This window comes from Narcine bancroftii, chromosome 4, assembly GCF_036971445.1.
Source record: "Narcine bancroftii isolate sNarBan1 chromosome 4, sNarBan1.hap1, whole genome shotgun sequence".
NCBI lineage: Eukaryota > Metazoa > Chordata > Chondrichthyes > Torpediniformes > Narcinidae > Narcine > Narcine bancroftii.
In genome coordinates this window covers 73,081,155-73,225,333 of record NC_091472.1, presented here as the reverse complement: position 1 = coordinate 73,225,333, position 144,179 = coordinate 73,081,155, and the positions used below count along the sequence as shown (strand labels likewise).

The 144,179-nt window shown below is 39.5% G+C and overlaps 2 protein-coding genes across 5 annotated transcripts in view; both read left to right on the top strand.

Annotated features, from left to right (window-relative positions):
- Nucleotides 1-34,411: 34,411 nt before the first annotated feature.
- LOC138762376 (NADPH oxidase 3-like) lies at nucleotides 34,412-101,680 on the top strand. Its single transcript, XM_069936143.1, is given in 13 exon segments — nucleotides 34,412-34,612; nucleotides 65,350-65,460; nucleotides 65,555-65,665; nucleotides 69,648-69,732; nucleotides 72,238-72,383; nucleotides 77,583-77,764; nucleotides 81,329-81,458; nucleotides 83,468-83,560; nucleotides 83,999-84,252; nucleotides 88,371-88,533; nucleotides 89,866-90,012; nucleotides 92,220-92,344; nucleotides 101,554-101,680. Coding segments are annotated over 13 exon segments (1,875 nt in total).
- A 20,023-nt stretch (nucleotides 101,681-121,703) lies between these two features.
- Nucleotides 121,704-144,179, top strand: part of tfb1m (transcription factor B1, mitochondrial) — a 92,877-nt gene continuing 70,401 nt past the window's right edge. The window contains exons 1-3 of one of the 4 annotated variants that reach the window (XM_069931614.1): nucleotides 121,704-121,844; nucleotides 129,443-129,583; nucleotides 143,669-143,820. In XM_069931614.1, coding sequence (XP_069787715.1) covers nucleotides 129,451-129,583; nucleotides 143,669-143,820 — 285 coding nt within the window. In that variant the 5' untranslated portion in view covers nucleotides 121,704-121,844; nucleotides 129,443-129,450. Of the gene's footprint in view, nucleotides 121,845-122,080; nucleotides 122,385-129,442; nucleotides 129,584-134,249; nucleotides 134,339-143,668; nucleotides 143,821-144,179 lie in introns of those variants that run through there. The other 3 variants (XM_069931615.1, XM_069931616.1, XM_069931617.1) reach the window with 3 other exon arrangements.

Below are 144,179 nucleotides of genomic sequence, written 5' to 3'. Positions count from 1 at the left end.
GCTTTGGTGCAGTTGTAACATGCAATATTGTTGCAGTAGAGAAAATGTAGTCGTAACGCGCGTCAAAAGAACCAAAGACTTTTTGATCCAAACTAAGGCTTTTATTAACTAAAAGACTGGAGCATGTCACAAGTAGGTCAACCAGTCCAGAATGACCTGGTCTGGCTAGGAGCAATCCTTTAAGACCTGCCAGTAGGTCTTAAAGGCTTTATTGTTCAAGGCATAACCCAAGGCTACATACACTGAGACAAGAACATTTTTCTGAGCAAGTTGCAATGTGATATTAGACCAGCCATTCTCAACAGAGGCCATATGTCCCCCCGGGGGCCACAGAATGGCCACAGACTGAAATTTTAAATATTTTAATGTTGTTTATGTAATTTGTTGGAGAGAAGTACAGAAGAAATCAATTAAACTTCTCTGCTTCATGGGGAAGGGGGCCAAAAGACTTTGGATAGAGTCCTTAGGGGGCTATAGCTAAAGAAAAATGAGAATGGCTGCATTAGACAAATTTTTAAATGGAGTGTGCATCCTATATGATTTTCAATGAGCATTATAAAGTATATAATATTTATTTATGAAGTTCAAACTATTTTATTTTTGCCCCAGAAACAAATACTAGCAACTGCATTTTCCAAGTTGTCACCATTAATAGTTATTATTTTCCCACTACGTCTGTCTTGTTCATATCTCAGCTCTTTTTTTGAAGTTAATGTCAAAATTTAGATTTGATCCCAATCATTATTTAACAATGTATGTGTCAGAGTATCTTTATGGATATTATGTTATATGTGATTTTTTGCAAATTGGTAACATTTCTTGTGATTTAGTTTACATTTGCGGGTTGCAAAAGATTCCTGCTATCCCAATTTTTGCATGTTGTTTTGTTAGCTTTCCTGCAAGTTTATCATTTCAATTTGGATTCAGTAAATACAATTCTACCACCTCTCCAAAAAAAAACAAATATTTTCCAAAATACAGTATTCATTAAGAACTTAATGACAAAAAGAGAATTAAAACTTAATGACAAAAAGAGAATTAAAACTTCAGCTTTTCACCAGATTCAGTGGATCATTTTGTAAAAGATTGTAGAAGTCCATAATTATTTATATTCCAGCCAGCTAAAAGGAAATTCAGTGGCACTAGAAACAAGAAGGAGAATAATTTCTGAATATAAAAATTACCCACATATTCACTGCAACATATCACCACCTTCTATGCACTGTGGTAAAGATGTATTATAAATGCAAGGTTTTGAATCAAAGGTCATAGCTATGAAGAATGAGACCTACAAATTCCAGAGGGATTCCATCAGATTTCTACTGTGAGTCTGGAGATTCTGGTTGAACCCACAGGAAAATGGCAGAAAGCCTATTGTGCTGGATCACCACCATTTCTGGGCTATTTTGATCTGACCAGCAGAAGGCTGAAACTACAGTTAAAAATTCCAGATGTATACTGGAGGTGTACCCAAGGTAGAGTCCTGCCATGGCCCTGCAAACTTGAGGGAGGTCTTAACTGAAGCAGGCCAGAGGACATTTAGTGAGTATTATTACACTATTTCTAAACTTATCTATTAAAGAATATCATAAGAATATTGAGAGAAATGGTCAGCCATTTCATAACAGTTTGTGGCAACTGCCTTTGTGCATTCACTAAGTCGCAGTATTCAAAATAACTAGTGGCATGTTGCGTCACTAATGAATGTCACCTTAGTAATAAAGTTTCTTTCAATTGAAATGCCAGAGGTTGATTAAATTCATGTTGTCAAGGAAAGAGCAGTTTCCCTCTCATCTGAGTATAAGCTTTTGTGCTCCATTTTTGTACTTTTATGGTGTCAATTCATAAGCCTTCTTCATCTCTGTTTATTGGCTTAGTCATCATCTGATAACCAGCTATAGTTCTTGACTATCTGAAAGAGGAAAGGTAAAAAAGTCAGATTATCCTTCCAGCAGCTAAAGTCTTAGTCTGAAGAGTTTGTAGGATGAAGGAGACATGTTTTCCAAGGAGATTAAAATGTGAGCATACTGTTATCTCCAGTGATTTTAGGACAGCATCTGATCAGACTGGGCCCATAAATGTCAGCACTTTCTCCTTCAGACCACTGAGTCGTGGACATTTGGACATTGACTTGCTTCTGGCCTACTGTTAGTGTTGCTTATTGTGAGCAGTTTCCTTCCCCTCCCCCCCCCCCTTCACACTGAGTTCTATTTGGATCCACTCATAGCCTTGTCTGCATGTTAGGGAGTCTACTTTCTTCAGCCATTTGAAGGGTTGCTTCATCCTTCCCAAACATGTAGTAAGACTTCCAATACTCAATGAGCCTCTGGTGTTCATGCAGTGTGCAATGAACTGGGATTCACTGGCCCCACCCTCATCTGCTCACATATAAACCTGGTTTCCAGCCTTAACCCAGAACCCTTCCGAAGGCTTCTGTGAGACCCTACCCATAGTTATAAGCTAATAAAGCATTTTTTCTCCCTCCAGTTGTGAGAGCTTTTATTTGTGCCACAATTTTATTAGCTTATTCCCTAAACGATGGAAGTGCTACTCAAGCCAGATACGCTGCTAATAGACCCTCTGTCCCCCGACGTGGCTAAGAAGTTCACATACTGGCTAGACTGGGTTCCAGGCCTACGCGACCAGAGAGATCTTCTACACCGATGAACTCAGGAGGTCCACACTCATTTCGAGGGTAGAAACAAAAGGCTATGCAGTCATCAGGGACTGCACTACATATGATGCTGCCATCAAGGCATTGAATGCTCAATACCTAGTCACAAAACGAGGTTCTAATGAGGGATCAACTCGCCCTACGTCACCAACAGCCAAGAGAGACCATCGATGACTATCTGCTGCATCTGTGGATGCTTGCCAAGAAATGCAGGTACAAAGTGGCTACTGGCTGCTTTTGTAAAGAACAGATTCAGGACACTAGCTGCAGGGTCTGTTCGAGATACATGAAGCAGCAACTACTTGAGTTGGGTAAGAAGACCTGGCTAGCCACGTTGAACTGGCCAAATCATTGGAACAGGCCAAGCTAGAGAACAACAATCATGAAGCCAATGAGCTCACTCACCCAGGTGACCCCTTCCAAGGACTGGATGTTCCCAGCCCCAACAGCTGCTACTTACTGTGGTAGGGAGTGCTTTTCTGCGGCAAGAATTGGCATTCATATCTCGTTGTCTGGCTAAAGACTCAGTGTGCTCCCGCTGTGGCAAGAAAGAGCATTGGGTGAGGGTTTGCCACATGAGGGGAAGTCCACGGCTTGCACCACTCCCGGATCCAATTCCAGCCCCAAGCCATCTGCCCTGAATTCACCCAAACCCACTTGCTGCAATACACGCCGACAGAGGGTGGCAGTGGCAGTGACGGAACAGTGGGAAAAGGCTTGGTGGCCATCTTGCCATGACCCAAATTCAATCTCAGCACCATCATCAGAAGAAGAAGAAGGAGGGCGGCCATCTTGCCGTGCCACGAGGTCAACACCATCTTACCCATACAGGGAAACCCAAGACATTGGGGGCCACTCAAGTGAAGAGTATGGAGTCTCCGGGGTCCTAGCCTCAATGGTCATAGATCAAACAGACCTCACCAGCTCAGCATTCTTCCTGAATCTGTCCTTGGACTGCAAGAGCAGGAAGTACAACACAGCAGACCAAGATTTCATATAGTCTGAGACACAACTGTTATGAGTCCAGAGAACCCCAAAAACCAGCAGCAATAGTTACACCAGGTCACTTAAACAAAAGTAGTTTTTAATTATAATTGAACAAGAAAACAGAATTAAACTTTAACTTATTACTTAACCTACTTACTTAACCTACCTAACCTCCCCTCTAATACTAATCTTAGGTGTGAGTAATATATATTTAAGATAAGAAAAGTTCTTCGTATCGCAATCCAATCTCATGGGTTTCAGGCAATTCTTGTACTGTGCACAGAAGTTAGCATTAACAAAGTTCACCAGTCTTTTGTGCTTAACAGGCAAATGGTTACCAACCAGGAAGGTTCTCGCTGGTTTTCAGAGAGAGATGCCTTTTCCAGGTTATTCGCAACTGATTCCTTTCCATTCAGCCTCGTTGATGAAACTTTCCGTCTTCAGGGTTCTCCAGATGATCCTCTTTCTTTTAGGTCACCTTTCAGACAGCCAGCCTTCTCCTTTGACCAGACAGTCTTCCAAAGGTTTGCCAGCTTTGTCCTTCTGGAACTGATTTCTGTCTCCTCTCTCTCTGTTTCACACCATCCCTCTCTGAGAGCAAAACTGTTCTCTTTCTGCCTGCAAAAATCACATGCTCTCCCTGGCAAGCTGTATGCTGATACTTTGTTGCTTATTTGTAAAAAGCATTCTGCAAAAGTCCTGCAAAAATTCTGTGTTTTAAAATGTGTGTGTGCAAGCTGCTCTAGCAATTCCTCCCAAGCCATCTCAAAATACTATGTCACACAATGTCTCCTTGACGAAGGTATCATCGAACCTAGCACCAGCCCGTGGAGAGCACCAGTGGTAGTGGTAAAAGGGGAAAACAAGTACAGGCTAGTAATTGACTATAGCCAAACTATTAATGGGTACACACTCCCAGTCGCGTAACCGCTCCCTCGAATTTTGGAAATGGTGAATGATATTGCGCAATATTGGGTCTATTCAACCATTGACCTGAAAGCTGCTTATCACCAGCTGCCAATCTGTTCCGAGGACCATCCAAATACACCATTTTAGGCAAATGGTCATCTATATCAATTCCGGAGGGTCCCTTTCAGTATCACTAATGGGGTTTCTATCTTCCAGAGGCAGATGGACAGAATGATGGATGAGTATGGGTTGAAGGCTGCCTTCCCCTACCTTGATAACATCACCATCTGTGGCCATACCTTAAAAGACCATGATGCCAACCTCCAGAGTTTTCTCCCAGCAGTGAAAGCCCTGAACCTCATTTATAACTTTAACAAGTGCACGTTCAGGACTAGACATCTGGCTATCCTTGACTACATGGTGGAGAATGGCATCATTGGGCCTGATCCCAAAAGGATGCGCCCCCTGTTAGAGCTCCCTGTTCCCAGGACCACAAAGGATTTGAGGAGATGCTTGGGGTTTTTCTCATATTACGCCCAGTAGATTCCTCAGTACACTGCTAAGGTTCACCCTCTCTTAAAAGCCACTAATTTCCCCCTCTCGGCTGAAGCCCAAATGGCTTTTAACTACCTCCAGATCACATTGCGAAAGCCACCATGCATGTGGTGGACAAGAATGTACCTTTCCAAGTGGAAAGCAAAGCTTTGGATGTAACCCTGGCTGCTACCCTCCACCAGTGGTTTTTTTCCCCTCAGACTTTACAAAGCCACAAGCTCTGGAACCCATCAGTGGAAAAGGAGGCTCAAGCCATTGTAGAAGCCGTGAGGCATTGGAGACACCTCCTGGCCGGTAGGAAACGTTTGCTCCTCACTGACCAGCGCTCGGTCGCATTCATGTTTAATAATGTCAAGAGGATCAAAATCAAAAATGAGAAAATTGCTAGGTGGAGGATCGAGCTCTCCATCTACAATTATGACATTGCCTATCAGCCAGGAGCCCTTAATGACCCTCCAGATGCCTTATCCAGAGGAAGCTGTGCCTCTGCACACACCGGCCAACTGTGGTCTCTGCATAATAAGCTCTGTCATCCAGGGGTTACCCACACTGCTCATTTTGTCAAGGCGTGCAATCTGCCCTTCTTCATGGAAGACGTCAGGGAAATTACCAGGTTTTGCCAGGTCTGCGCAGAGTGCAAGCAACACTTCTAACACCCCGTAAAGGTGCACCTGACCAAGTGATCCAGGCCCTTTGAATGGCTCAGTGTCGATTTTAAGGGACCTCTCCCCTCCACGAACCAGAACACCTTTTTCCTCTCTATTATTGATGAGTACTCTCACTTCCCATTCACCATTCCATGTCCAGACACGGTATGGAAAGCTGTCAAACTGGCCCTGAAGTCAAAAGGCCTTCCAGACTCACGCTGGCAGGAAGTCCTTTCTATGGCGCTGTATTCCATCTGGCCGCTACTATGTACCATGATCAATGCTTCTCCTCACGAGCTCCTTCTCAATTTCGAAAGAAGGTCAGCATTGGGAACTACATTCCCAACCTGGCTTACAACTCCTGGTCCAGTCCTTCTCAAGAAGAAGCAAGATCGACCCCCCGGTGGAAAGGGTGAAACTGTTCCACGCCAATTCCACATATGCCTATGTGGAGTATCTGGATAGCAGAAAGGACACCATCTCCATCAGGGACCTGGCACCCACCGGAACAGAGGGTCTGTTGCCTCAAGTGCCCTGCAAGCCATGGAGTTCATTCTTGCCATCCCTAGTCAGGGCCTTAGGGGATCTGGTTCAGGAGGAAAGTGCATCCCCCTCCACTGTTAAGCCAGAGACCCTGCCCATTTCTCCCCCCTCTCAAAGGGACCAGGAGACCCAAAGAGTCCATATAACCATATACAGCACAGAACAGGCCAGTTTGGCCCTACTAGTCCATGCTGGAACAAATCCCCACCCTCCTAGTCCCACTGACCAGCACCTGGTCCATACCCCTCCAATCCTCTCCGCACCATGTAATTATCCAGTCTTTCCTTAAATGTAAATAACATTCCTGCTTCATCCACCTCTACCAGTAGCTTATTCCACATCCCAACCACCCTTTGCGTGAAGAAATTTCCCCTCATGTACCCCTTATAATTTTCCCCCTTCAATCTCAAACCATGGCCTTTGGTTTGAATATCCCCCACTCTTAATTGAAAAAGCCTATCCACGTTGACTCTCTCTGTCCCTATTAAAGTCTTGAACACCAAGATCCCCCAGTGCTAAGGCGGTCCACCAGGATTTCAAGATCCTCGTACCGCTTAAATCTGTAAATTTGTAAATAACTATATTTTTCAACTTCTTTTCTGAACCCATGATCTCTGCCTTCATTCACAGACCCTAAATTCTGCAGGAACGGGTGTGTTGTGCTGATGGCTGGCTCCACCCCCATCTTCTCACATATAACCCTGGTTTCCCACCTAAACCTAGAACCCTTCTGGTCTTCTGTGAGACCCTAACCATAGTTATAAGCTAATAAAAGCTCTCCAGTTGTGAGAGCTTTTATTCGCGCCATACAGTGTAAATATGGCTTGAATCTGTATTAGCTAACTTCCACAGCATGCATTCATGAAAGTAAATCTGGATATACATTCAGTCAATAACTAAGTTTATTAGTGCTGCCTGGGTGGTGCTCATAACATTTCCTGTCCTTGGCAAAGTAATGGCACCACAATGATCTTAACCCATGGAGGTGTTGGAAAAGTTTTTGTGAACACACTTTTTTTTTTAAAACTTCCTTCTTATGAAATATTGAAATGTCCCAAAAATGAATGTTATGGAGTTAAAACATGTGATTGATAACTCAGAAAACTGTCTGATCTGAGAGTTTCTAGCATTTCTGTTTTTGAAGTATTGATGATTCCAAATACAACTTTGTTAAAAAGATATGGGTTTCTCTTTTTGAATTTTAGATGAAATACTTTCCAATGAAAATGTGAAATAGGACAAAAAAAACCAAACACGTTTTTGTAACAACAATTTAAATAATAAAATGCTAAATTTAAAAACTGATTTAATAATTATACAAATTACATTGTAGTTGCAACTGATATCAACACTGGATATTTTTCTGGGAATGTTTATTTGGGAATAGGTTCATAAAGTGTGGCCTTTGATTTAGGATTAAGATTATTTTGATTCAGAATTAATTGAAATTCAGTTAGAAAAAATAGGCTCAAATGGGCTCAGTCACTGCTTCTAAAAGTAGCCTCATCAGTCACTGGATGAAAAGGTGAGAATAGATTCATCCAATTAAACAGGAATATCACACAAATTAAAGTTTGGATTGTAGAACATCTTATAAATGCCTGTTAAAATGACAAAACATAAAGATATTCCTTTCTCCTTTTCAAACCAGTACATTCAAGAGTGGATAGACCATTCTACAGTAAATTGCCAGTTAAAACAATGTGTGTTGCTTTAAATCAAGATTAAATGCAGTCGCAAAATCACGTCTGTAGTCATCTGGAATGATTAATTCTTTTCTATATCGATTGAATTAATTTGGATATGTCTGTGGAGCTGCTGTCAGGACAGACTTTTCTCTGTTCATCTGTCCTCTGGTTCTTTTCTGGTAAATTTAAAATGAAGCTAAACTGTAATGCTGCATGGCAGAGAGTGGATCATTGCTTTGATAAACATCGAAAATGCTAATGAACTGAGGCCACAGAATGAATTCATGAACAACTGACTTAACACACCAATTTTTAAAAAAATCCTATACCCTACTTGTTTTCAGTATGATTTTTTTTAAAAACCATATTTGCACATCAAATAGAAGTGGCTTGAAACTGATGAGGTTTCAGATTGCCCTACTTGACATGCAAATCATATCAGGAGTTCTCATTAGCATAAATGCATGAGCAACTCTAAATGCTTTTAATTTCCAATCTCAGCCTGCACAGAAGTAATTTGTCAATGTCAGGGTGAAAATCTGAAGCAAAAAAGGAGCAAGATTCAACAGTAAATTGGAATCATACAAATTTCTGATTTGTTAATTGACTGATGCCTCAGTTCAATCAGCTGCCTTGAAGGTGTAAATAATTCAATGTGTGGTTGGAAATAAGTGTGATGTGGATTTGAAATGGTGCATTAGCATTCACTGTTGCAGTGAATATTACTGCAACATTCTGAAACAAAATTCCAATTGGCATTACCTTTCTCCATTTCTTACAGAGGCGTTTGCTGGAGGAAATGGCTGACGTTTTTAAAAATATGTAGCAGGACATTTTCTTAAACTAACAAGACAATTTACCCATGACCTTTCACACATATTACTCTCATGTATTTCTTCTTTTCTTTGGCTTGGCTTCGCGGACGAAGATTAATGGAGGGGTAATGTCCACGTCAGCTGCAGGCTCGTTTGTGGCTGACAAGTCCGATGCGGGACAGGCAGACACAGTTGCAGCGGTTGCAAGGGAAAATTGGTTGGTTGGGGTTGGGTGTTGGGTTTTTCCTCCTTTGTCTTTTGTCAGTGAGGTGGGCTCTGCGGTCTTCTTCAGAGGATGTTGCTGCCCGCCGAACTGTGAGGCGCCAAGATGTATTTACTACCATTTTAAATATCTAGTATCCAGTGCATTTATCTTTTTAGAATAAAACAATCCAACAATGATAGATGATACATCCAGCCTGACCTATAGAATTACAGTATAATTTGCCAGTGGAAGACTTTCTCACCTCCGTTTTTATACATCTCCTGATAGGGTGCATCCCATGTTGCAATAGGAAGCTGGGTGGAGACTGCAGAACAGCTTGTCATCTAAGATAAAGGCTGGTGCCATATGACTGAAGAATGAGGATTTTGACATTCTTGATCAAAAATGGGTATAAGTGCAAACCAGCCCACTATAACTCTCCAACAGTTTAACATTCACGGTGAGGAAGATTTTAGAAACAATAATCAGGGAAAAGATTATTGGGCACTTGGGATTGTGAGAGTCATCATGGATTTGAAAAGGCCAATCATGTTCGGATAACCTGAATTTATTTTTTGATGAGATAACAGTAAAGATTGCTGTTGGAAATGCAGTGGATGTCCGCTGTATAGATTTCAGAAGACAATTAACAAAGTCCTGCATAATAGCAAAACTGAGGCTATGGAAATAAAGATACAGAATTTTTTTGTCTAAGATGGTGCCTTTCAGTGGTGACTCTTGCATGCAGCTCCGATGGAAATAAACAAATATTCCCATTTAGCATGGCTACAGCTGGAATCTACACTGATACAACAGTAAGTCACATGTTAAGATGGTTAAAAAAATCTATCAATCTTCAGAAATGGCAAACTCCGGACTACGAGTGATCCAGGAAGCCACAGTCCCTTTAAGAAGGATCTGATCATACGGTCGCAGAGGGGGGAGGGTTACAGATAAAACTAAAATGCCAGGCCCAGAGGTCTCCACTCCCTACATCTTCCTAGCTAGTCTTTGGAAAATAAACTTGATGAACTCCAAGATTACAGCAGCAGAGAGACATCAGGGATTGCTGTGTGATTTGTTTCACTGAGACGTAGCTGAATGAAAGCATTCTGGACACAGTGATGCATCCCGAGGGGTTCACTTTTCCACCACAGCGACCAGACATCGGTGTCAGGAAAAAGCATGAGGCAGTAGCATTTACTTCATCATCAACTCATTGATGCAAAAACATAACAGCTCTGTCTCAGTCCTTCTCTCCCAAACTGGAATATCAAGTGATTAAGTGTTGTCCATTCCATCTTAGTGAGTTTTCCGCCATCATCCTGGTTGCAGTGTACATTCTGCCACAGGCAAACATCAGGCTGGCACAAGAGGGGTTGAGCATTGTAATCAGCAGCCATAAGATGGCACAGCCTGATACCTTCCCGGTCATTGTAAGGCACTTCAACCAGGCCAGAATGAAGAAGTCTCTGACAAACTACCATCAACATATCCTCTGTGCAACCAGAGGAGCCAACATACTTGACCACCATCAGGAACACCTACCAAGCCATCCAATGCTTGCACTTTGATCACCTGTCTGATCACCTGGCTGCACTTCAACTCCTGGCAGACAAGCAGAAACTGAAGACTACAGCACCAGTGGTAAAGATGATGACAGCAAGGTCGAGAGAGGCGGAGGAGTGCTTACAGGACTGCTTTAAATTAGTGGTCTGGACCATATTCAAGGATTCATCTTCAGATTTGAATTAATATGGCACAGTTGTCATCAACTTCATCAGGACCTGTGTGAATGAGTGTGTGCCTTCATGTACATATTGAGAGTACACCAACCAAAAGCTGTGGATGAACCAAAGGATTCGCAGCCTGCTGACGGCTAAATTGATGGCGACCAAGACCTGTGATCCAGAACTCTATAGGAAGACCAGGTACAGCCTACAGAAAGCTATCTTAACAGCAAAGAAGCAATTCTGAGAGGTTAAAAACAGAATCAGTTACATGCCAGATATAACAGGGCTTGTAGGCTATTACATCTTACAGGGCAAAACTTAAGATCATAAATGGATGTTATGCTTTACTTTTTAATGAGCTGGACTTCTTTTATGCTCAATTTGAAAAGAATAATTTAACTGTACCTGCGTGAATCCTGTCAAAACATCTTTCAAGAGAAAGAACCCTCTCAAGATATTAGGCTCTGATGAAGAACCTGGCAGACTACTGAAAATCTGTGCCAACCAACTGGATGGAGTGTCAATGACATTTTTGATCTCTCACTGCGGCAGTCAAAGGTTCCTACCTGCTTCAAAGGGGCATCAGACATGCCGGTGCCCAATAAGAGCACTCTGAGAGTTTGGTCATGGCCAGAATTAACAGGTACCTAAGCAAACACTTGAACCTATTGTAATTTGCCTAACACCACAAACATTCCACAATCTCACTGGCTCTCCACTTAGCCCTGGATCATCTGGACAACAATATTACCTACGTCAGGCTGCTTTTTATCGATTATAGCTCAAATTTCAACACCATCTTTCCTTCAGTACTGGTTAGCAAGCTTCAAAACCTGTGCTTCTGCACCTCCCTCCGCAATTGGATCCTTGACTTCCTCATTGGAAGACCACAGTCAGTGCAGATCGGTGACAATGTCTTCTCCTCACTGACCATCAACACAGGTGCATCTCAAAGATGCCAGCTTAGTCCACAGCTCAATTCTCTTTATACCACGATTGTGTGGCTAAGCACAATTCAAATGCCATCTACAAATTTCCCGATGACACCATTGTGGTTGGCAGAATCACAGATGCAATGGGGAAGAATGAAGGAGTGAGATGGATCCGCTAGTTGTTTAACCTTGCAGTTAATGTAAGTAAAACAAAGGAAGTGATTGTCAATTTCAGGAAGGAGAAACCCAGGAGAGCACAAATCAGTCCTCATTGAGGAGCAGGCAGTGGAATGTTAACATCTCTGAAACCCTATCGTGAAACCATCATGTTAATGCAATTATGAAAAGGGCATATCAGCAGGTACATTTTTGTAAGGAGTTTGAGGAAATTTGGTAAGTTACCAAGACCTCTTGAAAATTTCTACATCACTGTCTGGTATGGAGATGCCAATGAACAGAACAGGAACAGGCTATAGAGGGTTGTAAACTTGGCCAGCGCCATCATGGGCATTAGTCTTCACTCCATTCATGAGATATTAAAGATGTGGTGCCTCAAGAAAGCAGTCATCAAGGACCCTTACCATCCAGGCCATGCCCTTTTCTCACTGCTGGTATCAGGAAGAAGGGACAGGAGCCTGAAGACACACACTCAATATTACAAAAACGGCTTCTTCCTCTCCGCCATCATATTTCTGAATGAACAACGAACCTATGGACACAGCCTCACTGTTTCTCTTTTTTGCACTACTTTTTAAAAATCTTGTATTTATGTAATTGTAATTTTATTGTAATGTTTTTCACCTTTTTCAGGATGATATTGCTGCTGCAAAACAACAAATTTAAAGACATATTCATGACAATAAACCTATTTCTGATTCTGATCGGATTCTGAAAAGATTGAATCAACTATGGAAAGCAGGAAGTAGAGTATTTTTTACACTGGCTAATGACAGGGAATGGTGTTCCCCAGGAAACCAATGCAAAGTTAATGACTTGGTTTTGAAAGAAGTGTGTTTCAAGATTTGTAAGACACCAAACTTGGTAGAATGGTAAACAGACTTCACTAGAAAGGAAGGCTGGCAGAATGGACACACACAGAGGAAAATGAAATTTTGGGAAATGTAAAGTGATACACTTCAACAGAAAGAATGTAAAAATACAACACAGACTATAATGCACAATTGTAAAGAAAATAAAGAAAATATGCCTTATGTGAGAAATGTTTGACAGTTGGAAGGTATGTTGAGAGTACAGTTAGTTATGCAAATAGATTATCCAGCTTCATAAAATGAAGCACATGTTAAAAGCAAGAAAATTATGTGAATCTTTACAAAACATTGGCTGTGCCACAAGTGGGTGTGAAATCCAATTTTGGTCACTACACTTGGAAGAATATGAAGAGAGAATGTGCAAAAGTGATTTGATAATGATTCCAAAAATAGTTCTAGTTACAGGGTTAAACTGGAACAGCTGAAACATAACATTAAAGTTGGGATTGGCCACTCAGTGCTTCAGATCTGCTCCACTATTCAGTATAATCAGAGCTGAAAATCTGCTTTAGCGTACTGTTTGATTTTTCCTCGACAATTGTTACCTCCTTGACTGTTCTTCTTTGGCTTGGCTTTGCGGACGAAGATTTATGGAGGGGGTAAATGTCCACGTCAGCTGCAGGCTCGTTTGTGGCTGACAAGTCCGATGCGGGACAGGCAGACACGGTTGCAGCGGTTGCAAGGGAAAATTGGTTGGTTGGGGTTGGGTGTTGGGTTTTTCCTCCTTTGTCTTTTGTCAGTGAGGTGGGCTCTGCGGTCTTCTTCAAAGGAGGTTGCTGCCCGCCGAACTGTGAGGCGCCAAGATGCACGGTTTGAGGCGATATCAGCCCACTGGCGGTGGTCAATGTGGCAGGCACCAAGAGATTTCTTTAGGCAGTCCTTATACCTCTTCTTTGGTGCACCTCTGTCATGGTGGCCAGTGGAGAGCTCGCCATATAACACGATCTTGGGAAGGCAATGGTCCTCCATTCTGGAGACAAGATATTACAGGAGTCCAGCAATCTACCCTCCAATCAATTACGAGGATTGCCGATGACTAAACTAACACAAATTTGCTTTCCATTCTCAGGAAGTAAGCAATTGATAGAGTCTCATCTGAAACATTGACTGTAAATTTCTCTCCGTGGCTGCTGCTTGGCCCGTTGAGTCTCTCCAGCTTCTCTGTTCATTCAAGATGCCAGTGCCTGCTGTTCTTGTGTTTCTCTTTTTCAACCAAGTTCCTATCCTTACCACATGGTTAGCACTCCATTGCATGTCAGCTGCAGCTCAGGTCATGGTAGAACATTGTGCATCTGATCCCTCTGTGGCATTCTCTCTGGAAGGGCACTACCAAAGTAATATGACAATTCCAGATTAAACTGGAGTCATAGATGGATGTTCGGCACCTGTGACGCGGCTGGCGCACTATTATATCCTATAAAGTGAAACAAGATAGCATCTGCGGTTACCATTTCTGTTTGTATGCTGGCCTGACTCTGTGCTGACTGTACCAGTGACTCCTCCCCTTGGAACCCCCTAATAAAGACTGTTATGCCCTGGACCCCTCCCCCAGTACAAGCTCTGGACTCAGGCCCAGCAACATGAATGTACTTTCAGTTTTAAGCAATTAAAACCTATTGTTGCAACTTCTAGTCTTTGAAGTTAATTTTTTTTCAATAAATTTTTTAGCCATCTTCTTCTTAACCAAAGATTTTGTACGTCTATCTAAAATTGGATCAAACAATAGTTAAAATCTCCACCAATTAGTACATTTCCATCTATTTGTGCCAAATTAAAAAAAGCATCTGAAATAAATTTGTCATCATCAACATTAGGAGCATAAAGATTCATAAAAACCCGATTCTGAATAAATTTGACAATTCACTAATATGAATCTACCAAAAGGATCAATGTTTGTTGACTGTAGTTTAAATGGTAAATTTTTATTAATTAAAATCGCTACACCTTGAGCATTAGAATTAATTGACGAAGCTATAACCTGTCCAACCCATTCCCTTTTCAACTTTTGATGCTCTTTCTCAGTCAAATGAGTTTCCTGTAAAAAAGCAATATCCAGTTTTAATTTTTTAATATGAACCAAAATGCTCTTCCTTTTAATTTGGTTATTGAGCCCGTTCACATTTAACTTTACATAATTCAAACTTTGTTTTGCCATATTTTAATTTTTTTTTTAAATATGAAACTCTCCTCTCCACAGCTCCACAGCCAAATTTCAAAACATATAATCTCCATGACAGAAAGCAAGAAACCCCAAAATAATAATAAAAAAAGAAAAAAACCAAAAGCGCTGATTAGGTCAGCGCTAACTCCCTTAATAATGAGAAGTGGCCCTTGCCACTGGTGGCACGAGGCCTTGGAAGAGGAAAGCGGAAAAAAAAGAAAATCCGCCTCCCTGAGACAGACTATCAAAAGTAAATTTTAATCAGTCAAGTATGATAAGCTTCTTCAAGGTCTCTGTTAACTTGATTATCATCAATTTTGACTTGAACTTCAGTCAGTTGCCCCCAGATGAAATCTCTCCTTTCAATTTTTCTTTATCCCCCTCATGTTGAGGTACCGAAGAATACCCTCCATTCTACTTAATGTTAGACAACGAGTTAGCGAATTCCAGAGCTTCGAATTCATTAGCAAAAAATTGAGATTGATATTGTCCATAAAAAAACTTTAAGGACTGCTGGATAATGAAAAGCAAATTTGTCTCCCTTATTCCACAAAACTGACTTAGCTGGGTTAAATTCTTTTCTTCTCTTAACAATTTCATTACTCAAATCGGCATTAAAAAATACTCTATAATTCTGGATTACCAAAGGACATCGCTATTCCCTTGCTTTTTGAACTGCCATTCTTAGAATCATTTCCCTTTCTTGATAATGTAGGCACTTAATCAAGACAGACCATGGCGGTTGCCCTGGATACGTTTTTTTCCTTAGAGCTCTATGTGCTCTATCGAGCTCCAAACCATTTGGAAAATTTTCTGGTCCCAGTATTTTAGGCGACCAATTTTGAAAGAATTTCACTGGGTTGTTACCTTCAAAATCTTCAGGCAGACCAACAATTTTCACATTATCTCTTCTGCTCTGATTCTCCAGCATATCAACTTTTTGCAATAGACCTTTCTTCTCAACTTCCCACACTGTAAAGGAATCTTCTATCTTATTAACTGTATCCTTACATTGTTCCACTTCCATATGACAATCATGAAAATCTTCTTCAAATTTCTGAACTTTAATTTTAATTTTATCAACAGATTTATTACATCTTATCACATTTGTTTTCAATACAGTTATTTCTTCTTTAATAGCTCCCAGTTGATTTGTAAAATCATCTTTAACTTCAGCAAAATTAGCATCCATTTTCTGACTAATTAGGTCCATTTTTTCAAAGATTTTATCAAAAACCTGTGGATCAAGACGTTGGAGTAACATAATATGTACCCAATTTACCTTGAATATACTGATCTCCTGCTTCTTCTTCTGTTTCTTCTTCCTGTTACTGTTGTACAAAACTCTCTTCCTCTCCCTCTTCTGTTGATGTAGTTAAGGGTTGGAACTGCGAATGGGCTTTCTGTTTAACCCTTAAATGACCTGCAATCGTTGTTGAAGTCGGGTCTTCAACCTCTGTTTCGGTCGCTTCCGTAACACGCATGCACACTGGCTCCACAGTAGTCTCTGTGGCTTTTCTCCGTGCTCCAGTGCCACCCTCCTCAGCACCACAAGAGGGCAGAGTCGGAGCCTGGATTCTTACCCCAGAAGTCTTCATCGATCGTGGCTGGAGAGGAACTAGAATCGGAGGCTGAGTTTTCAAGATAGGCCCTGTTTCTTCCAACAAAGTTATTTCAGTTGTAGTCAATTTTTTTTGTAGTTTGAGGTTTAGATTTATTTGTAGCCATCTTCTGAGACCTCTAAGAAATTTATTTAAAAGCAATTAAATTTTTAAAAGTTTTAAAAAAATAAAATTCATGAATTTTGCCAGGAGAGGTGTTTCCCACATCTTTCTCTTACGGCATCACACCACAACCCCCTCTTTGAAGTTAATTGATAGTGTGACAGAGTATGTAGAGGTGTTTTTGGGAGATAAATTGGGAAAGGTTTGTTAGAGTAGGTCACATGCAAACACTTTAAAACAGATCTTATTTGAAATACTGGAGCTCTGCTTATACTAGACATAGTGGCTTCTTTCAGTTTGTTGCAAGAGCTTTAAAGAGTGCTCAAGAGACTTCACTAATGTTTACCAAAGCAACAGATGAAAGGGCAGGCTGCAGCCGCTGCTGTCTGAAAGGAGAACTTGCTGTTGTAAGAGGGTCATGATGTTTTGCAAGCAGAGAGAGTCAAATAGGCTTTCTCTCAGGATGTGTGTGTGTGTGTGTGTGTGTGTGTGTGTGTGTGTGTGTGTGTGTGTGTGTGTGTGTGTGTGTGTGTGTGTGTGCGTGCGTGTGTGTGTGTGTGTGTATGTTTGTGTGTGTGTGTGTGTGTGTGTGTGTGTGTGAGAGAGAGAGAGAGAGAGAGAGACAGAGACAGACAGACAGAGACACATACACAGACAGACATCACTTGACAGTGTTGCAAACAGCAAGGGCAGCTGGAACTGAAACAGGACAAGCTGGCAAGAAACCCCAGTTTGAAAGATGGCATATTCACAGCTCTTGTGGTTCATGCAAGAGGAGAGGACTGGCTGTATAATGTTTCACTTGGAATAAGTGAAACAAAAAGGAACTCTGTGGTGACCTGAAAGAAAGAGGTTATTGTCTGGAGAACCCTGAAGTGGCAAGTTTCGTCAACAAGCCACTGAGGGTGACTGAAGGAAGTACATCAGATGTGGAATAATAAATCTCTCTCTGAAAACTGACAAGAACCTTCCTGAGCGGTAACCATTTATCTTTCAATCACCAAAGCCTGGTGAACTTTATAAATATTAAATTCTGTGCACAGTACAAGAATTGCCTGCAACCAGAGAACTTGGAAGACTAAGAAGTGCGATTGGACTGTGAACCAGAGAACTTTTCTGAACTTACACATACATTACATACACGTGCACTTAGAATTAGAAGGGGTTAAGTTAGGTTAGGTAAGTTAAAAGATAAGTTAAAGTGTGATTCTATTTTCATATTAAAGATAACTAAAAGCAACTTTTGTTTAGTAACCATTTGTCTTGGTGAATATCTATTGCTGCTGGGTTTTGGGGTCCTCTGGGCTCATAACAATAGTGCATCAATTTTAATTGTTTAAATTGTTTTCCACACTATGGACAAGTTGGTGAGGCCAGACAAACTTGAAATTGATCCGCAAGTGCCCCTCAAAGCTTCGGTCAAGTCTGAGCTCTGGCTACACTGCTTTAATGACTTCCTATTGGCATCTACCGAGGTTGTTCAATCAGGAGAAGACAAACTGTTCCTGCCATTCTCACGAGTCAGCCATCGTGTATACCCGATAGTTAGGGGCTACACAACATTCACAGCAGCTTTGTAAAAGTTGAAAGGTCAGTACCTGGCTGGGGTGAACGAGGTCTATGTGAGGCACCTCCTGGCCACACGAAAGCAGCAAGCTGGGGAGCCGATTAATAAGTATATTCTGGCCCTGCATGAGTTCAGGCAAGGCTGCGGCTGCAGCGATGTTGTGGCAGAGACTTATACTGACAAACTTATCCGGGATGCCTGTGTAGCAGACATCCAATCGGACTAATTTCGCTAGAGACTGTTGGAGGAACAGAGTGATCTGAATCTGCAGAGAACCATTGAACTATCCTGAGCGCTGGAAGTAGCCATCTGCAATGTACTCCTTCTCCTCTGGCAACGCAGCTACATGTGGGGAATGCGGGCACCAACCTCTTGGGACGCGGGATCCCAGGCTGCCACCACATAAGCGCATCTTGGCTTCTCCTACGCTGCCACCGCCAAGCACCCAAAGTGCTACTTCTGCAGCCAGCGGAAGCACCAGTGCAAGCACTGCCTTGCCCTGGGATGAGGTCTGCTCAGGCTGTGGGAAGAAGAGGCACTATGTGAAAGTCTGTAAGTCAAAGCCTCCTTCTCCCTAGCAGTGCCGCATATGAGCAGTGGGGGCAACTTCAGTTCTGGCTATGAGTAAGAACACCAGGTGTGTGCCACAGAGCCACCCACCATCTTGGTTGGCATAACTTCCAGCATCACTTCCAGCCACAAGCAACAACATTACGTGTGTGCCATGGGGGCTGCCATCTCCAGTGCCATCTTATCGATCAGACAGTGACTCCACTCTGGCCTCGGTCATACTCGCTCACAGCAATGATTCGGACAATGACAGTCACAATCAACCAGAATAGCCCTCACCAACTAGTCCGTGCAACGATGAACATAGAGGTAAATGGTCGCACAGCGAACTGCCTATTAGATTCTGGGAGCATGGAGAGTTTTACACATTCCAATATGATACAGAACTATTTCCTCATAGTTCATCCAGTGACCTACAAAATTTCCATGGCCTCAAAATCCCAATCGGTAGAGGCCCACGACTGTTATATGTAACAGTGATCGTGTAGGGCATAAAATTTCCTATCAGACTACATAAATCACACCCCTACAACCCTGAGATTCTTTTTCCTGTGGGCCAGGCAGAATTACCACTTATTGGTAGTGCAAAAAAAAAGCCTGTATTCAATGAACACGTAAACAAATAAAAAAATGTAAACAAACTGTACAAAACAGATAAAAAATTAATAAAGTGCAAAAGTAATTCCTAAATGTGTCCCTGATTGAGTTTGTCATTGAGGAGTCTGATGGTGGAGGGGTAGCAGCTGTTTCTGAACCTGCTGGAGTGAGGCTTGTGGCACTTATACCTCTTTCTTGATGTTAGCATTGAAAACAGAGCATGTGCTGAGTGGGGTGGATCCTTGAAGATTGCTGCTGCTCTCCAATGGCAGTGTACCTATAGATGTTCTCGATGGTGGGGAAAGTTTTGCCTGTGGTGTCCTGGGTTGTGTCCATTACTTTTGCAGGAATTTACGCTCCAGGGTTTTGGTGTCCCCATACCAAACTGTGATGCAGCCGATCAACACACTTTCCACCACACATCTGTAGAAATTTTCCAGGGTTTCCAATGTCAATCCAAACCTCCGCAAACTCCTGAGGAAGTGGAGAGGCTGACATGCTTTCTTCATGATGTCATTAGTGTGCATCCAGAAATATCCTCTGAGATAGTGACTCCCTCACCCTCTCCACCATTGAACCCCTGATGATCATTGTACATGTCCCTTCCTGAAGTCAACAATCAGTTCCTTTTGGTGACATTAACTGCAAGGTTGTTGTTGGTGCACCATTCAGCCAAGTTTTTAATCTCCCTCCTATACGTTGACTCTTTTTATATCAGTGAATTTGTAGATGGTGTAGTTGTTGTACTGAGCCACACAGTCATAGGCATAAAGTAAGAAGTGCAGGGAACTAAGAAAGCAGCCCTGTGGTGCTCTGTAACTGATGGAGATTGTGGATGAGGTGTTCTTACCAATCCTCACTGATACAGACGTAGGTGAGGAAATGAAGGATCCAATTACACAGTGGGGTGTTGAGTCCCAGGTCTTAGAGTTTGCAGATCATTTTTGAGTGGATGATGATGTTAATTGCTGAATTGTTTTGATAAATGCATCTTTGCTCTCCAGGTGTTCCAGGGCTTTGTGTAGAGTCAGTGAAATAGCATCCGCTGTAGTCCTGTTGCTACGGTAGGCCAATTGGAATGGATCCATGTCTCTGCTCAGACAGGAGCTGATAGCAATGCTTCAACACCAGCCTTTCAAAACACTTCATCAATATTGACATGAGTGCCACTGGTCAATAGTAATTTAGGCAGGTTACCACACCTGTTTGAAATGGGTGGGTACCACACCCTGCCAGAGTGAGATGTTGAAGAAATTAGTGAATACATTGGCAAGTTGGTCAGCACAGATTTTTAATACTCTGTCCAGACTGGATGAGTTCCTTGGATTCACTCTCCTGAAGGCAGCCCACATGTCATCCTTGGACACAGACAGGAGAGGATCATTAGGGGACATGGGGGTGCACAGTGGCCAATCTTCCTTGTTCTTGTGGTCAAATTGGGTGTAGAAAGCATTGAGTTTATCTGGGAGTGAAGCTTTGCTGTCTCATGCTGCTTCAGATTTTGTTTTGTACCAGGTAATGTCGTTTAGGCCCTGCCACACCTGTCGAGTATCCTTCTTTGTTTCCATTTTTGACATTCCACTTCGCTCGAGAGATGGCTTTCCGTAGGAAAGCTCTATCTGTAATGATCTGGATCTCCATGATTTGGCTCTCAGCTGGTTCTGGATTTTATTGTTCATCCAGGGCTGCTGGTTGGGGAAAACCCTGAACGGTAAAAATCTGTGACAGCCCTGTGCCAATGTATTCACTGTAATCTTTCAGATCTTCAGCTGAGTCTTTGAACACTGCTCAATCCACTAACTCGAGGAAGTCCTGCAACCATTCTTCGGCTTCTTGCGACCACCTTCTAGCTCTTCTCATGGCCTGTGGCTGCTGAGGTGGGTCATTTCAGTAACATCTCTACTGATACACTAAAGTGTCACACATTGGTTCATTTTGAGGTTCAGCAAGTTGAATTATTTGCCGAAATCTCTGAACAGCTTTGGCCATCTCCTAAGCACTCTTCTCCCTTTCTCCACCTGACTCTTTGTTTTCACTGCTTATTCTCCCAGTCGTGAGGTATCATTTCCATCCAGGCAACTGATCTGTTCAGAAGGCTGAAGACATTAAAAATGACTGCAGTCACTGCCTCATCAGGTCTTGTAGAATTTTTTAAACCTCCTTTCAGCCACCCATCTGAATACTGCATGGCTCCTTCAAAGCAGCCCAGCAAGTGAAATTGCTTATTCAGCGCACACTTGGCTTCGTCGAAAAGGATGAAAAACTAGGATTCCACAACATCCCTGTATCCTCTCCACTCACCCACCACAATAATCATCTTTAAAAAACATGAGATTGTGTTGGCTCCTATACATGTAACATTAAAGTTGAGTTGCTATGCCTCTCCAAAGGCTGGCATACTTGCCTGAGCCTGCAGTGACCCACACCTCAAGATTGAAAGGTACACAGCAATAAAAACAATGAACGCAAACTGCAGGGATCATGAGTCACATCACATGCACTGGCCCCAAATACCCTTCAGCCATTTTTTGATTGGTTGCCTTGGCCAAGATGGTGATAGCTCAGAACATCAGTGAATGCTTTTTGACATTGATCAAAATATTTTAAGCAGGCTTCTCCCTAAGTAGTGTAATTTTGTAACATTTAACGATCCTACTTTTTCAAAAACTTAATAAATGAGCTTTCTGCCATGGAACTATGACTTCAGACTCTGCTGAGCAGTAATCTTGCTACATACCACTTTCTTTAGGCTGTACTTTAAGAAACATGCCATGTTAGTGACTGAGCTCATTGCCAACAGCATGAAATTCAATCATAGTGAGTAAAGATTGTGAGTCTTTGTGCACTACCTAGATCAGATGCACCTGCTGGTTGTCCAAAAGAAAATAAATGTGAAATTGCAACAAATAATGAACAAAGTAGTGAATGCTTTTCATTTTTGAATGATGGGAATACGTAGTGATGGGGAAGTGCAATACGAAAATAGGATTATGAAGGAGGTCACTGTAAACATCATAGGATTAATTCATCCTGCTGCTACCCATGACAGTTCGAACACATCTTTCCAGGAAATTCTTGCTACCTTTAGCGACATGTCACCTTCACCAGGTGGTGAAGAAAAAGTATGCCTTCACTTGGTAATGTATTGGGTACAAATGTTCAGACCTCATAATTTAGCTGTACAATGCATTGGCAAGACTACACAGAGTATTGTGTACAGTTCTGGGTTGTCCAATTAAAGGTAGGACATCAATAAATTGAAAGAGGCACATGAAATTAATCAGGAAGTTGCCAGAACTAGAGAATTGGAGTTATGGGGAGAGCTTAGATAGCCTGCAGCTGATGTGGACATTACCCCTCCATAAATCTTTGTCCGCGAAGCCAAGCCAAAGAGAATCTTATAAAATTAGGAGGGGCACAGATAAATTGAATGCTCACTGGTTTTCCCTCAGGATAGGTGATTCCAGAACTAGAAGGCATGGGTTTAAGGTGAAATGGGAGAGATTTAAGAAGGACCTGAGGGGCAACTTGTTCGTTCAGGAGGTGGCCTGTATTTGGAACAAGCTTCCAGTGGAAATTGCAGAAATGAGCAAAATTCTGACAATGAGAAGGCATTTAGACATATGCATATATAGGAAAAGCTCAGAAGGATATAAAGCAAATGCAGGCAAATGGGACTAGCTCAAAATACCATCTTGTTCAGCATGGACAAGTTGGGCTGAGAGGCCTGTTTCCTAAAGATTCTATGTATAAGATTTTGTTTTAAGAAAATGACAATGAAGATTCTGCTTCCTGAACATTTTTGGGTGTAATTTATGGATTTTGGAGCTGCTGATCATGAAATTCACCTTAAAATTTCTGATCACATACCTTTTTTTAGATGTAACCTATTTTTGTGATTTCCTGTCATTTTTTTAACATGCTTCAAACATACAAAACCATGAAGTGTAACATGTAATTGAAAATTCATTTTCTGCTTTTGCACTTGGACGTCTTTCCTGCTGACCTTGGTGCTGTCAGTGATGAACATGGTGAAAGGTTTCACCAGGACATTGCAACCATGGAAAAGTAATACCAAGGAAACTGGAATCCATCAATGCTGGCTGATTATTGTTGGACACTGATGAGAGAGGCATCAAATGCTGAGGACAAATGAACATCAGAGACCAAACATTTTTAGGTCAGTTGAACTAACGCAATGTGTTGGTATCGTAATGCGATTAAACATGCTAAATTCAACTTCCTATGTGATACAGCAGATCTGAAATTAACTTTGTGTCCAGCTTGAAGTTGTCTATCATAATTTTTTTCAGGAAGCGAACCTTTTGTAAATCATTGTTGTCCAATATTATCATGTCCCATGGCCTTTGTTGTGTAAACTGCTCACAGCTATCATTTTTATATTCTATTAGAGAGCATAATATGAGTTGAAGACTGGCTTCTCAATGAAGTGCAAACCATATCATTCGACACTTCTGTCTATGCAGAGTATAAATATTCAGCTTGTCTTTGGCATCTGTTGGGTTCTGTGAGTAGTGTAGTATAGGGATCATCTTGAAACTGACCATTCACTATTAAGTCCAAACCTCCAATATGTAATCAGATATAGCAGACCTGCAGGAAATGGAATTATATGGCTTTGCTGTTTAGCACACATGCAATGTGTTGTACCATCGGCAGATTGGTGTTGGCCCACTTGTATGCCCTTTGATCTCCAGCCATTTTTAACCTTTCATAATATACTGTATTCCAGACTGGGTCCCATGGGTAACCTACAATATGAACACCAGCATGAACCAGCCGGTGGTTGGGTATAAATCCAATCCCAAAAAACAATCTTGCTGTCCATGTTAACAAGGCCATGGAGTTTATTGTGGACTTCAGGAAGGGAGGCTAAGCAACCATGCACCTGACAGGACACTGGTGGAAAGCTTTAGTACCTTCAAGTTCCTGAAAGTTCACATATCACAGGATCTCTCCTCGAGCCAGCACATTGAAGTAACCATGAAGAAAATGCATTAATGCCTCTATTTTCAAATACTCTTTCTAACTTCTACAGGTGTCCTGTGGAAAGCATACCGACTAGTTGAACCACAATCTAGTTTGGAAATGTGAGTGCCCAGGATGCTGAAGGCTGAAGAAACTGGCAAACCTAGCCATGGGCACCAACCTCCCTACCTCTAAAGACATCTATGTGAGACACTGCCTTACAAAGGCAACTAACATCATAAATGATCCTCATCACCCCGACCAAAATATCTTTCTGCTGCTCCCTTCATGCAGAAAGTACAAAACCCTTACACTTAGCACCTCGAGGTTCAAGAATAGTTTTACATCTCCTTACTACCCTAACAATAAGCTATTCTGGGATTACCAAAATATCTGTCTACACCATTGAAGCATCACTTTATTTGTAAATGACCATAAACTCTCATCTCATCAATTATCAAAAAATATATTGATTGTAGTTGTGTGACCAATAAACATCAAGGCTGATAGAGGAGAGCTGAATTACTGACAGCAACTACTGGATTTCCAGATGTGCAGAAATCCCAAATTTACTTACTTAAACATTACAAATCCTGTTGGTTTTGCTGTCAATAAAATTGCATCATCTGGACTACTCAGTGTACACTGAAAGCGTTCATTCATATTTATCCTTAAATTACATTTTTTTCTTATCAATTGATACATTTTGACAGATTTATAAAGTATTCACAGTACAATTATGGATAATTGCTACAGTAGCAAAGCTTCCTTTAATCATTTTGAAAACAAAGGCTAAATGTTACAGTAAGAAATGGTTTCATTTGATATTTTAAAATGAATCCTATAAACTTTAAAAACATCAAGTATTTTGAACAGGATTGATACACATGAGTGAACGCCACTGAAAACTAAATATTTACTGCAATCATTCTGGAGCCTTTTTCAGATATATGTTGTGAAAGTCAACTTTTGATATCCCCACGAATTTTAGCAACAGTACTAATATATTTACCACAAGAGATGAAGTTATCTTTTATGGAATGTAAGCCTTTCCAAACATTTACACAAACAATGAATAAATAGAAACCTGCCATTTTCTCTTATCACTCAATTTTACAGTAGCATTTTAAGTGAAGATTCAGTCATCAGAATCTAACCCACATTCATTAAATTTAAACTTTTTAGATTTAGGCATACATCACGGCCCACGAGTCTGTACCGCTCAATTTACACCCAACTAACCTAAATCCCCAGTATGTTTCAAACAGTGGGAGGAAACTGGAGACACAGGGAGAACGTACAAACTCCTTACAGACAGTACGGATTCGAACCCCACAATTTTTATATCTGGCAGAAATGTACAAAATTAAATGAGGTAGCAATGCATCCATGTACACTATTTTCTATCATTATCCCATCATTTATCATGCCTATTATTCAAATTGCTAAGATCTGGAATAAGAGTTATTAGTCAATCATGATCTTAATTTTTGGTGAAGTAGATTTGAAGGGCTGAATACCCTATTCCAACTCCTAATTCTATTCTTTTCATTTTTTATCTTAACATAGATTGAGGATAACATACTTTCACCTGGTATTTTATGAAGTTCTGTGAAGTCTAATGAGACAAATGTGGGAACTTCAAGACTACTCCTCAAATGGTTCTGGTGATGGGTAGTTTGTGAGGTGATTAATTCCTTCTACCTCTTATGCAGCACTTGTTTATGCTGCAATGCATAGTCTCACATATAAGAAGTATGGGTAGGGGAATATTTTGGATCCAGTGACCATAATGCCATTAGTTTTGAGTTAATTATGGAGAAGGATAGGTTAAGAATCTAAACTAAAGAAAGGCCAATTCTGAGGAAATGAGAATGAATCTAGAATGTGCTGATTTGGATAAATTGTTTTCGGGAACGGATGTGCAAGATAAATGTAAGACCTTTAAAGATGAAATTTTGAGAGTACAGAGTTTGTACGTTCCTGTCAGAATTAAAAGCACTTTTAGCAGGCATAAGGAACCTTGGTTTTCGAGGGATATTAGGGATCTGGTTCGAAAGAAGAGAGAGGTGTACAGCAGATATAGACAACAGAGAAAATGAGGTACTTGAGGAGTATTAAAATGCAAGAAAAACCTCAAGAAAGAAATCAGGATTTGGCAGACCATGTGCAGGAAAATCCTAAAGGTTTCTGCAGATACAAGACCAAAAGGATATTAAGGGACAAAATTGGTCCCCTTGAAGATCAAAGTGCTCAGCTTTGTACGGAGCTAAAAAGATGGGGGAGATCTTAAGAGTGTTTTTTTTTCCATCAGTATTCACTCAGAAAATAGACACAGAGTTGTGGGAAGTAAAAAAAATTCATGGAACCTATACAAATTAAAAAGGAAGAAGCACTTGTTGTCTTAAAGCCAAAAATGGTGGATAAATCCCCAGGGCCTGACAAGTTATTCCCTCAGGCCTTGAGGGAGGCTAGTGTAGAAAATGCAAGGTCTCTGGCAGAAATATTTAAAATGTCCTTAGCTATCGGTGTGGTGCTGGAGGATTGGAAGATAGTTTTCAAAACTTGCAGAGGGATCTGGACCAGAAGGAAAAATGGGATGAAAAATGGCAGATGGAATTTAATGCAAACAAGTATGAGGTGTTGCATTTTGAAAGGACAAACCAAGAAAGGACATACACGGTAAATGGTAGGGCACTCAGGAGTGAGGCAGAACAGTGGGATCTGGGAATACAGATCATAATTCCCTGAAAGTTGTGTCACAGGTGGATAGGTTATAAAGAGAGCTTTTGGCATTTTGACCTTCATAAATCAAAGTATTGAGAATAGGTGTTGGGATGTTATGGTACAGTTTACTAAGACATTGGTGAGGCCAAATTTGGTCAGTTTGAAGAAGGGGAATTATTGAACTCCGCCATAACCAAAGAAAAGGTCACTTTGTTTGACCCATATCTGGGTAAAGGAAGCAGTAGACATGCCTCAATGGATCATGACCATTGAACTTGTCATTTCGACTGACCTTTGCCAGGGTTTTTAGAAGCTTAATGGAAGTCGTATGTTTCAGTTCCTCCACAAAAGGAAAAGGGGAGTTGTGGCAACTACTTATCTGAAAGGGCATTTGCTCTGGGAGCAACTCGACCAGGATATGTGTTTTCAGCAGTCCGATCCCTCAGTCTCTCCAACCTCATTCATAATTACTTCTTTGCATCAGTTTAAGAGTTTTTGTGTCAATACTGGATGTCTAAGACCAACTTTGGAATGACTTTCCAGAATTGTACCTAAGCTGTAATGGTTTTGTGTATCATACACACACATATAAGTTTATTCACACATAGTTAGGGATTAAGTTTAGATAAGTTAGATAAGGTGTTATATTATTAGTAATTAATAATAAAAATATTATTTTAAAAATAACACTGTCTTGGAAAATTTTTATTGCTGCAGGTCTGTGACATTACATAATATATGGCATTAATTTTATGGATGTTGATCTGAATAGTTCTGTTGGTTTGCTTATCAATGCAGTCAATTTAGAAGATTTTAAGATACAGCTTTAATGTTATTTTTATGGTATCTTGAGATGTCTACTGAAAGTAGCACATAGAAAGACAAGGATTGGTACTGTCTGATGGACCATGAGTTTGTGTCAGACCAAAATATTGATCTTCAAATACCCTTTTATTCAATCAACCAACTGTGGTGCTAGCATATTCAAGGTGGTGGTGAATACATTATTAATACCTAACCTCTCTGAGAGGTAGCACTCCTTAATTGCCCTTTGAAATGGCTTAGCCATTCATTTCAAAGATTATTAAGGATAGCTCATAACTTGGAATGAACTAAAACAAAATGGAGTCACTGTTTTCATTGCTTGTGTGTTTGATATTGTGCAAATATTCTTAAATTTAATAAAGGACTCAAGTCTGGAAATCAAGAATAGTGAACTCTGATGAATTAGTAATATTCCCCCTGCTTCAAGTTGATTCTTTCTGTTATTTTATCTCCCAGAATACAAGGAGTACTATCTACCATTACCCCAAAGGCAATAATTTTATTTTCTGGAATCAACTACAACTATACTTTATCTTGTCATGAAAATGGCCCAGTTCCCAAGTTCTATTAATTATTCTAAGCTTAAGGCAATAGGACAAATTCCAAAGTAATTTTCCTTTACATTATAGCAGCAATTTCATGGGAACTGTTTCTATGCAGCATACTGTGTTCTTGAAGAAGGGAATTCCTTCTACAAAGCTCAAGTCAGGTTGGGAGTTTTCAGTGGATAGTCAAACATGCTTCTAAATCAGACTGTTTTAAATTCGATATCATTCTGATATTGTCTGGGATAGTTGCAAGAGCAAAAAGATCTTAGTATTTCAGAATAATTTATTGAAATTATATCATAAAATAAAAGCATATGAAATGACTCTCCTTTATATTAGTAGAGGTATACACCCTTCTAATATTGGCAGTGGTCCATAGCTAGAATTGAGAATTCAATAGAGAATTATATTCTGATTTTTTGACGCACAAAATACATTTTTATTTTGGATTTGTCAATTCATCCAATGGCCACAAGATGGAAACAATGTTCTAACAATGAAAACTGATGCGATCACATTTTAGTTAAAAATCAGCCTTGAGACTACATCGAATGCTTGGTGCTCCAGTACAGACACAGTTTCCACATCCTAATTATATAGTTGCCTGACAATTTGAACTAGTCATTAAAAGAAGAAAATCAATTTGTCTTCATGTAAAACTGTGTTCATTGATCTATCGTTAGAAACATTATACAGGATACTTTAAAAATCCAATTAAGTGAAATCAACATATTTGCTGAAAGGGAAGTAATTTTTAAAAATCTATTTGTTTTCTGAGAATATAATGCTAAGGAGAAATCACTAATGTTTACTGAGATTATCGAAGAGTTTTTGATTAAATGCCATTAAAGAGATTGTGAAATAAGAAATAGGCACTAATATGGGACAAATTGAGGGTTTGTTAAAAGAGGAAAATCAGAACTAGGATTACATTTGTTTTTACAGATTACGAAGAAAATACAAGGCCTAATGAGTCAATAGCAACATTTATGATTCAGATGAAACTTTATCTTCATCCTACTCAATTAAAATAACTCATTGTTTTATCACTTTTGCCTTATGTTTGTTCATTTAGCCTTTTTATCTATGCACAAGGCCCTACATATTTGTTTTGAAGGGGAACACAGGCTAAGTTGCAAATACAAATTTTATTTTGTGATAAAAAATAAATTATCCCATTAAATCTTGGTGGAGTTGTTTACCCTAATAATTAATGTTTCTTTTAATAATACATATTTTTGGTGCCCTGCAATTGATTGCTCCAATCCTAAACATGATTGACTTGGTTTGTGATGCGGGAAAAATAATCTCAGGGTTGTATGTAATATCATGTATGTATTCTGACAATAAATCTGAAATTTAAATTTTACTTTTTAAATTTTTTTTTAAATTAGACAGGTAACAGGTCCTTACAGCCATGAGCCCGTACCTCCCAATTATGCCCAAATCGCCTACAACCCCCGCTACACTTTCAATGGTGGGAAGAAACCAGAGCCCCTGGGGACAACCCACACAGACACGCGGAGAATGTACAAACTTCTTATAGACAGTACAGCAATGCACTAACCATGCCACACTGAATCTGAAATTTGTTGGTGAAACAAGGAACTCTGTAATCTGGTAATGAATATGCAGAAGACAACATCAAAGAGCAGCCTAGATGGAGGACAGAGACTCTGGAAATGATCTATTGCAGTAGAGATCTGATATTGTACCTTCATGATTTAGGTAGGGATTTCTAAGACAGTCAGCCTTAACCATTCCATATGGTAGCTTCTAAATCTATGAATGAAAAAAATTCATTGGGGTTTCCCATATTCTTTTTGTAGACATCAATAAATAAAAGGATTTTTTTTAACAAGGTAAAATAATCTTTCTGTGTTTATAAAACCTTACAGATTTCAGATTTATTGTCAGAGTACATACTTGATAAGACTTAGAACCCTGAGATTCTGTATCCTGCAGGTGAGGCAGAATGACCACTTGTTGGTAGTGCAAAAAACTGTACTCACCATACATATGTCAACAAATAAAGAAATGTAAACAAACTGACTGTGCAATACACAGAGAAAAAAATAAAGTGCAAAAGTAAGAGTCGTTAAATGAGTCCTTAATTGTGTTTGTTGTTGAGGAGTCTGTTGGTGGAGGGATAGCAGCTGGTCCTGAACTTGCTGGTCCAAGTCTTGTGGCACCTAGACCTCTTTCCTGATGGCAGTAGTGAGAACAGAGAATGTGCTTGGTGGTGTGGATCCTTGATGATTGCTGCTACTCTCCCATACTTCATATTAAATACAAACATCTTGGTCACTACCTCAAGCTCTACTTTTCAATACATTAGCTTATTTACCCTTTAGTAATAGGTATAACCTATTTCCAATTTCAACTTTGCAAATCTTTTTTCTATTCTGTCAACATTTTTTTGAAAAATATGTCATTCAGAACGAGCCACACATAATTTAATTGTTCAACTCAAGATATTCAATTTTTTAATTGCAACCATTTGGAAAGGTTGATTTATTGATTACTTTCAAATTATGATCTTATTAATCTGTATCATTACTTTTGATTTGCATATTTGTACTCCTTGATCTACTTGCTCCTTTTCTCCACTTAGATTCTTATTTTATAAGTAATGCAAATTGAGATAATATATTTTCTTACCTGTCGCTGTAAGTACTGCAGGTCCCAGTGTGGGTCAGACAGGCACTCCTGAAAGAACTGCCCCACGAGGAACTCGCATTGCTCCCGATGAGGATAGAAAGGCCACTTCGCTAAAGTGTGTCTCTCCAAAGCCACTGGGTGCACTGCAGTCCTCTGCGACCATCCGGAAACCCCTCTCTGGGTGCCCTCATGTGCGAATGCCAGGCAGCGCCATTACTCCGCCTGCCACTTCCGCCCGCACCGACAACGTCCAACCTCCAGCCTGGCCATCCAACCACACCACCATGAGCTCACCACAGGTGCTGCCATCTTTCATGATCCAACCTCCACCCACAATGATGAGGTCACTTCCACCCACACCTGAATATGCCATTTCTGGCCAGTCGCCGGATCACACTGACGCCATGTGCATCTCCTGGGCAATGCTATCCTGGGCCAGCTGACCCCCATCCACCCCAACTCACCCGACTCACTGACTAGATGATGTGGTCAACACGCACGCATACAAAACCGTGCACTCGTCACGCTCCATGCTCCTAAAGACACCCAATGCATGTGGGATATCTTTTTCGGCAGCCAGATTGGCAACAAGCATGAAGTGGTTTGCCTGTCACAATATGTAGGTTTGAGCTTCAGTTTGTGCTGGTGTGTATGAATGGTGATATTATTAGATATGTGCATAATACCCAGAATAGATTATATACAAATATGGATCATGGCCAAAAGTACCCAGTCTAATTTGTGATCAGTATATTTTAACATGAGAAGAATGCTGCTGTGATCTTTATCAGTAAAATTAAAGCAAGATCATTCAATACTGCAAAAAAATGGCACATAATCCTGCTTTTGGTACGAACGTAAAAAAAATGTAAAAGCCATAGTAAATAAAAATTAGTTAATCTATTTGCATGGTGTTCAGAATCCAAAGTAAAGATTCATAAAGATCAGAAATGACAACTGAGCTGTCATGCAGTTCTGTCTTATGACTTTGCCAGACACCTAATTTTTAGTTATGTCATAAACTACATACAACATATTCTTCTGCAATTTTGAAAAATTATTGGACCTCGAGCTTGATGTTTGTGTTAGAGTTTGGGGTGTGCATGCTGTGGTTGAACTTAACATTACTGAGTGCTTGTCACATCTCATCTGACTGATATGATAAAAACATAGAACTACATCACAGAAACAAGCCCTTCTTGTCTGTGCCGAACTATTTTTTCAGCCTAGTGCTACTGACCTACACCCAGTCCACAACCCTCCATCCCTTTCCCTTCCATGTACCTACCCAAATTCTTCTTAAATGTTAAAATTGAGCCTGCATTCACCATTTCAGCTAGCACTCTCTGTGTGAAGAAGTTCCCCCTAATGTTCCCCCTAAACCTTTCCCCTTTCACCCTTAACACGTCTTCTGGTTTGTATCTCACCTGCCCTCAGTGGGAAAAAAAAAGGCCTACCTATATTTACTCTATCTATACCTGTCATAATTTTAAATATTCTATCAAATTACCCCTCATTCTTCTACGCTCCAGGGAAAAAAAGTCTTAACTTGTTTAACCTTTCCCTGTAACTCAGTTCCTGAAGTCCAGGCAACATCCTAGTAAATCTCTGCACTCTTTCAATCTTATTGATATCATTCCTGTAGTTAGGGGACCAGAAATGCACACAATACTCTAAACTTCGCCTCACCAAAGTCTTAAACAACTTTACCATAACATCCCAACACCTATACTCAATAGTTTGATTTATGAAGTCCAATTAGCCAAAAGATCTCTTTATAATGTGACACCATTTTCTTTTATTATTTTATTTAAAAGTTTTTCCATACATTTGTCATTAATAAATTGTATTACAATACTATAGATTATTAAATTGAAAAAAAATTAATTCGTTACATGATGGTTATAACCCCTTCCCTTCCCTCCCTGTACCCTCCCATTATAAAGAATAATATATGTATAAAGAATACACTTGTAATAAAAAAATAAGAAAAAAGGGTAGTATCTTGGATTGCTTGGGGTATCACTCTCCCACACACTGGAATTTAACAAATTTTATATGATAATTTTTATTTTAAGGAAGAAGGTTAACATGGGTCTCGAAAGGCTAGAAGAACATTTCTACATATTTAGACTTAACATTTGCATATATGGGCTCCAAATTTGCAAATATATAAAATATTCATTTCTCAAATTATACGTAATTTTCTCTAAAGGGATATAGTATTGAATTTCTGGATTCTAGCTTCCCATTCCAAAATGTAAATCCAATTTCCAAGTCACTGCAATACACTTCCTTGCTACTGCTAATGTTATTTTAACGAATTTCAATTGATATATCGATAACTTCAACTTAGGTCTTGTTCCTTCTCTATCTTCCAAAAGGAATAAATCTGGATTTAGCAGAATACTATACCTGTAACTTGTTCTAAGAAATTCCCTAGATCAACCTAAAAAGGTTTTACCTTAGAACATGACCAAGATGAAAGCAAGAACGAACCTATCTCTTCACCACACCTGATATGTCTCATTTCATTCTATTCAATTTTTGTGGTGTTAAATATAACTGATGCAAAAAATTATACTGAACAGATCTATATCTTACATTAGTAGTATTTCTCATACTATCTTGACAGAGATCTAACCATCTTTGCTCACAATTGTAATATTCAAGTCCAGCTCCCATTTCTATCTAGATTAATGCAATCCTTGTTTAATAGTTCCCTTTTGCAATAAAAGATATATTGCAGAAGTGAATTTCTTAGTATTTCCTCTCCTAATAAGAGCTTCCACCTCACTACAAATGGTAGCCGCATCTGTAAACCTAACATTTCGCTTAAATATGCTCTCAGCTGGAAATAACAGAACAAAGTATTGTTAGGTATTCCATATTTATTCCTCAATTGTTCAAAGGTCATTAATTTGCCTTGTTCATAACAATCTTCAATATTTTTAACACCATGTAACAGCCCATGAGGTGACCCAACACACAAAATGGCAGACAAACAAGGTGATCTCACAAAGCCCATGCAAGCTAATGGCCTTTCTTCCCAACCAACAGCCCGTATGGCGGGAAACAGCGAACATTGACCAACCAGCGGCCGGCACTCCAGTGATGTCACTTCCACCAACAACGGCAGGAAAACCGGACCCAGTGGTGGGAAGCTGGACCTATATAAGCAAGGGCAGGGAGAGCAATAAAAGCAGTCTTAACTACTTTTAATTGTGTGACATTCTTCCGCTCTTTGCTGTAGCGCTCATTAAATAAGTGACCCAGACCGGTTCAAACAGCATTTGGACCTGAAGATGACCAATCAGTCAACGCTCCATGCAGTCTCCTTGAAGCTGCCAAAGTTATGGACATCGCAACCACTGGTGTGGTTCAAGGAGGCTAAAGCCCAGTTCCAACTCCAACAGATCTCTGCTGATGTCACAAAGTACTACTGCAAGGTGAGCTCGCTGGACAAGGACACAGCACCAAGAGTCACTGATTTCCTGCAGTTCAGGGTAAATATGATGCCCTCAAAGAGTTTTTAACCCGCACTTTTGGGCTTTCACAGTGTGAGCGCCCTGCCTGACTGCTGCACATGGATTGCCTGGGGGACAGGGCCCCATCTGTCCTCATGAGCAACATGCTGGCTTTGGCCGAGGGGCACAAGCCTTACCTGCTCTTCGAGCAGGTTTTTTCTGGAACAGCTGCCCAATGATAAAATGATATCAGACTGCTGCTCACCGACGAAGACTTCAGTGACCCCAGGAAAGTTGCCACCCAGCCAGAGTGCTTTGGAGAGCAAAATGGGATAGCAGCAGCATGGTGGAACAGGTCGCTACACTCCGCATGCAGCAACAACATGGTTGCAATAATCAACAAAAAGGCAAGTGGATTCCCCCATCGATCATTCTATCATTAACGAAGGGGTAAGGAGGCCAGCCGTTGATAACGGCTATGGTGGTTGACCAACAAGACTGCCTCCTCCATGTCTGCGACTCCTTCTCAGGAGAGCATTTCCTGGTTGACATGGGTGCGGAGATCAGTGTCCTTCCTCCCTCAGCCCAAGACACCTGGAATGGGAAACTGGATCTGAGGGTAGCGAACAGTAGGAGAAGAAAGACCTTTGGCACCCACTCTGTCCCACTCCACTTTGGCAATAGCTGCTTCACGAGCACCTTCACACTGGCAGTGGTGGCACAGGCGCTCATGGCAGCAGACTTCCTCTGGGCCCACTGTCTACTAATGGTTGGTGCATGCCAAGACCTTCCAGACTTTTTCCCTGGGTGAAGCAAAGTTACCAACCCCCCCACCCCACCTCGACTCCGTCACAGTATCTAATAACAAATTCATACACATGCTGGAGGAGTTCCCTTCCATCGTGGTGCCACAGATTACGTTGGTCGAGCCCAAGCACAGGGTAAGGCATCACATCCTGACAGAGGGCCCCCCGCACGTTGCCAATCATCCCAAGAAATTCAACCTCGCAAAGGAGGAGTTTAAAAATATGGAGGAGTTGGGGATCATGCAGTGCTCCGACAGTCCCTGGGCCTTCCTCTGCACATGGTACTGAAGGCAGCAGGAAGGTGCAGGCCATGTGGAGACTACCACTGCCTTAATGAGGCCACCACACCAGACAGATATCCTGTGCCACATATACAGGATTTTACTATGAACCTACAGGGGGCATAGATATTCTCGAAGGTTGACCTTATCTGGAGCTATCATCAGATCCCAGTCCAGCCTGATGACATCCCTAAAACTGCTATCAGCACCCACTTTGGGCTGCTTGGCCTCCTAAGAATGCCTTTCAGACTCAAAAATGCAGCTCAGACCCACCAGAGGTGGTGGGCTGGGACCTCAAGTTTGAATTCGTTTACCTGGCCAACATCATGATAGCCAGCCACAATCGCAAGGAACATATGGCTCACTGAAGACAATTGTGCACTTGCCTGAGCGACTTTGGCCTAACAATCAGTCTGCCCAAATGTCAGTTTGGGCTAGAGACAATAGACTTCCTGGACCATGGAATTATCAAACACAGGGCGACACCCCTGCCTGAAAAGGTAGAGGCCAACAGGTGCTTCACCAAACCCTACACAGTGAAGGACCTCTAGGAATTCACCAGAATGATCAATTTTTACCACTGCTTCATACCGCAGCAATCTACATCATACTTATGGCGGGGAAGAAAAAAAGATCGCCTGGAATAGAGAAGCATCGGAGATGTTCCAGAAGGCAAAAGATTCCTGGACTTCCCAATGGAAAGACCACAGTCCGTCCAGATCGGTAGCAGAATATCGAGCATCTCAGGGCTATGTGCTCAGCCGGCTCCTGTTCTCTCTACTGACCCATGATTGTATCGCCAGATCCAGCTCCAACACTCTCATCAAGTTTGCAAATGACAACATTAGTTGGCCTGGTCAGCATCAACGAGTCGCACGACAGAGAAGAGGTGGAAAATCTCATGAAATTATGTGAGAGTAACAACCTGAGTCTCAACAAGGACGAGATGAAGGAGACAACTGTGAACTTCAGGAGGACCAGGAACGACCACCTTCACTACACATCAACAACTCTGTAGTAGAGAGAGTGGAGACCACCAGGTTGCTTGAAGTTCACTTAACATCTCCTCACTTGTCAGGAAGGTACAACAGCAACTGCAATTTCTGAGAAGATTGAAGCGGGAAAGGCTTCCAGCTACCATTATGTCAACCTTCTATAGGAGCTCTATCGAGAGCTCCTGGCTGGCTACATCACAGTGTGATATGGTTGCTGCAGAGAAATGGATCAGAGGTCAATCCACAGGACTATAAGAGTGACAGAAAGGATCAATGGAGTCTCCCTTCCCCCCATTGATGTGATCTACCAGAATCATTGTCTGAAGAGAGCATGCAAAATAATTGAGGACCATTCCACCCTGCACACATCTTTCAGCTGCTCCCATTGGGGAAGAGATACAGGAGTATCAGAGCCAGCACCACCAGGCTGAGGAACAGCTTCTTCCCACTGGCAGTGAGAATGCTGACTGACTAAAGGAACTGCTCACACCAACCATCTGAGACTTTCATCTGTACAAAACAACATTTATTTATTTATTTTTATAATACTTGTCCTGCATGTGTATTATTTGTCTGTCTGTGTATTATGTCTGGTTGCGTGACTGCATGTTTTTGAATTAAGGACTAGAGAATGACAATAAATTTGACTTGACTTGGTTTAGCCACTTATTGGGTTTTCTTCAGAACTGGTATAATGGTGACCTTTTTGAAACAAGTGAGAAATACAAGCTATGGCAGGAAGAGATCAAAGATATCCATAAATGAGCCTGCTAGTTGACCTGCACAGACTCTTAGGACACATCCTGGGACTCTGTCTGAGCCACTCACTTTCTTTGAGTTCACCCTCTGGAAGGCTAACCTGACATCAGCTGCTGAGACCATGGGTGCAGGAGTGTTACATCCTTGCTGGCTAGTGATTGAAGTGAGCACAGAATGCATTCTTCTTATCGGGTGCTGTTGCATGCCATGTTCTATTGCTTTGTTTTGTACTCTGTGATGCATGCCCTGCCACAGTTGTTGGGTGTCCATGATGTTCATAGTGCAGTCTGCCTCTTGGCTTCCCTGATGGTCTTGCAAAGAGCCAGACTCCCAACTTGAATATCTCTAACCTGGCTTTCAGCAGAAAAATGACTTTACAAATCATCTTTGGTTTCGAATTGGTTAACATTGCATTAACATTAAACATGTTATTAAAAGGCACCATTCACTGTTTATTAAGCTACGGTTTTCTTCTGTCTCTTCAGAGTCAATGAGCATGAAGTAATTAGTCTCCGGCATGTTTTTTTTAAAAAGTGAGGTGAGGAGTAGATTGCCAGGTCCTAAGATTCACAATCTGTGCCACATTACTCCTTCTCTTGAACTTGATTTCCGTATTAGTAAGAACATATATCATGAATTCAAGTAGAATTATCTCATAAAGAACTAAGTTCTATTGAACATATTGAATGCTTTTACAGTTCATCAATTACCTGTCTCAGTGACTCTGAAAGCTCCCCTAGGATAATAGTTTCATCAAACCACTTCCCTTTAAATTGCTGGCCTAGCTGATTTAAGACTTTCAAGTGAAGTTCTTTAGGTATATGATGGTGATGCAAGAATTCTTTATACTCATGGAGCTAAAATAATTATTTTAAAAGATTAATGTCATGAAAGTCTAAACACAGAACTTCCACTGCGCATAGATATCAACGTATGAAAAAATGTAACTATCACGGTGTTACTTCTGTCAGACATCATAAAAGAAAGGACTATTTTGATGGTTTGTTCATTGCCATGTTCGATTTTGCTTCTCGTAGTGCTTTCCAAATTTGTCACCACCCTGCTTCTTTCAAGACCATATCAATCATTTTTGATCTGATAAATTAAATGAAGAACTATGAAGAACAAATGAGTTTTTCTGCAATTTAACAATCATACTGTAGAGCTCGTTGAAAGAATCAAAGACTTGTTGATCCAAACCAAGGCTTTTATTAGCAAAAGACAGGAGCTCTTCACAGGTGGCTGACCAGTCCGGAATGATCCGACCTGGCTAGGGACACAACCCTTTAAGGCCCAGACAGTAGGCGTGGCTTAGCTCTCAGCCAATCGCTGTAAGCACAGTTGAGATACTGTAACTATATACACTGGTGATAAATCTGTACTATCACACATACTTTATGAGAAATTGCACTAGCTATAATGAAGGATTTCAAAGGAGTATTCTTGACCATTTTGGTCAAGACATGAAGCAACATGTTCACCTTGTCATTAAATAGAGAATTTCATTCATTCATCTATTCAAACCCATGACTTGTTAAAAGACACCATGCCAGAAAATTAATGAATTTTCAATTAAAAACTTTAAATCTTTTATCAATAATACATTATCAAGCTATGACAAGAAATTGGCTTAAATTACATTGATTATTTGCTCTCAGTCAGAAGTAGCATATTCCCACTTGTAGGATATACAGTGTTGAACATTTCGCTGCCAGTGAGATTCCTGGCATTAACTCATTGCACCATTCCTTCAATGCTGTGCTGAAACTAATATTAGGAGAGCACCATCACAACAACTCTCAAAAACAAGATTCATGGCATGTCCTCAAAGCAAGAAGGAAGGGATAACACATGTACCTATTCCAATTATGCCCCACTTTCACAGGCAAAAACTAATAATGGCCAACCAAACAGCAATGGCAACGCTCATCTCAGGACGCTGTTATCAGTCTTTGCTCCTTGTCCCCACATCTGCAACTATTTTGCATTTTGCGCTTTCCTTGGGAGTAAGCAATTTGTTGTAAAACAACTACAGAGAAGAATGGGAACCCAGATTTTACCATGCATCATTAGGAGTCCTGGAGGATGAGTTGGACAGGTGAAAGGAGTTCATCTGCACAAGGATCAAGGAGGGGCTCAGGAACGTAGTGAAGTGGCAGTGGAAGAAGCAACTGAGGTGATATTCAGGAAATAAACTCCAAAGGTATGAAATGCAATGCCATATGAAATTTAATTATCTTTCATGTGTGGCCATGGTTAGTAAAATATTGTTAAATATCTTTCCCAATAAATATATCTCCATCTTCATATTTTGTTCCAGAAACCAACCCAATTAAACTATTCAGAGCCAAAATCCAACATTCAAATGCTCCAGTATCAAACCCTTATATATGAATCACTACTCAAAGCACTTCATAGCTTGTACATTGTGGTGGTATACCACCCGTCTACTGCAGGGGGCAACCTCTGTACCTACAGGAGTGAAGGGGACAGGACAACACCTGGCCGGATGTCAATCAGTCAGTCGGCCTGAATGGATCAAGCCCCACCCGGTAAAGTGTCAATCCCCTCCGGAATATAAGCCTGCGCCGGCCTCCTCAGGCCTCACTCAGAGTTGCTGCAGCCACAGCCAGCCTGGCTCTGTGGAAGTCTTTGTGGATTAAAGCCTGTTGTACAGTCTTTATCTTTGTGTGTGTCTGATTCTGGCTAACAGTGCACCACATACATAACACAAAGTTTTCAACCTGCAGATAGCCACACAACCAAAAAATACTTGTACAACATGAACACACTTGCCTCTCTGCTGAAGAACAATCTGGACTACAAATGTAGCCAGTGTCAGATATTGGTAGGGCAACCTCCTGTCCATCTATTCACCCACCCACTGATGAAAAAGGTCCAGGAACAGGACCACTAAATAGCTGAGACATACTCAAATTTATTCCTCTTTCTCACACTTTGCCACATCACAATATCTCTTTTGAGCATCACTCCCTCATTACAATCCTTTTATTATGATTTCTTTCTCCTTTCAGATAGCCAACAGACAGAATGGAGAAGCATGGAGAATTCATCTCATCAATTATCTGACACTCTGATAATTTCATGTATTGTAGAAGCTGGGGTATCTTTTCCCCATACCTAATGTATGGCCCATGTCCCAACAATCCATTTCAAATAACTTATGTTGCAAAGGGCTCAGGTAAAACTTTCAGTGGGCCAGCCAAAAACTAGCTGTTAAGCTAGCACAATTGATGCATCAGTAGGCCAGGTGGATGTCATATTTAAGTCTCAAGGAGCTTGGTTGAGCCTACCTCTGACCTGGCATACAGACTTGTCTGAATCCTGAAGTCTATCTATTTTCACCATGGTCGTGGCCAGCATATGCAGACTGAGTCATCATTATCTTATGACAGATGCCTCAGCTGTTGCAACAAAGATAGGTAATAAAGCCTAAATGGTTTTGAGGAACCTCAGACGTCTATCACCATAGCTCAGAATGTCTACAGTCAAAGCAGTCCAGCAAACTGGTCCTGATGAAGGCATCAGGCCCAAAATGTCAACTGCCTTTTACTTCCTATGAATGGTGCATGACTTGCTGAGTTTCTCCTGCACTTCTGTGTACTCCAGCAAACCATCCTCCAACAGATTACAAATATTTCTAAGGCACATAAATGTCCTTACCCTGACACACACACAGCTATCACCACTCCTCTAGACATGGTTTGTCATCTGCTCAAAGACAGATTGCTGGAATACCAGGACAGGTTCCATTCGTCACTGGAATCCAGATCGAGTATGACAGCAGTTTAAATACTAATAGAATTCAGACTTTACCCTACAGCAAACGTTCTCTAATGCTAAAATGAAAGCTGAGACCAGCCATCAGTTACTGCATCATTGTTGGGTCTACAGTGGTTATCATGTTATTGGTCACCACTCTGGCTGGAAAGAATGGGCTCCTGGCAAAGCCATGTGCAAATTTGAAGGTAAACTTTGCATGTCAATTTCAATTCACTAAAATAATTTTTTAATGTTTTAATATGTTTTTAAAACATCACTGGTGCCTTTACTTTGTAAATCCATCTACTTGAATCACAATTGGCACCATTGCTGTGACCTGAGCTAACAGCAAGCATACATGATAGACTCAATTAATAAACTGAGGTTTAGAATCCAGATTTCAGAAATACCTAAAAACAAAAGAATAAAAAGAAAATTTAATTCAGAATTACTTCATTGCAACGATTTCAGGCCAATTAATAATTCAGACTAGGCATATTTAAAGTACAGCAGCTGGGACTGGAACAGGAAAAGCTGGCAAGTTTGTGGAAAACCCCATTTGGAAAATGGGTTATAAGTTCTTAATTCAGTTTAGTCAAAGCCCTTGTGGTCGATTCAAGAGGAGAGGACTGGCTGTCTAATGTTTCACTTGGAATAAGTGAAACAAAAAGGAACTCTGTGGTAACCTGAAAGAAAGAGGTTATCTTCTGAAGAGCCAAGTTTCGTCATCAAAACACAGGAGTGGCTGATTAAAAAGGGATCAGTTATGGATGTCCTGGAACAAGAAATCTGTCTCTGAAAACAAACAAAAGAACCTTCCTGAACGTTAACCATTTACCTTTCAAGCACCAAAGCCTGGTGAACTTTATAAATGTTAAATTCTGTGCACAGTATAAGAATTGCCTGCAACTGGTGAACTTGGAGGAATGAGAAGTGAGATTGGACTGTGAACCAAATAACTTTTCTGAACTTACAGACACATTACATACACGTGGACTTAGAATTAGAAGGGGTTAAGTTAAACCAATTGTGATAAGTTAAAGTGTGATTCTGTTTTCATGTTTAAAGATTATTAAAAGTAACTTTTCTTTAAGTAACCATTTTTCTTAGTGAATATCCATTGCTGCTGGGTTTATGGGTCCTCTGGGCTTGTAACAAACTTACTAAAATCATATCCTTACAACTATGCAGCAATGAAATGCCTCATATCATTTGTTCAGCTCAGATTACAATTTCAATTGTAGTGCAAAATCATAGAATTATCTGAAAATGAATAACATGAATTCAAAAATACACTAGATCCAATATTAAGCCAAGAAGCCTTATCATTTCACTAGTGCTCTAAAGTATTGTGCACTGTACACTAAATAGCAGAATACCAAGTTCAATATTGAACTAATTTGATCTTATATCTTTATTATTTACCAAGACTTTCTAGAACAACTTCAAGTTTTCAAAAGAAGATATTCAGTTTGATACTCTTATCTTTGTCCTGACTTTTGTACTAATTATCTGTGTCCTATACTAACCAACCACCTAATAGGAAATTAGTTTTCACTATAAACTCTATCAAAACTCTCCAGTTTGTTCATCATAAAGCATAGAAATCTACAGAACAGTACAGGCCTTTCAACACACAGTGCTAATTTCTCTACTGCATTATCCTCCATTTTTCTCAGTTCCATATTCCTATCTAATTGTCTCATAAAAGATCCACCACCATAACCAAGATCACAATCCATGCACTCACCACTCTCTGTGTGAAATATTTACATTCCCCCCCCCCCCAAGTACTTACTCCCAAGCACCATGTTTGCAATTTCAGCCTTGGGAAAAGGCCTCTGGCCATCTACATGGTTAATGCCTCTCATCATCTTCAACACCTCTATTAGGTCACCCCTCGTTCTCCATTGCTCAAAGGAGAAAAGACCAAGTTCACTCAACCTATCATCATAAAGCATTATCTCCAGTCCAGGCAATATCCTTGTAAATCTCCTCTGCTCCCTCTCTAGAGCATCAACATCTTCCCTGTAATGAGGTGACCAGAACTGAATACGATATTCCAAGTGGGGTCTGTAACATTACCTCACTGCTCTTGAACTTGACCCCACAGTTAATGAAAGCCAATGCACCATATGCCTTCTTGAAAACACGTACACTTTCTTAACAATATCCTCTATAAATTTCCTTTAAACCTCTTTGTTCAAAGGAGATACCTTTTATTATCTTCCCTAAATTGTGTAAGTATGTGATATACCAATTTCTTTAACCACTGAATTTGTGCAGTGATTGTAGTGCTACAGAGCTGTTAAATCATGAGTTGAAGTATTATGTTAAAGGAAAGAATTTATTTCCAGTGTTATCGACACTGTTAAACCTCTAAAGGTTAATAATGGTTCAATGAAATTACTTCATCCTTGTTTATTTCAGACAAGCAAGGATTATTCCATCATCCTCTAGATTTACTGTTACCAGGTGGAAACTTTATAATTCACTCACCACATGATTCCCAGCCTCCAACTTGTCTTTATAGCCAGATTCCACTAAATTTCAAGTCAATAGTAACACGAGTTTACTGATAGTAATCGGCTAGATTATACTTGTTCCGTCTTTGCAGATATGAGACAATTGAGCAATTGGTTGGAAGCTCAACCATGAGCAGTGGGCTTCAGTTGGAGTATTGATGGGTCTGTGTTTGGTCATTCTTTTATATCATGTGGAGAATGATATCTGTAATCATGAAAATTTCAAAAAGGTTGTGAGATCCTTCATTTATTTAACATATCTGGATCAAGATAATTGCCAACATTTCAGTGTCATCTTATTTACTCATATGTCACGTCCTATAGCCATTGAGGATGGGGGTTATTCAGAGTTTTGCCTTTTTTGTTACAATTGGATGCGAGAGGAGTATACACCTATGAATTAATATGACCTGGTTTGTTGATTATGAGATTGGATAGCTCCAGCTACAGTACATGGTTTCATTACTTATCAAGCATGCAGTCCCATGTTGAAGTTGGGGTCTTTATGAAATAGATGGCATATTTCTCTATTCTTCTCTTTGATCCAAAATTTTATGCAGTTCTGGTAGCGTAGCTATAGGAAATATGTCATTAGCAAGAAAGGGTGCAAAAACAATTCACATGGGACTGAAGGGCTTGAATTTTAAGGAAAAACTGAATAGGCTTGAATATTTTTCCTGGGGCTTAGGAAACTGAGGGGTGACCTTACAGAGGTACACAGAATCACGAGGGGTTAACATAATGTGAACAATTTTGATCTTTTTCCAAGGTTAGGAAAGTGTAAAGTAAAAGGGCATAGATTTAAAATGGGAGAGGAAAGATCTGAATGGGTCCTGAGGGAGCAACTTTTCCACCCAAAGCTTTAGGGTACGTGGAATGAGCTGTCAGAGGAAATCATACAGGCAAGGACAAATAAAAAGCAATAAGGAGGAACAAAGAAAATAGGTGCAGGAGTAGCTATTTGGTCCTTCAAGCCTACACTGCCATTCATTTTGATCATAGGTGATCATCTATTCAGTACCCAATATCTGCCTTCTCCCTATACCTCCTGATCCCCTTAGCCACAAGGGCCAAATCTAACTCCCTCTTAAATATAGATAAAGAACCGGCTTCAACTACTTCCTGTGGCAAAGAATTCCACAGATTCACTACTCTCTGAGAGAAAAAAAAATTCTCACCTCAGTCCTAAAAGATTTCCCATTATCCTTAAACTGGTTCCGGTTTTCCCCAACATTGGAAACAATCTTCCTGCATCTAGCCTGTCCAATCCCTTAAGAATTTTATACCCCTCAGTCTTCTAAATTCCAGTGAATATAAGCCTAGTTGATCCAGCCTTTCTTCATATGTAATCCTGCCATCTCTCTGCTCCTGTACTCGATTCCTCTTGCTATGAATGCCAACATACCATTCACTTTCCTCACTGCCTGCTGTACCTGCATGTCTGCTTTCAAGGACTGGTGTACAGCAACACCCAGGTCTCATTGCATCTCTCCTTTTCCTAATCGGACACCATTTAGGTACTAATCTTCTCTCCTGTTCTTGCCTCCAAAGTGGATAACCTCACACTTATCAACATTATATTGCATCTGCCATCCTTTGACCCACTCACTTAACTTGTCCAAGTCACCCTGCATCCTCTTAGCATTCTCTACACAGCTAACCCTGCCACCCAGCTTCATGTCGTCTGCAAACTTGGAGATGCTGCTTTCGATTCTCTCATCTAAGTCATTGATATATATTGTAAATAACTGTGGTCTGAGCCTTGCGGTCTCCCACTAGTCACTGCTTGCCATGCTGAGAAGGATGTCTGTCAACCAATTCTCTATCTATTTCAATACCATACCTCCTATACAATGTGCATTAAGTTTTTCACTTATCTCCTGTGTGGGACCTTATCAAAAGCCTTCTGAAAGTCCAGATCTGCCACATCCTTATCCACTCTACTAGTTATATCCTCAAAAAATTCTATTAGATTCATCAGACGTAATTTTCCCTTCATAAAACCACGCTGACTCTGTCCGATGATATCACTACTTTCCCAATGTGCTGCAATCGCATCTTTAATAACTGACTCTAGCATTTTCCCCACTAACTGGTCTATAGTTTCCCATTTTCTCTCTCCCCCTCTTCTTACAAAGTGGGGTTACACTTGCCACCCTCCAATCATCAGGAACTAACCCAGAATCTAAAGAGTTTTGAAAAATTACCATTAATGCATCCACTATTTCTTGGGCTACTTCCTTAAGCACTCTTGGATGCAGACTATCCAGCCCTGGGGATTTATCTGCCTTTAATCTCTTCAATTTACCGAACACAACCTCTCAACTTACATTTATTTCCTTCAATCCTTCCCTCACATTACATTCTCGGTCCCCTACTATTTCCTGAAGATTATTAATGTTTTCCTTAGTGAAGACAGAACTCAATGTTATTCAGTTTGGTTTGCCATGCCCTTGTTCCCCATGATCAATTCACCAGTTTCTGATTGTAATGGACCCACATTTCTCAACTAATTTCTTTCTCTTTACATATCTATAAAAGCTTTTACAGTCATTTTTTATGTTCCCTGCCAGCTTTCTCTCATAATCCCTTTTACCTTTCGTAATTAATCCTTTTGTCCTCCTCTGTTGAATTCTGAATTTCTCCCAGTCCTCAGGAATACTGTTTTTTTTTGGCTAATTTATACGCTATTTCTTTGGATTTGATACTCTCCCTGATTTCCCTTGTAGCCACGGATTTATTCTTTTTCCAAATTAGGATGTACAATTGTTGTATTTCATCCAAGCTTTCTTTAGATGATTGCCATTGCATTTTCACCGTTAGTCTTTTAAATATCTTAGCCAATTCACATCTCATATCATCAAAGTTATCCTTCTTTAAGTTCAGAATCTTTGTATTTGAATTAACTCTGTCACTCTCCATCTGAATGAAGAATTCCACCATACTGTGGTCACTCTTGCCCAAGGGGCTTCTCACAACAAGCTTGCTAATTACCCTTCCCTATTACTCAATACCCAATCTAGGATGGCTTGTTCCCTTGTTGGTTCCTTGATATGCTGGTTTAGAAAACAATCCTACATACATTCTAAGAAATCCTCTTCCTCATTACCCTTATCAATTTGGTTCACCCAATCTCCTCTCTCACCACCATTCAGGGCCCAAACTGTCCTTCCATGTGAAGCAATACTTCACCTGAAAATCTATGAGTCATTTTCTTCATCTGGTGCTCTCAGTGGCCCCCTCTATATCGGGGATACTGGATGCAGAATGGGCCAATCGCTTTGTTGAGCATGTTCACTGTCTGCTACAATAGCAAGCACCTCTCAGTGGCCAGTCACTTCAGTTTCACTTCCCATTCCCACAATGGTGTATGGCCTCATGTACTTCTAGGATGAGGCCACTCACAAATTGGAGGAACAACACTTTGTATTCTGTCTTGGCAGTCTCCAACCAGACAGCATCAATATCAATCCTCAATTTTTGGTAAACCCTCCCTCCTTCCCCCTTCACTTTCCCCTGCCCATAAATATACCTTTGTTCCTCCAGCTCTTACCTCCTTCCCTTCTTTACTTCTAATAGACAGCATCTGTCTCAGCCCTCTACCTCTTCCCCTATCAGCTCTCAGCTTCTTTCTTTTCTTCCCCCTAATTAAATCAACCCATCATCTTGAAGCTTGTGTTCCTCTCCTTCCCCTGCTTCCCACCTTCTTTTTAGGCGAATGCTCGAAATTTAGGCATTCCTGATGAAGGGCTGAGGTTCAAAACAGCGACCGACTATTGCTTTCCATGGATGCTGCTTGACCTGCTAAGTTCCTCCACTACTTTAGTATATTGTTCTTGTTCTCCAGCATCTGCAGACTCCTTGTTTACGTCTTTCCAACAGTGTCCATATACCCAAAAAATAAATTTAAAAAACTATATAAATGGTGTTTTGCTTAAGAGCTCTGATTAAAATCATAAATAAAACCCCATGTGAATTAACCTATTCCTTCTTATCCTGCACAAGTACAAAATAAATAAGAGTAGGAGAAGGTAACCTGGCCCATTGAGCCATCGAACATTAGAGCATGGAAAGCAGGCTTTTCAACCCTTCTAGTCTATGCCAAACTATTTTCTGCCTCGTCTCACTGACGTGCCCAGAGCAGTCCAGAGCCCTCCATAACCAACCCCCCTCCCACCACCAACCATGTACCTGTCCCTGTTTTACTGCACTCCTCAGTGCCCTACCATTTACTGTGTATGTCCTTCCTTGGTTTGTCCTTCCAAAATGCAACACCTCATACTTGTCTGCATTAAATTCCATCTGACATTTTTCAGTCCGGCTGGTCCAGATCACTCTGCAAGCTTTGAAAGTCTTCTTCGCTGTCCACATGCCTTCAATCTTAGTGTCATCTGCAAATGTGCTAATCCAATTGATGTTATCATCTAGATCATTGATATAGTTGAAAAACAACATTGGCCTCAGCATTGATCCCAGAGGCACACCACTCATCACTGTAAAGGTTAAAACCTTGTGTTTTTTGACTCTTAGTTAATTTTGTGCCTATCTCTTTAGGAGAGCTATTGTTTGTAGTGTTACCACAGTGACTATGATGTAATATCTGACCAGACTAATGGCTTGCTCATTATTCTTCAGCATGTGAGGAAGTGTGAGCACAAGAAATTTTTCTTTGTATCACTTCAAATATCGTTATGAATCTCTTTAAAGTTTGAGCTTCTTTATATATGTTATATATCTCTATCATTATACAGTAAATACTTTGTTATTCATCATTATGAAAGTCTTAATGCAAATTTATGTAAAATGTTAATCCGTTTTATCAATGAATTAAAGCTACGTAAAGCAGCAGTCACAAAGTTGCATTTATTGGATTAAAGAGATCTAAATTTGGAATATCATAGCTCAAGCTTTTGGAAGATGATACTTTGAAATTAGGATATATTAGAACAAGGCAAGGTCATCTATAGTTACAGGCCTTCAGTCTGAGAAACATTCATCCACTACCATGCTCTGGCTTCTCCCATATAGCCAATATTGAATCCAGTTTAATAACATTCCATAAATATTGAGTGGCTGAACCTTCCAGACAAACCTTCCATGTGGGACCTTGTCAAAGACCTTACCAAAATCCATGTAGACAACATTCACAGCCTTTCCTTCAACTTTCCTGGTAACCTTTTATAAAAGCTCTATCGGATTGGTTTAACACGACCAACAGTACCATGCACAAAGCCATGTTGGCTACCCCTAATTATTCTCTAGCTATCCTATATCCAATAATTTACCTACTACTGACGTCAGGGGTACTCTTGGAGTTTTCATTAAACAATGGAACAACATGAGCTACCTTCCAACCCTCAACACCTCACATGTGGATAAAGACATTTTAATTATTTCTGCCAAGATTCCTGCAATTTCTGTACCAGCTTCCCTCAATGTCCAGTGGAATATCATGTCAGACCCAGGGGACTTATCCACCTTAATTGCTTTAAGACAGCAAGCACCTCCTCTTTATTATTTATCAGTCTATGACCTCACTGCTTGACCTTACTTCCCAAGATTATGCCAATTTCCTGAGGAAATACTGTTGCAAAAATAACCATTTAAGATCGCTCCCATCTCTTCTGGTTCCATAAATAGCTGGCCACTCTGATCTTCAAGAGGACCAATTTTGTCCCATACTATCCTTTTGTTCTTAATATACCTGTAGAAACTCATTGGATTTCCCTTCACATTGTCAGCCAAAGCCACCTCATGTCTTTGTTTATCCCTCCTAATTTTCTTGTTTTTTTCTTGCATTTTTAATAATTCATTTGTTCCTTGTTGTCTATACCTGCTATACACCTCTCTCTTCTTCTTAACCAAATCCCAAATAGCCTTCAAAAGCCAAGTTTCCCCCTGCTTGTTAACTTTACCTTTAATCCTGACAGGAAGATACAAACTCTGTACACTCTAAATTTCACCTTTGAATGCCTTCCATTTACTGAGCACATCCTTGCCAGAAAACAATGTTCCAATTCACGCTTTCTAGATCTTTTCTCATTTCCTCAAAATTGGTGTTTCTCCATTTTAGAATCTCAACCTGAGGACCAGATATATCCTTATTCAAAAGTAACTTGAAATTAATGGCATTATGATCACTGGGCCTAAAATGTTCCCCTACATACTTTTATCACCTGTCCTGTCTCTTTCCCTAAAATGAGATCTAGCATTGGATCCAATATCCATTCAATAAAATCATGCCTGATCTTATGATAGACTCACCTCCATCTACCTGCCTTTCTCCCACGTGCTTTATTTCCCCTACTATGTAAAAATCTATCCAACCTTGTCTTAAATATATTTACTGAGGTAGCCTCCACTGCTTCAATGGGCAGAGAATTCCATTGATTTATACCGCTCTGGGAAAAGCAGTTCCTCCTCATCTCTGTCCTCAATCTACTACCCTGAATCTGAATAGTTTCTTACCAGTGGAAACAATGTACCTACTTCTATCATCTATACCTTTCATAATTTTATACATTTCCCCTCTCATTCTTCTGTATAACAGTGAGTACAGTCCCAGAAGATTTGGTCTCTCCTCATAGGCCAACACCCTCATCGCTGGAATCAACCTGGTGAACCTTCACTGCACTGCTTCCAAAGCCAGTCTAGCCTTCCTCAAGTAAGGAGACCAGAATTGCATATGATACTCCTGATATGGCCTCACCAGTACCCTGTGCAGTTGCAGTACATTCTCCCTGTTCGAAAATTCAATCCCTCCAGCAATGAAGGCCAACATTCCATTTGCCCTCTTGATAGCCTGTTGCACCTGCAAACCAACCTTTTGCAATTTATGCACAAGCACTCCCAAGTCCTTCTGCACGGCAACATGTTGCAATCACTTGCCATTTAAATAATATCTTCCATTTTTCCTTCAAAGTGGATAAACTCACATTTACCAAAATTACACTCCATCTGCCAGACCCTTTCCCACTCATAACTTATCTTTATCTCTCTGCAGACTCTCTTTATCCTCTGTCAAATTTGCTTTTGCACTCAATTTAGGGTCATCAGCAAACTTAGATGCACCACACCCTGTCCCTTCTTCTAGATCGCTAATCTATATCGTGAACAGCAGGCCCAGCACGAACACACCGCTCACCACTGATTGTTAACCAGAAAAACACTCATGAACCCAAACTCTCCATTTTCTAATAGTTAACCAGTCCTCGATCCATGCTAATACATCACCCCCAACTCTATGCATCCTTATCTTAGGCCTGTAATGTGGCACTTAATCAAATGTCTTCTGGAAATCCAAGTACAACGTCCATCTGATCCCCTCTATCTACTGCACTCATTATATCCTGAAAGAATTTGAGTAAGTTTGTCAAACAGGACCTGCCTTTGCTAAATCCATACTGCTTCAGATGATGGATCCATTTTGTTTCAAATGCCTCATTATTTCTTCTTTAATGATAGCTTCAAGCATTTTCCCAACTACAGACATTAAACTAACTGGCCTATAGTTCCCTGCCTTTTGCCTACATCCTTTTATTTTGAACAGTAGTGTAACATTTGCCATCTTCCAATCTTCCAGGACCTTGCCAAAGCCAGAGAATTTTGGAAAATTATCAACAAAGCCTCTACTATAATTTCTGACATTTTTTCGGTACCCTGAGAACTATTCCATCAGGACCAGCCAGCTTATCTATCTTTAGGGCCACAAATTTGTTCAGCACTACCTCTACTGATAGCTATTGCAGCCAGGTTCTCTCCTCCATTTGCATCGATAACCTCTGATTTTGGCATGGCAGATGTGTCCTCCACCTAGACCAATTTGCAGTCTTTCACACTACTAAACAAATTAATTCCTCCAACATTTGCATCTTAGAGGTGCGAAGGTTCAATGTTATCAGTCCATCTGCAGAGAATCCCTTCATAGCTTCAACCTCCAAATCTCAGTAATCTCTATTAGCCTTATTCATTCTTCATGTCTAATTCTGACCTTCATCATCCTTAAATATATCATTTGATAGCCATAGTCTGAGATGCCATGATCCAAATCTCTTCACTTTTCTGTTTCCTCGAAGGTAGTCTAATTCCCAATTCTTTGACAGGCATAATTTGTCTGTCCTAATTCTTCTCTCCACAAGACTTGTCATCAAATTACATTTGCTCAGATACCCATGCAGATCCTTGGATTGTATTGCTATCCTGAGAAAGCTCCAGAAGTGCAAGCTTTTGTGACATCAGTAGGAGTTGGTGGAACTATTCATATGTATGGTGGGTGTACATTATCTCTTTGCTTTCTCTTTCATTTTATGGATACTTCTTGGGTATTCAAAATGGAAAAGATACAGGATTAGGTCATCAAGAGAGCAGAAACTGTGGTGCATGTTCACCGTCAGCAACTCATCAGTTAATAGCCAAAAAAAGAGAACTGAGAGGAGGGGGAATAAGGTGTGTTTATGTCTTCATTTGTTGATTCCTGCCATGCCCACTGTTGGTCAATGGAGTCCTGCTCCCACCCTTACCACTCTGCCAATGCCTTTTTATTGAATTTCAATAAATCACTAATTCCTTTCTAGTATGGCCCATTACTGCAAGGCTTGCATTCCATTTCTTTCACATTTTCTTTGTGATCGTCCATCTTTTACTTCATGTTAAAAGGAGCAGAGAGTTACTGTGCTACAAAATGTGAGATGTGATTGTCATCGATGATAGCTTTCATGATGTATGAGACCTGAATGCTGGGGTCCTTAATTTGCAAGAACACTAAGCATTATTCCCATCATCTCAAAAGGGACAGCAAATTATCAAAAACATAACAATGCTGGAGGAACTCACCAAGTCTCGCATAAGAGATAAAGATATATAAACAACATTTTTGGCCTGAATAAAAAGACTGGGGGAGGAGGAACATAGGACAACTGGCAAAAGGCGATAATTGGACATGGATAGGATAGGATATGAATGGTGAAAATTGATCAGGGGAGGAGTGTGGCTCTGTGAATGCAGAGCTGGAGGCAAGGAGATTGAGGAAAAGGGGGAGAGGGAGAACCATTGACAACTCAGATCGCGGCTGACAGGTTCTAAAGCTTAATCAGCTGCATTTGCACTGGAAGCCATTTATGAATGGGTTGCTCGTTGACATGTCGTTGACTCAACAGGCAAAGTCAGTTAGCATTTTTGTGTTAAATGGCTTTATGGATTCTGTAAGAATGCTGCAGTGCTGTTTACCCAGGAACCCAGGAAATGACTGAAGTAATTAATTCAGATGATTTTGGATGATGAGATGATCGGTTTTAATTGTCTGCTGGGATGTGCTTATGCCTAGTAAACATGTGGCACTCTCTGTCACCTTATCCACTTATGTGTCAATCTCAGGAACTATGGACTTGAACCCCAAGATCCCTCTGTATGTCAATATTCTTTCAGGGAACTATGTAAAACAGTACTGAAATTTATACATAATCAAACCAAAATTTTACAAATAACCTTGAATGAAATCTGGAATGTGCTCTTTAATCACCTGAATTGTTTGATTACAAATTTAAAACTGTGGACCACAGGGAAAATAAAGGTTAAGAAAACTTTCTTTGTCCCAAACATTATGGAGGGCTTTGTACATCAGAAATGATGGAAGTCTCAGCATTGATTTCTGATGAACATGACTCTTCACAGACCACCAGTCATAACAACTTCCCCTACCCACAACCCTCTGTCATCTCTCGCCAGGCCAATTTTGAATCCAATCTACCAAGTCATCTTCTGGATCAGCCCTTGTGTAAGAGACGGTGAAGTTTATTAAAGTCCACATAAACAACAGGCACAGCCCCATGTACATCAATCATCTTCATCACCTCAAAAAAAATCAAACTTTTGAGCCATCACTTCCTCCACACAAAGCCATATTAATTATCCAGATGACACAAAGAATTGAGGTGTTGTGGACATCAAGGAAGGCTTTCAAGGCTTGCAGAAGGATCTATACCAGCTGGAAAAATGGCAAACAGAATAATGCAGACAAGTTTGAGGTGTTGCATTTTGGAAGGATAAACCAATGTAGGACATACAAAGTAAATGGTAGGGCACTGAGGAGTGCAGTAGAACAAAGGGATCCAGGAATACAGATACATAATTCCCTGAATGTGCCATCACAGGTAGATAGGGTTGTAAAGAGCTTTTGGCATCTTGCCCATCTTAAATCAAAGTATTGATTATAGGAGCTGGGATTTTTTGGTAAAGTTGTACAAGACATTGGTGAAGCCAAATTTGAAGTATCGTGTGCAGTTTTAGTCTCCTCACTATAAATTTGAAAGAGTGCAGAGAAGATTAGGACTTCAGGAACTGAGTTACAGGGAAAGGTCAAACAGCTTAGGACTTTTTTTTACCCTGGTCCTTGAAGAATGAGGAGAGATTTGAAAAAGTACAAAAACTACAGTAATGAATGCGAACTACATTTTCACAATTAAGTAAAAAATTGGATTGGACAGGTACATGGATTGGGAGGGGAACGGAGGGAGATGGAATGGGTGCAGGTCAATGGAACCAGTCCGAATAATAGTTCCCAGCCAAAGCTTCAGTTTTCTGTGGTGTTATGCTCTATGGTGTTTTCTTCGCAAAATATCATGCCAAATCAGATTCCTCCATTTAATATCTTACCTAAACATGCTATTAGAGCGAGTAACCAACTTGTCCAGTCTCAAAGGGCTTTCTGTCTCGACACCATGTGGCCTTGGTAAGCAGCAGAGAGGACGCTGAATCCTTTCTCCCGCCGATGACTCAGGCCAGTCTACTGATCCCATGGGACATGCAAATCGTCGGAGTCTCCTCACAATTATTCCCCATCCCTCAAGATCAAGCTGCCCTTGTTGGGAAGTTTCAAACCTCGACGCCAATGAAAGATGCTGCCCCTCGCGGCATATGGGTCATGTCCACGGGCGGTCAGGCTTGAGATTCCAAGAAGAAATCCCCCCCCACCCCACCCCACCCCAGTGCAGCCCAGCCCAGCCCAGCCCCCAAGTGATGGCAGTGGCCACGGAATCAGCAGTGCAATCGGAGGATCATGGTGGTGTGGGACATTCGGCCCATCCAACGCTGCTTTCCATTTGTCTGGGTAAAGGTGTTGGTAAATTCCCTGCATATTCTCTTCAAATACTCACTGAATTCTTTCCCCAGGTCTCCACTATTTTTCACCACAATTTTGCTTGAAGATTTCCTCGTCCCCGTTTATTCGAGATTTGTACCCCTCCACCAAACTTTATTTGTATCAGCTTCTGGTGGATCTGGATAGTCTTTTTATTAAACCATCTCTGCCCTAGGAAGAACAACAACTCCATTTAGACTATAAGATATAGGAGCAGATGGAGGACGTTCGGCCCTTTGAGCCTGCTCTGTTGAGCTGAGCCTTTATTGTGGTGCAGGTGATCTCAGGCAAGGGGTGGGGGTGGGGGGGGGGGGCGGCAGCGACATTGGCATCTGCATTAACGTGATAAAAAGCAAATTGAAATGGACCCAGGTCTTTTACGAGATAAGAGTTGATCTCCTCCATAACCAAGCTCCCAAAGCACTTCATCACAGTAGCCATAAGTAATTTACGGTTGCAATGAGTCTTCTGTTTCTAGCAGTGCAAATTAACTAGGATTGGAAGACTGGATATATGATCTCTTTGGAAGTTTGCAAACCCAACAAACCTCAATGGAAGATATAGAGATAAAATTCTTGAGAGATTCCACAAATATATTAAAAAAAGGATGGATAGGCAGAATTGGTCCCATTAAAGATCTGCATGGTCGACCTTGTGTGGAGCTACAGGGGATAGTTGAAATTTTAAATGAATGTTTCTCAACAGACTACTTTGAATAGATCATGAAAACTAAAATTTAAAACATGAGTTATGATACCCTGGACCATGTACAAATTGCCAAGACAAAGTTGATATGGCCTTGGAATGCAGGGCCTGAGCAAGAATACCCTCAAATTTGTGGAAAGCTCTGGAAGAAATTGCAGAGGCCTTTGCAGAGATATTGACAGTATTTTTTGGCTGCCGTTGAAGTGCTGGAAGACCTGAGGGTGGCAAATATTGTACTATTATTTTAAAAAAGCCAGCAAGGACAAGCCACGGAATAACAGGCCAGGCAGTCTGACATCATTCATGGGAAAGTTGCTGGAGCAGATTCTGAGAGACAGCAACTACCAGCATTTGGGTAGGTAGCAACTAATTAGAGTTGATTAATATGGCTTTGTGCGTGGATAATCATGTCTCACAAATCTAATAGAACTTTTTGAAAAGGTGACCAAGAGGATTGATGCGGGCAGAGTCTTGGTATTGTCTACATGTAAGGCATTTGATGAGATCTTGCATGGCAGACTAATTTGCAAGGTTAGAACACAGGGGATCCAAGATTAAATAGCCTATTGTGCTCTCAAATGGCTTTGGGGAGGGTGTCAGAGGTCACAAATGGAGGGTTGCTTATCAGATTTGAGGTGTGTGCCCAGTGGTCTGTCCACTCTTGTTTATTATCCATAGTAGCAATTTGGATGACTTGGTTAACAAAGTTACTAGAACACCCACATTTATGGTATCATGGACATTCAGGAAGGATATCTCAGTTTACAAGATCGAGATCAGTTGGGAAGATGGGCCAAGGAATAGCAAATGTACCTAAGTCTGAAGTATGGCAAGTCAAACCAAACCAGGACTTTCACAGTAAATGGTAGTGCTCTGGAGAGTGGCCCTAGAGAGACTTGGGAGCATCAGGCCACAGTTCCCTGAGCATTTGGCATACTTGCCTTCAATGAGCAAGGTATTAAGTACAAAGGTTGAAACATCATGATACAGCTGTATAAGGCATTGAGAAAACTACAGTTGCAGTATTGTGTGGTAGTGACATTAATTATTGAAATAACCCAAACCACACAGAATGTTAATGCAGCCTAAACAACACAAGCTGCTAAGGTTATTTAATATTTGGCATCATACTAAAAGCTACCCTTTTCAAATAATGAATTTGAGGCAAAATGTGATTACTTTTTATTTTTGAATATTTTATTTTTGATTTTCCAAGATTCACACAATTCCAAAACAACAATACAGGTACATGATCCTTTATCTGGAAACCTTGGGGGACAGTGTGTTCCGAATTTCGGATTTTTCTGGATTTCAGAAGGCCCACCCAAATTGTGCTGTCATATCCACCCTCACCCCCTTCCAGTCGCCCTGCTGTCTCCCCCGACCGCCGATCCCTCGGCTGTCTCCCCCGACCGGCGATCCCTCGGCTGTCTCCCCCGACCGCCGATCCCTCGGCTGTCTCCCCCAACAGCGGTCCCTCGGCCGCCTGGCCACCTACTCTGACTTTATCTACTTTTATCCCTAAATATTTAATGCCCTGTTGTGGCCATTTAAACTGGCTCCCTTGTTGGTACTGTCTGTAATCCCCCTTTGCCAAGGGCACGATTTCACTATTATCCAAACTTATCTTGTACCCATATATCTTGCCATAATCTTCCAGTGTGGTCCTCAGCCTGGCCCAATGATCCCCCTGGGCCAGTCAAATATACTTCCACATCATCCTCAAATAAATTGATTTTGTGCTCCTCTTGTTCCACCTTAAACCCCTTTATTTCTGGATCCCATTGGATGGCTTCTGCCAGCAGTTCAATAGCATATATAAAAAATGCCAAGGACAGTGGACAACCCTGCCTACTGGAGCTATGCAGCGGGAACACTGGAGACTTCTGCCCGTTGTTATAATATTAGCTTTGGGTTTATAGTAGAGTGTGGTAGAACCAATTAATAAATGGTTGTCCCAATCCAAATTTCTCCATTGCTTTGGGTTATAATATTAGCTTTGGGTTTATGGTAGAGTGTGGTGGAACCAATTAATAAATGGTTGTCCCAATCCAAATTTCTCCATTGCTTTGAACAGAAAGTCCACTTCAGTCTGTCAAGGGCCTTCTCCATGTCCAAAGCCATGGCCATGCCTGGGTCAACCAATGACTGTGCCAGATGCACTATATTAAATAATCTACATATGTTTCTGTTGATAGTCTCTTTAGTACAAATCCAGCATTGTCAACTTCAATCTTTTGGTCAATGCTTTTCATATAATTTTATAATCTGCATTCAATAATTAAATGGGTCTACAAGAGGAGGGATTCAGTGGATCCCTTTCCATCTGATCCACCACCTCATAAGAAGGGGCATTGAGATCCCTGAACTCTTTGTAAAATTCGACGGCAAACCCTTCCTCCCCCAGTGACTTGTTGGTCTGTAATGATCTCAAAGCTTTCTTGATTTCCTCTCGAGAAAAGGGAGCTCTCATTCATCTTGATTCAAATTTGGTAATTCGAATGTAAGCAAGAAATCATCTATTTAAATGGAATCCCCTACTGATTCTGATGTATACAGTTCTTTATAAAACTTCCTAAATGTTTCATTTATTTCCTTTGATTTATGTGAAATCTTGCCTTCCCCGATTAGGATCACATTGATTGTTCTTGAGACCTCTTCTACCATTTCCTGCTAGGACAAGATTTTATGGACTCTTTCCCCCAGCTCATAATACTGCAATCTATATCTTAAGATCAACTTTTCTGTCTTATATGTTTGCATTGTAATATATTTGAGTGTTTTATTCATTAAGTTCCTATATTTTTCTTCCAAACCTGATCTTTGATAATCTTTTTCCAATTGGACTATTTTCCATTCCAAGTTGTTAATCTCTTTCCTTTTTGATACCTTTGGTATAACCAATTATCTGGGCCCTTAACTAAGCCTTTAATATGTCCCATAATAGAATGCTATTGGTAGTAGAGGGACAGTTCATCTCACAGAACTAATCTATCTGAGCACTAATGAAGCTACAAAATTATAGTTTTCCCAACAGCAATGAGTTAAAGTGCTATCTATATGCCCATGGCTTGCTTATCTGGCATTATGATATATAGAGTCAAGGGTGAATGGTCAGACAGTAACTGAGCTGTATACTCAGTCTCCTCTATCCTACCTTCCAATTGGGCTGATGTCAAAAATAAATCAATTCTGGTGTAGGAATCATGCTGACTCAAGTAAAAGGAGTAATCCCTCTCTCTCAGATTCTGCCTTCTCTAGACGTTTATAAAATTTAGCTCTTTCATCAAGCCAAGAGCAGATTTAGCTGGTCTGGCCCTTGTTACTTTTCTTGGTGACTTGTCCATGACCAGATCCAAACAAAAGTTAAAATCCCCTCCAATCAAAACATTTTCACACCCATATGTTACCTTCAGAAATATATCTTGTATATGAATTGTTCATTATCAAAATTTGGGGCATATGTATTGATAAGTGTCCATGGTTCAGTGTATATTTGACAATGGATGATCACAAATCTCCCAGCCAGGTCAGCAACACCACCCCAGCTCACCATTTTCCACAATGACGATAGCCACTCCACGGCACTGGAATTGAAGGAAGACATCACCACTTGGCCCACCCACCCACTTTTTAACTTTTTGTGTTCTTGATTTGTGAGGTGGGTCTCCTGTAGAAATGTTTTATCTACCTGCATTTTTTTAGGTGTGCCAAGACCCTTTTCTCTTTATTTTTCCATTTATCCCATTTACATTAAAAGTTACAAATGTAATTGTTTTATCCATTACCCCAGGGCCTCTCCATTAATTTCCTCCCCTTCCTTCTTTTCCCCGGTACTTATCTTCTGTTCATCTTATCATCCATGGGTCTCTGATGCAGATGACTGTATTCCAAATAAAACTTAAACCTAAAACCAACAAATCAGACAAAAATGTGATTACTTTTAAAATATATTTAAATAAATTCCTTCAAAAGTAAGCATCTTCAATTTATTATAATTCCAAGTAGATTATTTTGGCTTTGTATTTGTTTGTTTCAAATGACCTTATGGAAAATTTTGTTCAGTTTTAATTATCTGGTCTCCAGCAAATTGATTAGCATAAACAGGAAAAATGGGCATGTTAATTCAGAGATTCAAATTTGTATAGATAAATTCAGAGAATTAAATATGTTTCCTATGGGGTATAAGTGGACAGATGCAGTGGAAGGAATCATTGCAATGCAAAAACCTGACGGGTAATACAATAAAGTTATCTTATCCGAACTAAAGTTGCAGAACAATTGTTAAGTACAAAACTGACAAAACTGTTATCCTCAAAATGTGAAATAAATTGTTCTCAAAAGAACAATTTCGTGATAAATTGTTTTTTGAAGCTCAAATTTCTAAGCTTGCCATCCGGGGTAATCGGGCAGGACACATCAAGACTTTTACATAGCCACTAGGTTCAGGGATATTTATGGCATTTTTTATGCTATGTCTGCTGCCTAAAAATCACCGACATGGAATGGTGGGGTAATTCCAGTCCTGGCTTTTTTCTGGCAGTAGGCACAGTGTCAGCCTCATAACGCCGTCTGTGTAAAAGGACAATCTGGCTTTCCAGGACCAACTCAAGTAAGGATGTGTATGTGTTCCATATTTTTTTTAGTGTTTTACAGGTAAGCAGTTAAAACTTGGACAAAACATGCAAGTAAGACAACAGGGAAAATCTTTTTAATAATAATACCATTATCCCGCTCTCTCCCATCGGCCTGCAATTATACACCAAACGTAAAAGGCAGAGAGTAATTTATCAGGGAATACCTGACTGGCACTTGGAGTTTAGCCCATCTCGGATGTCTATGCGTGCTCCCATAAATGCAGGCCTAAAATTAGCTGTAGATGAAATGACTGGAGCTGTAGATGAAATGAGCTGGTGGTGAAATAATGATGCATCCTCTACTAGATTCACCATTTTGTGAGGTGGGTGAAGCACTGATATGTTGTTGGGAGGAGAATAAGAGATTATTTAATTCATAAGTACATAATTCATGGTCGTGACAGGTCAGATGTGGAGTGGTTGTTTGTCTTTCAAAATAGGGCTTGATCATTCATGAATAAGATTTTTTTTAAAGTATGTAGGGTACTGAATCTGGAACTCTACAGAAGGAAGGTGTGAATGCTCAGTTACTGAATGTATTCAAGACAGACACTGACAGACCTTCTGATATTAAGAGAGTAGAGATTAGTGTTAGGGAGTGGCATTGTGATAAAAAGACCATCCCCCACAGTGATCCCACCTCCCTGCTCTCAGTTGTCCTCATGTGTCTCTAATCACCTTATGCTGTGAGCAAGCTGGTCTGTAGGTTTGCCCTCAGTTTGAACAGTTTGAAGCCCACTGCCCTGCTCCCCCCCCCCCCCCAACCCTTGACAGCCCACCACCAGGCCTCAATTATAGATTTTAGTGATTGGTAAGGGATTACTTAAGGTGGTATGTGAATGGAAAGAAAAAGTTTGAAAACCACTGTTCTAATCATACCTGATTGACTCATTATGTGCACAGTTTCATAACTCCAAAGGAAATGGGCCAGTGACAATTTTTTTCAAGCAAAATTGCTTCATTAACAGTTGGGTATAGAGCAGTGGTTCTCAACCTTTTTTTCCATTCACATACCACCTTAAGTAATCCCTTACTGATCACAGAGCACCTATGGCATGGGGATTACTTAAGGTGGTATGTGAATGGAAAGAAAAAGTTTGAAATCCACAGCTATAGATCAATACTTGCAGTAGATTTTCCCATGCTCTTTTATAAATAGTGCACATGTATGCTTTATTCCCACAATGATTTTTCCACACTCTTCTATTAATTGTTATGTGTTAATAAAACTAATATTTGTTTGCAAACCCTTGTGTCCAGACTCATCTCCCTCAAACCTGACACTTTCTCAACACAACAATGACCAGTGCGGGGACCGATAACAGTGATGTTAGTGAGCCATGCAGCGACAATTACCACTGTTGGCGTTACTCACCTTAATTTCAATGCATATAAGGCCGGAGGAATATTCTTGAGCCATTTTTTGGGAGAAAAGTGGGTCTAACATGCTGTCAAATATGGTATGTTTTCATGACACTATACACCGATACTATTGAGTTACCCACTTCTTTTGCTCCTGGAATGCTGGCTTGCTATGTAAAAAGACACACTGACCCAGCATTATGCCGGCTTTGTTCGGTTCAGTGTAAATGACCAAAGCCGGCTTAATGGCAGGTCTTCCTTACAGCAATATCGCAGGATTTCAGTGTAAAAATCTCTATAATTGGTCATTATAGAACTTGTATTTTTTTCAGTGAATTTAAAAACTCAGAGAGCAAAGTTGAATGTGATCCCTAAAAATATCCTTGTGGCATATATAAATGAGAATAGTAATATATAAAATATAAAAGAATCATAACTTTGGAGAATTTTCTTACCCAAGATTCAATTTTACATCTATCACTATATATTGATGAAATCCCTGAGTATTGGCACTCAACTTGAGCTCAAGCTTTCCTGTCTGGAAAGCAGTGGAAGTGCTTTGAGTGGTAGGGGGCCAAGGAAATGGAATAACATCTAAAGTTTTGTATCCTAAGCTTTCTCAGTGAATTTAGGTAAGTCAGAAAATGTACATTTTGAAAAATGTTAAATGCAAATATATTATCAAAGTGATTCAATTGGACATTATCAATGCTGATAAAAGATAAGCAATAGTGTAATTTCCATATACTTTTATACCACAAGGGGGCAGGACTCTATTTCATAGTTGCAAAGCACTAACTTAGTCATTCAGGTTTTTCTAAATCTTTCCAAAGAAGCAGTAAAATAATTTTTTAAAATACTTCTTTATATTTAAATTGCTTACAGCGGTCTGCATAATCACTGTCTAAACACCAAAATTGTCTTCATACATATTATTTATGATTATAAAAAGATGTGACAGGGAAATTCAAAGAGCCAGAAAAAAAATAAAGAAAATACAACCAAAGGAAGAAATATTAAGTAAGATGGTGATGTATAAAGTAAGATTTTAATAATGAAGGAAAGAAAACAAATGAAAAGGCAGAAAAGTTTAGAATTTCTCACTTCAAATGGTGGCTAAATGCATTACTACTAATGGTGTTGCCCAGCAAAGCCTAGATGAACAAGAGGACAAATCAGGAAAAAAAAGTTGCAGATATGGTGCAATTGTGGAGCTGGAAGAAATTAATTAAATAGATAGAGTGGGGCTTTGAAAGAATTCAAGTACAATCATCTGCGATTTTTAATTTAGAAAGCCTCATTTCCCGGCCACTCTCCCAACCCTTCCTCTACTCCTCACAGTCCAAAACTTTCTGTCACTGTTAAATGCTCTTCATTTTCTGAATACATAAACTCTTGAATTACTATTGGTGAAAATTATTTGTATTCCCTAATTCTAACAGATTTGTTCCACTTGGTGGTCAAACATATCAACAGATACACAAAGTGTAACATTTTTCATACTTTAAACCTCAAAACTGTTTAGAGGAGGAGCTAAAATTGTATCAGTTAGAGTGGCAATAAGAGTTCAAGCCACATTATTATACAATATTTCTACATAGATAATCTTCCACTCATGGCCAAATCTTTTATTGAAGGAGGAAATGATAAGTTCTATGAAGATGGCAAACAACTGCCCTCATGTTTCTGGACAATGGTGCGACATGCAAACATTTCAACATTGAGGAAATTGTCAATTTGTGAACTTTTTTTAATCTTTCTCAATGCAATTATTAAAAGTGATGAAATAATATATTTTGAAATACTGTAATATTTTTAAGTACTTATCCCTGTTTTCTCCAGTCAGATGTTTGAAAAGAAAATTCAAAATAATGAATACAGAGTCTAAGATTTAGTTGCACCTTTCTTGGTATATTTCTTAGATTATTAATGAGAGTGGAAGAGTGAAACAATCTTTAAAACTAGCATTAACATTAATGATTTCCAGGCCTTTCCAAATGCAATTTTTCCTCTATTCCATGACAACAATGCTGAAATATACATGATGCTTTAAAGATTAAAATGTTTCAAAACACTTATTGCAATCACAGAAACATAACTGAGGAAAGGACAGACTGGCAGCCTAGCTCCTTCCAGGGTAGAGATGTTTTTCATGTGACCAAGAAAGGAAACATATAGCAGATGGATTCTCATGAGGGTGGGTGTATGTAGAAGACAATTTAAGATAATAATGTTTACTGTCACATATGTTGTACAATGTACAAATGCACTGAAATTCTTACTTGCTGCAGCTGACCAAGTACTTTATAATAAAAATCAACTTCAAAAACAACTAAAATACAACCACAATAGTATACTTCATTGAATTAAAAAGAGGTAATAAATGTAAAAGATAAATGCCATACATACTCGTGTAATAGTTGATACCATGTAAAAGTTGACCATCCCCCTACTTTTGGCCAAAAATCTGGTATTTTCCAATTTTCGCTTGTATAAGTCAACTCCTCTATTTTTGATCCTGACCTCCTGCTCACTGGAGAACCAACGGCCCAACTGCAGATCCTCACCTAGGCTCCCGACGCCTAGGATGTAAACTTACCACCTGGTCTAGCCACCCACCTGCCCATCCGAGCTCCCGACGCCCTGAATGCGAACTTGCCACCCAGTCCTGGCTGAACTCCCGACACCTCAACCGACAAAGGTACTTACCGTGGTCAAAAGTAGTAGGCGTGTAATAATCAACCCCCAAATTTTACCTTAAAAATTGGTTCAAAAAATTCGACGATTATGCAAGCAACAAAGGGAGGATCAAGAGCCTGATAGGTGTTGGAAAGAAACTGTCCGTGGATTTGGTTATGTTGAGAGCAAAATTGTTGTTGTGGCATCCCACAACCAGATTCTCAATCTGACTCATTTTTTTCCAGTTATTTGGCTGACAACATGGTGCTGTTGACAGTGAATATGTAGATTGAGTTGGAGTTGGCAATGCAGTCGTAAGTGTACATGGGGTAGAGTAGGTGGCAGCCTTATGATGCCCCTGTGTTGATGGTCAGCAAGGAGAAGATAATTTTGCTGATTCAAACTGACTGGAATGTGTCAATGAGGAGGTATATAACTGGCAGCCACGTTTTAACATGTTCTTTTTAAGTTTTACTATACTATGGAGTTGCTAGGAGTTTCACTGCTCCCAATGAATAAAGACTTGCATGATGCACAGGCAAATTTGAACTACAATTCCCAGAGGGCACTCTGAATACTGCTGCACCTTTGCCACAGGCATCAGTTTTGGGTGGATAGAAAACAAAACACCAATTGTAAGGAGAGCAAAGAACGGATTAATACAACAGTACAACAGCATCAATGGCAAACTGGCTTGTGAATGAAGCTCCAAAGATCACTATATTAGTAAGTCTCATGTTTAAATTGTTAAATCGTCCATTATATCTTTAGTATAAAGTAAATGCTATAAATTTCTGTGCTTTAAACATAGTATTCTGAAAACAAGCTCTAATTATATTTCACTGCTTTAATATGACTCAGATTTGTTTGAATTTTAAAGGTAGAGACTGACTTTAAATCTAGATAAATTACTGGCAAATAAAACCAATGTGTTCACTTATTGAATGATATTCCTGTATATCCAAATTTATTTTGCATCAACATACTCGATCTAATTTGAAGATGATTGTTAACTTCCTCATATTAAAACATTTTGATACATAATGCAAAATTAATTTTTTCAAAAATCACTGTAATTGTCTCATTACTTTTAAGTTTGTGAAATAAAAGGTGTTTTTGTTGTAGTTGTTCTGGTTGGGAATCAATGCTTTCCTCTTTGGCCACACTTTTTACCTGTACGAGCAAGGAGAAGCCTATATTTATACCCGTGCATTACTTGGAGTAAGTAAGATAGCAGTAATTTAAAATATATTTTTAAAAGATTACTTTAACTTTGTTAGTAAACTGGAGCCATCTGTCTTATTTTTCCTATTAGTCAGCATTGGCTTGGTCAAGAGCATCTGCAACATGTCTCAACTTAAATTGTTTCCTGATCCTGCTGCCCATCAGTCGAAATCTCATTTCATTGCTCAGAGGATCATGCAGTGTATGTGCTATTTCATTAAGGTATCCTGGGTTAATGCTACTTGAGGTGTATTTTTATATTTAATTTTACCTATCATTTGCCAAATGAAATACAATGGATAAGAAAATGTTATTTTTAAATTGATGTAGCAATTCATCTGTAATGATCTATCAGTTGAAGTGATCGGGTATCAGAAATGAAAAATAATCTCTTAATACCTGAACATGTTTTATCTTGGCTGTAATTGAAATAAATGGTTAAATTCAAACTGTTCAAGCAAATCGAACTGTAAGGAGAAATTGATAAGTTAACAGAGAAGCAGGACAATTATAGAAACAGGAAAGAACTCACATTTAAATAACATCTTTCATCATCTGAAGATGTTGAAATTCTTTTGAAGTGAAGCTTTTATTTCATGTCGGTAAGGTGGTTACTATCTCTCCAAGTTAAAATTATTTATTTATTCTCTGTGTTATAAATAGATCTTGGTTATTCCTCAAGTGAGCTCTGTCCTTTTTTTACATCTGTGAAAAAGTAACTTCCTTAAAAGAAACTTCCTTAAAAATGTATCATTTATGTAGTAATGTACTACATCAAAATCTCATCTTGGATAAAGTGCTTATGTACTCAGTAAAGTGTTTGAATATATAACCTTCAGCATTGAGACACATGAGTAGATAAAGTTGATAGCGGTCATGTTAGATAGTTTAAAACTTTTATAAATGATTTAGTCCCAGATTTTAATGAACTCTCTTCAGCAATGCAATATTTGAAGACCAAAGACCTATGTGGAGAGAATCTTCCAACTTTACTGGATACAGTAGAAAAGTCATAAATTCCAGAGGATAGGATTGTAATATTTACTTGGACCATTGCATTCCATATATCATTTGAATAATACAAGGGATTATGCAAGAATACAAATTTCCATGTTTGTTTCAGTCATTTCAGAGTCTTTTCCATCTTGCTTTTATTAATATTAATCAGAGCAAATTCTGGATACATTACAAAGACATTCCAGCATATCCTGGTGTGCATGATGGAGGCATATCCTGGTGTGCATGATGGAGGCATATCCTGGTGTGCATGATGGAGGCATATCCTGGTGTGCATGATGGAGGCATATCCTGGTGTGCATGATGGAGGCATATCCTGGTGTGCATGATGGAGGCATATCCTGGTGTGCATGATGGAGGCATATCCTGGTGTGCATGATGGAGGCATATCCTGGTGTGCATGATGGAGGCATATCCTGATGTGCATGATGGAGGCATATCCTGGTGTGCATGATGGAGGCATATCCTGGTGTGCATGATGGAGGCATATCCTGGTGTGCATGATGGAGGCAGCAGTGAGGTGTCAATTACTATTTTTGGTTGTTGGTCCATACATGAAAAGTTCCATTTGTGCAAATACCTTCAAACAGAAGTGATAGACGTTACATATTTTGTTGTGGTAGGAAGGAGAGGCTTGGAGCCAGGCATTTTAGTTGTTAATTGGGTGGTGCCAAGAGATCAGGATCAGATATTGTCTCCAGGGAAAGAACATCCAAAAGATAGATACAATGGGAAGCTGAGATAGATCGCACAGATGTACGCAACCCTGTTTCTGTAAAGCCTAGATTTTCTCCCACAGTACAGGAGAAATGCATCTGAAGCAGGTGTTAGAACAGAAAATTCTGCCCAAGGCAGTGAACTGCATGGAGATATGCTGTATGCTGATGGAGAGACCAATTTAAAGTTTCTGGTGATATTCACATTTTTCTGACATTCTTCATGGAAATTGACTGATAACCTTGTGACACTAGAACTAGATCAAACTGAAGTTGTTAAACTCAAATGGTTAGATAAATGAAATCTAGATATGTTGTCAGGGCAAAAGTGGGCAACAGTAAACAAAGGTACCTTCCTCATGTCCAATTGAACAAGAATGCCTTATCACAAGATTCCTGCAAGATTACTGGTTGTAGTCATCATGTTATTCTTTATAACATCCATCTAACATGGTGTCAGTTATTTAATTTTTAAAAAGGTTAAAGAGGTCAATTAGAATAGGAACATAGGAAGTAGGAACAGGAGTAGGCCAAAAATGGCCCATCGAGCCTGCTCCGCCATTCAATACGATCATGGCAGATCTAATTTATGACCTAACTCCACCTACCTGCCTTCTCCCCATATCCCCTAATTCCTCTATCATGTAAAAATTTATCTAACCGAATTTTAAATATGTTTAATGAGGCAGCCTCAACCACTTCCCTGGTTAGAGAATTCCAAACATTCGCCTACTTGTCTACTGTTCATTGTGGAGAAACTACTAGACACTTTTTAGGATGAGATAACTGCTCTTGAACGAACTTGAACTGATCAGAAAATGAAAGGTTAACATGAGTAATTCATGTTTAAGAAAGCAAGGATACTGGTTGATCTGAATATTTCTAGTGATTTTTGTATTTACTATTTGTTGATAAAATAATAATTGTGAAAACATTTTCCATAAACTTCCTGAAGGCACTTAATATGGTCCACTTAAATTCACAAAGTGTGATCACTTGGAATTTGAAGAAACTTGTTGCATATTCAGAGAATTGATTATAAGATACACAACAGAAATTATGGATAGAGTCAAAGGCTTTCACAACAAAGAAACAGGCCCTTCTTGCTCAACTTGTGTTTCCTACCTGAGCTAGTCTTGTACACCTGCATTTGACCTATATTTTTATTTTTTTCCATCCATTTCACTAAGTGTCTTTTAAGTGTTGTAATTGCACTCACTTCTTCATCAGTCTGCCCCTTGGGTCCCTTCAAAACTTTCCCCTTTCACCTCTAATTTTAGACTCCCCTATCCTGGGAAATATACTTGAGCCATTCACCTTTTCTATGTGCCTCATGCTTTTATATACCACTATAAATTTCATATCCTCAACCTCCTAATCACCTGGAAAAAAAATAGCCCCATCCTACCCAGTCTCTCTTGATAACTTAAGCCCCATTCCTGGTAACATCTTTATGAATCTTTTCTGCACCCTTTCCAGCTTAATGACTTCCTTCCTATAGTGAGGTGATAAGAGATGAACAGAATGCATCCAATTTCAATAATATATCCAAATTGTCATTGTGTCCTCCAGGGATCTGAGTCGGATTTCAATTTATTTTCTTTATATATTATTTATTTGAATAACCAGAGCCATATAATTAAGTTCACTGATGGTACAAAGTGTGGGGATATGAAAATTAGAATAAGTAGATGGGTAAAGCTATTGTTGATAGACTTCAATATAAAATTCTGGCAGGCCATCAACCTTCAATCTAAGAAGAATAGATTTGAGTATTTTCTATGTGGTGTGGAGGAACAAAAAATACCATGGTTTTAAATCCAGAAATTTTCTTTGTGCAATGGGGCCCCATTTAAACAGGAAGTTACCATAGCTGTCTTAATAAGGCTATGAATGCACTTTGGGAAAGACAGCAGTCCCAGCAGAAACCTCTTCCACTGGACCTGTGCTTCCCTCTCCTTGAATTTTGGGAGTTCTCTTTAATGCAATAGTGAGTATCAAACTAAGATGTGGCAGAGATCAGCTGCAGCAGCCTGAAATAACCCAGATACTCAAAAGCTGAGTGTGACTATAACCTCATCCTCTTTTGGCAGAGTGAAAACAATTGCTTGTTCCTCTTGTGAGATCCCAAGATTCAACAAGAACAAAGAATCTAGTTTGAATCTGGCCCTTTAAATAGAAAACTTACCAGGAAATCAGAGTTGATACATTTTGGTTTTTCTGCAAATAAATGAGAACTGTTAGTTTTGCAAATTGCACTGGAGTTGGGACAAGTTTACATTGGAAAAAAAATGAAAATCCCACCCTAAGGTCTGTAGATGTGTTTTTTGAAAGGCGCATCCAGGAAAGTCCACATGATTGCTAAAACCCAGGTTTAGACAATTTTAATTTTTTTCAATAACTTTGATAAATTAGGCTAATAGGGTATTTTTACATTGCTTCTTATCCCAGTGTTGTCGAAGCAATATCCGAAGGCAGCTGGATAAAAACATCAGATTTCATAAAATGGTTTCCTACATGATAATCTTACAGACAGGTAAGGTTTTCCCTATTAATTCCTAAATAATTCATCTGAAGATGTGCTATAATAATTCCAAACCTGAGATAAAATGATCTTCTGGTGTTTTTTTTTTGTATTTTCATCCTGTTGCACATTTGTTCCTCAATTTGCTACTTTACATCCAATTGCTGTTAAAAAGTAATTTTGATGCATTATTTGTCACATGGTCAGTAATTTGTTGTAGTAATAATTAGTGCAATAATTAAGATATTTATGACAATAGAGCAGGGAAGATATAGCAGCAGGAATGACAAATTCGCAGAGGTCCTGTTGAAGTTAACAATTGGACAATTAAAATAATTGAACTGTTTCCTGGCCTGTGCCCGCGAGATTTAGATCAGGCCCCAATGAAGGAATCATGGATCAATGGAAAGGCCTTTGAAATATGAGATATGAGTTTGTTTGGATCAGAAGAAAAGATTAGTTCGAGGAAGGTCACAGACCAATAAGGATAATGAGATGTGTGAATGCTGTCAAAGAACCACCATGTAGGTCTAAATTATATTGGGAGAAGAGGGATAATGACAAATGTAAGAGGGGATGGAAATGATGAACATATGGAAAAGGGTTGCTCGCTGTATGCATATCAGGGGCCAGAGATGCAGGTGAGAGAGGGAAGTAAGAAGCATGCAGTTGCATTGAATGGTCTATTGATAAAGTGGAGAAGAGGAGAAATATATTTCCCCATCCCCTCTCCCGATAACTGTCCAGGTACACTGTAAAATACACATAAAATAGCTATCTGTCATGTAAAGAATGATGCCTCAAGAAGAATCCTGGGAAAGTTGAAGAGAATGTGGGACAATTTTTTAAAAAGTGGAATTAAGGAGGGTTTAATGTGAATGGTTGACATAAATTAAGTGGGCAAAGGGCTTGTTTCTGTGTTGAATGTCTCTATGTTTACTAACGTTAATCAAGGTCAGTGCAAATTTCATTAAATATCATCTGTCAGCAACTGTATCATTAACCTCAGACTCCTTTAGGCAATGCATCACAATTATCTAAAAAAACCTGGAGGAGCATAGAAATTTTTCTATGTCCACTGCATGGTCCTACTGTATGATTGTTGTGCCTGATGACCCTGTACAGGTTTGAAATGCCTATAAAAAAGACCCAGTGGTGAATTATTTTTACATTGGTCAACCATGGTCTGTGCCTAAGATGGTAGCACCCATGCTTGACAATCCTGACTGTGAAGGTTGCGGGCTCTAGGGAATCAGTGACCAGTGCTGGGCACCAGAGCAGGAGAACACCCTCTCTGCCAAGAAAGAGAAGTCTGGTGAAGACCCTACAGGCACAGCAGTGGACCAACATGGGGCTTGGCTGCCGAATGCCACGCACCAGGCCATAATTGTTGGAGACTGGCTTCTGAGAACAAGGTATTGAGGCCAAGATTACTGGCAGGCAGAGCTCCAGAAGGGGCTCAGGCACTGACAGCTTCCTAATCATATTGGGGTTTGGGTTTCGGAGCCAAGGAGGGTAGCTTGGATGATTGGAGCTCAGGCTCACCACTAGAATGGAAGAGACACCATGCATTCAAGGAAGTTACGATGGCACAGAAGGCAATGGTATTGGAGGAGATGTTCTGAAGGGGTTCTTTTTTTCTTCCTTTTCTTGGTAGTGGCTCCTCTTTGCCTTTACATTTTATTTATTTATGTCTATGACCACAAAGGAATCTTGCTTCTTGAAAAACAGTCTCTGCAAAGCTAAACTTAAACCTATTTCTTACAAGTTATATCTATCTAATTGCCACTACCCTAATCTTTACTGACAGATTGCCTGCAATATAACTGAAGCTTGCACTTCATCCAAAAATAATGCTAAATTAATTTCTCTCTCTCCTGCAGGAAAAAGTGGCACACAGTAAACTGTGGCAGTGAGAAACTAGGGTGTAAATCCATTTTCAATGACTGACACTATCAGGTTAAGAGAGTATTGGGTATTATTAAAGCTGACAACAATTTCTCTCTTCTCATAGGCAGTCCCTGGAATTGCCTATATTTCAGTTCTTCATATTCAGAAAAGGTCTATGCAGCATCAACAGTCACTAACCTTTTTTTTCATGTATTCAATTTTCAGCTTGTATTACCCACCCCTAGTTGCTTTGAAACAAGTGGCCTAGTAGCCCTTTTCAGGGTTCATTAAAAGTCAACCACATTGTCAAAAAATGTTTTTGTGAGATGGAGAAGTTTCCCTTCAATATTATAAAGTCTAATTGTTATTAAACTATGAGGCCAAACAGAGAACCATATATTTTTTCTTTAAGAGAAATTTGCAAATTGGGAATGCTAATAAATAAGTACCTAAATTTTGTTTTTCTCCCCAGCGACTTATATCTGTCATAATTTGCATGACTTTCAAACATACTGAATCTGTAATGATATATTCATTCTATGAAACCATTGGACTACTGTGCTTGTCTATTTCAGAATTCAACTACCAAAAAGATAGTAAATAAAATATTTGTTTTCCAACCTTTAGTTATTCATATAATTGCACATCTGTTCAATATTGAGCGATACCATGAAAGCTATTCACCTGGTGCGAAAAGCTTACTGACCAGACTTTCCAGCATTGGGACAAATTATAGTGAAAGTTACCTCAACCCCATCAGAACATATGACACGGTACGTTGAATCAACTACATTGCAAATTGCTACAACTTTATCACTCACTCAATTCATTGAAAACTTAGTTTCCCTTAATATCTTGTTTCTGTCCATTATTCTAAAATATAGTTTATCCATTTCATGTCTTCTGTGCAATATCTGTGCAAACTAATTTTAAACGTAACCTTGTAAATATTTGACAGTACTTAAAAATTTTAGCCAATATACAGTACAGGTATATGCAACTCCTGCTTGACTTTCAAAGTGTTGGACTCTCACTTATGAAACTGATAATGTATTGATAAATTGAATAATTGCCTTCTTCAGAACTTTTTTATCTGTGATTTGTTCTAGCAAAGTTAAGAATTACATTTAAAAAGTATGTACTTGCCTAATTGTCTATTCCTACATTTAAAAAATTAGCAGAATTTATCCATAGGTAAGAATCCCATTAGTTGAAAGGAAAAAGAATGTTAGGAATTACTTTCTAAAAACAAATTATGAAAGGATTATCTTTAAATAAAATATATTGCTCCTTCCTTTTTAAATTTTTTGGAGATTTATTCAAAGTTTTAATTGTGGATATATCTGTTCAGTAATTCTTTAAACACAGTTGTACAGATAACTTCACATTATTATTAAAAGTTGTTCAAAGGAAATGGAGATCAGGCAGGAAAGAGGACAAGTTACAAGATTATAAAAGAAACACTGGAAAAAACATAGCATGTCAGGCAGCATCTATGCAAAGAGAAATAGTTAACAGCTCAGGAACAGGACCTCTCAACAGAGAAAGGTTGATTTTCCCAGTGGGCCAAACAATGCAAATCCAAGAAAAAGGAAAGAAGGAATGGCAAGCAAACATGGCTAATCTTGATACAAACAGGAAGAGAAAATTATCTAAAGTTGGAGAATTTAACAAGCTGCAACCTACTCAGACATTGCTTAGGCCCCATTGTTGCAGTGTAGCGACCACAGAATGAAAGGTGAGAATGGAAATGGGATGGGGAATTAAAGTGGCAGATAACAGGAAGCTCCACGCCATTCCTGGGACTGAGCACTGATGATCTTCAAAGCGATCACCCAATATGGATTCTGTGGCTCTAATTTGAGGAAGCTACATTGTTAACATTACATGGAGTACACTAGATTGGAAAAAGTGCAAGAGAGCTTATGCTTCACATGGAAAGATTGCTTGGGTCTGTGGATGATGAAGAGGGTAAAATTTAAAAAAAGGGTGAAGGTTCCAATACTGTCACATAATACTACATGTAGAATGTAAAAAAACATGAAATTCTTTAAGTTTGTCTACCACAGACAGAGAGTCGCCACTTTCTCCAGTACTCCTCACAGACACCCAAAGCACCTGGTGTTCCTAGACAGTCTCCTCTCCAAGTACTGACCAGGCCTGAGCCTGCTTAATTTCCAAGATAAGACAATCTCAGGCGTATTCAGGCTATTAGACCATGTGTTACAAGGAATAGTGCCATACAATGGAGAGCAGAGTTTTACAGCACAGAAATAGACCCTTGAGCTCAAATTTTACATGCCAGCAAGTTGCTACCCAAGCTAGTACTACTGTATTTGCCTGTGTTCAGCCCGTACCCCTCTAAACTTTTCCTATCCATGTACCAGTCAAAATCTTTTTTAAATAGTATAATTGTTTGCTTCTCTACCACTTTTCAGCAGGCTCATTTTCCCCCTCGTCATCCTATGTCCTTCAGCCCCCTTTTAAATCTTTTCCCTCTCATCTTAAATCTATGTCCTCTAGTTTTGATTCCCTTACCTTGGCAGAAAGACTATGGACCACACAATTAGAGCGAGTGGTTAGCGCAATGCTATTACAGTACCAGCAACCTGGGATTGGATTCAGCATTGACTGTACATTCGCCTTGTGTCTGCGTGGGTTTCCTTCTGGTGCTCTGCTTTCATCCCACCTTTCAAAAATATACACAGATTGTCCATTCATTGGTGTATTTGGGGAGGGGGTGGGGAAATAGTCTTGTGGGTCAGAAGGGCCTGGTACTGCGCTGCATGTCTAAATTTATTTATCATATCTATGGCCCTCATGATGTTATAATCCTCTTAAAATCCAGGGTGAAAAGTTCTTTTAACTTAAGTCCACTAGCCCTGGTAACATTTTTGTCAATTTTCTGCACCCTTTCCAGCTTAATGTTATCCTTTTAGCTGGGTGACCAGAACCACACATGATATTCCAAATATGGTCTCAGCAACTTCTCCTACAGCAGTAACATGCTGTCCCTGATCCTGAGCTCAATGCCTTGACCCATGAAGACCCGTATGCCAAGCACCTTTTTCACCATTCTGTTTACCTTTATTTCTACTTTCATGGAATGATATACCAAAATAATCTAAGTTTTCTGCACTACATTTTTCTGTAAACTCCAGAGCAAGCATTACCATTCATTGTGTAAGTTCTGCCCTGGTGTAACCACACAAAATTCAAAATCTCACACTTGTCTGAGTTAAATTCCATCTGCTGACTTTCCCAGTTCATCTATATCAGTGGTTTTTAAACATTTTCTTTCTACTCCCATACCACCTTAAGTGATCAGACTTCAGATTTATTGTCAGAGTACACATATGACATCGCATACAACCCAGAGATTCCTTTTTCTTGCAGGTGCGGCAGAATTACCACTAATTGGTAGTGCAAAAAATAAAGTGTGCACAACATAAACGTGTCAGCAAACAAAGAAATGTAAACAGATAACGAATGTAAGCAAACTGACTGTGTAATACAGAGAGAACAAAACGAAAATCAATAAAGTGCACAAGTAAAAGTCCTTAAATGAGTCTCTGAGTTTGTCATTGAGGAGTCTGATGGTGGAAGGGTAGCAGCTGTTCCTTAACCTGGTGGTGTGAGTCTGTGGCACCTATACCTCTTTCCTGATGGCAGCAGCGAGAACAGAGCTTGTGCTGGGTGGTGAAGGTTTTTGATGATTTCTGCTGCTCTCTGATGGCAGTGTTCCCTGTAGATGTGCTCAGTAGTGGGGAGGGTTTTGCTTGTGATGTCCTGGGCTGTGTCTACTACCTTTTGGAGGGCTTTATGCTCAGGGGTATTGGTGTTTCCATACCAGTTTCTATGCCATGGGTGCTCTGTGATTAGTAAGTGATTACTAAAAGTGGTATGTGAGTAGGGAAAAAAGATTTGAGAGCCACTGCTGTAGACCCAGTTGTTACTGAAATATTTTGCTTGAGAAAAATTGTCATTGTCCCATTTCCTTTGGAGTTATGAAACTGTGCACATAACTAGTCAATTAGGTACGATTAAAACAGTGGTTTTCAAACTTTTTCTTTCCACTCACGTACTCCCTCACTAATCACACAGCACCTATAGAAGTTGAGAATGTGAGTGGAAAGAAAAAGTTTGAAAACCACTGATCTAAATCCTGTTGTAAGAAAGGGGGAAGAATGGGAGGGGGAGGAGTACCGATCAACAGACAAAAAGTGTTAATTGGATATGATGAGAGGAAAGGTGAGAATTGATTGTTTTTCTTTGAAAGGAGATAGAGGGAAAAGGGAAGAGACTGAGCTAGAGGAAAAGAGACAAGGGAAAGAAGATAGTGGGTTGGGGGTGGATGGTTCCTAACAAAAACCGGAGAAGTCGATGTTAATGCCATCATTTGGAGGGTGACTAGATGGAAGATGAGGTATTGTTTCTCCAGTTTTCAGGTGGTCTCAGTCTGGCAGTAAGTGAGTCCATGGACAGACATGTCAGCAAGGGAATGGGCCAGAGAATTGAAATGGGTGGCCATTGGAAGATCCACATTATTGCAGCGAGCAAAGCTGAGGTTCTCCACGAAGCAATCTCCCAGTCTGTGCCCAGTTTCTCCAATGTGGAGGAGACCACAATAGGAACACTGGATGCAGTAGATGATCCCTGCAGATTTACAAGTGAAGTGTTGCTTCACTTGGAAGGATTGTTTGGGGTCCAAAATGATGGTGAGGGGGAAGGTGTGGGTGCAACTGGAGCATCTCCTGCAGTCACAGGGGAAGATGCCAAAGAGTTGATGGGTGGAGAGGGAAAATGGAAAAGGGAATCATGGAGGGAGTGGAGAGGGGAGGAGAGGGAAGATGTGTCTGCTGGTGGGATCGCATAGTAGATAGTGGAAATGGAGAGGAGGATATGTTGGATGCATTGGCTGGTGTGGTGGAAGGTGAGGACAAAGGGAATTGTGTCCTTGTTGCATGTGGAGTCAGAGGGGACAAGGGCAGAAATGTGGATAATGAAGAATATTATGGGTGAGGGCCGAGTTGATGGTGGTAGAGGGGAAGCCACATTGTTTGAAGAAGGAGGACATCTCAAATGAATTGTGAGAGCATCTGAAATGTTACAATATAAATAGGAAGGGGAGAAAGAATGGAGTCAATATATATGTTCAGTGCAGCAAGGGTAGTGTGAATCAAAGGGTCTACCTGGACTATCTGATGTGTGGATCTTGGGGATCTTGGGACAGAACAAGGTTTCAAGATCTGAGACTTTGTGGAAGACAATGGCCCAATGTTGAATAGTCTGATCATGGCCCAAAGGAAGATATGAGGTTGTCTCTGAGAGCTGGCATTAGTTTTTTATGAGACAGAGATCAATCAGGCAGTTTGGATCAGTGTTGGAAGCTTTGATGTTGACATCAGGCCTGGTTCTTCATAAATGGAAAGCTGCAAATTCAGAATGCAATCAATATCCTGCCAACAGGTAGCAATGATTGAGAGAAGGTATATAGCCAGAGGGAAAGGTCTGAGTGAAATAGGAATTCTGGAAATGGAGAAAGCGTCCATGAGTGAAATCTGATATATGATGTACATATGGTCAAAGAAATGTTTTCTGCTTCTCTTTCAAAGACTAACATTTCTCTCTTTCTCAGTGTTGATGAAAGGTCCCAGACTTGAAATATTAACTGTTTGTCTTTCCACAGACACTGCCAGATTTAGTTTTTCAGCATTTTTTATTTTTAACTTCAGAATTTCAACTATTTGCATTTTTGGAGTACAGGATTAACTGATTAAATAGTAGAATAGTTTTGAGGGGCCTTAAAGCAAACTCTTGTTTCTGTTTATTTCATCATGAGCTTTTATCAAATGCATTATTGAATTTCAAATACATTTTTCATTTAAGACATTTACCATGAAAAAGGAAGAAGATGCTACTTATAAGAAGTGATTTTGCTCTTGTTTACATGACACATTTTATATTTTCAGAACCCAACAAAAGAACTCTTAAGTAGCACAGCAGGAGTAACTGGCATCATTATCACTGTGTCTTTTGTTTTGATCGTGACTTCGTCTACACCAGTTATTATGAGGTCATTTTATGAGGTGTTTTGGTTCGCTCATCATTTCTTCATTATCTTCTTTATTGGTCTCATCATTCATGGTTCTGGGTAAATGCATTTTCTACATCAAAATATATACCATCAAATGTGAATTTTTACTTGTTTATAGTTAATGGACAATCTGTTCCAAATTAATCTTTATTATGATTGAATAATTCACAAAAGTCTACGAATAATACGATTAGTCTATACAAATTAAGCCTCTGTACATCAAAAAGCTTGTTAGTTTATGTATTTCTTTGGGAGTGTTGTTTTGATAAATACACCTTTTATCAAAAATGTATGCAGTGTTATAATTTCATGACTACTGGGCTGAACTAGTTGTGGCCTACAGAGACTTGTGCTTACACAGCCCAGGTGTAAATTCATTTAATCTGAATGGTGGATGTCAGCACATCTGTCATTCACTCAAGGAACCCGATTTTGGAGGGGTTCCCCGACATCTTGGAAGAAAATTCACCTCTGTCATTCTGTGCCCATCAGATGTGGTGTGGATTTGAATCCCCATTTAGTTTAAAGAGGATTCCCAACCAAGAGATGGGAAAGAGGGCAATCAGGTTATTTATTTTTTAATTATTTGTTTTTTTTCTACTCATTTTTAAAATAATTTTGCATTTACAATTATAATATTTTGATATATTAATATTTAGATATATTAATATTTAAAATAATTGTTTTTAACATCAGCACATTTTGCATGTAAATTCCACTATATTTGAAACTCATTTTGTTATTAACATGAAAATAATGATCCTTTTATGATGCACAGAAGTTGAGAATGATGGCTTGTAGGAAACCTCAGCGTCCATAACACTGAATACAGATTTTGTTAAAAATATGTCAAACATTTTTAGCCAAAGTTTCAGTTTGAAAGGTAGAGTTAAAGAGTTAAAAGACTTGAAATAAAAACAAGAATTAGATTAGAACTGTATGTCCAGGAAACAGGTAAAGGGTTGTTCTGATTGTTTTGTTGTCGAATTACAAGCCTCATTTCTAGCCCTTGCTGCTGACTTACAAAAAGAAATATATTTAGTGGGATATTGTGAAGATGATGGGTAGAATTAGGGTACTGGGGAAAAGGCAGGTAGGTGGGGTGAGCCCATGGACAGAAAAGCCTGTCAATGGGGAAATTTCGTGCATCCTGTAGGAGCAGCCAGAATAGGTCCCATGCAAAAATTAGAAAAGAATTTGGAGAAGAGAAGAAAATTTGACAGGTGGCTCAATCAGTCAATCTTAAATTGGTTAAAAGACGAATCTTTTGAAGAAATCAAAACGAGGCAATGAAACATTCAAAACAACTTTTAACAACATAATGGAAACTAAACAAGTTTAAAAATTCTTTTTAAAAAAGATGGCATATTAAAGCAAAAATACACAAGAGCATAAGAAATAGGAGCAGGTTCAACATTTAATAAGATCATAGCTTTTCTGTCCATGGGCTCACCCCACCTACCTGACTTTTCCCCATTACCCTAATTCTACTATCCAAAAAAAAAATTGAACTCTTTAAAAAATCTTAATTAACAAGTAGTAGAGATTTTTTTTAAATCTTTGAAAGATTTCATAGTATATTCCTTCTACTTTTAATCATTATCACAAACCAGAAAAGAATCGTCAAATATTTGCCTTCTTAATCTTGCTTAAAATAGTAGGGGAAAATTCTGTATATGAATATGATTAGAACTGTTTTCACTTGAGAGTGATAATTAAGATAACAGGCATCAAAAGTAGTGTTGTTCATTAGTGACCATGGTCACAACCTCCTCTCGATGCTACCTTCGGGAAGAAGGTACATCATCTCTCGGTTCATGAACAGTTTATTTTCAACAGCTATCAGGCTCTTGGTCCTCTCCCTGTTACACAAATCATGGACTGCTTTAACACTACAAAAGGACTGTCTATTCTTACAAAGTTGCTTTGTTTTGACATTAGGAAAGCTGTGAAATATATTATCAATTTTTCACAGTTATCTCTTTTTAATTCAACTGGGTGTATTATTATAGTTGATTCCTCTTTATTTTTACAAAGTACTTGTTTGGCTGAAACAAGTAAGAATTTTAATGTGCATCACACAATAAGTATATGATTCTATTAACATTCTCATTAATGGGATGAATTCTCCATTTTAATGGTAAAATTCTTTTCAATGTTCTGTGTTATCTATAAGGAGAGAAAAGGTATAAGAAATCATATATTAAGGAGGAATTAAACAATTATCTGTGATTGTCATTGTAGAAGAAAACGTACAAAACCCTGATTGACCTCTGGGTCTAGATTTTGTTATCAACTTCCAAAGTTCAATACATTCTTGAATTGTTCTGGATTGGAGGTCAGTAATTGTGACTCTTACCATTTAAGAAATGGGGGAGAGAGAAAATGTGATACTACTGACTTCTTAGCCTATTGTCAGTGGAAAGGAAGATGCTGCAAGCTCTGATCAGAAGTTAACAAGGATAAGGATATAATAATATAACATATTCAGAAGTGTTTTTGGAATACGCAGAATCAAGATGGATAATTAAAGAAAAATTGTGCTTGACGGATATGCTAGAGTTGTTTGTGAAAGTGACTGGTGGAATAGTGAATGGTGGAAAGAGTAGATATTGTGTATTTGGATTTTCTCAATCATTGAGATTGGAAAGGAAGAATTGGGAGTATTTTGCTGGCCTGGATTGAGAACTTCTTATTGGATAGAAAGCAAAAATTGGGAATAAACAATTTCTTCTCAGGATGGCAGGTACAATTAGTGGGTGTTGCGAGATTTGATCTTAGACCCCAAGTTTTCACAGTCCTGCTGTCAGTACCAAATGTTATGTTTCTAGGTTTGCTGATTATATTAAATGAGGTGAGTTAGTGAGTACTGAAGAGGAGAAAGGAATAGAGACAACATAACAGAAAACCTGAGTATTGAAATAGTGGTAAGGGAGGACTGATAGTCAGATGTTCTAACGGAAGTTGTGTTCACCAGTCACTGAAGATCAATTTGGTAGCAATTAAAAAGGTAAGTTTTATGTTGGCCATGTTTGCAAGAGGATTCAAATACAGGAGTATGAATTCCTATTTTATTGGGCATGGGGAAGGCACACTTTGGAGTATTGGTTTCCTTACCTAAGAAGGGATGCCATCCAGGGTGTGCAGAGAAGATTCAGTAGGCTGGTTTTACGAGTGGCAGGTTTGCTGCATGAAGAGAGATTGAATAGCTATGGAATCCATTCCTGACCAGAGATCTCATTAAAACTTAAAATATTCTTGAAGGAGTTGACAGCCAAGATGCAAGGAAGATGTCTCCACTGGCCAAGGAGCCTAGGAGCAAGAATTTTTTTTTTAAAAAGGTTCAGCTATTTAGGATGAAGGCAAAAATGGATTTCTTCACTCAGTCAGTGGTGAACCTTTGAAATTCTCTACTTTGTCTGGTTGTGGAGATAGTCACTGTGTACATTAAAAACATAGATCAATAGACCTAGACATGAAGGGAATCAAGGGATATGGGGATAGAATCAGAAAATGGTACTGAAATACAACATCAGCCGTGATTTTTAAAACATGGTGATCACTTTTGAATTCTAAATGATCTATGTAGCAATCAGTTAAATAAGTGATCCTGTGTTATAGGCGTATTGTTCGAGGGCAAACTTTTCAAAGTCTTCAGGATCACAATGTTACCTACTGCAGAGATCATCATGAAGAATGGGGACACAACCCAGAATGTCCCTTACCACAATTTTCAGGAAATGAACCAGTGGTAAGTTTGTATCTTTAAATAATGATGCAGTAAACATCAATGTGATACATGAAAAAACACACAAATGCTGGAGAAACTCAACAGGTCAAATAATGCCTTTATGTAGCAATGGTAAAGATACATCTCCAATGTTACGGATTTGAGCCCTTCATCAAGGTGAGATGACCGAACAAAAGGGGGAAATTCAGACATTTCAGAGGCTCTGGACTGGAAGACCTCATCTTGGGAGCAGATGTGGCAGAGATGGAGAAATTGAACGGGGATGGTGTCCTTGCAGGGGACAGGGTATGAGGATGTGTAGTCCAGGTAGTTATGGGAGCTAGAGGATTTGTTATAAATGTCAGTGGAGAGTCTATCTCCTGAAATGGAGACAGACATCCAGAAAAGGGAGAGTGTTATCAGAGATGGACCAGGTGAGTTTGAGGTCAGGGTGGAAATTGGCCGTGAAATTAATGAAATTGATGAGCTCATCTCAGGTGCATGAAGCCGTCGTTCTTTGGAGTGACTAGTTCTTCAACCATGCATTCAGCAATGCACATATATTCAATATGTCCTTATTTAATCACAAAGCAAATTAAAATCTGGCATGAAAATCAATAATGGGAAGGATATGAAACAGGTGCTAATTAATACATTTTGATGATATTAATAATAAAGGAAATTGATCAATTTTGTTTTTTGGAAACACCAATAGGCAAACCTTTCATGTATTTATATTAGTTTTGAACATCATCAATTATCTATGAGTTTCCTTAACTTTTAATCCTTGAGAGAGATGTAATCATGCCATTGATTCCCCAGAGCTACTCAGGAAGTTTAACCAAGTTACAGTGTTATTTTCTTGATAATATACTGGTACACCAGTGAGTGCTACCCACTGAAAATGGATTCTTTATAATGTTTTTCATCTTGAAGTCTGAATATGCACAAATAAGTAATCTTCACTATTTTTTAAAAAATCCCCTCAGACTGCACATTACAATAAAGGGAACCTGAAAAAATCTCCTGGCATTGCCACAGTAATAAATCATTCACAGCTCAGTGTGCAAGGTTGTTTGTGAGGCCTAGTATCATTCTGTCCAAAAATGAACCTGCCCAGCATCGGTCCTCACTAGCCGATTCTCCATACTGAGCCATGAGAGACTCTTTGTGCAGGAACACAAGGTACCAGCAGAAAGAATGGACACCATGTAAAATCCCAGTAGAGAGGCATTATAAGTAACATTTGTGTGATATAAAACTACAATGACCATTTTTAGAATTGATTCTATTCGCAGTTTCATTCCTGGGTATGCACCCTGAGCACTAAGTAAGGTGCCAATGTACTTATTTCTCTTTGCTCTTTTTCTTTTTAATCTGTTTCTTTACCTTTTAATTCACTATCTTTTTACTTTCTCTGCCTCATTCATACATTCCAATTCAACCCACTTTTTCTTAATCACCTTTTTCCTTTGTTATCTTCTTTCGTCATTATTTAAAGTAATAGACCATTGAGCATGTGGTCCTGTGGTCTGAGTTGCCCAAATGACTCTATGGAGGAGTGTTCGCTAGCTTCATCAGCCTGGGATGAATATTACATGCTGAGATATGGAACGTGGTAGGGATCAAATGTATCTGGTTCCATTACTGGCACATCACTATTTATTTGAATAGTCTCACTTACATGCAAAGAAGAGGAAAATGAAGATAAGAGATTTTATTTGCTTTTACTTAGTTTATATTTACATTCTTAATCAATGTCTTAATTATATTTAATTTTTACATTTATTTCAAGTACTTCAATTGAATTGAAGTGCATGAAATAAGTTTGAGTATTTATAGATCCTTGTAATTCATAGAGTTTACCTTTTTTTAAAAAAAATGCTTTATATTCTATTTAGTCAAGGGTACAAAAGCAAAAACAGTACAGAAGGGACCTTAATGAATCAGTGAGAAATGAAGTATTCTCCTTTGGAGAGCAGTTTAAAGTCTTTTTAACATTTTGAATATTTTTATGTACTTCCCTTCAGAGTTGGAAATGGGTATTGGGCCCAATCTTTCTCTACATTTGTGAAAGGTTCATTCGGTTTTCCAGATCCCTCCAAGAAGTTGTGATTACAAAGGTAGGAACTGATTTGTAATGTCTTTGTTTTTTTTTTTGCATACCTATTTACATACTTGCAACTGTTTTTCTCCAGAAATAATTGCATTTATTGATTATTCTCCTCTTCAGTGGATATTCTTTTCAAATTTATCTTCAGCAGTCAGGTGCAAGAAATGATGGGTCCATTTGACTTGTTGATGGTGACTGATAACACTGTAGCTTTACAAAATGTAACTTAAATAATACTGATGTTGACTGAATACCTTACCCTGATGAATGAATCTTGGCTATAACTTCACTATCAGAGCTGAAGACTAAAAATAAAGATGTGATAAATTAAAGGTACTCTTAAAACCAAGGATTGTAGCATTTCTAAACTTTGTTGTGAGAACCCATAAACACAAGCAATATATACCAGTACATTTAAGGTAATATTATTCATTCTTTTAATGAATAGGTGATTGTACATCCCTCCATGGTTCTTGAGCTCCAGATGAAAAAGCAAGGCTTTAAGATGAAACCTGGTCAATACATCTTTGTGCATTGTCCTTCAATATCACACTTTCAATGGCATCCATTTACACTAACCTCTGCACCTGAAGAGGGACATTTTAGTATCCATATTAAAGTGCTGGGAGACTGGACAAATGCTCTGTATGAAGCCTGTGGAGCTAATGCAAGAGGATTTCAGGACTCATGGAAGATGCCAAGGTTTACATTTTGATATTTTGTTGAACTATCTTGTTAATGTTGTGGTATTCATGATGATCATTCATGGAAATGTTAGCATATTGAGCAAATAGCATGTTATGAACTTCTTTTCTTTTCATCTGCTGAACACTTGGACTCACACGACAAACAATTCTGAGGTTGATCTGCTGTTGTTGAAACCCTCATGCATTCTGACTTGATTCTATCAGTGGACTTCTTGATGGTGTCTGAGATTATACTCCAAAAAGGTCATCCAAATCTCCATTGAATCATCAACCCAGTATTTGCTGACCAACAGTAACATGCCTTTAGCAAGATTTCAATTTTAAAATTTCATTCAGGTTTTTAAATCCCTCTATGCCCTCACCTCTCAATTTTTCTGCAATCTCCACATCATATATTACTTCCAGTGATGAAAATTAAAAGGCCTCAGATGCTGAAAATCTGAAATAAAATAGAAAATGCTGACCACTACATTTATTCCTTAAAAATGAGCCTGCACTTTAGGCACCTTCACTTTATTTTGTTGTCCCATTCACACACTGATCTTTCTGATTGTGGGCTCCTAATTAGTTCATTTTCACAGTAGGCTTGTAGTTCAAAAGGTATGCGGTGTCACAGCTGCTTGTAACCCATTTGGATTCACCTTACCTAAATATTCTGTTTCAGGCTTGAGCCTTCATCAAAATATGGAAAAATGTCGGCAGGCGTCCGAACAAAAGAGTAAGGGGGATGTGTGATCACAAAGGCAGGAGGTAATAGGTGGAGAAGGGAAGGAGGGATGGCTAGGTGAATAGAGAGGGAAGGCAGGGTGGAGAACTGGAAGGGGGAAGGGAAGAGGAGAGCAGGTTAACAAAAACCAGAAAAGTCAATGGAGAGTGCCCAGATGGAAAATCAGGTGTTCCTCCAATTTGTGGATTATGTTGGTGGGACAGTACATAAGGCCAGGGACAGACATGTGAGTATGGGAGTGTGGCACAGAACTGAAATGGTTGGCTACTGAGAGGTCTCTATCACTGGTGTGGATTGGCTGAAGGTGTTCAGCGAAGCGATCTCCCAATCTGCGCCCAGTCTCTCCAATGAAGAGAAGGCCACAAAGGGAGCACCTGATGCAGTAAATCAGTCCTGCAGATACACAAGTGAAGTGTTGCTTTACTTGAAAGGCCTGTTTGGGACTAGCCTGTGGTGAGGGGGGAGGTGTGGGCACTTGTGGCAACTCCTGTGGCTATAGGGGAAGGTGCTGGAGGGTGGGGTGATGGGAGGAAAGCAATAAGTGCATGAGGGAGTCACAGGGGGACTGGTCCCAATGAAAGGCATAGAGAGGAGAAAATGTGTCTGGTAGTAGGATTCTGTTGTAAGTGTCGGAATTTTGGAGAATAATGTGTTGAATGTGGAGGCTGATGGGGTGATAGATGAGGATAAGGGGGATTCTATGTTTGCTGTGTCTGCGGGCAGAGTGAGCCAGGGCAGTTGAACGGCAAATGGAGGAGATGTGGGTGAGGGCTGAGTTGTTGGTGGTGGAGGGGAAGCCACGTTTGTGGAAAAAGGCAGACATTTTGGAAGATCTGGACTGGAACCTCATCTTGGGAACAGATGCAGCGAAGATGGAGAAATTGAAAGAAGAGAATAAAATCCTTGTAGGGGACAGGATGTGAGGAAGTGTAGTCAAGGTAGTTGTGGGAGTTAGGGGGCTTGTAACATATGCCGATGCAAACCTTGTATCCTGAGATGGAGACAGATATCCAAGAGTGTTGTCAGAGAAAGACCAGGTGAGTTGGAGATCAGGGTGGAAGTTGGCTGTGAAATGAATGAAGCTCATCACGGGTGCATAAAGCTGCCTGCTGTAGTCGTAATATAGCAGAGGAAGCGCTGAGGCATCTCGTCTGTGTAGGCTTGCAGCATGGATTGCTCCACAAAGCCCACAAACTGTCAGGTGTACCTGGGACCCATGTGGGTACCCATGGCTACTTCTTCGATTTGGAGGAAGTGAAACAAGTTAAAGGAGAAATTGTTTAGAATGACGACAAGTTCTGCTAAGCAGAGGAGGGTGGTGGGAGAGGATAACTGATTGGGTCTCTGGTCCAAAAAGAATTGAAGTGCTTTAAGACCTTCTATATGGGGGATGGAGATATAAAGGGATTGGATATCCATCGTGAAGATGAGGTGGTCCAATTCAGGGAATCTGAAGTCATTGAAGAGATGGAGGACATGTGAGGTATCATGAATGTAGGTGGGGAGGGATTGGAACATGGGAGAAAATATAGTGTCAAGGTAAGATGAAACTAGTTTGGTGGAACAAGAGCAGGCAGAAACAATGGGTCTGGATAGTTGGGTTTGTGTATCTTGGTTAGAAGGTAGAAACGAGCAGTGCATGGATGGGAGACAATGAGGTTATTGGCTGTCGGAGGGAGGTTTGAGGTTTAATTTGGGTTGAGATTCATCAAAAGTGGAATTTGTTGTTGTCATTCTCGCTACTCTCTCATTTGGAAGACCATTCTTCAAGCATTAATCATAGATCATAATGAGATTATATAATCTAATGGCACATTAACAATGGTCTTCATTCTGCTTACATGTAGGCACATAATCAAATAATTATTGGGAATTTATTTACCTCCTTATTTACTGTTCATTCATAGCACTGTTTTGTTTTAATTTTCCATGCCAGAGACATGCTTGGCTAGACTAGTACAAAACCAGACACCCACTGGTTGCTATGATTTTATGTAGATATTTCTCCAACAGGAAAAGTGTTCAGAAAATAGAAAATTATTTGGTTAGAAACCAGTAGTCAATTAGCATTATTCATTGTATCAGCTACTTGTGGATCAATGGGAATCAAACTCGCATAACTCATTTCTGTGATAGATGTTGTTTTCCAGTGTAGCCTTTACTGTTCTTCAAAGATACTTTCAAGAAAGGAGAACTTGAAAATGAGATTTAATCAGCCTGTGGAAAACTTAAAAGGTTTGCAGATACTGGAAATCTGAAATAAAAGCAGAAAATGTGAGAATGGGTCAGGCAGCATCTATGGAAGGAGAAAAATAATTAATGTTTCAAATGAAGGCCTTTTATCGGAGCTTCACTAATAGATGGAGCCGAGTTTGAAAAATAAAATAGTGATTTAATGTAGCTGCTATTGGATAAACACAACTTAATTAAGGTCAAAGATGTGAAATATATAACAGATGCATCTAATTAACAAATCTGCCAGATTTTATGCTGGATCTCTATTGTAATGACATTTGATATAATTCAGGTTGTCAGAAGAAAACTTCTAAATAGTACAATATATGAAACAATGCATTTGTGCATTCTCTTTCCCAATAGCCAAATGTTCTGGGATATACAGTATATGTTCAGAAAGACTTCTTTTGCAGATATTTTTGAGCCCATACTCTTTGTACTATAATCATTGAGATTGTATTATTCATGATATGCTCCAATGAAAAATAAATTAAACAAAAATCCATCAATTCTCCTGATGTAGCACTAACACTTGCCAAAAAAAAAATGCCTAGTTTGATTACTGATCTGCACTGGGGAAGATACAGCTGTTTTTCAACATGAAATAACAATTACAAGAGCAAAATGACAAAATGACAGAAAACCTTATAATCTCATTTCTAGACAGAGTAATATTTGACTGTGATTGGGCTAAAAAAAGAGACAGCTTCAAGTTAATCTATGTTACAAAATCAAGTCTGACTTGATTTAAAACAATAAAAGGTGGAAGTGCTGAGTCGGTCGGAAAGCATTTGCATAAAGAGAAAGAGTCCTGATGAAGAGCTTCAACCTGATGCATTTACTGTTTTTCTCTCCATGCCATGCTCCTGAACTGATGAGGGTTTTTGATGTTTTCTATTTTTTATTTCAGATTTCCACCATTTGCAGATCTTAGATGTCTCTTTTAAAGCAGTCTATTTTAATATAAAAAAGCATTTATAACAATTATTGCCATATAACAATTTCTCTGAACTTTTTAGGAATGCTTCCTGATAAATCCTATTACTTCTGGACCGTTCAAAGTAACTGAAGACAAAGTGTTCCAGTTTGCAGTGGTAAAAATTAGGTATCCATACACGTAGGCTACAATATATATTTTCTGTGCTTTACAGAGTTGCAGTCGATGGACCTTTTGGAACTGCCAGTATTGATGTGTTCTACTATGAAGTTAGTGTTCTGATTGCTGCAGGAATTGGAGTAACTCCCTTTGCTTCTATATTGAAATCTGTTTGGTACAAGTACAGTCACCCAACAATGATGACTAAAGTAAAAAGGGTGAGTTTTTAGATGCCCTTTTTCTCATCTAGAAAGTATACTGAGAATATTGTACAAATATCGCTGATAAATCAATGAATGAACAATGGTCATTCAAAGGCACTAGGGAGCAGTATCTCATAATTTATACAAATAACTCATTATGCACAGAATGTGTACACTAAGTTGGAAGGAACAATGCACTTAAATGTATTTCAAGCTTGTATTCAAAATGTTCATTTTTAAAAATAAAGGGTTAATCTAAATACAGTAACTGTTGAACAGAAACATTTTTGAATTAATAGAGAACTGAAAAATATCAAAATAGAAAAAGCAAACACAATGGTAGCTTTTTCATGTCTGAAAAACTGAATGACATTTTCTTTCCTACAATTGCAAAATACATATGAAAAACAAAACTTTGAAGATGGGAACGCTGCCACTGTAGCAGGAGTCCTGCCACTGGTGTGGACCTGCAGAGAACAAGGGAGCAAAGATGCACCACTCACACAGGGTCCAGCCACCCAGTCGACTGCCATCAGCTCCACCCAAGCTTTGAATGTCCTTTGAGGGAGCCGATGATAGTTTTAGTTGAAATCTCGCGACCGCAGGTCTGCACCCAAGATGGTGGCACCTATTAATTGACAGTAGCCACGAGGAGCTGCAGACTCTGGGGAAGCGGCGGACTGGAGCAGGGCACCAGAGGATGGGAAGATCACACACCATCTGAGAGGGAGAAGCGGAGGACATGACCCATCGGGATGGTGACCAAGGCAGTGAAGCGGCTCTGCGGCTGAGGGATCAGTGCAGTGCAGGGCAGGTTGCTGGTGACTCGAGGGGGGCTCCTAGCGGCTTGAGATGAAGAACCCAAGGAAGCTGAGGGCTGCAAGAGACTGGTGTTGGGAGACTCACGCTGGCCTGCAGACTGCTGGGAGACTGGCTTGAACTGGCTGGAGGGGTACCAGTTATTGGAAGCAGGATGCGAGGAGTGATGGAGAGTCCCTGACTGTGTTGGAGGCTCAGATCTGGAGCTCAGGTTCCCAATGATTTGGACTGGACTCTATGTGGCTGTGGGGTCTGTGGAATTGCTGGAGGCCAATCTACGGACACTCGGTAACTCTGTGGGAACTCTCTTTCACTTCTCTCTCTCTGACTGTAAGTCTGACTGTAAGACTGTAAGAGACACTTAGGCAATTCCTGCCAGTGGTGAATCTGCCTCCCTTGCAACAGGCAAAAAGAGTCTTGAAATACATTTGATAAATTTCTATTCCCTTCCTGATATAAACTTCCTTTTTGTAAGTGTTCCTGAATTTTGTATAATTTATTCTGATACTTTTCTCTTTTGAAATAAAGATCTATTTCTATTGGATTTGCCGGGATACTCATTCATTTGAGTGGTTTGCAAATCTTCTGCATTCCCTGGAAATTCAAATGATGAAGACAGGACAGAGACAGTTCTTAAGTTATCATATCTTTCTCACAGGCTGGGATCAATATCAAGTGAGTGAGAATTTAATGTTTATTAAAGTTTCCTCATGTCTACAACAGAATTTATCAATAATTATTTAGATCACTTTCATGTCATGTTTGAAAAGAACTTTAGACTCAATTCTATCCACTTTTCCACTTCTCTGATGACAAAAATATTCTTGGAGCATTATTTTTTGCATTGTTTTAGACCTACCCCACCATTCCTCTCCCTTAAGTGCTGCATTCACTGTGGATATTTTTTTATTATGTACAGAAGGACACAATAGAGTGTTACAATCAATTTTCAATGTCCACTTCAAATCAGACTCATTATCACATGTACATTCCTGATTTTTGAATACTTAGAATGTTTCTTGCAAAGTAATCAGAACATGTCCAAGTGTAAAAACAGCCATAAATCAACAATGGGCTAATTTGGATCAAAAACAAATAGATAAGAAGTGGATAGAGATTGAAAATTTGTGATTTTTAAATTTGGAGCTCAACTTTACTTTAAAACAACTAAGTTTAAGACTTAATAGGTTTTACAAACTTAATAGATGAATATTTAAATGCTGGTAAGAAAACAACATTGTGAAATTGCAAATCCAGGAAAATGTGTGGTGATTTAAAGCAGCCTCAAGTTAATATGACTGTAAAGTTCCTCTCAACCTGAAGAATTACTTGGCTTCCTTTCCAGCCTCTCATGGCAGTATGCTGAGATTTACTAGCCTCTATCTAAATTATATCCTATATTGTGCCGGTGCTTTTTAATGTGGCAGATTCCCACTTAATTGTATACATTTTCAGATTAATTACATGTATATTGATCCACTGTTTATTTTTAAGACAGGATACTACAACTTTGGTGTTTTCTTTCTTTTAAAAACATTTTTACTAATTTTATAGAGAGAAATATTACATGTATATATTGTTTAGATATTAATTATATAGCTTTATATAATGCAATACAGAATATGAGTCACATATAAATTGTCTTATAATTCTCAAAGAAAGTTAAATATCCTTATGGGAATTTCACCTCATATTCTAATATTGAGATATACATTGTGATTATCTAAAGAGACCAATCTCTTCTAGTTGGAGAAAAAAAAACAAAAATAAGAACAAAAGCAAAACAAAAAGAAGAAATAAACCTCAATACTAATCTAACCCCTCTCTCTAAACATCATCACCAGCAAATAAATTGTAAAGAACCAAATATTGGCTCTCACTCATTGGATAGAAAACACCCAGAGTACCCTTGCCTAAGATTATCAGATTATGATAATAGGCCCCATATCTTGTCAAACTCAACCTTGATCTCTTTAACATTGCATCTAATTTTCTCCAAACTCAAGCAAGACATAACATCCTGTAACCTTTGCATATGATTTGGTGCTTTGCTGTCTTCCCATCTCATCAAAATTGCTCCTCTGGTCATCAATAAAGTAAAAGCTACTATTCTTTTTCAACCTTCTATCTCGGATATAGGTTTTAAGGAATGCATTGGATTGGAAAAAAATGTTTTAAAGATCTATATATTCAGGCAATTTTGCATCATTTGAGCAATTAACAGTTAAATTTAACCTTCCTAATAGGCATTTTTTTAAAGATATCTATAAATTAGACATTTTGTTCAGTCTAAATTCTCTAATTTTCCTCGAATTCCCGATACCAATGTTCTTGATTTATTATTTGATTTGATGGATTGATAGCAAATATTTATAGCAATTTGATGGACCTAAGAATATGTTCAGGGATGGGAATCAAGAATGAATGGGAACAAGGCATGATGAAAATTGGGATAATACACTTGATCTGATTAATAATTACTTCATTCTGTGCCCGATGCTGTTTAATACAATTTGAAGTTGTACATAGACTACATACATCCAAAGTTAGATGATCTTATTTTTATCCTGATGTTGATCTACTATGTGATAAATGTAAAATTTTTGAGGCCTATCTGATTCATTATGTTCTGGGAGTGTCCAGAACTACAAGAATAGTGGGAATAATTCTTTAAAACTATCACGGGATTAAATTAGAACCACGTCCTTTCATTCCTTTGTTTGGTTATTCTCTAGAAGATGATTTCCTTGAATTCAACTCAAACATTTTTTTAATAGTTTATTTTTTGTCATTTTATCAATTAAGAAAAACTTTAACAGTAATATGTGAAATTAAGAACTGCAGGTAATTGTTTCGATGATCTGGCACTTGTTTTTCTGCAGGCTGCCCACATAGCTTTGCATTATGAAGAAAATAAGGATGTTATCACTGGGCTGAAACAGAAGACTTTCTATGGCAGACCAAACTGGAACAAGGAATTCAAATGCATAGCTGATGATAACCCTGAGTAAGGCCTCTGATTTGTTGATGCATCAGTGTTTATTGTATTTTTATTATAAATTTGACCATAGTTTATAATCTACCTGATAATAAAATGCAGTTTTATAAGAGTTTCCATTCAACCAATTTTCTGTTGTAAATAGGAAAAAAGGCTTACACTATCACAACTTGGAATGTTAGATTAGCTTGAGTCTCAGCTAAATTCTGTGAGATACCAGTGTAAAGCACTAATAAATAGAAGTTACATTTCCATGTGGTGTCATTGTAAAATGGAAACCATCCTTTTGAAAATAATGATCATCTTCATCCCTCTATCCCCAAGCTAGGTAACAAGAATCATGAAGCAACAATTTGCCAATGTCTCTCACAGTAGGCTGATCCAGAAGGTACATATTCATGGGATCCAAAGTAAATTATTGGTTTGGATTTGGAATTGATTGGTCCATAGAAGACAGAGGCTAGTGGTGGATGGATGTTTTTCTAGCTGGTATATCCATGACCAGTGATGTTCTATGGGGATCAGTGCAAGGACCCCTGTTTGTGATGTACTGTATATAAATGACTTGGATATAAAAAAAGGTGGGTGAGTTAGTAAGTTGGCAGATGACACAAAGATCAAAGAGTACAAAAGGTAATATATTAGTTACAGATGTGGAAGAAAAATGGCAAGTGAAGTTTAATTCAGATAAGCATGAGATATTGCACGCTTGGAGATTAAATGTTAGGGGAATGTACAGAGTAAATTGCAGGACTCTTAAAAGCACTGATGTGTGGAGGGATCTGAAAGTGACCACACAAGTTTATAGGGTGATAAATAAAGCATATGCTATGCATACCTTCAATGGGCAAACATAAAAGTAAGGAATTCATGTTGCAGCTATAGAAAACTTTAGTTAAGCCACACTTGGGAAGAATTGTGTGCAATTCTAGACACCCCATTACAGGAAGTGTGTGGAGGATTTGGAAAGGGTTGAGACAAGATTTACCAGTATGTTGTCTGGATTAGTGTATGAAATATGAGAATGGTTGGACAAACTTAGGTTTTCTCTGGAGCTTTGGAAGGTTAAGGGGAGATGTCATAAAAGATTATAAAATTATGAGAGGGATTGATAGGATAGACAGTTAGAATCTTTTTCCCAGGGTAAAAATGTTACACTACTAGAGGATGTGCGTTGAAAGTGAAAAGGGAAATTATGTTTGAAGGACATGTACAGGATCAGTGTTTTCTTTAGCACAGAGATGGTGGGTGCCTGAAATAGGCTGCAGGAATTGTGGTTGAAGCAGATACAAGTTGTAGCATTTAAGAAACTTCAAGATAGACTCAGGAAAATGCAAGGAAAAGAGGAATATGTAACATGTGCAGGCAACAGAGTTTTAGCTTAATTTGAGAATCATGCTCTTTGTGAACATGTAGGCCTTTTCCTGTTCAATTTCAAGTTTATTGTTTTCATTCAATTGTATAAGTACAATTATACAATTGTTCATGTTACGATGGGATGGTTTGCATTTGAACTGGAGGGGGACTAATATCCTTGAGGGAAGGTTTGCTAGTGCTGCTCCGATGGTTTTTTTTAAACTTTATTTTAAATTTTTCAAACAAAAAAACCTTTACAAAATCCATCACATAAAAATTAAAACTAAAACTACAACTATCCCACCCTTCCCCCCCCAACCCCCCTCCCTCCACAGACCCCACAAGGGAAGGAAAAGCATTTATCACAATTTAAGATATTACTAAATTCATACAATTCAAATAAGGCAACCACATCTTAATAAAAAAATCATAATTATCATGTAAATTCTATTATTTTTTCCAGCTCCGATGGGTTTAAACTAGATTTGCAAGGGGATGAGAACTAGAGAGCCAGTGGAGAGAGAGGAATGAAGGAGGGAAAAGATGATGTGAAAATTACATGCACCATTAGAAGTCGATGGGTTGTATGTGGTGGAATTGTTCTCAGGTACATCTATTTCAATGCAAGGGATATTGTAGGAAAGGAAGATGAGCTTAGAGTGTGGATTAGCATGTGGAATTATGACATTATAGCCATTAATAAAACTTGGTTGCAGGAGGGGCAGGACTGGCAGCTCAATGTTCTGGCTTTCCATTGTTTGAGACATGTTAGAATGGGTAGGATGAAAGAGGGAAGAGTGGCACTGCTCATCAGAGAAAATATCACAGCTGTGCTCAAGCAAGAAAGACCAGAGGGCTCATCTACTAGGCTCTATGTGTGGAGTTGAGGAATGGGAAAGGTATGACCACAATTAGGAGGTTGTATTATAGACCACGCAACAGTCAATGAGAATTGGAGGAGCAAATCTGTAGAGAGATAGCAGACAGCTGCAGGAAACATAAAGATGCGATAGTAGGAGATTTTAATTTCCCACATATTGACTGGGACTCCCATATTGTAAAAGGGCTGGATCGCTTGGAGTTTGTCAAATATGTTCAAGAAAGTTTTCTAAATCAATATATAGTGGTACCAACTAGAGAGGGTGAAATACTGGATCTCCTATTAGGGAATGAAACAGAAATATGTGTAGAGGAACATTTTGGGTCCAGTGATCATAATGCCATTAGTTTCAAGTTAATTATGGAGAAGGAAAGGTCTGGGCCTCAGTTTGAGATTCTAAATTGGAGAAAGGCCAATTATGAGGAAATGAGAAAGGATTTAGAATGTGTGGGATGGAGTAAGTTGTTTTTGGGCAAGGATGTGTGAGGTAAGTGAAGGACCTTCAAAGGTGACATTTTGAGAGTACAGGGTTTGTATGTTCCTGTTAGGTTAAAGGCAAGGATAGAAGGTATAGGGAACCTTGGTTTTCAAGGGATATTGGAGATCTGGTTCAGAAGAAAAGAGGTGTATAGCAGGTATAGGAAACATGGAACAAATTAGGTACTTGAAGCATATAAAAAAAGCAATAAACACCTCAAGAAAGAATTCAGGAAGGCTAAAAAAAAAAAAGAGGTTGTGAAGGAAAATCCTAAGGGTTTCTACAGGTATATTAAAAGCAAAAGGATAGTAAAGGACAAAATTGGTCCCCTTGAAGATCAGAGTTGTCATCTTGTCTGGAGCCAAAAGAGATGGGGGAGATCTTAAAATACATTTTTTTATATCTATATTCACTCAGGATATAGGAACAGAGTTGTGGGAAGTAAGGGAAACCTGCAGTGAGGTCATGGAACCTATACAGATTAAAGAGGAGGAAGTTTTTGCTGTCTTAAAGCAAATAAGGGGGGGATAAATCCCCAGGGCCTGACAAGATATTCCCTTGGACCTTGGGGGAGACTAGTGCAGAAATTGCAGGGGCTCTGGCAGAAATATTTAAAATGTCCTTGTGCCATGGGTGTGGTGCCAGAGGATTGGATGGTAGCCCGTGTTCTGTTATTTAAAAAAAGGCTCCAAAAGTAACCCTGGAAATTATAGGCCGGTGAGCCTGATGTCAGTAGTAGGTAAATTTTTGGAAGGTGTTCTAAGAGTCAGATATGCAATAATTTGGATAGCTAGAACCTGATTAAGGATAGTTTGCATAGCTTTGTGCATGGTAGGTTATATTTATTCAATCTTATAGCATTTTTTTGAGGAGGTTACCTGGAAAGCCATGAATATAAAAACTATGGATGTTGTCAACATGGACTTTCATAAGGCTTTTGACAAGATCCCACATGGGAGGTTAGTCAGGAAGGTTCAGACGCTAGGTATTCATGGTGAAGTAGTGAACTGGATTCGACACAGGAGAATCCAGAGAATTGTAGTGGATGGTTGCTTCTCAGACTGGAGGCCTGTGACTAGAGGTGTACATCAGGGATTCATGTTTTTCATCTTTCTCAATGATCTGGATGATAATGTGGTAAACTGTATCAGCAAGTTTGCAGATGACACTAAGTTTGGAGGTGTGTACAGCGAAAAAGGTTTTCAGCTTGCAGAGGGATCTGGACCAGCTGGAAAAATGGGCTGAAAAATGGCAGATGGAATTCAATGCAGGCAAATGTGAGATTTTGCATTTTGGAAGAACAAACCAAGAAAGAATATAAACAGTAAATGATAGGGCAATGAGGATTGCGATAGAACAGAAAGATCTGGGAAAACAGATATATAATTCCCTGAAAGTGGTGTCATAGATGGATAGGGTTGTAAAGAGATGTTTTGTCATATTGGCCTTTATAAATCAAAATACAGGTACACCATCCTTTATCCGGAACCCTTGGGGGGACAGTGTGTTCCAAATTTTGGATTTTTCCAGATTTCAGAAAGCCAGATTTAAGCCCACATGTATTGTGCTGCCATCTCCACCCACACCCCTTCCAGTCACGCTGCCGTCTCCCCCCCTCTCCCGCCCGAGTCACGCTGGCGGTCTCTCCCTCGCCGAGTTGCACTGCTGGTCTCTCGCCCGCCCGACTCGCGCTGTCGGTCTCCCCCCTCGACTGCCCTACTCGCGCTGCCAGTCCCTCACCTGCCAAACTTGCGCTGCCATCTCTCTCCCCACTTGCTGAATTTTGGAGTCTTCCAGATTTTAGATGTCCGGATAACAGATTGTGTACCTGTATTGAGTATAGGAGTTGGGATGTTATGGTAAAGTTATATAAGACATTGGAGAGGCCAAATTTGGAGTATTGTGTGTAGTTTTGGTCACCTAACTAGAGGAAAGATATCAATAAGATAGAAAAAGTGCAGTGAAAATTTACTAGGATGTTGCCCAGACTTCAGGATCTGTGTTAGGGTGAAAAGTTAAACAGGCTAGGACTTTATTCCCTGGAGCTTAGAAGAATAAGGGGAAATTTGATGGAGATATTTAAATTTATGAGGGGAATAGACTGAGTAAATGTAGTTAGGCTTTTCCCACTGAGGTTTGGTGAGATACAAACCAGAGGACATGGGTTAAGAATGAACGGGGAAAAGTTTAGGGGAACATGAGGGGAAACTTCTTCACACAGAATGGTGGGAGTATGGAACCAGTTGCCAGATGAACTGGTGAATGTGGGCTCAATTTTAACATTTAAGAAGAATTTGGACAGGTGTCTGAATGGGAGAGGTATACAGGGCTATGAAATGGGTGCAGGTCAGTGGTACTAGGTATAAAAAAATGGTTCAGCACAGACAGGAGGGGCCAAAGAGTCCTGTTTCTGTGCTGTAATGTTCTATGGTTCTACAAGTGGACAAAACAGCATTCTTCAGTCCTCAGTATAAAAACATCTAAACACATACTGTATATAGACATAACATACACATTTACAAGCAATTTATATGCAGAACAAATATAAAAATAAATAAATATTGTTAAATAAATAGTAGAGTCTTGGATGGATTGTATGAGTAGTTCAGCAGTCTCACTGCCCATGGTAAGAAGCTTGTTTCTCAGCCTGATGGATCTGATTCTGATACTCCTGTATCTATCTCTTTTCTGATGGGAATAGCTGAAAGATGCTGTGTGCGGGGTGGTAGTGGTGCTTAACAATTTTCCAAGCCCTCTTCAGACAATGATACCGATAGATAATGTCAATGGGTTGGGGGGGTGAGAGGGAAACGAATGATCTTCTCTGCCACTCTTGTGGTCCTGTGGATTGACCTCTGATCCAATTCTCTACAGCAATCGCACCATACCGTGATGCCGCCAGCCAGGACGCTCTCAATAGAGCTCTGGTAGATAGTTGACAGGATGGTGGGAGGTAGCCTTGCCCGCTTCAGTCTTCTCAGGAAGTGCTGTCGCTGTTGCACCTTCCTGACAAGTGAGGAGATATTGTATGTCCAGGATAGATAATTGCTTAAGTGGACTCCAAGGAACTTTGTGCTCTCTACTCTCTCCACTAAAGAGTTATTAATACATAGTGGAGGGTTGTCATCCCTAGTCCTCCTGAAATCCACAATCATCTTCTTTGTCTTATCCACATTGAGACTCAGGTTGTTATTCTTGCACCATAACATAAGATTTTCTCCATCTCTTCTCTGTAGTGTGACTGAGTTGTTGTTGCTGATGAAGCCAACTACTGTCATGAAATCAGCAAACGATGACTCTATTGGAGCTGGATCTGGTGTTGCTGTCGTGGCTTGGAGGTGTAAACAGGAGTGGGCTGAGCACACAGCCCTAAGGTGGGCCAGTGCTCAGTTTGATGGTGTTTGATGTTCTTCAACTGACCCAGACAAACTGTGGTATTTCTTTTAGGAAGTCCAGGATCCAGTTACAGAGAGGGGTGTTGAATCCCAGTGAGGATAGCTTCTCCACCAGCCTCTAGGGAATTATCAATGAACAGCAGCTGGCATATGAGCATCATTCTGTAGGTGAGTCAGGATGGAGTGGGGGGACAAGCCATGGCATCATTGGTGGAAGTTCCATCTGTAGGCGAAGTGAAATGGGTCCAATATCTATGAGAGATGCGCTTCCATCAGCAGAAGTTTGAAGCATTTCATAATGGTGCAGATCAGTGCAATGAGTAGATAATCACTGATGCCTATTCCTGTCGCCCTCTTTGATACCGGGATGATGGTAGCTGTCTTGAAACCCATTGGAACATTGGACTGCTGCACTGACATGTTGAAAATGTCTGTAAGGACCTCCGTCAGTTGGTCTGCGCAGTCCTTCAGTACTCAACCAGGTATGTTGTCTGGTCCTGCTGCCTTTGTCACCTTGGATAGGGTTCTTCTCCTCATTTCAGTCGCATTTATGTAGGGGGGGGCCATTCAACAGGAGGACATGGAGCCTATTCTTCTCGTTGAACCATGAATAGAATGTGTTCAGTTTGTCCAGAAGGGAGGCATCATTGTTTTTGACTTGCAAGGTTATCTAGTGTTCTTCTATAATCTTGACCCATTCCCACATGTGCCTTGATTTTCTGGTGTCAAACTGCTGTTTATGAATATTGCCTTTGCCTTTTGGATTGCACAGGAGAGTTCTGTTTTGGCTGATCTTAATGCCATTGCCTCCTGTCCTAAAGGAAGCATCGTGAACTTTGACAAATGCCTTGACCTCTGCATTCAACCATGGTTTCTGGTTAGCCTTGGTTGTGAAGCCTTTGATCTTGGTGACATCCTCAATACACTTTCTGATGTTACTTGTCACTGAGCTCATGTACTCATCGATGCTTACATGACCAATCTAGATGGCCATCTCTCTGAAACAAGTCTCAGAGCAATCCTGTACTGCCTCTGTGGCACCCCCACATCCCCGCAACCACGTTCTCATGTCCTGATCTCTCTGCAAACTGACCTCATTCATTTTGCCAGCGGTCCATATGCTGGGGTTAGCAGGACAGATATGTCTTGTTCTGTGTTCTCATCAGAATGGCTATAGATTACCTTTTGAAAAAACTTTTTACTAAACGAAAGGACAGAGAAATTAATTTTCACCACGTAAAAGATGAACAATGGCGTCTATTTGGTGTAATCCTTTTCTGTAATATTTTATGAATTTGTAACTATTGCTTAAGTTTTATACTTCTATCCATTACATGCACAAGCACAAAATTTTTAGAAGATATGTGATACACTATCATATTTCTAGTCAACCAAATGTATTCAGGGAGATTTCAGATGGAAAGCCAATATGTTTCAAGGTATTTACAGTTGGTCTGTTACTGGGATGACCTCTGTTCCATTGTGAATTGAGTGCAACATTCTGGATCCTAGACCTGATGGATACAGTGTTGTTGCACAAATTTCTCTTGTCATTTGGCAAAGACTAAGCACAGCTACACACACACACACACACACACACACACACACACACACACACACACACACACACACACGTGAGATAAACTGTAGATGAATTACTAGGGAATGTCATATCATCCAGGGATATCCAGGTTTTTTTTATTCTGGAAAAATGGATAAAAGGCATTGCTATATCATGAAAAAGTGGATAGGATGGTTGAAGCATACAGCATGCATCCCTTCACTAACTTGGGGAAGGGGTGGGGGTACGGGGTGGGTGGGGTGGTTTGATTTATATAAGACTTCAGTTAAGCCGCATTTGGAGTAGGTGTGCATTTATGCTCACCACGCTATAAGGTGGATGAAGAGGTTTTGGTAAGGATACAGAAAATGTTTACTGGACTAAAGAGAATTAGCTTTAAGGGGAGCTTGCACAAACTTGGATTATTTACTTCAGAGTGTCAAAGTCACAGGGGCAACCTGATTTAAGAATCCAAGTTGATGGATAAGGCAAATAGTCTTTCTTCCCCAGGAGGAAATGCCAAATACTAAAAAAGATAGATTTAAAGCAAGAAGAAAGAAAATTAAGAGCAGCATGAGCCTCTCCATGCGGGTCTAGAATACTTGGACACCAAGGACACTTATATTAGACCATTTTTCATCGTCAACAGCTTTGCCTTTAATACCACAGTCCCTGGTAAATTAATTCCATAACTTCAGGATTTTAGCTATGATACTGACATTTGAAAGGTATTTGGACACATGAAAAGGCTCTGGTTTAGAATGGCATCGTGGTTAGCGCAGACATTATAAGCCAAAGGGCCTGTTCATGCACAGTACTGTTTTATGTTTGATCTGGTAATAAAGCAGGCATGAATGTGCTCATATATAGGATTAAAACCAGTATGGATTTATTGGGATTAATAGTCCACTTTGTTGATGTGAATGTGAGAGAATAAATGTAAGAATACTGATTTTTAACTAATGCCCACTTGGCTACCTTAGAACAGCAAGGGTGAAACAAGTCCTGTATTATTTTTGCAGAAAGTATCATGGATTTATGGCAAACTACATAATAGGTAGCTTATGCAAGATGATACACATTGTGTTTCTTCTCTTCAATACAAATAGCTTTTGCGCACCACCTGCACTGTTATATTTGATACATCTCACAAGTGTTAACACTAGAAACTCATTCCAAGCATGAATTGAATGTGGTGCATTCAGTCATGTAATTAGTTCACAGGATGCTTTCTGCAATACAGCTGAAGCTCACTCAACAGGAACTATATTCCAAGGTTGAATGTGGCTAAGAAAAGACCAGGAGGTATGCATTTTCTTGATTTAAGACTTGATAGATAAGTGGTGCTATTTCGTATCAAGCAAGTGATTGTATTTTGATGGCAGCTGGGTGCAGTGATGTACTTGGATGCTTTTTGCAACTTTTAGCAATATTTCAACAACTCGCCTTCAATAGTTTCTGATCTGAAAGGTCAAATTAGAATGCCAACCACAGAAGAGTACAAGATACCTTTATTCTGAATTGTCTATAACTTTGCCTTTTACTTAGGTCCAGCATTGGTGTGTTCTTCTGTGGACCCAAGGACCTCTCTAATGACCTGCATAAAATGTGTAATTATTACTCCTCTCCTAATCCCCGAGGTGTTCAATTCTACTACAATAAAGAGAATATCTAAGTTCAACCCAACTTTTAGAAAGTGATTGTTCTCAAGATTGGGTTAAAACCATTCAGCTGATTCATTATATTGCTACAGGGATTCCTTTTACAAAATTAAAAATACTGATTTGTGATAATTGTATTATATGTATTCAATTACATAATTGCATTTTAAGTTTTTTTTTAATTGAAATAATCCTTTGAAAATATATAAAGAAGTATGCAATGAAAATATTTAAAAATAGCCTTTTACATTCTCAGTCATGTTTAATCTAACTTGCTTTGAAGATTTGCTGATGTTACAGTTCTCTTATTCAAATATTGCTAAACATGATTGATAGATATTGAATATAGGGGTTATTCTATGCATCCAAAGCCTGACTTTTCATAGATGTAATTAATGCTGTCTTCTAAATTAATATGTACTGGGAAATTATAATTTATGTACTATGGTTTGTACAATTTAATAAATGTGGAAAAATTGAATAAAGATCAAATTATTGTATCATGGAGTTGCATTTAGGACTAGAGGCTGTAGTGAAAGCGTATTTCACAGTTAGGGGATCATAAAAGAGGTTCTGTGGAAGAGATTGAGTATCCCAGATGGTATATTGCCTCCCTGGTACCACAGTCCAAGATATCGCCGATCGAGTTCACGGCATTCGCAGGAGGGAGAGTGAGCAACCAGATGTTGTGGTCCATGTAGGGACCAACAACATGGGTAGGAAGGGTGAGGAGGTCCTACAAGGAGAGTTCATGGAATTAAGTGCTAAGTTGAAGCACAGGACCTCCAGGGTTGTAATCTCAGCATTGCTGCCCATGTCACATGCTGGTGAGGTTAGACATAGGAGGATAAGGCAGCTTAATACATAGCTAAAGACAGGAGATATAGGAGGGAGGGATTCTGGTTTCTGGATTATTGGGCTCTCTTCCAGGGAAGGTGGGACCTGTTCCGACAGGATGGTTTGTATCTGAACTGCAAGGGGACTAACATCCTTGCGGGAAGGTTTGCTAGTGCTGCTGTGGTGGGTTTAAACTAGAATTATAGGAGAATAGGAACCAAAGTGCCAGAGCAGATAGAGGAGTGGAGGAGGGAAAAGATAATGTGAAAATTACATGCATCACTAGATGTCAACATGTGATGGAAATGTTCTCAGATTCATCTATTTCAATGCAAGGAGTATTGTAGGAAAGGCAGACAAGCTTAGAGCGTGCATTGGCACGTGGAATTATGACATTGTGGTCATTAATGAAACTTGGTTCCAGGAGGGGCAGGACTGGCAGCTCAATGTTCTGGCTTTCCATTGCTTGATACATGATAGAATGGGTAGGATGAAAGAGGGAGGAGTGGCACTGCTCATCAAGGAAAATATCACAGCTGTGCTCAGGCAGGACAGACTAGAGGGTTCATCTACTGTGGCTATATGTGTGGAGTTGAGGAGTGGGAAAGGTATGACCACACTCATGGGGTTGTTTTATAGATTGCCCAAAAGTCAATGAGAATTAGAGGAGCAAATCTGTAGAGAGATAGCAGATGGCAGCAGGAAACACAAGGTTGTAATAGTTGGAGATTTTAATTTTCCACATATTAACTGGGACCCCCATACTGTAAAAGGGCTGGATGGCTTGGAGTTTGTCAAATATGTTCAGGAAAGTTTTATAAATAAATATATAGAGATACCTTCTAGAGGGAATGCAATACTGGATCTCCTATTAGAGAATGAGACAGGACAGGTGACAGATGTATATGTAGGGGAACATTTTGAGTCCAGTTATCATAATGCCATGTGGTAAATTGTATCAGCAAGTTTGCAAATGACAGTAAGTTTGGAGGTGCTGTGTACAGCAAGGAAGGTTTTCAAATCTTGCAGAGGGATTTGGACTAGCTGGATAAATGGAGTGAAAAATGGCAGATGGAATTTAACGCAGGCAACTATGTGGTGTTGCATTGTGGTAGGACAAACCAAGAAAGGACATGGACAGTAAATGGTAGGGCACTGAAAAGTGCAGTAGAACAGAGGGATCTGGGAATACAAATAACAATTCCCTGAAAGTGGCATCACAGGTGGATAGGATTATAAAATGATCTTTTGGCATATTGGCCTTCATAAATCAAAGTATTGAGTATAGCAATTGGGATAACAATTACAGCACGGAAACAGGCCATTAGGCCCTTCTAGTCCGCACTGAACCAAACACCCCTTTCTAGTCCCACCTCCCTGCACAATGCCCATAACCCTCCATCTTCTTCTCATCCTTATACCTGTCCAACCTTTTCTTAAATAATACAATTGACTCCGCCACCACTATTTCTCCCGGAAGCTCATTCCACACGGCTACCACTCTCTGAGTAAAGAAGTTCCCCCTCATGTTACCTCTAAACCTCTGCCCCTTAATTCTTAACTCATGTCTTCTTGTTTTAATCTTTCCTCCTCTTAACGGAAATAGTCTATCCACATCCACTCTGTCTATCCCTTTCATAATCTTAAATACTTCTATCAAATCCCCTCTCAACCTTCTACGCTCCAAAGAATAAAGACCTAATCTGTCCAATCTCTCCCTATACTCTAGATGCTTAAACCCAGGTAACATTCTGGTAAACCTTCTCTGCACTCTCTCCACTCGGTTTATATCCTTCCTATAATTAGGCGACCAGAACTGCACACAGAACTCCAAATTAGGCCGCACCAACGTCTTATACAATCTCAACATCACCTCCCAACTCCTATATTCCATGCAATGATTGATAAAGGCCAGCATACTAAAAGCCTTCTTCACCACCCTATTCACGTGAGTTTCTACCTTCAGGGAACGATGTACCGTTACTCCTAAATCTTTCTGCTCTTCTGTATTCATCAATGCTCTCCATTTACCACGTATGTCCTATTCTGATTCTTCTTACCAAAATGAAGCACCTCACACTTATCAGCATTAAATTCCATCTGCCATTTTTCAGCCCACTTTTCTAAGCAGCCCAAATCCCTCTGCAATCCTTGAAAACCTTCTTCATTATCCACTATTCCACCTATCTTAGTATCGTCTGCATATTTACTAATCCAATTCACCACCCCATCATCTAGATCATTAATGTATATAACGAACAACAATGGGTCCAATACAGATCCTTGAGGCACACCACTGGTCACCGGCCTCCAACCTGACAGACAATTATCCACTACCACTCTCTGGCCTCTCCCTTTCAGCCAATGTTCAATCCATTTGACTATCTCAAAATTTATACCTAAAGACTGCACCTTCCTAACTAACCTTGCATGTGGTACCTTATCGAAGGCCTTACTGAAGTCCATATAGACAACATCCACTGCGCTACCCTCATCCACATTCCTAGTCACCTCTTCAAAAAATTCAATCAGATTGGTCAAACATGACCTTCCTCCCACAAATCCATGTTGAGTGCTCCTGATCAGACCCTGTCTATCCAGATGTTTATAAGTACTATCTCTAAGAATTTTCTCCATTAATTTACCTGCCACAGACGTCAAACTTACAGGCCGATAGTTGCCAGGCTTCCTCCTTGAACCCTTTTTAAATAACGGAACCACATGCGCAATGCGCCAATCCTCCGGCACTATCCCCATATCTAATGACATTTGGAAAATTACCACCAGAGCCTCTGCTATTTCCTCCTTCACTTCTCTCAATGTCCTGGGGAAGATCTCTTCTGGTCCCGGAGACTTATCCACCTTTATATTCTTCAAAAGCCTTAAAACTACACCTTTTGTAATCTCTATGTTCCCCATATTTACCCAATTTGCTTTTTTTATCTCACATCTCCCAATATCCTTCTCCTTAGTGAATACCGAAGAAAAGAAACTGTTCAATATCTCCCCCGTTTCTCTAGGCTCCACACACAGTTTTCCGCTCTGATTTTCTAAGGGACCAATTTTGTCTCTAGCTTTCTTCTTACCATTAACATATTTGTAGGTAAAATTAGGTAAAATTATATAAGAAATTTGTGACGCCCAATTTGGAGTATTGTGTGCAATTTTGGTCACCTAACTAAAGGAAAGATATCAATAAGGCAGAAAAAGTGCAGAGAAAATTTACTAGGATGTTGCCCGGACTTCGGGAACTGAATTACAGGGAAAGATTAAACAGCTTACCTGGAGCATAGGGGAGATTTGATAGAATATTTAAAATTATGAAGAGGACAGACAGAGTAAATGTCGATTGGCTTTTTCCACTGAGGTTAGGTGAGATACAAACCGGAGGACATGGGTTAAAAGTGAAAGGGGAAAAGTTTAGGCAGAACATGAGGGCGAACTTCTTCACACATAGAGTAGTGGGAATGTGGAACGAGCTGCCAGCTGAAGTGGTAAATGCAGGCTCATGTTCAATATTTAAGAAGAATTTTGACAAGCACATGGATGGGAGAGGTATGAAAGGCCATGGACTGGGTGCAGGTCAGTGGGGCTAGGCAAAAAAAAATGGTTTAGCACAGACTAGAAGGGCCAAAAGTGTCTGTTTCTGTGCTGCAATATTCTATTGTTCAATGTCTTTGGGGATGATTGCTCGATTCTATTTACAATCCCTCTGAAGAATTAGGTCACATGTATTAACAACTGAACCCCTCAAGATCGGGACATTTGAGGAAAATATATTTTAGAGAAAAGGGTTTAACCAGCACCCCATGACAATCTAATAACATTAACCCACCATTGCATTTCTGTGGATCTGAATTTTATTGAGCAACATGAATTCTGCAGCTACGCGAGCAGGCAAAAGGAGAGGATGTCAGACTCGATAAACGGATCCAACTTATTTCTACTCATGAATCCTGTCTGACCCACTGAAATCTTCCAGCAGCTACAGATCAAGATTCTAGCATCTGCGGTTTTGATAGGATTGCTATGGTGAGTATCTTATCTGCTGACCTCAACCTTTTCACCATCTACAAATCAGAAAGCATGTTGAAATATCCCCTCCTTTTTTTCTGGATGAATAAAGCTTCAGCACTCAAAGACAGGAGGTCAAAGGGCATTTAGCATTAGCCAATAAATGCTGATATTACATCTGAATCTCATGAATGGATATTAATATGAAATCAAATAAATTTTCAAAAAATAAATAGCATGTCATCATGGTAATTGGAAAGCAAGAAATAGAAGAAGTGCTTGGAGAGGATAATATTGTGTGCAACAACAAAATCATATGCAATATATGTACATCAGCCTCAAAGTAGTGAACATTAGTAGTACAGGAACATTAACACATTCTTTTTTCATCAAACTATATTTGATATAAGCTCAAATGATCAAAAGCTTGGTAGATTGCAAACTTAGAGAAATAGAGAAGTTTAGGAAATATTTTAAGGTTTAAATTTTAGATTGTTAAAGGCATTTAACATTGTGGATGTGCAAGAGGCCATCATTGGAGGATCACAGGTGTGGGAGTCTGCAAAGGTGGAGAGGAATGACCAGCTGAAAGCAAGAAGGCACTTATTAACTGAATCATTGCTGGGCTGTGAGCCGAAGTAGGTCAGTGAGCATGTGTAATATGAACAAACAGCAATTATTCTAAGGATGCAAGTTGCATTGTAATGGAAATTTACAGAGTGGAAGTCAGGACATTGATTGGAAATGGTGAGATCCAGTGGTAACAAAGCATGAATGAGGGTTTCAACGACAGACAAAATGAAGACAATGTAGGCAACGCGTCATTGTCAGTTCATAGTTTATCAAATCCATGGACAAAGGAGTGATCTGTGCTCCTTTTATGTCAATATATATTTGACCAAAAGTATGTTAGATAGCTCTGGCATGTCTTTTGTAAATGAAGGAGTTTCTATAAACATTTTATTTTGGCAGGAACATGTGAAAAAATTACTGGTATCCTTTTCTCCAATATTTATGATCAAGATAAGTGTGAACAGCAGGTTTCAGCTGCACACGTATTAATGGTTAGACTACTCGACAAAACCTTTGCCAAAAAAAGGCCTTTGATTTTTTTTCTGAAGCACCAAAATGAGCTGGCGATGACATACAAGTAAGATCTACCTTGCATTCTGATCCCTCACATCTGACTTTGATGACCTTTTCTTTATGAAAATTTCTGTGACTGATAAAACATAGGAGTGGCAGAGGGGCATGAATCCCTTAAAACTTCCATTGTTTGTGGCCCATTGTATCCTTATTGTGTTTATCTACCTTGTTACTTGAACATGGGTGTCTAAAAATACCTATAAACTTTTGAAATTTTCTATTGACATAGCCTTACACCTTTGCACATAGTTATCTTCGAATGATCTAACTGTAATTTTAAGATTATGATAAACGGCCCTCTTGTTCTTAAATCTATAGTAGGGGAAATAATTTTTTCTATCGTCCTTATCGAAGCCCTAATTATCATAATAATCCTATTTCCTCCAGTCTTTTATACTTTATGCAACAGGTCGCAATTTTAATCCGTTTGGCTCTCTATGTCATTCTAGTAAATTTACACTGAACTCAACAGCTGATATATTCTTCCTAAGGTTTTTGCCCAGAACTGAACTCAGTGTTCCAGATGCAGTCTGATTATAAAATTGTGAAATAATATTCACCCTTTTCCATTTTTGCCCCATGAAATAAAAGCTAACTTTTTAAATTAAAATATTGTTTAATTTAATTTACTTTAAACATACATCAGGGTAACAGGCCTTTCCGGCCCATGAGCCCATGCCACCCAAATATCCCAATTAACCTGCAGCCCCCATACATTTTGAAGGGTGGGAGGGAATTGGAGCACCTGGGGAAAACCCACGCAGACACAGGGAGAATGTACAAACACCTTACAGATAGCACTGGATTTGAACCTGGGTCAATGGCATTGTAATAGTGTTGCATTTAACTGCTGTGCTAACCATTTAGTCTATTTTTTACTTTTTAGCAACTTCTGTATAGGGGCCATGAAATAAAAAAATTCCTTATCTATTTTTAATTCAATCCAAAATAAATTATCTTGCACTTTTCCACATGAAACACATCAGTTAAAGCATTCCCCAATATGAATAACCCTTTTCAATTTAATTCTCAATTGTTGTATTTTCCCACTAAACAAAAGTGATTGAAGTACAAATGAAAGTGATTGGCCAAAATGTATTTTGGGATGCCTTGAGGCATTTAGTTTTGTTCTAGAATATTTATTATAGATTTGTTAATCTGAAATCTGAATCTGTTAAACATCTAGCAGCATCTTAAGTGCTACAATTCTATTTGCTCCCATGACAGCTCATTCCAGACACCCACCATTCTCTGTGTAAAAGAAAATTGCCCTACATTAAACATTCTCCTTTCTCACATTCTTAATTGTGTATACCCCAGTTTTTACCCTGTGAAAAATACCAATTATCTACCATAATTCTGATAATTTTATAAATTTATACCAGGTCTCCCCACAGACTCCAATGCTTCAGGGAAAACAACCCATTTGTACAGCCTCGCCTTTATACCTCATAAACTCTAATCCAGGCAAAATCCATGGTAAATCTCCTCAGTACCCTTTCCAAACCAGAAAATGAATGACTAAAGAAATCTTGAACTTGCTGAGAGCCAGATAATAGGTATTAAAAGTCAGTAACCTAGAAGACTACACAAGGTGCAGACATGATCTATGGAAAGCCATCTCCCAGGAAAAGTGGATATTCTGGACAAGAATGGAATTAACGAAGATACCCAACAGCTATGGAAGGGCCTGAATAACATAGCCTGATTAAAAAATCAAATCTGGTGCAATAGGAGATAACAAAGCTTCACTCCCAAATGATCTTAATGCCTTATATGCCTGATTTGATGGCCAGAACAAGGAAGGACCACTGCATATCCCTATGTCCCTTGATGATCCTCTATTGTTAGTATCTGAGGAAAATGTGTAGGCTGCCTTCAGGGGTCCACGGAAGCATCTGGTCCAACAGAATACATCGCCAAGTACTGAAATCCGGTGCTGACCAACTGGCCAATGTATTCATGGATATCTTCAACATCATGCTTTGACAGGCCATGGGAACCACCTGTTTCAAACAGGCTTCATACTATTGCCCAAGAAGAGTGTGGTAACCTGCCACAATGACTACTGACCAGTGGCACTAACATCCACAGTGATTAAGTATTTTGAGAGACTGGTGTTGAAGCATATCAGCTCTTGCCTGAGTGATGACATGGATCCGTTCCAATGTGCCTACAGCAGCAACAGGTTATGGCAGATACCACTTCACTGAGTATACAAAACTGTGAAACACCGGGACAGAAAACATCAGAATGCTGTTTATTAACTACATTTTGACATTCAACACCATCATCCCTCAACACTAATTGGGAATTTCAAGTTCTAGGCTTCAATACCATACTGTCAATTTGATTCTGAATTTCCTCACCTCCAAACACAAATCAGTGCAGATTGGCAAGACCTCTCACTCAATGTTACCTACACTGTAATAAAATAAACAGCAGAACCAAGAAACATAATCACGTCTTTATTGTCTTACGCTAGCGGGAGCAAGTGATACAAAGAATGAGTAGACAATGTCACTCCTTCCCTGCACTGAGCCTTACTCAAAGTATACAAAGTATTAATCCATTTTTATATTTATCCAATCATGTTTCCAGGAAATTTTACTAGTCTTGCACAACTGGTGATTCCAGTTATTAGAGCTTTACGTTTATCTGTGGATAAGTTCGTTTGTGGTGAATTGGCAACCATAGGATGCCTTTTCTCTGTAAGTCACTTATGCTATGTACACATTATTCTTGGGGCCAATGTTAGGGGCCCAGAGGACCCCAAAACCCACAGCAATAGAATTTCACCAAGACAAATGATTTCTTAAACAAAAGTTACTTTTAATTCTCTTTAAACATAAAACCAGGATCAAACTTTAACTTATTACTAATAATTTAACCTAACTTAACCCCCTTCTAATTCTAAGCACACATATATGTAATGTGTATAAGTTCAGAAAAGTTATTTGATTCACAGTCCAATCTCACTTCTCACTGCTCCAAGTTCACCGGTATCAGGCAATTCTTATACTGTGCAGAGATTAACATTTATGAATTTTTACCAAGCTCTGGTGCTTAAATGGTTACCACTCAGGAAGGAACTCTCCTCAGTATCGAGAACATCTACATGGAACACTGTCATTGGACAGTAGCAGCAGACATCAAGATCCTCACTAACTCTGTTCTCGCTGCTGCCATCAGGAAAGGTATAGGTATCATTGGACTCTTACCACTATTCAGGAACAATCACTACCCCTAAACCATCACACCTCTAAACAAAAGATTCAATCAGCGACTCATTTAAGAATTCTTATTTTGCACATTATTTATTATTGAATTTCTATTTTTTTCTGTATTTGTATAGTCAGTATGTTTACATTTCTCTCTTTTGAATACAATTTAGTTACTGATAAGTAGAAATTTGTCTGACCTGCAGGAAAAAGTATCTCAGGGTTTTATGTGATGTCAATCTGACAATTAATTTGAACTTTGACAAATCTTCCACATCCTTCCTATAATGGGGCAACCAGAATTGTATCCTCCAAGAGAACCTAACCTAAATTTTATATTGCTGCAACATTACTTCCTTGCTCTTATACTCATTGTCCCAACTAATGAAGACCACCTTTATCACCTCATCTGCTTATGGACTTGGATACTCAGATCCCTCTGCACATCAATGTGGAAATGATATTGCCTTTGACTATAAACCTTCCTCTTCAATATGATCTTTATCACACTTACTTAAACTGCACCCACTATTTCTCCATCCATATCTGTAATTGATTAATATTCTGCTGTATCATTTGATAGCCTTCCACGCTTCCACAACTTTATTAACTTTTATGGCATCTGCAAACTTTCTAACCTATCAATCTCCACTCTCTGGAGAATGAAATTGAGGACCTGAGGTAAAATTTGCTGTACCAGTGGGACATGAACAAGTGCTGAGTAGACTGCTTCACACTCCCAACTCTGGACCTGGCCCTTCAAGCTGAAGCTTTCTCCCTCTATCACATGGATAGGACAGCATCATCAGGGAAGGAAGTGGTGGTGTCTGCTTCATGATTAATTGTTTGTGGTGCTCAGCAGTGGTGATCCAGGCTGCTTCCCCCATCTGGAGCATCTAGTGCTGAAATGTCAACTCTTCTACCTCCTGAGGGAATTCATCTCCATTGTCAACAACCTTCCTCAGACAGACATTAAGTTAGCAGTGGAAGTCTTGCATGCTGTGATCAAAAAACATCATTTGGTGTATCCTGATGCCTTCTGAGTCATCATCGGGGACTTCAACCTGGCCAAATTAAAGAAAGTACTCCCAAACTACTACCAGTACATTTCATGCAACACCATGGAATTGAATACTCTCAACCATTGCTACACTACCAAGAAGGAACTACTCCACTCCAGGCCCACACTTTGCAAAGTTGGATCACTTGGTTGTGCTCCTCCCTGCATACAGAAAGAAGCTGAAGAGTATGGAACCAGAAGTGAAGACTACAGAGATGGTCTGGGGAGGCAGAAGAGCAATTTTGTGACTGTCTGGAGTTGGTTGGTGGGGGCAACATCTAAGGATAGTGCAGAATCTGAATGAATATGCAACAGTGTTCATTGACTTTATCAGGAAATGTGTGGATGAGTGTGTTCCTACCAAGACTATCCATATGTATCCAAATCAAAAGTCATGGATGAACAAAGAGTTCCACAAACTGCTGAAGACCAGATCTGTGATGTTTAGGATTGGAGATTCAGACATAAAGAAAATCCAGGAAGAACCTGAAAAAGAGACATTCCGGAAAAAGCTGGAGTCTCAAACAGACGTCAGTCAGCTATGGCAGGGCTTGTAAACCATCATATCCAATAAGGCGAAACAAAGCAATACCATCAATTGCAATACACCTCTTCCAAATGAGCTCAATGCCTGAATGCTCACTTCAAAAGAGAAACTATCAAGAATCTTTGTGAGCTCTTTCAGCTCCCAGTGATTCTATGGTCCCATTCGCTGAGGTCAGGTGAATCCTTGAAAAGCATCAGCCCAGATGCTGTACATAGCTGGGTCCTTAATGCTTGTGAACCAACTAGCTGGAGTTTTTATGGACATCGTCAACCTCTCATGATGGTGTTTGGAGGTGCTCAGCTGCTTCAAAAGTGCATCCTTCATTCCGGTGCCCGAAAGGGCAAGGTATGTGTATCAATATCTCAATGGCACTGACGAAAACCATGATTGTGCTTTGTAAAGTTGGTTATGGGGTGAATCAGCTCAATTATCAAGAATGAGGTGGACCCACGTCAATTCCCCTATCTCCACAACATGTCTCGCTGGACCTCTACTCTGTGTTAGAACATGGAGACCACAGGAATATTTGCATCAGGCTATTGTTCATTGAGTTTAACATCATGATACCAGCTAAACTCATGGCCAAGGGAAAGGATATGTGACTTTGTTGATCCCTCTGAAACTGGATCCTTGACTTCCTCATTAGCAGACCCCAATCAGTGGGGATTGGCAATATCACCTCCTCCTCACTGGCCATCCATACTGGGGCACCCTTAGACTGCATGCTTCATCCCCTGCTTGATTCCTAGGACATTCATGACTGTCCTGCCAAGTTCAGTTCCAACTCAATCTACAAATTCGCTGACACCACCACCATTATCGGCCGAACAACTGAAAATAATGAGTCAGAATACAGGATGGAGATCGAGCATCTGGATGGGTGGTGCCAGAACAACAATCTTGATCTCAATGGCACTAGGTCCAAGAAGCTAATTGTTGATTTCAGGATGAAGCCAAGGGACCACACACCTGCCTGCATTGAGGGAAAGGAGGTGGAGAGGGTCGGATCATGGGAGTCCATATTTCAGGAGACCTTTCATGGACCCAGCACATCGAGACAATGATGAAGAAGTCTCATCAATGCCTCTACTTCCAAAGGATTCTGAGGTTTGCCATATTGTTGGATACTCCATCAAACTTCTACAGATGCATTGTGGAAAGTATACCGGCTGTTTGCATCATAGCCTGTTTTGGGAATTTGATTGCCCAGGATAATACAGAAGACTGCAAAGGTGGTAAACAAAGCCAGATTCACCACAAAGTCTGTTCTCCCATCTATGTCAGATATCTATGTGCTGAGCTGCCTCAAAACAAGAGAAAGAGAATGAGGAAACAAGCTGTAAACCCAAACAAAAATGGGAACAAGATCCAAACATTAAGATAAAGAATGAAACATGGGAAAAGCTATGCTCCGGAACTATGGGAAATATAATAAACACGAGGTTATGCATGATACAATATAATTGGTTACACAGGCTATACACCACGTCCCAAAAGTTAAATAAATGGGACCCAACAGTATCAGACAGATGTTTTCGCTGTAAGAAGGAATCGGGAACAACAGTACATGCAATTTGGGCATGTGAGAAAGTGGAAAAGTTTTGGGAAGATCTAAATCAGGTATTAAATAAAATCACAAAAAGCAACATACCAAAAAGTCCAGAGATCTTTCTTCTAAGTAATATAAGAAGTAAAAAACTTGGACTCGATTTGGATGGAGCACAAAAAGGATTTATTATGATAGCCTTAGCTATAGCAAAAAAATGTATTATGTCAACCTGAAAATGAGAAGATAGCCTGAGAGTACAGCAATGGTACATAGAAATGAATAAATGTATTCCATTGGAAAAAATAACATATAATTTAAGAAATAACATCACAGTATTCGAACAAATTTGGGAACCGTACATGGAACACAACAGAGAAGTCCTACCGCCGACCTCCACCCCCTAAAATGACAGAAGGAGAAGAAGACGAAATGAACTGACCCAGTATGTAAAAGTAGATGACACAAATTTCTTGTTTATTTTCATTGTGTGATGACATTGTTTAATGGGTTTAAAGTATCATATATGTTGAACATTGAATGGGTGGGGAGGGAGGGTGAAGGAGAGAGGGAAAAGAGGGAGGAAAAGGGGAGAAAATGACACTGTGTATATTCAAGAGGGAAATGTTTGTGTGTATTTTGGTCAGTATGGTCCATAGTGTGAAAATTTTTTTTTTTAATTTAAAACAAGAAGTTAGCAAAGCATCTTAAACAATCTGCACCTCCTTGGTCACAACCTCTTCTCACTACTACTTTCAAGCAGAAGTTACAGAAGCATGAAAACCAGAACTTCTACATTCAAGAACAGTTTCTTTCCAATAGCTGTTCAGACTCTCGTACCTCCCTTGCTATGGTAATGATGGATTGTCTGTACTATTACAAATCTTTTTTTTTTGGATTTGGATTAATGTGAAAGTTTATATCTTGTGCAGTTATTGTCTTAATTTAATTCAATCAGTTTAACATTATAATTTTTCTTTTACAAGTACCTGGCTGCTGAAAGTTAGAATTTTGCTACAAATGTACATTGTTCAATGTATATGACAATAAACATCACCATCATCAAGATTTTCATCCATGTAATTTATGTAAATTATCAACACCAGGGTTCCTCGCATTGAATCCATCAGAAAACCAATGGTCATGGATCTCCAGCCAGAATAACATCCTTCCACTAGTACCCTCTGTCTTTTCTAGGCCAGTCATTCTAATTCCAAACTATCAATGCACCATTAAGTTTTATTTTCTAGATACCATGTGGCATCTTGTCAAATGCCTTACTGAAGTTCATGTCGACAATATCGATGGCCTTACCTTCATCCACTATTTTCACCATTTCAAGGAACTATCAAGATTGTACGATATGACCTGCCCCACATAAAGCCATGCTGACTGTCCCTAATTAGACAAAGTGTCTCCAAATGTGTGCAATGTGCAACCTCAAAAACTCTTAACACATTAATATTCCCCACACTGCTCTCATGCCTTTCTCTTTGGTGAATGCAAAAGGACTGCAGCAATGGTGCTTGACTCCAGAAGCTGGAGACACCAGGCACTGCAGATGCTGGATTCTAAAGCCAAGGATAAGTTGCCAGAGGAACTCAGTGGGACAGGCATTATTGTAGAAGGAAATGGACAGTCAATGTTTTGAACCAGATGAAGTGCTTCAATCCAAATCCTTGTCCATTTTCTGCTACTGATGCTGTCTGACTGTGATAGTACAGATCTATCACCAATGTACATAGTGTATATAGTTACTGTATCTAGACTGTGCTTACAGCGATTGGCTGAGAGCTAAGCCACGCCTATTGTCTGGGCCTTAAAGGGTTGTGTCCCTAGCCAGGTCGGATCATTCCGGACTGGTCGGCCACCTGTGAAGAGCTCCTGTCTTTTGCTAATAAAAGCCTTGGTTTGGATCAACAAGTCTTTGATTCTTTCGACGAGCTCTACACTGACCTGCTAAGTTCTTCCTGCAGTTTGTTTATTTTTGGATGGAGATACTATCTGCTTCCCACCTTACAGAAGATAGGTGAAGAGACTGTGGCCAGGGTGGGATGAGTCCTTTAATAGAAGCACCTTTTGCACTCCGCTTGAAAGCTGGGTTTTATCCTTCTTTCAAGTGCTGCGTGAAACCATCGAAGGCGGATTGTTGGGGGGCGGGGGGGGGGTGGAGTCTAGACTTACCTGGCTTCGATTGCCAAGGTAGGTAGTCTCAGTGGTGGAGCATATTGGACTCATGGAGCTAGGTTTTTTTGGTTCTGTGTGAACAAGCAAGACGGCTTCCAGAGACGCGTCATGTATACGGCAATAATGCAGCTTTTCAGTGTAAAAATGGTGAGAAAAACTCAAAAGCTATAGATAACAGAGTCTTGAGCAAAGAATTGCAGGAGGATCTCAGCAGGTCAGACAACTTCTATGACTAGAAATAGTCAACATTTTATAAAAACTAAAATAGAAGGTAAAATTACAATGGCGAAGAGGCCCATAGGACAGAAAGTGTGGGAGGCTAATATGAGCTCTCGTTTTATTTAATGTATCGCTTTAAGGACGAAAGTCAGACGATTTCTGAGTTTCATGTTCCCATGGGTAAGAAAGCTTTTTGGAGATTTTTGGGAATGGTAGGGTATTATCAAAAGTTCTGTAAAAAATTTGCTGATATTGCCCTTCCTTTGACTAACCTTCTGAAGAAGGATGAAAAGTTTATTTGGACAGAACTTTGTCAGAAAGCATTTGATAAACTGAAAGCCATTTTATGTCACCAGCCAGTGCTTAAGTCATCTGACATTGAGAAGCCATTTTCTTTAGTAGTAGATGCTATTGTGTATACAGGACATATTGCCTTAGTGTTCTTGAATTAAATGAAAAACAAAACTAGATGATTGTTAAACTGGAGTTTAATTATTACTCACATTAAAGGCAAGGATAATGTAACTGCTGATTGCCTTCCAAGATGTTACGTTTGCAATGTTTTGCAGCAAATTGAACCTTATTTGTATTTGTTGCTGAAAACAATGTTATATTTGTCTGTATTATATCATGTAACAATAGTGAATGTATTATGTCAAATATTGTAGGTTGCAGTTAAAATGTTTCTCTTACAGCTCAAAATTTTCTTTGTTGGGGTGAGGTATTTAATTTTGTGTGAGTATCACTTTAAGGGCTAGTACTGGCTGCAACCATTCACAGCTGTGGAGAGACTGGGTGGCAACATCTAGTACAGACTATATTCAAAGTTAATATTTTGGAGGAAGAGAAAGAACATTTGTTTCCAGGGACACAGGTGGTGAGAATCGTGTGAATGGAGCACTGAAGGAAACAGCATTCATTATCGACCACTGGATGGAACACTGAGGTAGAGTGACTCGATGTGAAATGGGCAATTTGGCTGATTCTGACAGGGGAATTATTGAACCACAGTGTGACCAAAGGAAAGGTCACTTTGATTGATGTACCTGGATTTTGGAAGCAGGAGAATTGCTGCATCAGATCGTGACCAAAGTCATGGTCATTTCGACTAACCCATACCTGGGTTTTGGAAGCATCATTGAAGTCACACGTTTAATTTCCTCTATGCAAGGAAAAGGAGTTATGACAACTGTTCATCCAAAAGGATATTTCTCAGTAAGAAACTTGACAAGGATTTGTGAGTTTTCAGCAGTCTGGTCACTCCGTCTCTTCCACTTCCTTCGTGATTACTTCTGTGCATCAGTTTAAAAGTTTGCATTTTGACACAGGATTTCTAAAAGACTGTTTGGAATGACTTTCCAGAATTGTGCCTAAGCTGTAATGGTTTGGGTATCCCACACACACATATGTACATTTGTACCTAGTTGAGGTTGATTTAACTAATGTGTTATATTATTAGTAGTTATTAATATATTGTTTTAAAGAAGAACAGTAAGACTTTCTTGGTGAATTTCTATTGCTGCTGGTCTGTGACATAACAGAGACGCAGAGATAAGTATTGGGGGAAACCAAAAGGAAGGGGAAGGGAAAACAAGTTTGAGAACACAGGAATAAGTAAAGAAGAGATGGAAACAGTGGATCAGAGGTTGTACCCCAAATTAGAAAAATCAGTGCTCATGCCATTAAGTTTAAGGCTGTCTAGAAGGAATATGATGTGTTGTTCCTCAGGTTCATGTTTGGCCTCATTCAAACAATGGATGAAGCCAAGGATAGACCCTTAGAGTGTGGTGTTTGGAGATCCAGTCACCCAATCTGCATTTGATTTCACTGATGTAGAGGAGGCCACACTGGGTACACTGAATGCAGAAGATTAGCTTGGGCAATGTGCATGGAAGGCTCTGCCTCACCTAGAAGATCTGTTTGTGACCCTGGATACGTGAAGGAGATGTCAAGACATCTTTACAGCAGGAAGTGCATGAGCAGAAGGACAGAGACCCTCTGGTCTTCATTTTCCACCCACCAGCCTCTGTATCTGATATTTCCACTAACTTCAGCATGATCCCATTTCTAGCTACATCTTCTCCTCCCCACCCCTATCTGTAATTAAACAGGAATAACTCTCTCCAAGATTCCCTATTCCACTCTTCTCTCCCAACCTTCCATCCCCATGGATGTAGTCTGACCTGTTAAGTTCCTCCAGTAATTCTTTGTCTGCTGAGAATTTTTGAATGTTGGCTGCTTTTCCAAGGAGCAAGATGTGTGGATAGTTGATAGAGGGGAAGGGGTAGGTTTTATGTGATGATCTTAGTTCAAGTCACAACTCTAGTGTTAGAGACTCATTTAATAACTCTTACTTAGCATATTATTTATTACTGAATACTATGTATTTATTTTTTCTGCATATGCACAGTCAGTTTGTTTACACCTCTTTTGTGTACATATCTATTTCCTGAGTACAGCTTACACTATTAATAAGTAGAAATTCTGTCTCGCCTACAGGAAAAAGAATTTCAGGATTGTATATGATGTCTTGTATGTACTCTGACAATAAATTTGATCCTTAAAGTTTGAGAGATAGTCTAATGTGAGCAAATGGGATTAGCATATATATGCATGGTGGTTAACATAGGCAGAGTGAGCTCAAAGAGCCTGCTTCTGTGTTATATGCTTCAAAATTCCAAAATTTAAATTATTTATTGTCAGACTGCATACATAATATCACATATAACCCTGAGATTCTTTTTCCTATGGGCTAGCCAGGGAAAATTTTGAATTAGCAGTAACTAAATGAATGGTCAAGAAAGAAAAGTAAACAAACTGAGTGTGCAAATACAGAAATATAAATACAGGTATACCCTGCTTTATGAAACCAGAGCATTCCTATGAAGCCATTCGTAAGCCGAAAGGTGTAAAGCGAAGACCCATTCACTACTATTGAAGGCTATTTTCGTAAAAGTGAAAACTCATTCAAATCTTTATGTAAAAATGAACACAGGTTTCTTTGTATCAGAAAATTTTCTAAAGTGAGTATTTGTAAAACAGGGTATACCTCTATTCTGAAACAAGTAATGAGAAAAGTACAAGTCCTTAAATGAGTCTCTGAACAAGTCTGTCTTTTAGGAGTCTGATGGTTGAGGGGTAGCAACTATTCCTCAATGGTGAGGTACAGGTCCTGTGGCACTTGTATCACCTTCCTGATGGCAGCAGTGAGAATACAGCATGTCCTAGGCGATGTGGATCCTTAATGATTGATGCTGCTCCCTGATAGCAGTGTTTTCGATGGTGGAGAGTTTTGTCAGTGATGTTCCAGGCTGTCTTCACTAACATTTTGCAGGGTATTCCTCTCAAGAGGTATTGGTGCCCCATACGAGGCTATGATGCAGACAGTCAGCACACTTTTTACGACATATCTGTGGAAGTTCACCATGCCCACTTTTTCCAATGACATACCAAACCATCACAAACTCCCGAAGAAGCAGAGGCACTAAAGTGCTTTCTTCACAATGGGATTCATTTGATAGGTCCAGGAAATATCTTCCAAGATAATGACCCCAGGAATTTAAACTTGCCCATTCTCTCCATCTCAGATCACTATATTGTTCAGCTCTGGTTTTCCCTTCTTAAAGGCTACAATCAACTCCTTGATCTTGGTGACAATGAGTGAGAGATTGTTGTTAATACACCATTCATCCAAGTTTTCAGTTTCCGTGGTGTCTGCTGATATGGTGTTGTCGTACTGAGCCAGAGCGATTCTTGCTAATCTGCTCTGACTGGGGTCTGGAGGTGAGGAACTCCAGGATCCATTTGCACAGTAGGTATTGAAGCCCAGGTCTTGGAGTTTACTTCTTTGCTTTCTTCAAGAATTCTGACATGCTGCCAGTGAGAAGCACTGTGTTGCATGTGCTGACAATAACCACACCAGCAGTGCGAGTATAAGACAGTACAATTTAATGAACTAATATGTACACTATATTAGTTTACATATTGTACATAGTGTACACTATGGTCTTGTCTCTCTGCAAGACCAACCTCAAAGGCCAGACTGTAGCTCCGGACTGCTTTATATACAAGGTCACTGGGATGACCCCTGGTGACCTAGTGGTGTCATTACATATCACGACATTGTACAAATCCAAAGGATGTCATACTTCCACAAAATTAAAAAAATCAGGAGAAAAATGGAAAACATTATCAGTCTTTGAATACACTTTAAACCACACATGTCAAACTCTGGCCCGCGGGCCAAATTTGGCCCGCGATATAATTATATTTGGCCCGCAAGATCATATTGAATATATATTAGAGTTGGCCCGCTGGCCGCCGCGCAAGTATAGCACATGCACAGCAGCAAGCACCACCATAGTAGCTTTTAGCACTTCCACAGCAGGCACAGCGGTACACCGATATAGTTAACGGGAAAGTTAATTAGATATTCACAGCGGCGCCGATACAACGGACCCGCCGCCTAGCTCCAACGGACCCGCCGCCTAGCTCCAACGGACCCGCCGCCTAGCTCCAACGGACCCGCCGCCTAGCTCCAACGGACCCGCCGCCTAGCTCCGTCTCCTTGAGCTTCATCTGTGGGTGGGTGCTGCTGGGCATCGGACTTTCCGCTGGGGTGGAGGTCGCGGACGAGTTCCACCGCTCTCACGGTATTCCCGGTGAGATGGCGAGACCAGCGGGGACTCCTTGGGCTGTTGGCGGCGGTTGCGGCAGGCGGAGGCGGGGGCGGAGGAGGGAGAGGGGGTGGGGGGGGGGATGCTGCTCGGGTTTGCTGGCTGGGCTGGGGAGGGGTCCCTGCAGACCTCCGCTCCCTGGCATGCTTCTCGGCAACGTGCGATCCTTGGCTTAAAGGCTAGAGAGAAATATTATTTATTGAATATTTTATTTCTTATTTGTTAATGCTTCTTATGGAAAGAGTTTAACCAAAACTATTATTAAACATTTATTTTAATAAGAAAAAGTTTAACATTACATATGTTGAGAGAAAACATGCAGATGTTGTTGAAAATTTTCAATAAATATTTAGTTCAGCCCTCGACTTAGTCCAAGTTTTTAATTTTGGCCCTCCGTGAATTTGAGTTTGATACCCCTGCTTTAAACCCAAAAGAACAAGCTCCGATTACCTGCAAAAATGGCCCGCCCCTTCGCACGTGCTTTCAGGACATCCCGCCCATCTACACAGCTGTGATTGGTCAACGGCGCCCAAGCCCCTCTCTCTGATTGGCCAGAAAGACTGACGCTCAGTGCTGTCCCATCAGCGGGTAAGATGGCTGACGCATTGAAGTTGCGGTCCCCACTCCACAAATGTGTGCATTTTAGTTGGGATTGATTGCCGAGTTTTCCACTCCGCATTTTGCTCGCTATATCCCGTCTCATTCGCCCGCACGCCGAGCTGGGGGTGAGTGGCTTCTGCTCCCTCTCGTCCTGGCGGCGGCCGCGGCCGCGAGCGACGGGGTTCGGGGCCGTCAGTCCCGGGAATGTTAAAGGAGGGGAGATACTGGAACATGGAAGCGGGCCCGAGGAATGAATAGGCGTATTGATAGAAAGGCAGTGGGAGCAGAGAGGTGGAAATGGGGGGGACTGCAGACCTTGGGGGGGGGGGGGGTGGGTAGAAGTGAGGGGAGTGAAATGCAAAAGACGACAGACGGTGTTTGCAGTCAAGACACAAGATGCCGGAGGAACTCAGCCGGTCTCGCAACGTCCCTATGTTACCGACGTTTCAGGCCTGAATCGTAGGACGCTGCGAGACGGGCCGAGTTCCTCCAGCATTTGTTTTGAAAAGAAGCGCGGGTCAAATCGAATCAGGGCGGGCGAAGTGGTGATTTTTTTTTGTTCCGGGTCGAGATCCGAAGCGTGGCAGGTGTGGCTTCCTCTGCTAAAGTTCTTCCAACAGCCCATCTTGTTTTTACTACATCGGTCAGAGGCGAAAGGCTGAGAGGTAGGCCCAATACAGGAAATGGGAAGGAAGCATTCGACCGGGCTGGGGGCTGGGGGCTGGGGGCTGGGGGCTGGGGGCTGGGGGCTGGGGGCTGGGGGCTGGGGGCTGGGGGCTGGGGGCTGGGGGCTGGGGGCTGGGGGCTGGGGGCTGGGGGCTGGGGGCTGGGGGCTGGGGGCTGGGGGCTGGGGGACACTCAAACAATTATAGGGGAAGGTGGGGGCGGTAGGATGAGAGAGATCAGTTGGTACATGAAAAATTTTTGGATGAGGATTTTGAATATAAAAGCAAGATAAATTGGTTTTTTTTTTACACACCCAGGTCTATTAAGATGCCCTACAGAAAAGAGTTAGTTCATGATAACAGCTAGGGATTGTTTAGGAATTGGCTAAACCTTTTGAAGCGGGTTCGATCTCAAAAGTTTCGATGACATAAAGTGTGCAGCACTCGCAGATTCGCCAGTAATTTGAACATATGGATGTTTTTGAAGTTGTAAAACCAACCACAACTTGCTGAAAAAGTTTCCCCTTCACTTCCTTTTTCTTTTAATATTCAACAGAGACTTGTTGCTTTAGCTTAAATTGTTATCTGACTTAATGGTTGTGATCTTCAATCCAGATAATTAAAAGGCGTTCCATAATTTCCATTACAGAACTATGCCTAACAATCGCTTTAATCATACAAAATGCTGTCATTTCATGTTCTTTAATTTTATCTTTATTGATTAGAGTTCGAACAAGTGTTTCATTCATGCTATTTTAGCAAATGATGCGCTATCTTATTGCTTAATAATTTTGTTTCTTTTCCAATGTTAGCAATTTACGATTATGCGTGTCTCTTTCATCGTATCTCCTTTTTCCACTCCTATTGTTTGTAAGGGTACACTTTTATACCACACTATTAAAATATTAGAGCAGCCACAGCCTTACCACTCAAAGTCTAGAGCGATACTAAAACAAGTTAAAACAATAATAAAGTTGAATGAACGCAGGCGAGTGCTGCTACGTTAAATTATTGTGCCACTGTTGGGAACACAATATTAATAAAATTTAAGGTTTTGGTTATTACTATATTAAAATTATAAACCGCATTATATCAAAACCTGTAATAAAAGGTATCTGTACTCTGTTTTTGTAAAAGTAAAATTTGATACTTGGTTATCAGTATTCCTTGTAATTTCAAACAAACACAAGCAGAATCAGACATGTCATTAGCGAGTCATGGACCATGGATCTTGGTTTGAACTTGAAGTGCAAGTATCATGTTGGGGCAAATTTAAAATTGTTTTGCATGGAATACATGTAACACTTTCATTTGAATGATGTTTTGCCCTAAATGATTTTATGAAAACAACTATTTCCTTAAAAAGAAAAGGGTGAGAGAAAGGACCGACACGATTGACAGAAAGGATATCAACGCGGAAAATGCGGAATCTATATGGGTAGAACTGAGGAACAGCAAGGGGCGTAAAATGTTAGTGGTGGTGGTATATAGGCCTCCAAATAGTAGTGTAGAGGTGAGGGAAGGCATGAAAACAGAAATTACAAAAGCGTGCAATAAGGGAACAGCTGTCATCATGGGAGACTTTAATTTGCATATAGATTGGACTAGTCAAATTGGTAAAAATACTGAGGAGGAGGAATTCCTTGAATGTTTACAGGACGGTTATCTAGACCAATATGTCGAGGAACCAACTCGGGAGCAGGCCATTTTAGATTGGGTATTATGCAATGATAAGGGGCTAATCAACAATCTTGTTGTACGAGGCCCTTTGGGTAGGAGCAATCACAATATGATCGAATTCTCACTCGACATGGAGAGTGATGAAATTAAATCCAAGACTAAGGTCCTGGATTTAAATAAAGGGAATTATGATGGTATGAGACAGGAGTTGAGTAAGATTGATTGGGTGCTGTTTATGGGGGAGTTGACTGTGGATAGACAATGGAAAGCATTCACAGATCTAATGGAGAAATTGCAAAAATCGTTTATACCAGTTTGGTATAACCAAAAAAGGTGACTCAACCGTGGATAGCAAGGGAAATTAGAGACAGCATTAGGTCCAAAGAGAGAGCATATCAATTGGCCAAAAAAAGTACAGCAACCGAAGACTAGGAGCAGTTCAAGATGCACCAAAGGAGGACAAAGGGATTAATCAAGAGAGCAAAAATAAATTACGAAAGTAAGCTTGCAGCAAACATAAAAACCGTCTGCAAAAGCTTTTATAAATATGTCAAGAGGAAAAGATTGGTGAAATCCAGAGTAGGTCCTTTGCAGTCGGAATCAGGGGAATATATAATGGGGAATAAGGAAATGGCAGACTAATTAAATTCTTACTTTAGTTCTGTTTTTACAAGAGAGGATACAAATAACCTCCCAAGGATGTTGGGAAACATAGAGACTAATGCAAGGGAGGAACTGAAAGAAATCAGTATCTCTAAGGACATGGTCTTGGGGAAATTGATGGGATTGAAGGCAGATAAATCCCAAGGACCTGATAATCTACATCCTAGGGTACTTAAGGAAGTGGCCATTCAGATAGCAGATGCTTTAAGAATTATTTTCCAGAACTCGATAGACTCAGGATCCGTACCCATGGATTGGAGGGTAGCTAATGTTACCCCACTATTTAAAAAGGGGGGTAGAGAAAAAGCAGGGAATTATAGGCCGGTGAGCCTTACGTCAGTAGTGGGCAAAATGATGGAATCCATTATTAAGGATGTAATAGCGGAGCATATGACTAGCAGAGAAGGGATCGGACGGAGTCAACATGGATTTACAAAAGGTAAATTGTGCTTGACAAATCTATTGGAATTCTTTGAGATGGTGACAGGTAAAATAGATGGGGGAGAGTCAGTGGATGTGGTGTACCTGGACTTCCAAAAGGCCTTCGATAAGGCCCCACATAAATGACTGGCTTCCAAAATCAAGGCTCATGGGATTGGGGGCAAAGTATTGATGTGGATTGAGAACTGGCTGGCAGGTAGAAGACAGAGAGTTGGGATAAATGGCTCATTTTCTGAGTGGCAGGCGGTGACCAGTGGGGTACCACAGGGATCTGTACTGGGACCCCAGCTGTTCACAATTTACATTAATGATCTGGATGAGGGGATTGGATGTAATATCTCCAAATTTGCAGATGACACTAAGCTAGGAGGGGTTGTGTGCACGGAAGAGGGGGTCAGGAAGCTCTAGTGTGATTTGGATAAATTGAGGGACTGGGCAGATACATGGCAAATGCACTACAATGTGGATAAATGTGAGGTTATCCACTTTGGTAATACAAACTGGAGGGCAGATTACTATTTGAATGGCAACAGATTAAGAGATGGGGAAGTGCAGAGAGACCTAGGGGTACTTGTACACCAGTCTCTGAAGGCGAGCATGCAGGTACAGCAGGCGGTTAAAAAGGCAAATGGTATGTTGGCCTTCATATCAAGAGGGTTTGAGTATAGGAACAAGGATACTTTACTGCAGCTGTACAGGGCCTTGGTGAGACCACACCTGGAGTATTGTGTGCAGTTTTGGTCACCTTATCTAAGGAAGGATGTTCTTGCAATGGAGGGAGTGCAGAGGCGATTCACCAGGCTGATACCTGGAATGGCAGGAATGACTTATGAGGAAAGATTGCGCAAATTGGGATTGTACTCGCTGGAGTTTAGAAGATTGAGAGGGGATCTCATAGAGACATATAAAATTCTGGCAGGACTGGACAGAGTGGATGCAGATGGGATGTTTCCAATGGTGGAGGAGCCCAGAACCCAGGGCCATGGTTTGACAATAATAGGCAAACCATTTAGGACCGAGATGAGGAGGCATTTCTTTAACCAGAGGGTGGTGAATCTGTGGAATTCATTGCCACAGAGGGCAGTAGAGGCAGGTTCATTAAATATATTTAAGAGGGAATTAGATATATTTCTTCAGTATAAGGGGATTAAAGGTAACGGAGAGAAGGCGGGGACGGGGTACTGAACTTTAAGATCAGCCAAGAATGGCGGAGCAGGCTCGAAGGGTCGAATGACCTACTCCTGCTCCTATCTTCTATGTTTCTAAATTTACAATGCATTCTATTGATAAATGAGAATTTATTTTTTTGACTCTTAAAATCACACAGAAATTGCAAATATTCAAAGGCAAGAATTATACTAGTATGGTCTTGATTTGCTGTTTTTTATTGAGAAATAGTTAATTCTTCAATTTTGTTTTCATTGATAGTCTATAGGAAATCTGTTTTGCATCAGTGATATTCTTACATTATTTATGAGGATAAAAGATTATTCTACCATTTACTTGCAGCCTTCATTTTCTTCATTTGCAAAGATATTGTGGGGAAACCGAATAGTAAGCTCTTTAAAGGATTGTGGGTTGACAGCTCCAGTAACCTGACAAAAATCATGTACAAATATATCTTACTACCTTAGAACATTACAAACCCTTTGGTCCTTCTGGTCTGTGCCAAATTAATTATAATTAAAATCACCACTTTGCCCGCCACTGACCTGCATCCACTGTAGTCCTCCATATCCATCCCATCCATGTACAGTTCCTGTCCAAATTTTTGTTAAACATAAAAATTGAGGCCACATTCACCACTTCAGCTGGCAGCTTGTTTCACATTCCCACTACTCCGTGTGAAGAAGTTTCTCCTAAACTTTTCCCCTTTCACCCATGTCCTTTGGTTTGTAATTCTGGAAAAACTTTGCATTTAGCTATTTGCCTCATAATTTTGTATATCTCTAGAAATCTTCCCCTCATTCATCTATACCCCAGGGAATGAAGTCCTAAAGTGTTTAACCTTTCCCTGTAACTCAGTTCCTGAAGTCCAGGCAATATCCTAATAAATCTTCTCTGCACTCTTTCAACTATATTGATATCTTTACTGTAGTTTGGTGACCAAAACTGCACACAAATACTCCAAATTGGCCTTACCAATGTCTAGTACAACTTTATCATAGTATCCCAACTCAACATTTTGAGATTGGAAACAATGAGTAATGGATCCAGTAAGTTGAACCATTGAATGTAAAATTTGGGATATCATGTTGCAACTGATCAGAACATTGGTGATGAGCCATTCTCAAACTTTTTATGACTATGGCTTCCCTAGGATTCTGCTCAAAGTTTATGGGCCCCCTTCCCTGTGAAGCAGTCAAGTTTTAGGTTCTGTACTTTATCCTCCCAACTGTATAAAGATATTTGTTTTGTGAGGTGAAAAGAAAACAAGACATGTACTGAAATTGGAGGGGGGGGGGGCACAGGACGTTCATTGGGAATGGCTGGCCACAGGAAAGAAAAGGTTGCAATAGGGAGTGTACAGAAGAGATTCACCATGGATGTTGCCTGCAATGGAGTCATTAAAAGAGTTTGAATAGGTTCAATTTATTCTTTCTGAGGGATGACCTTGAGGAGGTTATAAAATTACGAAAGGGATAGCCATGGGAGTCTTGGATTTGAAGGCATGTTTGTGAGAGGGGAGAAATTTAAAGGAGATTTGAGGGATAAGTTTTTCCACTTTAATGGTGAAGGATATTTGGAATTACAACTTGCCAGAGGAGGTGATGGGGGCTGATACAATAACAACTCAAAGGTATTTAGATAGGAAAGTTGCTGAGAGATTTGAGCCCAAAACAGACAGATGGGTTCAGCATTGACAGCCATCATGATCGTCTTGGAAAATGTAGGCTAAAAGTGCCCATTTCTATGCTGCATAATTTTGATTCTAGAAACTAATTTTTAAGGTAGAGGTTGTTAAATTCTAAACCCAACTGCGGTAGAGGTCAGTATGTAAAAATAAGGCTTAGGTACTTGCTGTCCAAAATGGCAAGGGCACAATCTAATTCAGTGTTCAGCAAATTTATTCTCTCTAATTAATATTAAAAAAACAAACAAAGAGAAAGCCGTGGATCTTAATACACTCCAATGTTCTGTGGAAGCCTTGTACTCACTGCTGAGCTATTTTACTGTAGTCATGATCATAGAATTTATTCTGTGATGTGGAAGATATTCAGGAATGTCCCAACCACAAAGTCAAACCTTGTCTGAATTATTCAGTAATTCATGTCTCAGTCATCATCATTCTGATGAAAGGAATCAGGTGATACCTATTTATGAATAACCTTGCTGTCAGGGTGCAATTCAAGAACTTTTAGCAATTCAGGCACCTGACTTCGTCACAACACTAATCCAGACATAACACGACAGGCTTCATTTTGTTGTGAAAGTAATGATGAGATTCACATTTTCCATTGTAGATAGTGACAAAAAAATTCAGGGTCTACCCATTCCATCATGGAAATAATCTGTCAAGCAACCCAACTGCAACTAAAAAGTAATTTTATAACAGAAAATATTCTCTGCAGTTCATTTTAAGATGCTTCTTGAGAAGTTAATCCTTTCCATATCTCTTTTAATCTAGTCTTGTCTTTATTTTGGATTCTGTATGTGATTTTTGGCCTGAAGGTGGCTTCTATATTACATTGCACAACTTGAATTCCTTGCTGGAGCATTTTGATATGCTTTATATGAAAGTATCCATAAATTCTGTTCCCTTAATTTGTGGCATACATTTTTCCTGTCCATTGAGTTCAGTTATTTAGATTGTGTGCATATTAAATAATGATATAATTCATTTAACTGGGCAGTGTTCTTTTCCCAGATGGTTTCTTTAGTTGTGAAACTTCAACAGCTCTGAATGTAACATTACTACGGTACAGAAAATAGTCATAGTCTTTCTAAAATAGAAACCATCTTATTTTAAACAAAGAAAAAAGTGACAGAAACACTCAGCCGATCAGGCAGCATTTGTGGAGAGGGAAAAATAGTAAACATTTTGTGTTGTAATCCATTTGAAAGAATTGGGAAGGAGAGAAAAGAATTTGTCACATAATAGGACTAGGCCCATTTTGCATGCATTACCATTCAACTCTATTGTGGCTGATACTTTTACCTCTGCACTACTTGATGCTGTGTGTTGCTTAGGAAGCTGTTAATTAAATCATTCTGGTAGACATTTTGAATTTGAGAAGATTTCCATGTCCTAATCTATTTTTATCCAACTCTAGGATTAACCATGGCCGCAGGAGGAAAAATTATTTCTTTCCGCTTGCCTCCTCTTCCTACAATTGGAGAAATTATCAAGTTGTATAATTTGAGAGCGGAAAAGCAGCTTTCTCAGAATTTCCTGTTGGATTTAAGATTAGCAGGTAAACAGGTTTTAAATTTTAATCTTAACATTATTTTCCTTAAAGGTCTAGGGATTCAAATGTTTCCAGTGCATCTTCCTACTCTTCTCCACACGGGAGAAGTTGTATGTTAACATAATTAATTTGTTCATAGTGCTATTTTACTCCAGGTAATTTGAAGAATTAATGACAAATGTGCGTGTAAACATTTAAAAGTGCAATAGGACAAATATTTTGGAGGATTTAATATATAATGTAATCTGCATTATGCTTTTCCTTAAAAGTTAATGCCACTCTATTTCTCAAAGTGATCTGTAAATAAAGCAATTCTATGGGTTGAGTGAAATTGCATATTGTTTATGCAAAAACTTTATCAGTTTGATTGAGACATATCAAAGCTTGTTTCTTTGAAGCAACTACATGAAAGAGATAACTAGTGAAGCTGCTGTCTGCTATCAATTTATGTTTACTTTTCCATGAACTACATTTTTTTTATAAGGGAAGCAAGTTATTAATTATATGTATTTTCATGACTATGTCAGTGTTAATATGGTTCACTGGTTTACTGCTGATATACATTAATTCTCCTTGAATTATAAGATTTAATATCAACTGCATGTTAAAAATATTTTGATGAATATGATCTGTTATTTTCCATTAAAGAGCAATAGCCTAAGAATTACACTTTGTCGGGTAGTATCCATGAAGAAATTAGACTGGTATTGTTCATGTATACATCAGCAATCATTTAACTGATTGAAAATTTATATTAAAATCTGATTCTTTTCATTTATAAAAAAATGTTTAAAAATTGGATTTCAATTTGTTTGCCTGGATTTGTTTTCTGAATAAAAATGCAAAAAGTTTAATTGATTCAGATCTTTACAATATAAACTTTGAAAATTTATTAAATGTGGTGAATGATACAAAATCTAGACAATGTTAGATAATGGAATGATTTATTTAATTCTATTTTAAATTTTAATTTCTGAGTCAAAACATTAAGATTTGTTTAGATTTCCAGTTAGTCTGCTTTTGTCTACTTTTTCTGTCATAAACTTTTGCCCATTTTTGTAATAAAAACAGCTCATAAACCTTTCATACAGAAATTACACCCATCAGTCCAGGTATTGTGCTGCATCAGATTTGTTCCCCCTACTTCCCTGCTTCTCAACTGTTATGATTTAAATATAAGCAAAATCAATGTGCCATTTATTAAATTAAAGGTACCATTCATTGTACAGTAAAGTTCCTGTTATCCAGAATTCAAGCAACCAGCAACCTCAAGCAACCTTCAAAAAAATTCACAAAATAAATACAGGTTTAAAATTGGCGGACCTCGCCATTAGTTCTCCATTCACACAACATGCCATCTCAAACATCCGGAAAACTTGCTTATCCAGCATCTACCTATCCTTATAGGGGCCAGATACCACTTACAATGGGATACCATTAGTGGTCCATTTATCTCTGTGAGGAAATTATCTGTGGCTTGAATTTCTGTATATTATTGTGATAGAATGATAAGACGTTACTGATGAAGAAATACCACTTCTAGTATTCCAACATGGATTGGCTGTCTGAAAAATAATAAATGGGCATGGAAATCTTTTGAACGGTGCATAAAAGCTTTGGAGAACTAACATACAGGTGATTTCACAAATTCTTCAAATCCACTAGTGGAATAGATGATCTGATGTTACTATCTTTCCCAGGTCAACATCTTCAGAATCCAGGTTCTAATCACACTCAGCCAGCTCCAGCGAGTAGGCCATACTGTCCACGTCTAAAACCTATCTCCTAGAGCAAGCACCTATACTTCCACTGCTTCAAGAATATTTTCGAAACTTCCTTTGTCAAAGTCTCTCAGACAACAGTATAGGGTAATTCAATTAAACCACTCACCCTGTTGAGATCCACCTTGGCAGAGTCTGCTGATCCCTTTAGGGGCTCATTGGTCACCAGAGAACTTGAGTATAAGTAAGTGATTCCCATCCTCAGATACTTAATTTAAAAAAATAGTTAATGATCCAGCAAAAAAAAAAAAGAAATTGGGCTACACTAGCTCTTTGAAAGAACTACATAATTAATCTTATTCTTTCTCTCTGTTTTTCACTCTTCAAGGTCATTTTTTGCTTGAAAAATATTGGGATGAGTTAGAACTGCAGACTGCCTTCGGTGTTTTTCCACTTCAATTTATAGGCAATCCAACGTAGAAGTTAGAAATGTACTGGATGGTATTTTGACACATTTGATTTGCTCTCCTGCTAGATTCACTATTAAATCCAGTGGCAGTTCTGATTTGTAATAAAATACATCTGGCATCCACTGAGGGCAAGTAATTGAGGTGATGCAAAGGAGAGTAGGCAGCTGGATACGGGGAGGTTGATACATTAGTGGAGGTGATGCGATCTTTGACTAGCTGTTGCTCTGAAGGGTCTTTTTCTCCTTGTGAAAAATGGTACTGAATCTTGGTCAGACTCTGCTTGCTTTTGAATGGCACGTAAGAAAATTGTTAACTATAGCGCCAATCTTGATTTACTGCACATGCAGTAATCCCATATATTTGAATGAGATTGTTTATCTACACTTAAAAGATAAATTCAGGTATGTTTTAACACACACTGTTTTAGACTTTTATATTTTTTGGTATTTTTAAAATTAAATTGAACTTGCTTTTCGTCACTTTGAGGAGAATATCTCATAACACTCTGATTTCACAAATCAAACAAATTCCTAAGCTTTTAATATGTTTTGAAAGCCGTGGTGCCCTGTATTGGGTACATTACCCCAGTTGAGGACTAACAAGTGATTTAAAAACATAAAGCATAATTTCCTTACTTTTGTACTCCTTTCCACTACGTGTAATAGTCTTCTCATCCAGTCCTGTCACTGTTAAATAAGCAGAAAAATTGGAAATACTCAGTAGGTCAGACACTATTCTGTGCAAATCCGTACTTTTAATTTTGAATTCTGACCTATTCCTGTGCTTGCTAAATGCGGTATGCTACTCTCTCGTGATGCTGGGTGGTGACATCATCGCGCGAGAGTATCTTACAGCATACTCTCTCACGATGCTGACTCGACCATGTGCTCAGTCTCTGTAGCAATCACACGGGCAAGAGAAATTGATGACCTGTCAATTTAGTATCCTCACCATCCAGCAATTAATTTTAGCTCAATTCTTCAAGCATTCTTCACGCCCACTATGCTTTTAGATGTGCATTGATGGTTTTTTTCAGTGTGGAATAAAGGTACTCAAATTATAAACAATGGTAGGTGCAGTATTCTTTTTTGACTTACAATGGGTTAGCTGGAATGTAACCCCATCATAAGTTGAGGAGCACCTGTACTTGGAAATTTTGATCTGTGTTCCAAAGTCCAGGTTATGAATTCATACCTAAAATAGCAGTGTAGTGTTCACACTAACAGAGTGAATAACGAGACTGGCAGTCGACAGGTTTGTTCCAAACTTTGCTGCTTTATTACTTGGTTCGCTGAGGCTTTTTAAAGACACAACCTGTTCCCGCTGTTGGGAACCGAAAGTTGTGTCGCCGACTGGTAGCTATTCAAATTCTGCACATGCAGGCTCTTTGGGGAAAGAGGAAGATGTCCAGCGCCATCTTTGGTGCGGGCTGCTCCAACCGCGCGCGCATTACAATCAGAGCTGGTTTGCCTGTACACAAAGTGCGATGGTCGCCACGAGTACTTAATACAGAATCACCATTGAAAATACATTTACTCTCTGCTTTTTATCCCTGATCTACTTCTTTCAATCCCATTCATTTTCCATGGTACCAATTAGATGATAGTTTATCAGTTTTGGTTGAAAGTTATCTAAAATTTCAACAAATCTCTGCTTTTTCTAGCTAATGTAGAACCATTTTAAAGTATTTAAACAGTCATTGAGTATTGGTAGAGAGTCTGCAGATTGTGTTGTTATTTTCACAATGTTTCCCTTGATAAAGTCTGAAATTAAGAATTTTTGTGCCCGTTCAGAGATTAGCATGACCATTTGTCATTTTATCAGACAGTTGATGTTAGTCCAATGAGGTGGGAAGACTTAATGAAACCCCTTCTTGGGCAACCTCCCAAGATTAGCAGTAATTCCCATGGTTTAGCAGTTAATGAGGCGTCCTTGGGAATGACAGCACATCCACAGATGGGTAGGTAGAGGCTGAAAGGATGGTAGATTAATAATATGTGAGATGGTTTGCACCTTCTACTACTAGAACTCAGTTCTCAACTGCATCCCAAATGCTCATCTCCTTTGAGTGGCCATTGGTCAAAGACTTTCAGGTGTCTGTAAGGATGTTGCATTTCTTCCTGGAGGCTTTGTCTGCTAATCTCTTTCGTAATAGTGATTGAACTAGGAATTCCACAACTTTTAAGATGAAGAAGATACTTATATTTGGATATCCTTTCAAATTAAGAACCAGAATTTGCAGAAAATAAATGATGTTCCCAAGTAGGAATTTTCCTTCTAAAACAGACATTCTCAACAGGGGCCTCACTGGTGAGTCACGTGATGGAGTAGTGGCCGGACGGTGAACTCCAGCCCTCTCCAGAAAAGTCGGGAAAAACAAGAGAAAATACAAAGGCACAGAAATACAAGTTAAAGAAAAGTGAGTATAAAGGTGGAAAGAAGATGGAGACAAAAGGAGAAAAATCAAAATCAACGGAAAGAAGAGAGGAAGAGAAGACAACGGAGGAAAAAGGTGAAGGCCTTACCTGTCCGAAGAGGCCCGCTGTGGAGAGAGGGCCCCACTACCTCAGGTCGGTAGAAAAAGAACTACAACAATGGCTCACAGAGCCGAGTAAAAGTGCGCAACCGCGCATGCGCGACTCAGGAGGGGAAGGGGAGACTGGGGATAAAGAAGATAGAAATAGGAGAATAAGGAAAATGTTGGATGTTGTAGGAATGTTGTCTGGTAAAGAGTTGAAAATAAGAAAACAGAAATGGAAAAGGAGGAAAGGTAATGATGGAAAAACGGAAAGAGAAGATAAACAAAATATAAAATGGCTACGCTGAACTATATGACTCTAAATATTAATGGAATACATAACCAAATTAAAAGGAAGAAACTACTAAATTTACTGAAAAAGGAAAAAATAGATATAGCATTTGTCCAAGAAACACACTTAACTGAATTGGAGCACAAGAAATTAAAGAGAGATTGGGTAGGACATGTAACAGCAGCATCGTATAATTCAAAAGCAAGAGGAGTGGCTATATTAATTAGCAAAAATGTGCCATTTAAAATAGAAGAGGAAATAATAGATCCAGCAGGGAGATATGTTATGATAAAATGTCAGATATATTCAGAGCTTTGGAATCTACTTAATATATATTCACCTAACGAAGAAGATCAAAAGTTTATGCAAGATATCTTTTTGAAGGTAGCTAATACGCAAGGGAACATACTAATAGGAGGGGATTTCAATCTGAATTTGGATCCAAATATGGATAAAACGGGGAAAAAAATTAACAGGAAGAACAAAGTAACCAAATTTATAATTAAATCAATGCAAGAAATGAAACTTGTGGACATATGGAGGAAACAAAACCCAAAAGAAAAGGAATACTCATACTACTCGACTAGACATAAAACATACTCAAGGATAGACCTATTCCTGTTACCAGCCCACATTCAAGGGAGAGTTAGGAAAACGGAATATAAAGCTAGACTATTATCGGACCACTCACCCCTGTTATTGGCAATAGAGCTAGAGGACATCCCTCCAAGAATGTATAGATGGAGATTAAACCCCATGCTACTTAAAAGACAGGATTTTAGAGAATTTATTGAAAAACAATTAAAAATGTACTTTGAAGTAAATACGGAATCAGTGGAAGATAAGTTTATACTATGGGACGCAATGAAAGCATTCATTAGAGGGCAAATAATAAGTTATGCAACCAAGATGAAGAAGGACTATAACCAGGAAACAGAGCAGTTGGAAAGGGAAATAATAAACATAGAAAAAAAATTAGCAATAAAGGAAGATACAACCAAAAGAAGAGAATTGGCGGATAAAAAAATAAAATATGAAACATTACAAACATATAAGGTGGAGAAGAATATAATGAAGACAAAACAGAAATATTATGAACTAGGTGAAAAAACACACAAAATCTTAGCATGGCAGCTTAAGACAGAGCAAACTAAGAAAATGGTATTGGCAACAAGGAAAAAAGACAAACAAATTACATATAATCCAAAAGAAATTAAGGAAAACTTCAGAGAATTCTATGAACAATTATACCGAACCGAAAACGAAGGGAAAGAAGGGAAAATAGATGAATTTTTGACTAAAATTGAACTACCAAAACTACAAATAGAGGAACAAAATAAATTAACAGAACCATTTGGAACAGTAGAAATACAAGAGATAATAAAAAATTTACCAAATAATAAGACACCAGGAGAGGATGGACTCCCAATAGAATTCTACAAAACATTTAAAGACCTAATAACACCGCCCCTCCTGGATGTAATCAACCAGATTGATGAGACACAAAACTTACCAGATTCATGTAAAACAGCAATAATTACAGTGATACTAAAACAAGGGAAAGATCCACTCTCACCAGCGTCATATAGACCAATATCTCTGCTAAACACAGATTATAAGATAATAGCTAAACTATTAGCGAACAGATTAGCAGAACAGGTACCGAAAATGGTAAATTTAGACCAAACTGGATTTATCAAAAAAAGACACACAACAGACAATATTTGTAAATTTATTAACTTAATTCATGCAGTAGAAGGAAATAAAGCACCCGCAGTAGCAGTTGCTTTAGACGCAGAGAAGGCCTTCGACAGAGTAGAATGGAATTACTTGTTCAAAGTATTGCAAAAATTCAGTTTACCGGAGAAGTATATTAATTGGATTAAAGCATTATATAAGGGACCGTTAGCGAAAGTGACAGTAAATGGACATGTATCAAAGCAATTTAACTTAAGCAGGTCAACGCGGCAGGGATGCCCACTATCACCATTATTGTTTGCGCTAGCTATAGAACCACTAGCAGAATCGATAAGAAGAGATAATAATATAAAAGGAATAAAAATAAAAGACAGGGAATATAAAATCAATCTGTTTGCGGATGATGTGATAGTGTACTTAACAGAACCAGAACTATCAATAAAAGAACTATATAAGAAATTGAAGGAATATGGAGAAGTGTCGGGATACAAGATAAACGTAAATAAAAGTGAAGCAATGCCTATGAATAACGCGGATTTCTCAAAATTTAAGGAGGAATCCCCATTCAGATGGCAAATGCAGGCAATAAGATACCTAGGTGTGCAAATAAACAAAAATCTAGGCCAATTATATAAACTCAATTACAATCCACTAATGAAAAAATTACAGGACGATTTAGAGCATTGGAAAGAGCTACCACTAACACTGATAGGAAGAATAAACTGTATTAAAATGAACATTTTTCCAAGGATACTATACTTATTTCAGGCATTGCCAATACAACTGACAGAAAAATTCTTCAAAGAGTTAAAGAAAATAATAAGGAGATTTTTATGGAGAGGGGGGAAACCGAGGATAGCACTAGATAAATTAACAGAATGGTATAAACAAGGAGGCTTACAATTGCCAAACTTCAAAAATTATTATAGAGCCGCACAATTAAGGTACCTATCAGATTTTTATCAAACAAGGGAAAAACCAGACTGGACGAGACTAGAATTAGATAAAATAGGGGAAAAGATACCTGAACACATATTATATAAATGGGACGAAAAATTGGTACAACATAGAACTTCTCCAGTATTACACCATCTCCTCAATATATGGAAGAAGATTCATGTAGAAAGAAATAAAATAAATTACCAAATACCAAAACTAATATTGACGCAAAATAAGCTACTCCCTTTTACAATAGACAACCTTGCCTTTAGAAAATGGGAAAAAAAAGGGATTAAAAGAATAGAAAATTGTTTTTCAGGAAGTAGATTCTTATCCTTTGAACAAATGAGAGATAAGTACAATATAACGGGAGATACAGCGCTGGCATATTACCAACTGAGATCCTACTTGAAAGATAAATTAGGAAGCAACTTGAGTTTACCAGAGGGAAGTAACCTTGAATATGTGATTACAGATACAATGTTAATCAAAAGATTTATAAAAAATATGTATATTAAACTGCAAGAAAAGGAGAATGAGGAAACAAATGGTAAAACTAAACAAAAATGGGAACAAGATTTAAATATAAAGATAAAAAAGGAAACATGGGAGAAGTTATGCTCTGGAACGATGAGAAATACAATAAATACGAGGCTGCGTATGATACAATATAATTGGTTACACAGACTATACATTACACCGCAAAAGTTAAATAAATGGGACCCAACAGTATCTGATAGATGTTTTCGATGTAAAAAAGAAAGGGGAACAACAATTCATGCAATCTGGACATGTGAGAGAGTAGAAAAATTTTGGGATGATCTCAATCAGATATTAAATAAAATAACAGAAAACAATATACCAAAGAATCCAGAGATCTTTCTCCTAAGTAACATAAAAAATAAAGAATTTGGAATTGACTTGGAAGATGCACAAAAAAGATTTGTCAAGATAGCCCTAGCCGTAGCAAAAAAATGTATTATGTCAACCTGGAAAATGGAAGATAATTTGAAAATACAACAATGGTATATAGAAATGAATAAATGTATTCCATTAGAAAAAATAACATATAGTTTAAGAAATAATATTGAAATATTCGAACAAGTATGGGAGCCTTACATTAAATACAATAGCGAAAACCTACCGGGAACAAACATTACCTAAGTTGATGGAAGGAGAAGAAAAGAAAAGAATGGACTCAGTAGAATTTCTGGTGTATTTTTGTTGAATGACAACATTGTCTAACTGAATTAATGCAACCTAGATTGTATACCTAAAATGGATGAGAGGGGGGGGGGTGGGGGGGTGGCTTGGGAGGAGGGAGGGGGGAGGGAGAAAAAGTAACTGTAAATGTGTGGAAAAGAAAAAGTGTATATCATGGCTATTGTGATTTATGGTGTGAAAAATAAAAAATTTTAAAAAAAAAACAAAAAAAAAACAGGGGCCTCACTGACCACCTCTGGGCCCCAAAACTTTTAAGTAAAAGGTTTGTTTACTTTTCATCTCAAGCAACATAAATAATTTATTTGCTTTTTATGTTGTCAGAAGGACAAAAGTATGGAAGAAACCAAACCTTGACTCTTTCACAGGAAAGAGGTCTATAAACTTTGAGCAGAGTCCAAGGGGGCAATAGCTGAAAAAAAGGTTAAAAGTGGCTGCTCTAAATGAAAGATAATTTTCTTTCTATCATGTTCTTTCTGGGAAAGTAAAAGTAAAGTTGGACTGCATGTGTGGAGAAAATAATGTCTGCAGACTGGCTTAATGTTTTTCCAAATATGACCTGTGTATGTTATGGCATGTAGGAAACAGGAGTTTGGCACATTGGCAGCAAAAAAGGGAAAGCTTTTTGCTGTTTTGAATCTGGTAGAGACAGAAATTAAATTGTACAAGGGTAGTTTATCCCCTCAACCGTAGTGCTAGCAACCAGAAAAAGCTAGAAGCCAGGAGCTAGAGTCACGAGTGGAAGGAGGATCAGAGTTTAGCCTGTGCCTAAATTCTGGAAAATTAGCAGTAGAATCTTTATCATGCTATGTCTGGGTCAAGTTCAAGTTTCTTGTCACGTAATACCTGATACAGTGATAAGGGTTCCTTTGAGTGGCCTAGAATAGTCATTCTCAATCTTTTTTTGGCTATGCCCCTCTCCCCTCCACCCACCATCCCCAGGACCCGGTTGTTTCTGGGCCTCCTTCCCGATAAAGCAGACAAGTTTTGATTTCTTCCATGGTTCTCTCCTTCCAACTACATTAAAAAAAAACATTTTAAAATACTTATGTAAGATGAAAAAAAGATGAGGTTTTTACTTAAATATGCTGTGGCCCCCGTTGAGAATGGCTGGTCTAGAAAATTGATTCTAACTATCATTCCGCCATATAATGTAGCAGGACAAAAGCACAGCTATACGTCATAGAGTTGCAGTGAGAAGGATCAAATGGAATAGGGCAAGGGTAGTATGAGAGCACTCTGGGGTTAGGTAAGTGTTGTGGGTCCAACAAGAATGAGCAGCATAGACTTGTAAAATTACTTGAAAGCTCAGTTTTAATAACAAAATAGGTGTTGATTATGAGACATGTCAATTGTGCCTTGTACTTGGCACTGTTTAGCTCTGCACATATGCTTTTGACAAAGTCTTGCATGGTAGGCTGACCTGGAAGGTCAGATCACATGGGATCCAGTGTAATCAGGTCAATTGGATTCAGAATTGGCTTGACGATCGGAAATAGAGGGTGGTAGTAGAGGGTTGTTACTCAGATTAGAGGCCTGTGACTAGTGGTGTGCCACATGGATCAGAGCCAGATACATTATTGTAGGTCATCTAATGACTTGGTTGACAATGTAATTAGAATGGTTAGTAAGTTCGCAGATGACACCAAAATTGGATTTTTAGTGGACGGCGAAGAAGATTAATGAACATTAGGATCAATATTTTAAGGTAAAAACATCATGAGATGGGACCGGAGAAGGAGTCACCCAGTACTAAGGAGTAACAGGATGCAGGTGTGACCTTGTACGCTCAAGATAAGTTTGGCACTAACAAGCTGATGAGCAGCAGACTAACAGTGAAGGGTAGCAACAGCTTATTCATTGGACAGTGTAATGGTATGATAATTTACTAAGTGTGTGTCCTGAGTTATAAAAAAACACCACTTGCTGATATCAGGAGAATGCGCCTTCTCCAACTAACACTGTTAGTTGCAAGTGTTACAATCCGGTAATAAAGAACCTTGATTTCGACTCAGTCTGGTGTCTGACTCACTCATTCTCGAACAAAGCAGACCTAACAATATGAACTGTGAAAATGGACCAAGGAATATCAGATGGAATTTAACTCTGATAAGTGCAAGATTTTGCACTTTGGTAGTTGTGCCTTGCATAGTAAATGGAAGACCCTGGAGAATGCTGTTCAACTTTGATCTGGATACTCAGGTACATAATTCCATGAAAGTGGAAAGTGAAGAAGGTGTTTAGCACATTTGCAGGAGCAGAGATGTTGCGTCCCAACTGTACAAGATGTTGTTGAGACTGCACTTGGAGTATTGTGTGTAGTTTTGGTTACTTGCATATAGGAAATGTATCTTTAAGCTAGAATAGGAGCAGAAAAGATTCCCAGGAATGGTACTGGTAGGCTTGATCTACAAGGATAAGTTGGGACTTTTCTCTCTGGAGCATAGGTGACAAAAGGGAGACCCTTATAGAGGTTTATAAAATCAGATGGGCATAAATAAGGTAAATAGTCAGTCTATTTCTCAGGGTAGGGTAATCTAAAACTAGAGGGTCTTGATTTATGATAAGCAGGGAAAGATATAAAAATAACCTGATGGGACACATCCTCATTTAGAGGGGAGGGAGTATTTGGATGAGCTGCTCGAGGAAGCGGTAGAAGCAAGGACAATTGTAACATTCAAAAGATATTGAGACGAGTACATGGATAGGAAGGGTTGAGAGGAATATGAGCTGAATGCAGGCAAATGAAACCAACTTGGAAAAGTTGATCTGAAGAGCCTGTTTTATGCTTTAGATCACACATGTCAAACTCTGGCCCGCGGACCAAATTTGGCCCGCGATATAATTATATTTGGCCCGCAAGATCATTTCAAAAATGTATTAGAGGTGGCCCGCCCTGCAGCGAGAGCCGATGCTGTTTTTTGGTAATGTCACCCCCACCATCCTCCCCCTTCATTGCACATCCTTCCCCATTGTAACACGAGAAATTGTAACATGAGAAGTTTGTCGATGTCATGAGCCGGCAAGCCAGTTGGAAGGCTCCCCGCACAACCAGTCACTTTTCCCACCTGTCGAGCGGTGCGGCGGATGGGCGAGTGCCTGTGATTTCCTGTCGGCGCGACGGGCATGGCAGGCTGCGCATGGCCCCCGGGCAGCGCGAGCCCTGCGCGACTGGCACCAGACAGCCCTTCCACAGCGCGAGCGCACTTCTCCCGGTCGCCACGGCCTTCAGCGCTTGCACCCGCGCGGACGCCAGGGACGGCTGGTTTGGCCCTGCACGTGAAGAGAGAGATGGTGGCTGTCCGCAAAGGCTGATCGGCAGCGCGCTGGGCCTGAGTGGGTGGGTGGGCAGAGGGTGTAGGTGAGGAGTAATGGGCAGGGGAAGTTATGGTGGTGCGAGGGGCAGTTAGAGGGAGGGATGAGTAGAAGGAGGTGTGGATAGGGAAGAGGTAAAAGGGGAGGGGCAGGGCGAGTAGGGGAGGGGTGATTAGAGGATGAGAGACGGGTAGAGGGAGGAACAGGTTGAGGGGAGAGACAATAGAGAGGCGTGTATAGGATGGGGTGGGTAGAGGCAGAGCGAGTGGAGTGAGGGGTGAGTAGAGGTTGGGTAAAGGACTGGTCAGGTAGAGGGATGGTGGGTCGAGGGTGAATAGAGGCCTTGAGCCTGAGGAGTGAAATGGACACAGCCTGTGAATGCTGACTACATCTCCACAGGGACCAAATATGTTTCCCTCAGGTCAAGCAAAGGGTGAACTTGAGCTACCTACTCCTGACCTGTAACATTATCCTCCTAAAGTTATATCCTAAAGTTTAACATTACATATGTTGAAAGAAGAGAAAACATGCAGACGTTGTTGAAAATTTTCAATAAATATTTAGTTCGGCCCTCGACTTAGTCCAAGTTTTTAATTTTGGCCCTCCGTGAATTTGAGTTTGACACCTTTGCTTTAGATGATTCTATGACTGGAGGAAAGTTGCTTATTTGCTTTTTGTGTTTGAATGGAAGTAACTAAACTGAGAGAGAATCCCACAGAACTCCCTTTGGAGAAGGCGCTGGAGGCAAGTAGCGAGAAAGGTAATGTGGCTGTGGAATCAAGTCTGGGTCTTAGAGCTCGAGAGCAGCAAGGATTACAGATAGGGAGCAGTGAGAGAGAATCCCACTGAACTCCCTTTGGAGAAAATTGTACAGTATTTCTTTTAACATTGCAATTATTTTATGGAGATAGTATCATGAAGTAACTTTTTTCCAATCATACATGATCTCAGTCTGGAATCTTGATGGAATGGGACATAGTGTTTTTCTCACAAGTTAGGCATTTCCCCATATCCTGTAGTTTAGAGTTTTTTTTCCTGAAAGGTGTTTGTGCCACAGCCTGATATTTGGGCACCTGGTGTTGGATGGAACCAATAATGTAATGTTATCTAAGGATTGTATTAGCAGTGGAATGGTAGAAATGAAAATGGGGATGCAAATAGTATCAAATTTGATGAGAAATAAAAAGAGGGAAAGATTGGCTTAATGGACAAAGCATTTAATTATAAATTTTTGACAAATCTCAAGAGTTGAAGTTTACTTTGAGGACTGGAGTGGCTGCGTTGCTAATTACATATTGTAGATAATGTATGTTCTGGTAAGCATGAGCCTTAAATATCCATTGGGTTTAATTTATATTTAGTATACAGCTCTGTGAAGTTTTTAAAAATATTGTGGTGAAGGGGAAGGTGAGAGCAAACTGCTGATTTCACAAGGCTCATGGTGGTGGAACTTAAATTTCATATGGATTTCTTTTCCCCTTTCCACTAGTTGACGTACAATGCATTATTCAATCAGGGCAAGCAATTTTTCTGTCTAACCCAAAACATCCATTGGCTGTCCGTTTTCCTCCAGGGATACTGCCTGACTTGTTGTGTTTCTCTATTAGTTTTTTTTGGCTAAATGTTGTTATTAGGGACCAAATTCCAAGACAAGTTAACTTTCAGAATATGACCAGATCTGCAATATTTTTTTAATGTTAAGGACCTGAAAGATGATGTTTAAAGTTGCCTTTGACTGGATAAAGAAGTTTTAAATTCTTGATAATATTTAGTTTGGGCAACACAGGAATAAATGATTGGACTGAATTAAAAAAAAATAAAAGTTACATCTAAGCAAGCTTTAATTTATCAATTGTTTACAGCTTTTGAATTTAACTTGGCAGATTATGTTGATTAACACCAAAACATTCCCTTTAGATAAAATAGTTCGACAAGCTGGCAATTTGAGGAACTCTTATGTTTGTGAAGTGGGCCCAGGACCAGGAGGTATCACCCGATCAATTCTCAATTCTGGTGTTGCAGAACTGCTTGTGGTGGAGAAAGATACCAGATTTATTCCTGGTTTACAGGTAAAGATGCTGCTATTATAATGGCTCATAATAACATTAATTAATATAAAGGAATCACAGTTGTGTCTGTTACAAAAACTTTCAAATAAAACATGATAAAACTATCTTAAAAATATTCCTTCTCAATATTTCCTAGTTTGTTTTGAATAGTTTCGTCAATGTCATATTGTTTATGCGATTATGAAAACTTGTATTGAGTGGCATTGCCTCACTACAGATGGAAGAAATATCTGTCCAGATACTTTGGTAATTGAAATAAAAATCACTAAATTAGGACATGTATTGAATCTCCTGACCAAATTGATCAGATATAAAAGGTATATGTAGTATAATGACTCTTCCAGTATTTATGCAATACT